A 128,607-nucleotide genomic window follows, 5' to 3' on the forward strand; every position below is an offset into this window, starting at 1 on the left:
TACAGCTGTATCATCGGGTGGATCACAAGTGTTCCCAGTAAGTTGTCTATTTCTGCTGTTTTGGTAGTGGAATGGGCTGGTCTCGCTATTTTAAAATAACTGTGGGTTGTGCGTTAAGCTACCAAGCAACATAATAGGATGTCAAGCAAAATTAAATGGCAGCTAAGGTAACTTGGTCCTGAGCAAGAGACCCTGACTGCTTCTCTCTAACAAGATCTGCTTTCACACAATTTCAAAACCCGCCTAAAAACTGCAAATGTGCCAGGAAGAAAGAGGGGGGTGCCTTTTTCTAACTGACAGTGAAGAAATCTGTATGTGTTTGTTAACAACAACTATCATACAGTTTATTGCATAACTTACTGAATTGCTTCAGCTGTTTTAAAATTAAGAATGTCTTCATATTAATACTTGCAGACTCTTTGCCACTTTTAACTATAAATGTTTCCTCAACTCTGCATGTCACCAAATTACTGGCAGGAACGCTGGTCACAATGCTGGAAACAATTACAGAAGTCATGCATCTGGATCAAATAGACTTTATGAAAGGAAACTTAGTAGCAGAAAATGTGTAAAGTTTACAAACTCCTAGTAGTAGCAAGTTTTAGCTACTGCCAGCGTGAAACTTGGAAGGCACACGCTTCATTCAAAGAGTTAACATTGCTTCAGTACCTACAGAATAGTGACTGGAAACTTAATTTCCATAAAGCAATTCCATTCTTACTTGTAAATCCTGCAAAATTGGGTTCCTGTATTTATTCTCCTTCTTTAGTGTGCTCCAAAGGTAGGGAGAACTCTGTGTATGACAGTTTTAACAGCTTGAAGAAAATACCTTTGATAGACTTCTAAGTGTCTATAAAACAATGGTAATTACTATTACTCAAAAATGAGAGATGTGGGAAACTCGAAATGCAGTCTGTTGGTAAATCCATTACAGAAACTGTGCAGTTTGATGGAAAAGCATTTGGTCTGGAGTCAGATTTTGTATTGGCTATACTAGATCACAGTAGAAAGAATGTCATTCTTTGGTAGTTTTTAATGTTAAATGTTGTCCCATCTTGAGCATTTTTATTTCTTTTAAGTACATAAGAATAAGCTGGCTATAAACTAATATACATTCTATTCTGACCATCAGTTATTTTGTAAATTATCGTTAAAAGCTCCCTTGGTTGGGCTGCTGCTGCTGTAACTTGTTCCTTAAGACTTTCAGGGTGGGAAGTAGTAGAAGGGTAATTTTTTTATTCAATATTATGCAGTGCCTGTACCCCAGAAACAAAATGACTTCCAGGTTGAGTGTCCGTGCCGTTTGGAGTCTCGTGCACTATGGATTAAGAGGAGGTCTTTCCTGCTGTTGCAGTGGACTACGCATAGGTCCCGTAGTAAAGTAGCAACGTGTTCTCATCCATCACCACAGAAATTGGAGTATTGAGACGGAGAATCTTCTTTCAACAAACATGAAATTGAAACATAGACCTTCATGAGCTTGGGGCAGGGGAGTGGGGGAACACTCCGATACCATGGACAGCTACAGACTTCGCTAGCCCAGGAACCATGGTTATCTTCTGTGCATGGAAAGAGGAGCCCATGCAACTCTGGTAGTTGGTTTGGCATTGAAATCAAGACCAAAGTCTGAGGGCTTCGTGAGCTGCAAGGGTTGTTTGTTTTTTTTTTTGCAGTGACTGTCTGTTACCAATCAAGTTCTGTGCATGGCTCTCATGGCACAAAGCTTTAAAACCCTTGCCCGAGCAATACTGTGACAGTAAACTTTTACTCCATCTGTTATGTGCGGTTACTCCTCTACTTACAAATGTCCTTTTTTTTTTTTTTTTTTCCGTAGCTACATGCCCAGTTTGCTTCTTTCTCATTTAAACTGTCACTCTGACAGCTTTGGACCCCTTCAGACCATGCAGCTGATACCTGGTGTTCTGCTGCCTTTGACAGTACTGACATGTAACGAACCAGAAGCATGGTAACCAGCAAAATTAGACATCTGTGGTGGAACCAAAGCCTCAGGGTGCAGCTTGGCTGTATCGTAGGCCTGCAGAAGCGTTTCCTTGCTGAGTGTTGCATTTTCTCCAACTATATCGCTTGTTCTTATCATTTTCATTTTTCAGCTGCTGTTTGTGTGCATTCTGCCCCATGGGCACCTTTTAGAATTGTGTAAATACAGAAATACAGACTTCAGTGGTTTGCCCCCTAAAAAAGTATGTTCCAGATGACTTGATTTGTGCTGAGACAAATGCTGCCCGTGTTGCTATGCCTGTTTTATTTATGTGGACTTGTGGGATACCTATTTTTTCCTAGCTACTCAGCTTCAAAACTTTGTTAAATTTTCATATTTCATCCAATTTAGGTCTCAGAAATGTTCTCCAGCAGGTTGTTACTGCAGCAGATGCTACTAACACAGTTAGAAGGGGGCTGTCTCAGGTTAATGTTTCCACAGTGGCTCTGGCACTAGCACGTTGCAGACTGCCAGCTGTGCAGATAGAGCAGTGGCCCATTGTCTTCATAGCAATTTGTCAGATGCAGCATTCTGCTCAAAGATACAACTTGTTCCCTAAATTTAATTTGCAAAGATTTGCACTGTGGTGTAGTTAATGCAGTGCTAGCAACAGAACATCCACGTGGTTGCAGCCTCCTCTGTACATCAGAGAGAAGGGCAGAAGAAACTTTTGTATGTAAAGATTTGTGTATTTGGCTTAATATTTTTCTTGTTCAAATAGTAAATAAAATAATTAAGATATTTCTGTAATAGGAAGTAGATTACTGACTTCTCAGTGACCAGTTAGTGAGTGCTCACATTCTGTGTGGAGGTTCATCTCTGACTTCCTGTGAAATGAGCTATCGTTATCTCAACAAACCCACATCAGGTGGTTCAGTAATGACCCATCTGGCATGACGATGTGGTGCGATCCTCCTGCCAGTACATCAGTCCTCTGAGAAAGTTTTCTGGTGTAGTTTTCAGCTGTGCCCTTAGCAAGCCCACAGAGCTGCGTGAGCATAATGGAATTGTAGGAGGTCACCTGAGTGATCCTGCAGACTGGCCTACCTTCTGAAACTGCTAGGGGCACCTGGTGATTTCAACAAAGACAGTTTTCTGCCTTAAAAGGATGAGACTGTAAGGTGGTAAAAAGTAAAGGGGACCTGTGGGCAGCAGTTCTGGCAGTTTACCCCCAAATCCTTACGAAACTAATGCTGTCAGATGTACTGGTTATTTACATGGCAAAGTAGGAAAGCAACAACTAGCACCAGCACTGGATTGATCATATTTTATCTCATACCAAGCACGATAGGAAAAAATGTGCACCTGCAGTCTTGTAGCATCCTCTTGGTCTGTTCCTGGGAATGGTCTGGGCATGTGAAGGAACCAAAGGAATGTTCTTAAAAACAATTCTACTTTAGGACATGCGGAATAGTCAAGTGGAATATGAAATGAAGCAACACAGTTTGAGGAAAAAATATACCATGTTTGAACAATAAGAAAAACATTTATTTGCAAAACAAACATATAAAATACAATCCTACTGTAACAAGACCAATATGCAAAATTGCCCCCATATGGAAATAAAGCCAGCATAACAAAATCCTGCTGGTTTAATCTTCACTATTTCAGTTCTACAAATCTAAGGCAAACAAACCTAAACTGAACTAATTATTTGAAGAACCATATCTCATATTTTGGAAATCTTATAATTAAATTATTTCTTATTTTAGAATTAAGCGTTTTGACTTTTTTTTTCTTCATCTCACTTTGCAGTACTGCATCTCTTCTGGGAAGGATGTCTTCTTTTGGAAGATTTCAAGACATTTTACTTCTGTTTTCAAGTAAGGAATGACCTAATGCTTCTCCAAACCATTTTTTTTTTTAAGGGACGGCTTTGTTTTACAGCATCTTAAGTCCCTCTCATGGCAAAGCAAGAATTTTACGGAAAAAATCTGATGAATAAGGATTGGATAAATATATTACTGCGTAGTGTCCTGATAGTTGAGTGGGTAGGTCTCAGAAGTCAATGTAGTCAGTACCTCCATGAAGAGAGGAGCTCTTGCCTGTGTCATTTAGCCTTTTCCTCTATTAAATGGAAATTTATTTCTCCCATGTTGTCTTTCCTGTTTGGGGGGAATTACCTCTTCCATTCTGGAGTCAGTTTTCTTTTGTAGGATGGGGATCCTCGGTGACATCTGGGCACGTATTGCCTTGTTCGGGGGTCAGACCTTCCTCTAGCTGGATGCTGCTTTCCTCGTGGGTGAGGTGGGCACCTTCCTCTGCTGGGGGTTCAGCACCTTCTAGCTCGTAGGGCAGACCTTGTTCTGCTTGGGACTCGGTTTCCTTCTGGAGGAAGGCAACGCATGCGGCCAGGGGTAGGCCGGTCTCAAAGCATTGTATGTTGGTAGCGCTGCTGTGCTCGTCCACAGGGACCAGGTGTGTCCGCTGCCGACCGGTGCTGGCGTGGCAGACGGTCACGGAAAGATCAGCGTGTGCCCAGGCGGTGTAGCTGCAGCCAGTCGCGATGACTGCTAGGGCACAAGCAAGGATACAGAAGTAGAAGCTGGAGCCGAAGACCGAGGAGTGGCCTAAGAGCTGTGGGTGCTGAGCGGTGCTGAGGTTGTCCCTCGTCAATATCCAGAGACCACAGGATGAGACCACTGCGATGGCAGTGAACAGGACGACGAGGCCGTGCAGGAAAGGGGCAGTCACCCTGCCCGGCTTCAGCCCCAGGATGTCGAGCAGCATGGCCCCGCAGCTGCTGAGGAGGGCCAGCAGGCAGCAGAGAGCTGTCAAGCTCATAAAGGCGAGTCCTGCACGGCCCACGAAGTGGCAGTTGGAAGAGGGTTCTATTTCATTAAGGACACAGATAATGCCCAGCACGAAATGGAGCGAGTCCATTCTGACCACAACCCAGCTGGGGTAGGCTGTAGTCGTGCATATAATCCCCAGGACTAAGCTCTGGATTACAGCTGCCTCCAAGCTGCCCCTTCGCCTTCTGCCTTTCTTGGCGTGCAGGTAGAGGGGACACATCGCCACTTCCGTGGAGCAGGGCAGCGGCTCGGAAGGGGGGAGCATGGCCATGTCTTGGGCCCCAGCACTGGGCCCGTGGGCGGCCCTGCCTCAGCCGGTCTGGGTGGTAGAGCAGGCAAGAACTCCAGGAAAAGCACGGTGCTGAAAAAGAGAGAAAAGCAGTTAGTCCTGCTGAGAGCAAGTGCTGTGCCTTGAGAGAAAACCCTCGTGATGTATGCCCAGGGATGGTGTAAGCCCAGGCCCTGTATCAGGCATACTCAGAAGCAACTGGAGCTGCCAGGTAACACGTCAAATCTCACATGATATTTGTATTAAGTCATCCAAATTAGCTGAGTGTCACTAAAATACCTGTATATTTTGTTCCCCTCTGTCACCAAGAGGAGAATAAAAGCGGTATATTTTTAATCCTTCCACATTTGCTGTTGGAATGCAAAAATAAGAGCAACCTACCTTCTGTGGGGACTGCGTGGAAAGCCAGAGTAGGCAAAGGCATTACCACAAGGAACATGTATTAGAAACTAATTAGATTCAGGTAGCAGAAATAATCACCAGCCAAGAGTTTTTGTAATAAACCCCATGAAGCAATATGAGAACTTGAAAATGTATACTTCCTTAGAGCCTTTTTCCTTTCGAGCTGGTTGCACGTGGATGACAGCCTTTATACTTCCACAAGTAGATAGTGATAGAAAGTGCTAGTGACAGAAAACACTACTCAAGGTGAAAATAGTGAATAATTCTACATGATAGGATACAAAGAAACTAACTGTTGGATATTGGATACCGAAGTGGTGTAACTGACATCAGAATGAATTTTAGGCTCCTATTATAATGAATTTCCCTCCACAAAGACTAATTACAGTTAAATGTAGGATTATAAACTGCATGCCTATCTGCTAAAGTGTGATGGTGATGGTTAATTCATTATAGTATGATATTTCTATTATTCCAAACACAATTCCAGATGTTTCCCAGATATTTATGTAAGGCCCTCTAAATGCCAGTTTTAAGACAGATGTTTGGGTAACTTTTGAATAACGACATGGTATGATTTACATTACAACGTTAAAGGGATTTCTTTTTCAGATGCTCTTTAGAAGTCACACCTGAGAACACCTTTACAGTTTTGGTTTAGTGTAGTCCAATGGATTGTGAATAAGCATGGAATATTCTGGAGTATGAGAAGTCTACACATTAGGTACTTTAACTGATTTACCAGTGTAACAGATGGCAGGCAGTAAAACACTGTCAGTACCAGTAATCCTAGTCCTTTCACTTTCTACTGCAATCTCTGGTTTTGCTCAAGGAGAAGACAAAGTACAGTCTTCATTATGACTGCCCATTTTTGAAGTATGGCAGTGGCAGTTTTGCTTCACTTAAACTACCTTCACTGCCTTTAAGAGCCAAGGTAGGTAAACAAACCTAACATTAAGCTGAACCGTAATACTTACCTCCTTTTTTATTATTATTTGTTTATTTTGTATTTCTCTGATTAGTACTTGCCAAAGGTCTGTTCCTGACCTCCCTGAAGCAGATGTCAGAGGACTTCTCTCTCTTTTTCCAGCTTAAGGGTGAATTTATCCCATACTGTGAAGAAAACGGGTGTGGTAAAGCACCGGATTGCAACACTGACACAAAGGTGTGGACAAGGAAAGCAGGGCTGTATGCCGAGCTGTTTCCCTTTTCAGTAATGCCTCGTGTTTTGTTTCATCACTGCTGATGACGACCTCAGGTGTGTTGTGCCTGATTAGCCCTCCTGCTTCTTGCCATACACTTGTGTTTCTTTCCCTCAACCTTGAAAATTCAGTCACGTATATAGTGTATGTATATATTTTAACTCCAGATGACTTCTTAATCACAAATTACCATTTTTAGATGACTTCTTAATCACAAATTACCTACGGTTTGCACCTTGCACCCAGCCCCAAACCCTCTGAGGCGCCGTCCCAGCTGGCAGAGGAGCTGAGTCCCCGTCAGCCGTCCCGGGTCCCGCTCCCGCTCTGCCCAGAGCCCCCCACACGGGGCGGGGGGACCGTTGGGGACCGTTACCGGCCGTTAGGGGCCGTTCCCGCCCGTTGCCGTTCGAACGGCGCAGCCCGGAGCCGTTGGGCGCCGCCGCCCGGGCGCATGCGCGGCTCGGGGCGCTGAGGGGAGCGGCGGGGCCGGGCAGGCGGCGGTGAGCGGAGGGCACCGGGGGGGCTCTGAGGGGACCCTGAGGGGACCCTGAGGGGACCGGGGGGCTCTGAGGGGACCGGGGGAGCTCAGAGGGGGGCGGAGGAGCCGGGCAGGGCTTCGTGTGGTAACCGAGGGGAGTCACGTAAAGGAGGGGGCTCGGCGGGTGCGACCCCTCCTCGCTTCACCCCCCAGCGAGGAGAAAGGCGGAGAAGGGCGGGCTGGAGCCCCTGTGTGGGGACGGGGCGCGGGGTGCTTGTGGCGTGGGGGGACGGGAGGGAGGTGCCGGGGGGCGCCGCCTGGCCTGCAGGTGTTGGAGCTGCGACCCGGCCTCTGTGTCCCGGGGTGAGTTCTGTCAGCCTTCACTGTGACAGCAGCCTGGAAGTGGGGGGACGCTGGCCGAGTGTCGCTTCACTTCTTACTTGGGTTCTTGTGCTGGTGGTACAGGACTTAACGGTGTCCTACAGCTCGGGGGTTTATGGGGCTGGTTTGGCTGAACTGTGAGGCTCCAGGTCCCTTCCTGGTCCCTTCTTCTCTCTGGCAGAGCGCAGGGAGCCCAGCAGCACCCAGCTCTGCCTCAGGTTCCCCTGTAATGCCTCCATGGCTTGGCTGGGCTGTAACCTGCTGCCAAACTCATCTTTTAAAACCCTCCGCAGCCAAATGGGGTCTGTCAGCTTGTTACAGCTGCCTTTTATTGTAAAGCGATTGCTTGTTTGTCCACCTAACTGCTGGAGAGGCTGGATTCCAGATAGAACTGTTCCTAAACAATGGCTTGCATAATTAACGAGATGAAGGGTGTCTGGCTCTCTAGGTCAGGAATGCGGTGCTGTCAGTGGACACACTCTGTTACTTTGGCCTGCTTAAATGAAAGCTGTGCTGGGAAAAAGAATACCCGTGAAGTCTGTTCAAAGAACATCAGACTAGTTAATTTTTGAAACGTAGTTGTAGCAGGTGTGCTGCTGCATTACATGCTTTCATCTCATCTATAGTATCATTCATTAGAAGAAGATAAAATGCCACGAAGCAGGCCTTCGGTTAGGAGATTTCTGAAACCTGGCGTGTTACTGGCACAATTACTCTTTGAGTTTTTGTAACGTCTTCCAGTTTGTGATTTGCTTACACTGAATGACTCTCCTCGTATAAATGCCTATGTACACGTGTGTATTTGCTACCAGAGTTGTTTGGAGTGTTTAAGGAAAATACCTGCTTGGTACAGGAAAGTGTTTATGAGCTTCCTGTCTTTTCTTTCTCTCACTGGGAAACTTTTTTTCCTCATTCCTTGCTTAACTATGGTGTTAGGTCATCCTTATTTCCCAGCAGCTCCATGTCCGATAACCATCTACTAACTCATTTCCCTGTTGTTCACGTGCAGGCTATTTTCTCCACCCTGCTGCCGGTGATTTAGGCACTTCTACCTTCTGCCTCCCCAGTACAGCTGCCGAGTAATCATCTGGAACAAACGGAAACAATACAGGGCACCCACAGCGAGGATCACTGCTGGTAATCAGGGTAATGGTTTTAAACTTCTGAATAACCGGGCAGGAGAAGCCGGGCCACAGGGGTTGGGGACAGCAGCACTGCACAGCGCGGCAGCTCCCGCCCAGGCGGCCTGGAAGGGGAGGAAGGGGGCCTGAAGGGCAGTGGAGCCGCGCAGGCCTCGGGGCTGGCCTGACTTGGACTTGTTCCTGCTCGGCTCCAGCAGCCGTGCTGCGATGCGTGACTCCGTTAGGGCCGTGCTGCCCCGCCAGCAGCTGCTTGCTTTGCAGAGCCTGGAGGTGGTTTGTGAGGGTGCTAAGGAAAGCCTGAAATTGGCTCCTTCGCTTCTCTGGTAGCAGGCAGGTACTTTGTAATTAAAACCATTTTTTGAAGATTAATTTTATCTTGCCCTTTATGTAGACCAAATAATGTAGACGTTACGTTTGTAAAGAAAATTTCCCTCCTGTAACAGTTTGTTTGAAGGGAACTTACAGCCCTAGATTTAAGTGGGGGGGGTGGGGGAAGAAGTGGCATTAGACATAGAGGGTTTTTTTAAGTTGTGTTAATTACACATCTATGGAAGAAACTAAGGAAAGAGGGTACTTGCTAAGGATTCTTTTTTTTTTTCTAACCGTGAGCAAAACCTAAAAAGTTAGTTAAGTTGAAGTAACTGTCCTAAGATTCACAATGACTCTATCAATATATACATTTAAATATATTTCCTACTGTAATTAATAATAATTAAAAAAAGCTTATGTAGCCAGTATATTAGATTAGTTGCTTTTTCTGGCTTTTTAAGGCAGAAGTTGGAAATATGTGAGTAGACAGTGTTCACCTATGTGAAGATCATTAGCTTAGCTCTTTAAACAATCAATCACTTAGGTTTTTTTGTCCTTTTTCCCCTTGGCAATGAAAAAACCAGTAGCCTAACCTACACTGGCAATTAAATTTCACATTGAGGCCTTTAGGTTAATAAGACAATTTTAAAGGATTGTAAAAAGAGTTTAAATGGTTTTCTCTTTTTCTTCTGTAGGACATGCATCACTTTGAGGAAGAGTTAACGTGCTCCATCTGCTACAGCCTGTTTTCAGATCCCCGTGTTCTGCCTTGTTCCCATACATTCTGTAGAAATTGTCTGGAGGGTGTTCTTGATCTGTCAGGCAACTTTTCCATTTGGAGACCCCTGAGGATTCTTCTGAAGTGCCCAAACTGTAGGAGCGTTGTTGAGATTCCTGACTCTGGCACTGAATCGCTGCCGATCAACTTTGCACTGAAAGCTATTATTGAGAAATACCGTCAGGAAGATCACTCTGATGTTGCAACTTGCAGTGAGCATTATAGGCAGCCGCTGAACGTTTACTGCCTTTTGGATAAAAAAATGGTGTGTGGGCATTGCCTTACAATAGGAAAACACAACGGGCATCCCATAGACGACCTTTACAGTGCCTACCTAAAAGAGAAGCAGTCTTCTGGAAAAATTCTCGAGCAGCTGACTGATAAACACTGGGCTGATGTATATTTGCTTATTGAAAAGCTGAAAGAACAGAAATCCCAGTGTGAAAGCGTCATTCAAGATGATAAAAAAGTAGTGGTTCTGTATTTTAAGAAACTTAGCGAGACATTGGAGCATAAAAAACAAGCTCTGCTCTCTGCACTGGATGAAATCAACAGGCAGGTTTTGGAAGAATATGATCCTCTCATTGAGAATTTAAAAAAAATGAGGGAAGAACAGCTTGAATTAATGTCACTGAACACATCTATTCAGAAAGAAGAGTCCCCACTTGTTTTTCTTGAGAAGGTGGATGGGGTGTACCAACGGCTAAAAGCTTTGAAAGAGAAGCAGCTACCGGATGTTAAACCTGTCGAGATCTACCCCAGGGTTGGGAACCTGTTGAAGGATGTGTGGTCCAACACCGAAATTGGTCAGATCAACAAGATCCTTACTCCAAAGATAAAACTGATTCCAAAAAGGAAATTACAGATCAAAAGCAGGGAAAAAGAAAGAGTAAAATCTGAAGAACTCCCCCTGGCTGTAAATTTTCTAGCAGTCATTCTTCTTTTTGTAATAGCAGCGATAGCTCTGTTTGCATTTTCCAAACTGGTGTCATCATTTGGAATTGAAACTGTTTCCACTTACGTTTCAGAATTCTTGCTCTCTATTTATCGAGGTTTTTGTGCTCATTTGCAGACTATAGTGGATGCACTGTGCCATAGATTTAATCTTACGGTGAGGTTTTTAGGGATGATTGTTCCTCTTTGGCTATTTCAATGATTGAATTAGAACTTACTGCAGGAATCCCCAAGATTTATTTTTAATTGAAGTTTCTACTTAATAGCCGGGTTGTTAAAACTCTACGCTTTTTCTTTCTTTTCCATGTTCTTCCTTTTTCTTTATAGGTTTTTCATTGAACATGTCTTTTTGGTTATAAATCTTCTCATTTAACTAAGAGTTAATCTGCTCACACAGCACGTAGGTAGGTGGTTGGTAAAACTGGAAGCTAGGCAGAAGCAATGTCTGCGTAAGAAAGCTATAGGCAGCCTCCTGATTGTAAAAACTCAAACCTCTACGTTTTTTAGTTGTAACATAATCTAATTATGTTCTTAATAAATACACTGCAACATTGAAAGTTTAAAAAAAGCACCTCAGGCTGCAAAGTGGCTGGTCCTAGACAGGTCAGTCGGTTGCTAGCTCTGGCGTACGTAAAGCTTGCATTTAGTGTTTTACTGACCTCTTTCTAACGGTAATTTAACTGACATACCTGACTCTCTAAATCATATAGTAATGGACCTCATTTTGGATGTTGCTGGTTACTAGTGACATGATTTCATCCTTTTTTATAATCTGTTGTTTTTTTAATCTCTTTTAAATTGTTATCTCCAGTTTACGGAGCAGTAGCTGCAGTACTCGTGGTAACGTATTGCATGCAGAGTTTAGTGCCAGCTACGCACAGATCAGGAATTTATTTAGTCTTAATGGGGAATTTGCACCGTTTCCTAGAATGAGCCCTGAGTTGTTGCTGAAAGAATATGCAGTGAAAATAGATACATATTGCAGTAAGTAGCAAAACTCCCTTTGAAATTGGTGGTACAAGGATTTCAAATGTCAAGAGCCCTTAAACAACTTGAAAATGAGTAAATTTTCAGGCTTTCAGCACAAATAATGGAGGTCTTTACCTTGACCTAGAAGAAAAAATGACAGCATTTCGTTCTGCAATCAAATAATCACTACCATGCTTTTCTTCGTTTGAAGAGGTACGAAGCTGTGCTCAGCAGACAAATTCACAATGGCAGCAGCCCTTGACCTTCGGTTATTACTGAGTCAGCTGTGATCAAGCAGCCTTTAAGCACTGCCGTTAGAACAGCAGAACACAGAAGTTTATAATGAACTAATGATTTTATAAAAACCAAAAATGGGCTCTTTATATGCCTAATTTTGACTTCATAAACATAACAGTATATTTTAGCATAGCAGCATTCCTTGGGTGCTGTATTGATTATTATTTAAAAACATACGAGTTGTTTAAATAGTGATTAGTTCTGGGGGTGGCCTCTTGCTACGTGACACGTTAAAACCCGTGCGCAAACCCAGACTTGCGCGTTGCATCCAGCAGACACTGGTGGGGGCTCCTGCGAAATAGCAGCTGCTGCCACTGCCTGCAGCGAGGTGGGAGCCAGCTCAGTCGCCTGACGTGGTGCTGGTGCGTTCCTTAAGCCTAAACGAAGTCTGAAGGATATTGATGTCCTCCTGTTGCTGCATTGCTAAAGCATGAAGCGTATCCGAAGGGCTATTGTGCAGCACCCTTCTCTGCAGCTTGGGGTTTCTGTTGCGTGGATCTGACTGAAAGGTGTGACCAAGCAGTGCTCCAGAGGAGTGGGCCTCTGCCCGGTTCTATAATTTCTGCTTCTGTAATCTGGATTTATAGCGTTACAAAGTCAAATCCCAGTGATACCACTGGTCAGAGTTTGAAATAGTGCGTAGGTGTATCTGGGACTGGATGAAGTGGCACGTTAATTTCCCAGTGACACTTTGGACTCGGGCTGTTTGTTTTTCTCTAAAGCCCTGCTAGAAGGCTGTCATCTGGCATGTAAGTCTGAAATCCTGGTGCTAACTGTATGCCTACCACGAGGCTGCTTTTTTGACTTACCTTCCTGTCCTTTATTTTCCTAACTTTTAAAAACCTCATGGAAAGTTTATAATGAAATTTTATTTTTCCAGACAACACGAATTTATAAGATGCTTTTATCACTGATTGAAACATTTAGTACTTGTACTTATGTACCATATATTTTAATAAATTTACATAAAATAAAATGTATTCTTATATTAGGGATGGTTAACACCTTGATTTCTTTGCTGTACAGAGTCTCCCTCTAATCCTAAACAGAGCTGGAGCATGGGGCTGAGCTGGAGCCATGCGACAGGAGCAGCAGCTGTTGTTGGAGCAAGAACGAGGGTACGCAGTTGTGCTGGGTCTGCTTCATTTTCTTCCACTTGCCCCAGTTTTTGTAGTTTGGACGTGGTGAAGGGTCCCTGAAGCAGCAGGCCCTTTAGTTGCTTGATGCAGATTTGTTGTTTTGCCTTGTCCAGCATGGGCCCCTTTCAGTTCTGCCCGATGGGGTGGTGGGGTCATTGTGGCTGGGTGCCAGCTGCCCACCCCTTCTCTAAAGGACGGGGCCAAAATTTGGCAGAGGAGCTCGCGGGCTGGGGTAAGGGCAGGGGCATCACACAGCAATTACTGCTGCGGCCAACGCCAATTCACCCTGGGGAAGGTTAAGTGACTGCTACTTAGTGCAGGAGTAGATAGTGAGAACTGAAAGCAAACTGAAACCATAAATTGAGCCTCGAGCTGTACTTCAAGGTGTTCTAGAGTCAGCTTGAGACGGGGAGAAAAACCTCAGAACTGCACAGCGTGCATGGCTGGTGTTAGGATGGGTAGGAAATGCCTTGTGTTTTTGTCTTCTGCTGTTGTGCACTTCACTGTTGCTGCTCGGTGATTTCACGCAGTATTTCACTGGGTGCGCCACTCCCCTGGTCAGGCCCAGGACAACAAAACCCAGGATAACCTAACTCAGGCTTGTTAAGCTTGCTTAGTGTGAAAACGGCAGAGAGATGGAAATGTAATCAAGGACTAAGCACAGAAATAACAAACCATCGTTCTAGAACTGTGCTTAGCGAGCTTTTCTACTGACAGCCATTTTATAAGCACATCAGTGGTTAATTATTAAGGCAATAGCAAATAGTTGGCTAAGCCCTGCTGACTAACTGAAGTGACTTCAAGTAGCATGTAATGTACAATTGTTTTCTGACCAAAGGAGTTGCTGACACACAGCAGTGAAGAATCTCATCCCAACGCATGAGCCACGTCTAGTTCAGGGATCAGTTATTAGCGAAAAGATGCCAGGTACTGGCCTGACTTGTGGAGTGAAACACAGAGCTCCAGCACTTGAAGTACAAAACAGCTCTGACTCAAAGCACAGCATAAACTGAAGCGCTGACGCTGAGTATGGAAAACTTCCTGTAACAGCTGGGCGAGCAACAGCAGGAGGGTGAGGATTTACACAACCTTGCCTCCACACTGGGAATCGTTCAGCCCTTTGTGAAGTGATGGTAAGAGCAACAGGTGAGTTACTGCGGGATTAGTAACTGACAGTGCCCAGCATGGCTGCAGCCGGTTTGCTGGGCCAAGGGAAAGCAGGAAGAGTTGTCCTGTGTAACTGCAGGGAGATGAAAATAACTAAAGAGCCTTTGAAGCTGAGTCAATTCACTGCTAAACAGTTACAAGTGGCTAATTCCCAGACCGCACAGCTTTACGACAGCAGCTAGAAATCCAAGTCCTTTCCCTCGTGCATTTTTATACTATAAATGTGATTTTATATATGGACTTCACTTACTGAAACTTTAAAAAAAGCTTTGATTTTAGATTATATTAATATAATATGATATTAAATATATATAAGTATAATATAATGTGTGATATTGCATAAGTATGCTCTTACTTTGATGGCATTTAAAAACAATTTACTTAGAGTAAAAACAAAAAAAAAAACAAAACCAGGCTTTTATTACTTCATGCAGGACCCAAGCATTGACATAAAGCTTGCCCATGGAATATCAGAATGCAGCTAGGTATGTAATTAGAGAAAGGTCTGTTTTTTCTAATCAGTTCATATAATTAAGACCCCCATAGACTGTATAATAACGATAAAGGAATTTATTTAGAGACTAGTTTTATTAACAAGCTCAAATAGAAGCCTTAAAACTAGAGGAAAAAAATCTCAATATACAAAAGTTTATTAGAAAAGACACAGTGAGCAGCAACAAGAATGTAAATAGACACTGGGAAGTTTTTCGTTCATGCTACATTTGAGCTATATTACGTACAACACTGCGGAGGTTCAGCCAGTCCTTTAGATGCAATGACTTTTGGGTTGGTTGCCACACTTTTTGTGGTATTGTTAGTCTTGTATATTCCAATCAGTCTGTCTGCAATCTCAAACATGTTGTTTCGCAGGGAGATGATGATAAATTGTGCATTTTTTGTTTGCTCCTGAAAAATAAGTTATTTGCATTAGCTCGTAGGATTTCAGAAAGCTACACGTTCTTGTATGGTGTCTGTGTTCAGGTTTTAGGAGCTGTGGAATTAACTACACTGATCAGTCAGGGTATCGTTAACAGATCTACAGCTGATGACTGCTCAGAACCTCACAACATGCTCTTAGCTTGCTTGGCTTTCTGACTTAAGCACGAGCTTCCCCTGTTTTCCCCTTTAACATGACCTGTTCAAGTGAGGTCAATTAAATATAAACGTTCATAAAGTTTTTCAGATGTTCACCACAGTTTTAACGTGAATCCCACCAAGCTTACTGAAGGTGGGCGTTACTAACTTACCTGAACAGCTCGAACAAGGGCTGTTTTAGGGACGCAAAGGAAAACAAACCTATCTCCACCTACCCTTTGATAGAGGACAAGCCTTGAAGGCCTGTAGTTCTGGGACACGAAGGCACAAACAGGTAAAATACCTAGATTTGGTAGGTAGCGCTTTAAAAATAAAACCACCAGTTTTCTTTAGGAGCCCAGGAGTAGCAGTGTGAAATCACAAGTGTGACAATTAGGCAGTGTTGAAGCAAAGTTTAACAGTTGCAGATAGCTACTTAAAATCAGGGAAGCACTTCAGCGATACTTACATCATAATCTTTGACACTTCTAGGCTGTCCCCAAAACCAGTCTGCTTTGTAATTGTGATACCACTTTGTATTTATGAGCAGAGAAGAAAAAATCTTAGGAAAAAATAGACTCCAATAGTTAAATACTTACATAGATGTAAAATGCTACAATAGACACGTTTTTGAAGTCAAGTGCTGCATCAATCTCATCCATAAAATAAAGCGGTGTTGGCTTGTAATGATGAAGTGCAAAAACCAGCGCCAGTGAACTTAGAGTCTTCTCTCCTCCTGATAAGTTAAATATTTTCTTCCAACTTTTCTTTGGAGGCCGAACACTAAAGAAATTATAGTTTGGACATTATTTCTGTTCACAATCAAAATAAACGCGCTGTATGAAAAGCAAGTCAAGAGAGGAGGGAGTTCGTGGAAGACACTGACAGCTGAAGAAGCCAGACAAACCGTGGATGAGCTGCTTGATGGTCAGTCCTCCACAACCGGGAGGCAGTGAGCTGTTCACCGCAGGTAGCTCACGGGGTGCTCACACAGCTGGGTGGTCAGCTGGTGTCTGAACTAGAGATGTTGTAGCACTCAGCTATTCTCTGGGGGAGGCCTAACACTTAAGAATTGCTTTTTAATTATCTTTAAAAAGTGCTATTCTATTATGTAATGAACGTACTCTTAGGACCATTTATGACAGAACAATCCCCACTTACCCATATGACTGACATGATTCCCCAGGCAGAGTTAAATGACTTGGGAATTAACAAATCTGGGAAATTACTTCAAAGTCAAAGCTTTCTAACTGCTGCTAGTTACTTATTTCTCCAAGCAAAACACATCTCTTCATTTTTCAATGCTAAAAAGTTTTGGCTTCTGTCAGCATCTTCCAGTACTTGCTAAGAAGTAAGGCTACCTTGGTTTGCTGATGACCACAGAAAATTTACTTTAAAGAAAGTCAAAAAAGCAATACAGCAAAAGAATTACTGCACTATCAAGTATTTTGACAAACCTAAACATGATTCCCTCGGAGAAGGGATCCAGACTGTCTACAAGTTCCAATTCAGCATCTCCTCCCAACGTAAGCATCTGGTAGTTTTCCTTCAGTTTATTTGTTATTACGTTAAATCCTGCCATAAATTCATTTAGCCTTTGTTTCCGAAGATCTTCATAAGCTTGTCTAAATTTGTCTCTCTTGTTGGTTATTTCATCCAATTCAGCCACACGGTTCAAGTATAACTCTTCCTGTAAAAAAAAAAAAAAAAAAAAAAAAAAGTGCAGTTAAAGAAACTGTCTCTATTTTAGATTTTAAGTTTTTTTTTCTTTTTAATATAATTTGAAAACTCATTTTCCCCTGAAGGACTAACAGCTTTGAAACAAAAAAATAGACAAGTATCAAAAAGGTGAATCCTACCACTACACGACAGTAATTCAGCTTACCTTCTTCTTGTATTCTGCAATAGCACTGAGGTTTGGTTTCATTTCATGACACTGGGCTTCCAGCAGAGCTATCTGGTTAGTGATAATATCTGGATCCTTGATAGCCTCAAGCTCTTCTTGACTGAGCACTGGAAGTTCTTCAGGTGGCTTATCTTCTATGGCGTGCAGTGATAATTTTGATATCTAAAATTCAAAAACAGTTTCAAGAAAACTTTAAAGATCACATCAGTTATCACATGAACACGTTTCAATAACATTTGCTATATTAGTATATAGTGAACCTTTGAGACATTCCACGTTTCTTCACTTAATTCTCTTTAAGATGCAAGAAAGACAACAAATATCCTTTCACCCTGTTGTTGTGTTCCTGAAAATCATATACATCATTCTTAGAAATGTGATGTTTCTCTGTAATTGCACCAGTAGCAGATAATAAGATCATCTCTCCTAACTCCACAGAACTTTAACAACTGTGTATTTAATACCTGGTGTGTGCAAGATTGAAGTTTCCTCAATTGCCTTTGCTTGCTGTGATAGCTGCCCTAGCTACCCTCAAATGTACAAGGCTACAAAGGGCACTGAAAGATCATCTGCTGGTCTAGATCCTTCTCTTTCAGATTTAAATTTGGAGTAGGAAGCAGACACAATACAATAACAATGTATCTTTATGATCTCCAAAATTCCAACTAACACCGATAAATCATGAGTTAATTTTTTTTTTTTTGCCTAAATTATCTGTTTTCTACTACATGATAACATTAGTCTTTTGGGATCTCATAGATCAAGTTCTCTGAACTAACAATTTCCTTACCTCTTTTTGCCAGTATTTAATCTTTGATTGGTGTGTAGAAATATGACCATGAATTTGTTCGATTTTAAGTTTTATACTGAGAGCTTCCTTCTGAAGTGCATATTCATCCTCTTGAATAGCACCTATCTCCTGGAGTAAACCGCGATGCTCCTCCTGAACTGCTGGCAGTGCTTCCTACAGAAATGACAAAAGAAAGGCATTAATCAGTTGCCTGTGAAGTGTTACCAGTTTCTCAGGTTTGGTTTCACTGTGTTACTCACAGAGCCTGCTCTCCACAGTCTTAAGTACTGATGTAACTGAATACACTCTTGTAATTAGGTTGACCTGATCACTGAATTCTGGAACACCACTTGTAAAAATATGCCACAGATTACGCTCTTAATCTAGATCTGGATTAAACAAATCCTTACCTGAAGATCAGACCATTTACTCAGACTGTTTTATTTTTTATTTAAAGATCACCTTTCATTAATGATTATTTTTCAGTAATGATTCATTTTGTAAGAATGCACACAATATATTGTTGGACAGAGAAAATATTCTCTGCTGTTTAAATCCCATATGAATTTTTGGAGAATGAGTAGTAGAGTAACTTAGAAAAAAGGCATTAGGACAGCGTCATCAAGTCTGAAGCTCAAATTGCTTTTTAAATGAAGCTATTAGCTAATGCAACCAACCCATTTCCATATTGCTAGGCTGCCTGGGATGTCTCAGGATGAAGTGTAACAGACATCAGCAATTAGGACACCTTTGGCACAACAAATACTATCCACAATTTATTTCAGAGTGCATTCTCTATGAAGAAACACACTAAATAAACAGTATGCTTACTTCAGCTTGCTTGCGCTCATTCATAACCTCAGTGGCTTTGTCTTCTAGCACAGTCAGCTCCTCTGTTAAATCTTTAATTTCTTTCTCGTTATCTCCAATTTCCTTCTCAGTGCGAAGAACAGCCTCTTCAGATTTTTTCATGTTTCTGAATGGATACCAAGATGTTTGTATACTTTACAGGAGTGCAAATATGGCATAACGTAATCCAGAAACACAATCACAGAAAGCTTGTTCGCTAGCTGTTCATAACCCAACGCGTTACAAATAGTCTGTCTGAGGTCAGTCAGTTTAGAGAAAGAGTTTATGACCTCCTCCCCTCAGTTTTCCTCTAGCCATAAAGAAGTGAACACACCTCTCCCGAGGCCTGACAAATCTCCCCCATGAAGATAAAGATTTAACGGTAACCAGACATGACTTGTGGCTATACAAAATTGCTAGGCTTTAAAACTGAACACATTGATGTCTACCATACCTTTGTGCGCTCTTGATTGCCACTTGGGCTTTAGTAATGGCTGAAGTATGTTCATCTATTTCTTTGTTGATCTTATCAAGTTTGTCTTGGTGTACTTTAAGTTTCTGATTACTGGTATCAATTATGAGCTTATGTAATCTTTTAACTTCACTTTCCATTTTACCAGCTTTTTCAGCAACATGCTCATAATCTGTCACAAACAAAACGGGGTTAATGTCTTTATGCTGTCTCACCAGGCTATTGCAATACATCAACGTTCATGCGACACAAAGCTCTGCTGTGTTAATACTTTCGGAATTGTACATGTTTCTTTGTACTGCAAAAAAATATATATATATTTTTAATGGGGCAACAAAGAATACTACACCCATCCTTCTGGCAACTGTTACATGACCAAAGCATTTTGGTGTAAAGCATCACTATAACGTTCATACACTACTTAAATACACGTATAATACAGATAATAAAGCAGCAATATGTTCCAAGCTCATTCTTTGCATTCTTTGTTTTAAAATGCTCAAAGGGGCAAAACTGTAAGAACTAGTCACTACTGTTCAGTAACTGGTAAGACCACTTCATGCTGAATAGTACGATAGCCTACTCCACCTTCAAGCTTTTGCTTACAACTCAACAAAACTATCCTGGTGAGTTGAACAGCTTTCAAAAGTTAAGATACCTGGCACCGTGGTATTTTAAGGGGAAAACTAAATAAAATAAAAGTCTCCCTGTAAGTTTGGTACAGATTTATAATTTTCTTCAGGGACAGAAGAAAAGCAGAGAGCCTTCAAAGGCAGAGGGCCGTGACCTCTCTAGAGGACTGCACAGGTTTGTGACTTTCCATCATATGGCAGAAATATTCAAGAAGATATTTATAACCTCAAACAAAGCCGTAGCATTTGCTCCTCTATTAGCTATTTATTATTTGCTCCTTTAAATGGATCATAACTACATTTTTTATTTATAATCCCTCTCTCCACAACAAGTACCTTTTTTGTAACCATCAAGGATTTTTTCCAATTCCTTCTGTTTGTTTTTGTCCGGAGCAGTAGCAATTACGTTTGCTTCAAGTTCCTTAACTTGGCCTTTTAGAAGAACCTCTTGTTCAGAATAATTCTACAGAAAACACAGCTGTGTTAGAACTCCATGCTTTAAAAAAGATCTTTGATACTGACAAGGCCTGTATTAACTTGAGGCTGAGAAACTGTTCTCCTGCACATGCATGGAGAAGCCAGATCGTGCCTCAATAAGAAGCTTGTTCACCTGGATACTCGCTGTATACTTTTCTAAAGTATTTTTCATTTCCCGAACATTCCAGCGTAGTTTTGGTACATCTTCTTCGAGCTGCAATTTCTCTTTTTCACACTGTTCTGCTCTTTTGGAATCCTTCTGCAGTTGAGCTTCCATTCTGCTGATCTACACAAAAATGAGATGTGATCACTTGCCTTGTGTCACCACCACAAAACACAGCATGTTCTCATTCGTGTGCTAGACAGTCTATAATATCTCAAACAGGTTTAAAAGGACAAAGAGCATACGCGTAAAAACTGCCAAAACATAAGGAACTTTGAAGATATTCCACTTTTAATTAAGATTAGCACTAACCTCTTCTTCTGAAACATCAATTATAACCGCGGAGCCCATTCTGCCCTTTATTACTTTATTTCCACCACCAGTCATTGTTCCTAAAGTAATAGAGGAAAAGAAGTTAGTGTACTAATTTTGCATAGATATCACCTATGAAGCACTGAATATCTTAGTGTAAGTTTGCACTTAAATACCTGATTGCTCAATGACTTCTCCTTTCAACGTTACAACCCTCCACCTTTTATCTTTCTGGAAGGCTATTCTGGAAGCTTCTCCCAAGGTATTAACTACTAGGGTATCACGTAACGCGAAGTAAAAAGCCACGCGAAAGATCTCGTCTTCTATTTTCACCAGATCAAACAACCGAGGAGCATTTTCAGGGGTTGGGATTTTTTTAAGATTTTTTTCCCACACAGCCATCTACATCAAAAAAAGTAAGCGAATGAGTGAGAGGAAATATCACAAAGTCATTTCATTATTGTAAGGTACGTTAAGGCTTTAAAGCAAATGTAATCATTCTCTAGTTAAGTGTAACAATACTGCTCAGAATGGTAATTAACTGTAAAGCTTCCTTCCTTAGGGATCTCTACTTACTTGCAGCATAATTAAAAACTCACTGATAATTTGTCCCTTTGCTAGCCATACTTGTTGCTTAAGTTTCATAGTTTACAGTTACCATATTACTAGGATCATTAAGTTTGCTAATTTAAGAAAAAATGAATATAAAAATTACATATATATATAAAATACATAAATAAATAGACTAGAAGGACACACCAAGTATTTGTTGTACGCGTGCAGGTATCAAAAAAGCTTGGTAATTCTCTGCAATTAAACTTTATTGTTTGCTAGTACAATATTCTAAGGTACCAACATCCTTTTTTATATTCTACCTTCATGTGTATTAATACATATGCAGTGTAATATATCAACATAAGTCATATTTATACATATACATATTAATACATAATATATCTACAATATACAGTATTAACACTGTGCACCTTAGGGTAAATCAGCAACATAATTTCTTTTGCCAGAGTGCCAATACTTACTTTGTCCAAGGCTATAAATGTGGCAACTCCAATTCCTGTTCTCTTTAAGAATTTCACACATTCCTCTGCAACATCGATTGTATCGACAACGATGTAGTCTAAGGCACTACAAGATGACGAAATAGCAACATCATACTTCTCATCGATAGCTCCCAAGTCTCCCTAATAATTGAGAGGTGGTAGGGGAGAAGCAGAAGTACTCTGATTAGCTTGGCATCAAAGTTTTGTCTTGGTATTGAGAGATAAGACCAAAACTTTACATAAAATGAAATGAGATGAAAACAAATTATAAAACTTTTTTTTTCTTTGTCAAAGAACTTAAACCTTAGTTAAAATTTGCAAATTAATATCACACCTGACCTCTCCTCCACACTGCTACTTTTATATTTCTCCTGTACTTGTTTCCATGCCAGAAGATAAATTCATATATTTAGAGCTTCAGAAGCGGTAGGTCTGGCAAAGCAATGTGGTAGCACATATTTTCGGTCTGTAGAAAAAGGTAAATTTTATATGCCAGTATTTTAGCGAGGCAGTCTGGCCTAACAAAATCATTTCATATATTCTGTGCATGGTTCTACCATTGGTCAGCTAGGTCGGACGTGACATTTACCAAATGGATGGTTACCAACTAATTCTACCTTCTGTGGTACCAGAAGATAAAAACACCACTCCACTTCTCTGGTACAGGTGATCCTAATTAGCAAAGGAATCAGATTCACCCCAGCTGTCGATCACAGCCCAACACAGAAGCACAAGCGGGACCAAAATTTTAATTTATACCAAGCCCACAGGATTTGCAACTCTGTCCAAATTAATAAGAGAATTAAGGAATTCAACCTTTTCCTTATTTACACAAAAAATACTCTGTCACCACAAATTTTACGACTAAATTTATAATGGCCTTTTAAAAATTACCAGTCTTCCGTGTATTCCACGAATGTTTCCAGACTTCTTCTGCTGAAGCAGAGCCTCGAGCACTTTTCCTCGATTGCGACTTTGTGCTAAAGAACTTTTGGCTTCTTCTACTTTTTGACGCAGATTTAGAACAACATCCTTCACTTCTGTTTCATCTTTTCCCAGCTTCTCAAGCCTGTTCTGTTTCTATCAGTTAAAAGAAAGACATTATCTTAGCATCAGAAAACCTACTGTATTCAAGGACACTTAGATTCATGATTGTGTAAGCAATGAAAGCAGCTATTGACAAGGAGAGGTAGCAAAACCAGAAGAATGGCTAATGGCTGGGATTTGATATATTTTGATATGGTACAACAGCTTATAAATTAATTGGGCTTAGAACAAGGTATCAGGATTTTTTTCTGTGGGGAATGAGAGTGGAGTAAGAAGTAAAATTCAAATGGCTCCAGAACATAGCCATTTATTTACCTCACCATGTCTAATTATTATATTTAAACCGATTTCCTTGCTGAGATGCACAGAATATAATTTCCCGTACTTAATGTTAACATTTTCTTAATGCAAAATAGATTTGGAAGCAGAGATTTAACTTCAGTTGTTAACTGAGTGTCCAAATGTATTTTTTAATGCTATTTTATTGGAGGAAGTTTTAAATGTATTTTCACCATGATAACTGCTAAAATAAACAGTAGGACTTTGCTATCACAGCACTGAATTATAACTCAAAGAAATGACCTATGAGAAAGTTAGGTCTCACCTCCTTTAACTCCTGTTCAGCTTTGGGTAATTTTGCAGATATGTCTTTGATAGCAGCTTTCCTTTCTTTAAGAGTTTCACAGACAGATGTCAGAGTCTCCTTTGCCTTATTTAATTGAGACACAGCAGTGTTGTGACGGCTGAGATAGATATCAAGCTCTGACTGTGCTACGTCCATCTTTGATCGTGCTTCGTTCACCGTTTTATTAAACTCCATAAGCTCCTTCTCTTTGACCTGCAAAAATGAACGGTACAAGTCAAAAGAGACAACTGTGGAATTTATTATGCCAATTACACTATTATGAAAAAAAAAAAAGATGAGAAAACAGGCATGTTCTTTTTAGTAGCAGAAAATAGATATGAAAACTGTTAGTTAAATAGAAGAACAAGTCTACCTGAATTTAATTACAAACTTGTGTAATACAGTAAGTATATGATGTCAAAACAGTTCAAACCTCTTTTTCTTCCTGAATTCCTTTTGTTTCTTTCTTAAGGCTATTCATAACCTGCTTGAGTTTTTCTTCTTCTTCGATTTTTGCCTTTTCAAGAAGCTCTTTCTTGGATGTTGCATCGCTGATACTTTTTTCACTACTAGAGGATGTATTTTTCAGTTCTTCTACCTAAAGAAGGAAAAGATTTTTAACTTTCTCTTCCACTGAAACAAAACACTTTTGCCTTATCTTTAAACCTCGCCTTTCAGTTTCTATGTGGAAGGCGAAGGAAGCGTGAGGCCCAATAGGCTGACACTACCTGGTATTTCTAACTGCTGAATGAAAAGGGAAAATGGCATCAGGACATGATGAAGAACCCCATATATATATGAAATGCATATCCTGTGGATTGCTCCAGTAATCAGCATGCATCTTGCAGTTATTACTTCATCTTCAGCATGCTTGAGGCTTCTATATTCTCCGTCTAGTTACAAGGCTTCTTATCTTCTTTTGGACAGCTGAGTAGGTTCAAAAGAAGATTCCTTAAAGGTACTGACAAGCTTCTCTCAACATTTCAGAGGCACGCTGGGCAAGAATATGGTTAACAGAACCCAAAGACTTTTGAATTTAATCAGCCTGCATGGTGTGGCAGTACCACATTAATGAAGATCACATTATTTTTTTTAAGATTAGATGCATCTTGGTTCTAGCGAGAGGCCTGGATTTTACTTGCAAGGTTTGTTCACTTCTAGAGCCAAGCTGTAGCCTCATGCATAAGAACAAAAGTATTTGAACATCAGTACAGCTTAATTCTTGTATACTTATTTTCAAAAGGCTTTTTTTTGATTCAGTTAGTGATTCAAGATCTAAATCAGATAGTAGCAGCCAACGTGATAAAATGTATCCATTCAGTTCATGTAATTAACTATGGAAAGAGAAGAAAAAAATGTTTTGTTTTGCAAACAAAAACCCCAGCTGCCAAATGACAGAAAATATCTGGCTGAAAAATTTTAAACATTTTTAGGTTTTCTTTGCTGCATGAAGTAGAATTGGTGTCCTTTGTTTACCTTTACCCAGCTTCACAAAGATGTGCTTATCTACAGCAACCAATTACATTTCTTTAAATAAAACAAGTTGTAGCTCACACTACCTTTTCTTTGTCCTTTTGAAGTTGCTTTTCCAATTTTTTAGTCTTGCTTTTAGCATGTTTTAATTTTTCCCTTACTTTAACATCCTGCAAGTCCAATTCAGTAAATTTTGTTTTATTTTCCTCCAGAAACGTTGTAATTTTTTTCAGTTTCCTAGAAGGGAAAGAAGAATTACCTACTCTGTATTTTAAAAAAATATAATTTCAGTAGAGCTTGGCTTGATGAACATGCAGGATTTAAAACAATACTAGTCAGGTTTTGCAAAAAACAGTATCTAATGTTTACTGTGTTCAGTGTTTTCCCCAGGTAAATTTTGATTAATCAGCAAAGATCAACTAGTAAAAGCCATACTAAACACATTTTCAGAAACTTTATCTTTTTCTACTATAATGTTTGTGATTCACATCTCTCTCAAATTACAATGGTCTCAGAGGACGGGAAGGTTCATACTGTAGTCAGATTGAAGAAAAGTACCAAGATAAATCAATTGTACAGAAATTCAATTCAAATATAAGAGTTTCATATGGAAATCAGAGAAAAATACCTACCATTCTTGTACCTAAGCATTATAGGTATGTATATAAAAACCTGAAACAAAATTCCAATTATTTTTCTGTACAGTTAGCATGAAAAAAGAAGTATGTACTTCTATGCCCATAAAAATCAGACATTTTCCTATTGTTAGCTGTGGATATTACACAGATTTCTCTAAGAGAGGCAACCTGTAGGACCAAATCAATCCAATTAAAACATTAAAGTTTATTTCTGTGTAAAATACCACTTGATACATGCCAGAAGATCTTTATGTATACTATAAGTGACTCGATGGACCCACAAGGATCATTGAGTCCAACACCTGGGAAAATCTGATTTTTTTTCTGAAAATCCTGGTAATTCTAACTCCATATATATGCAGAACATATAAAACACAGTACTCCTAGCTTATGAATCCATTCCTAAAATACTTACTTTTCAAGTTCTTTTAAAGCTTTATCCTTGGCTTTCATTACATCTGCAAGTTTGCTGCTCTTCTCATTAATATCTTTTGTTTCTTCCTGTGTTTTTTCTTTCTGCATTTCCAAATCATTTATTCGTTTCTGTAGGTCATAGCTAGAAAAAAAAAAAAGTATTACAAAACCATCATTTTTCAGTAAAATCAACATTCTTAATGAATATATATTTCCAACAATCTGACTGATAATAAAATGATTGTCAAATATTATATCCTAATATCCATTAACTTTGCCAATTTAATTCCAAACAATTTTGACATTTCAGATAAAAATAATCTTTAAATAATCTTTCTCATTTTAAGTATAAAGCTGTAAAAGGTTAATCTGCCAAACTGGTGTTGTTAGTAAGAAACTGGCAAGCAGGTTTTCTTTTGTTTTTAAGTTTTTAATGAGAGTGATCTATCATTATTTGAGAATTAACTTTGTCACTTGAAGCTAAAATCACTAGCCACATACCACTCAACTAACTTTGAATAGCTAATATGTCTGTCAAGAAAAATGAAACATTTCTAATTATAGATATCGACGCAGAGTTTAACACCACCACTACCACATTAAAGCCAGATCTAAACTTCAGCAAAGTACTTACATGTAGTATTGACAGATATGATTCTTTTCTTTAAACATTTTATTTTCCAAAGAAAGAAATTCAATGGCTTTATTCTTGTCTCCTTCTAAAGCATCCTTTTCTTTTTCCACCATTTTAATTCTATTTAACTAGAGAAAACAGACAGTTAAAGCTGATTTTAATGCTAGGAGACAGAAGAAGAAACCGTGAGAAAAATAAGCTCTAGACCCTTTATAACACACAGATAACACCTCTGGAGTGATGCCGTCCCACAAGTAACTCTGCAAGTCTATTTATTACTGCAAACCTTCTGAAATAAGAAATCACTACATCCTGAGCAGAGACCGTATTTTTAGGGTACTTCAAACAGTAATTTTAAACTACAAAGGAATCCTGCAGATGCTAGGAACAGTTCAGGCAAACCAAGGAAGAGTAGGTAAGGAATATAAAGGAGTTACACAGGAGTTACAGACAGTCTGTACCTATTTTCAGTACCCCCTTTCAAGTTAAATCCTGTGACTATGTCTTCTGTTTTATTTTACAGCTTAAAAGAAAAGTCTACAACATATTAGGATTTACCAAGGATAAATCAAGTGAAATAAAAACGAACTTTGATATTTTACTACTTTTAGAACTAAATGCATAAGTAGGACACTATGAAAGCAATTTCTGCAACAGATCTGTGCAGCTCAAGTCCCAACTAATTTTCTGTAAGTCATAATTTTCTGTAAGTTTCCTCATGCAGCTGGGTGTGCATCACGGCGGCAGTGCTATGTTTCCCTCCTACTTCTCCTATTTGCTATTTCATAACAGGACTAAGGCAGGGCTATGTCTGTATGTACTCAGCTAATGCCAATCTGTTTGGCTATTCAGTCGCTGAGCAGAAGCATTTAACACATGCAGATGTGATCAGAGACGTTCAGCGGGTAAAATCTTGTGTTCCAACTCATGCAAACCTTTGGGAATCAGAAGCCAACAGCTTTGTAAGTGTTTAAAGAAGGGCAACCGACATTGACTGCCCACTTTTATTAGCAAAAGAGATATCAAGTGCAATAAAGAGTTAAGTTTCACAGTACTTCTACTGCTGTAAAGGGTGCCAGATCTTTAACCAATAATTCTTTATGTTAACTTCTTCTCTAAAAGATCTAATAATGAAACACTGCAGATTTATATCTTCAATTTATAATTCAAACCAAACTTTATGAGACTCACCTTTTCTCCTCTCTGTTCATTTAAAATCTCTACTCTGCGACACAGAGTTTGGATAGGTTCTATCAGTCGTGCAGACCCTATCAAGTCTTCCAAGTATTCGAGCATGCCTTCATCATGTTCGGTCTGGCCTTTCGGTTTCATCATTGCAATCTGTTCAACTTCCCCCTTGGAAAAGAAAAGTTTAATATTTTCTTAACTCTTTTTCCTGAGAGAAAGAGTTGGCATTCTGAAAACACACAAATGCCTTTGGAACGCGTTTGTACGGCCGCATCCTGACATTATGAAAGAACAAAACAGTGCAGTAGTCAGAGCCGACTGATCACAGTCACAACACATGTGGGAAAGATCAAAATGAACAGATTTCCTCCAAGCAGTACATGATGATGTGCATGAAAAACAGCATCCCTTTTGAAGCCCACAGTCAGGTCTAAATTTTGCTTCATTGCTCTAAATATTCAAAATGTGTTCCCCCAACCTAATAAAAGAAGAAGAGAATAAAGCATGCCCGCTAGGTCATGTGGCACCCAATAGTCGTTAATCAGGATTGAAGTCCCCAAAAGTTTCCTTTAGAAAACAGAAGCTCCACAAAATCGTGTCTCATGGATGAACTGGACCTGTTAATCACATAACTGAGACCTGATGGTTAGAAAAAAAAAAACACTTTAGGTATTAGACTTCATTTATTTCATTTTCCTGTACGTACAGCATTAGCTTTACATTATTAAGCTGAACTATAACAGTAATTTGATTTTTACAAAATAAGATTTAACAAAGATTAAACCAAGACAATGATGATTTATTTTACTGATGTTAGCATTAGCTAATTAAAAAAAAATCTGCTAGAAGCATTTTATGCTTAGGACAGAGCAGCATGAAATCTTCAAAGTACAGATTGTATTTTGTAAATTGCCTGTCATATATCAGAAGGTAGAGACATGAAATTGAATATACGTATATTAAAGTTATGTCTAAAGCAAGAATAAATGTGACAGAAGCTGCAAAAGTGAAATAAAGAAAAGACCAAGTACAAACTACTCACTCCTCAGAGACTTGGAGAGCTAAGCATACAAGAGACAACTTCTTTGTTAAACAGATACACAATATTGCAGGAGTTTCGGCCTTTGTGACACGTAATTAAACCCGTGAAATAACAAGTTCTAATATGATTTTAGTTTGGTTTTAGAACCATTTAGATTTAAAAACAAGATATCCTAGCATCCAATCTAGGTACATAAAAAAAAGCCTGTAAGTCAACATCCACAGACTGAAAACGCACTCGAGAATTTAGTTGTCACTGTTTGCTGCTTGAGCTGAAGCCAAGTCTCTGCAAAGTATGGATAAGGACGAAATTCTCAAGAACACACAGAAGACGGAGCGATTAACAAGGCTGCTGGCAAACCAGAAGGGACTGCTTTGACAGAAGTTGACAGTCACTAGGATTTCTAGGCCAGCATCGTGAACCAGCCCTGTAAGCAGCTAAGAGCTGAGGACAGGCTACTCCTGGACATTGACTAACGAATGCACTCGATTTTTTTCCCAGAGTAACTTTGTTCCACTTACTCAGTACACAATGACACCTAGTGGCCCTGTTTTTCTTCCAACCAGTAAATACCATTTGGCTGAGCACAGGGGAAAAAGTGAAGTTTTGCAAATTTAGCAAAATGGCAACTAGCAATTCCTTACACATAAGAAATTCCCATGTTAAGCTAAAACACAGAAGCCAAGGTGTTTTTTATTACTATTTTAAAATTTAAAATTAATAAATTAAAATTATTGCTATTTAAAAATTCTAGAATTTAAATGCACCTAAGCTATGATTTTTTGATACTTACTATTCATAAGAAGCGTGAATAGGTTTGTCAAGACATAAAAATCTCAATTTTTACTTCTTATTAAAAGAAGTATTAAAAAGAAGTATTAAAAAGGCAAACAATTAGTTTCTTGATAATTGCAGCTGCATTATGTACAACTCCAACTTCGTTTGTTTCCTTGCAACATAAGTAAGTATGATTTCTCTACCAAAACCACCTGTCAGTGCCATGCTACTCGTGGGTAGGGCACTCACTGTAACCTAAATTCCTGCAGAATTGCTACATAAATCTCCATTTTATTTCTTCTTGCATTGTAAATGATTCCTCTGTTTACATCCAAGAAAAAACTGTCACTGAACATCCATCTTCTATGTTGTACACCCTCAAGGTAGGTGCTGCAGTTTGACTTCGCACTTGCTTTCTTCTTCTATTCCCCCTTCCTCTTTTTTTTTTAAACTGGGCACAAACCACAAAACTATTCTGGATTTAACACAAGCAGAGCAATTGTAATTTACTCTAAGTGGACAAGCAAGGAATGTAAAGCAACATTTTTTCATAACATGGCCTTCATTAAGTATAATTAACCCTCTTTAAATCATGACTATCTAAGAAAGATAACATAGTTGTGACGGTTGAATATATAATTGAATACAGTACAATATATTTAATGATACAGCACATTAGTAATGAAGCTTAACCCTACCGTATCTGATTCTATAATCTCATAAATTAAGAAATCAGAGGTTTGGTGGTCTACATGGTGAATAAATACATCACCACATAACGAGGAATACAGCCTTACCTGTGAGTAAAGTTTAGGCAATCCATACAACAAAATTTTGAGAAGTTGAAGTGAATTGGGTACTGGTGAGGAGATGATAAACACAAACTGAACTTGTTGGGCCGAGTAGTGCCAATTCTATATGCAACTCCTTTGCCTTAAAAAAGGCAACAAGTTTAGAATTACATATTTTTCAGATCTTATGTAAAGAGATGCAGATAGTACTAGGTACTTACAGCTTTTAATTCTTTTCTTATGAAAGGTAAAAGTGAAAACATTTAGACTACTTATATGATAACTGAGCCCTAAGACTATGAAGTATTATTTAATAATTAAATTACTCACCAAGTTTTACGTTCAGAAATCAGTTTAGGCTACCCCTGTAGTTAGCACGCTAAGAAATCAAAAGGTATTCAGTTATTAGCATTGATAAAGGAGACTGAAAAAGTTGTACCTGCTCTACTTGCAAGTGGTCATGACAATGAGGAACAGAAGAAACTGTTGTAGCTTTGCATCCTGTTAAAACTTGATACAGTCAATTTAACTGTTCTCTAAATTTTTAAACACTTGATCCACTATTATCTGCACTGTATCAAAAATATATCCTCGTTCATTTATCTAGTAGAAGATCTTTCAAAACACGGACAGCATTTCTGAAAGTGAAACTAAGAAGACAGCAGGCAGACATTTGTTGAAAAGAAGCACGCCCAAGCGTGTTTTCATAATGTAGCTGTCACACCTACGCTTGAGAAGTCTCAAAACTGACCACCAGGAAATCCCATTACCTATTTGCCTCAGCTACCTTCCTCTCACTTGCAGGCATGAATTCATGAGGGGAGAGGGAGCAAAGTGCAAAAAAGGAGATTCCTCTATTTGAGAAGACAATCAAAATGGATGTTAACATTGAGAAATTGGTGACGCTGACAAACAGCTAACAGAGGACAAAACATCCCTTTTGTATGTGTATATACATGGAATATATAACAAAACATATATACACATGAAATACATATGTAGAAATATATATGAGAAGTATGAAAAGCCACCAAATATCCAATTAACATTTTGAGAAGGCTGCACACTCAGTGCAAAATTTCTAAATGGAAATACAAACTAAATTTCTCAGTTTTTGCACTGTGACAGACTGAAATTATTGGGATGCTGGCACATCACCAGTAACAGAAGTGGTGAACTCAGACACCGCCTAATAAACATAAAGAACAGTTTCCACAGAATGTCTCAGATTAGTTACCAGAAAACAATAGTGGTGCATTTTGATGGAGAAAACAAGTCAATCAGTGTAGAAATTTCTGACAGCTGTGGCAAATAATCAGAAAGCTCATGTGACAGATGGCTACCAAATTTTTACATACATATACACGTATGTATATACATATATATATATATACACGTATGTATATACATATATATATATATATACACGTATATATATATATATGTAAAAACCAAGAACCTTTCTCACTTGAAAGCCATTTCTTCTAGTCCAAATCACAAGGAATAACTTCAAGGAATTTTAAAACAGAAGATTCTGCCTTCCTTTGCACAGCTGGACACTCAATGAGATGAATTATTACCTTGCTACGATATTTAAGGTACTTTCTAAACGTAGATTTCTACTGTAACATTACAGAGAAAAAACTTCAAGGCAAGTAAATTGTTAAAGCCTTCAAAAACCAACGTAAGAGTTTCAAATTAACCATTTGAAACCAATGCCTCCAGTAAGGACACTGAGGGGGTCAGCACAGGGTGGAAAAACACCAGTAATACCCTAGACAGGAGAGCCTGGACCTGCTCTGCCTGTCGAGTTCAAGCCCATGAGGACACGGTGGGTGGGTACCCATAGGGATGTCTGATGAACCAGAATAGGTGCCAAAATCACCGTGAGCTATCACTAGAGTTATCAGGCTGCCAAGTCAGGGGCCTGTCTGTTTTGTGTTCTGTGCCTTTCAGTAGGAGTTAAGCTTGCATCCTTTGAGTATTTGGGGAATGCTATACATTCAGTGTGACATATCTAATATAGGCTGAATCCATTAATTTGCAGTTTTCACGTTGCATGCACTCTCTATGCATGTTAGACTAAAATTCTCATTAGAGTAAGCACATCTCAGATAGCACAGGAAGCCTACTGAAGACGCCACTCCACTGCTGTATGCACCTTTCTAAAACCAATTTGTGCAGGGCAAGAATTTCACCTGCCACATAGCCCTCAAAAGGTGGGACAATAACATGCCTAAACTCTCCATTGCCTTATTTCTTAGAACTACTACCTCTGTTTTCTCTAAAATCGTACATTCAGTTCTTAAAACAAGAGCAGAAAATTTTAAATCAGTTTACCCAGTGTTTATCCACGTAAAGATTTGAATTTTAAGCAAAGTCGAACCGCTCCAACCCACTCATTAAGCTGCCTTTCTGCAACCCTTACCACTAGCCTTGAAATCTGAGGTTACTTTTCACTTTTGCAGATAACCCCCAGCTTGTTGGTTTTGGCAGCCAGTAGCATCATGTTCCTGCAACCTCCCTTTAGACTGAGAGTAGGGTCTGTGAATTGAAACACCAATTCTAAAGCTAGTAAGTCTGACCAGTGGGTGTAACATACTCATCCTAATGCTGACATTATCCAGCTCCACCTGGTGATAAATTGAAGAGGTTGTTAATTTGTACTGTGTACGGACAGCAGCAGTTCCATCTGTCATAATGCTGGGATTAAGGAGGTTCAGAATACAGCTCTCAGATTCCCCTTTGAAACTGTGGTATGAAATGAGTAAGTCTTTTAATTTGAAAGATTTCTGAAAGCAGTCTTAAAACTTCTCAAGAAGGATGAAACAATACCTTTCTTTGTTGTGAAAATTTATCTGCGTTATGACTAGTGGTTTCTGGAGAGCCTACAGAGAAAGATGCCTGCTTACCAATTACTGCCTCCTCATCCATGAAAAGTTGTGAAAAATAACTTTTAAAGGCAGTGTCTTGCAACACAAGGTTTTGTCAACTAAACCGTTACTACAGCACGCATGACATCTACTTTGCTAAGATGTCCACTGAAGAATTATAGCAGGAAATAGGTAAAAATATTTTTTCCACAACCTGGGGTTGTCATTTTCTCATGCCCTAATCTGAAGTTGTGAAACAAAGTGCTGAATAACTTAAGATAAATTAGCATGGTCCTATACAATCTAACAAATTAGACTAACGTTTGGGTGTTAAAACCCACACATCAGGAACACTTCAGAAGCACAGTAAGGCATGGACAAAGTAAAACCTATTTTGGAATATTTTGTAGTTTGCAATGTAGTAGACATGCATGAACAATTCTGGGTTGAGTACTGGGTAGTTCTGTGCTTGTTTTCTTTTGAGAATTTTCTGGGGCAGGGTCATCTTGTTTGTTTGTTTGCTTTACATTAGTCAAATTCAGAAGTGGATTAGTGTAACACTTAACTGAATTGAAATGTATGTTGTCATGCTCATTATAAACAGTAATAGAGAAAGTTCTACCTACAGGACGCAATAGTCTATGTTGGAAAAACCTCTCATGTTTTGATACATCACTGAGACGAAGTGAGGCACTATGTTAGAGAGCAGGACATCCTATTTGCCTCATTTTCACACTTGAACTGTTCAAGTAGAACACCGAAGGAGGCTCTTGAACCCTTTTTGGAACTTCAACATGCTGTGACAATTGAATCCAGGCTTAACAAAGAAAAAAATCACACATTTCAATGATACAAGTAAGTTAAATAAATTCTTTACACAACTTTTTGTTTATATTTTCCCCAACTTTGAGGCATTGGCCAGCAGCAAAGCCACCTTCTTCAAACTGTACAAAGGATGACCACTGCAAATAGGGAGCACCTCCTGTACTTTTTTGACTTTAGAACTACATTGTATTGGTTTCACTGCAATAGTGACACATCCTTGATAACATATTGGCTTTTCAGGCTTCTTAAAGACCCACAAAAATTAGGTCTTGTTAGCGAGCCCAAAATCTTGGAGTGATCTGTATCTGCAGACTACACCGTAATCCAGAGTCTAACACCTGTTAGATCACAATTATATCAATCTTGCAACTTTTTCAATACTATCAGTAGGTATATTTAATTTGGTTACTAAATTAACTAAGTGAATTACAGTTCCCAACTTTATGGTAATAACCAATTCTGCTTCATTTGTCCCACTGACATAAGTGATGCAGAAGTCTAGACAGTAGTCAAGACCATTATTGCATTTAACTTGGTCAACCAACAAAAGATCAATGGTCCTGTGATGCTTGTGACAGTGTATTATATATGCATGCATAAGATTTAAGATAAGCACTTTGAATTTTAGAGGAAAAGGGTTTAAACAAGAACATTTGTTCCCCCCACAAAAAGGGCTATTCAAGCTAGTAGGACAATTCATACCACATTAAGCTTCGAAACAATAGGATTGTCTTTATTATGCAACAGGTAATCAACAGAACTTGTCCCTTAAGCACCCAACTGAAGCAAATAGTGGACTTGTAGCCTGCATATCCAGAATGCCGTGAAAATAGTACTTGCAGTTACAACCAACTCTCATTCAAAGTTTTGTCGTGGATTATAGCAGCAGTACTCTGAATCTGTCATTGTTTCTCCTACTGAAGAAAAACACGTGATCAAAGTCATAGCTTGATTTCCATTCTTAACTTTTTAACATGAAACACCAGACAGAAGCAATCCGGCAAAAGACAAAGTTCCCTTAAAATAATATTAAAGTTTAGAATTGTGAATCTTACTTCACAGAACACAGATTATTTTGGTTTCTCCCTTTTAAAGCATTTCTCCCAGCCAAGGGAAATGTGGACAAGAGATTTTCCAAGTATTTCATCAGTCAGCTACTACAAGATTTGAAAATACAACATGTGCAACTTCTTAGCATCACCAGCATAAGGAACAGCAATGGCTTATGCAGCCAGTGGAATGAAACCAGTAACATCACGGATTTGCTTGAAGGAGAAACCACATTAGAACATCTAGAATGTTTACTATAAAAGCGATATTCCTACAAAGACTACTTACAGTATATTCCAGTTAGTGTTTTCCCATCCTTTGTCTCCTATTCTAACACACTTAACAGTGACATCAGAAGTAGGACTAACACGAACTGCTGCTACTAGGGTGCAGGCTCTTCTGTTCTGCAGCTCCAGTTCTACGTGTTTGACAGCTCAGAACTGCTGCAGTCAGGAATAAAATTAGATGAAAAGCGGTAATGAATATCACCTTGTAGCACTTGGTAAGTGCTAGTTTGGAAGTTGATTAATTCTTAGTTTCTCTGATGCTGGCAGTCTCACAAAGTGCTTTCCAGTGTATTTTACAGCTTCTTGATAACATAAATGTACCCTGACTGCACTTCTATCTTATGTATTATAACCCATTAAATAGCAATGTGAGATGTCTTCCCATTTCCATGTAGGCTACTTGCACCGTTTTCAACCTCTCTCCCGTTTTTTTTTTTAAATTTTTTCTTATGTTTTTCTTATGTTTTACTCACATGACAGTGCTCACACAACTTTATTTTTTACTTTATCTAAATGAAGTATCTCACTTTTTAAGCAAGAATACGGTACAAAGTGGCAAAAACCAAGCGCTAAATTTGTCTACCTCAAGTCTTCCACAGGAGTCATTTCAATTTGACTCAACTTTGACAGTGTGCCCGTGCTCCACTCTTCATGTAAAGTTTTGACTATGAATTTGAGTCTTACACAACACTGGGCCTTTGAAATTACGTACACAGATAACTAATTTATGCAAGCTTATTCTTCTCCTGGAAATTTGACTGTAGTACAGTTCCTCTTGTAAGCCACAGCACTTTCTTCCAATTCCGTGTTATTGCTGCTGTTAGTTAATGCTTGCAGTCATCTCATTACTGTCCTTCAATTTTACCAGATGACAAATAAGCAGAAGACTAAGTATCAAATATTCAATTTCGCTTTCTGCTGTCCAAGGAAAGCGTTATGAACTAGGTGGGAAATCAAGGAAGGGAAAGAAGTAATGAAGTACACAGATCTACAATGCCACTACTGTCCAAAGATGGAGGAAAAACTTAGAATTAGCCCGTTGTACAGCATTCAGTTGTCTGCACGAAAGTACTATTCTGCATTCTGGAAATAATTTAAAAGTAGCCTTTGTCAAGCTGTTTGCACGTCTGTCTAATTTTAGAAGCTTTCTTAAGGACATTCTTGTATTCAATACAAGAATACAAATTGAGTGCAAGTCTACAGTCACTTTGGAATCTAAGTCAGCTATTGCAAATTCAGCATACAATGTTTGACTGTTTTAAGATTATTGGTACGTTCTAACTAAACTACTTAATTGACCACTCAATAATACCAGGAAAGCACGTTTTTGTATCCTCTTTCCATATCTCCCTATTTTTCCAATAAAATGGTTTAATAAACATTGGTTACAATGTTCATTTGGAATTTGCAAAATAAAAGTCATAAATTAGCAACAGATTCTCTGATAACAAGAGAATTAATTTTTAAATTACTTCTGTACATGTATCAGCGTGTCGTATACTGCTCTGTATTCACTTCAGGACAAAGCTTAATATTTAAGCAGTGAAATTACTTCTGTACTCAATGAATCAAGTGTGAAGCTTTTATTTTTACATAACGTTTTATTAAAAAATATCTGTTTTCATTTGATTATCACACTTGTTTTAATTCTCCCTTCCACTTCAACTCAACTATCCTTGACCTTTCCAAAACAAACCTCTCTTCACCACCAACTTCAGCAGCACAGATGTCCATTTATAATCCCAGTAGAGCTTTTCAGCTTGTGCTCGCCTTAGATGCTTTAGCTCAATGTTGGTGCGCCTCATTAGGAAAGCAGACCTCAACAATTGGGAACTTCTGGCTTATCTCAAAGCAAAAAGAAAATCTGCTCCCCCCCCATTTCCTCTCACATACACTGGAAGAGCGACTCCTACGTTATTTCCACAAAGCAGCAGGTGAAAAACTTGACTGAACTTCCTTTCTGGCAACACACACTTGCCATAGGATAAGACTTATTAGTACATTACAAAACGCTGTTCCAACCAGTTAAAAAAAAAAAAAGCATTTAAAAATCACTGTAGCTGTTTATACTTGCTTAAGATTATATGTGAGTATTTTAATTGTATATCAAAAATATTTAAGTGACACTAATTAGTAAAGAATTACTTAAAACATTTCAGTTTGAAAGAGATAAAGGTCTAAAGTAAATTTATTTCAACTCTTAGAAGTCTTCTTTTATTTAGCACAAAAGCAATTCAAACTCTTGCAATATTTGCTACCATTCCCACAATAGCAACCTGCAAAGCCGCTCCGCAGGCACTGGTTATGAAAATCCACTTTCTTTTTAAAAAGTTTATATCAACTATACTTCTCTTACCTTGAAATACATCAAAAGCCCATTTCAGCAGGTGTTAACAGTTACTGTCCACAGCTTGTTTTACTCCCCAGACATGCCTACCCCACGGATGTCCTTAACTGACATTCCTTCAAGTTCTCCCTATTTATTTCATAATTCTGAAGTGACAAGCCAGCCTCAAAGAGGCTGAGACTTCTGTCTGGCCTCAAGGTTAACCTGCTGGAGGAGTCACTATTGAGCAACAGCAAACACACTTACCTGCTGAGCTTTGCCCAACCTGGTTAGCGCACAGAACCCACAGTTTTCTGCACACTGATGTTCCAAGTATTCAAGAAAAGCTAAAAGACTTATAATTTTATTTGTTGTTCTTTAGAGATAGACAAATTACTGAAGCTGGGGTATTAAGTGTGGAAGACAGAAAAAATAGCAGCAAGATTATAGATATTACTGCAGTGCTCAGCATACTTTCAAAAAAAGTGACAAGTAGCATTTTTTTTCTGTTGCAGTTTCAGACTGTGGCAAGCTCATTAATGGTGCAATGAATTGTTTTCTGTTCCCAAAGTGCTAAACAGCATACAGCAGTTTATTAATATAAAATATGCGAACATTGGAACTTAAAGATCACAAGCGACAAACTTCTGTTAAACACTGGCAATATCTCATTGTAACCAAAAATATATTTTTAAAATAAGATTTTTCCAATTAGCTGGTTGAGGCACTTATAATACTTATAGAACTGCTCAATTAATGTTATATATTCTGGTTTTTCACAGGTGTTTTTTGTAATGTTACTCGGAAGTCATCAGTTTGATTTTAATATTTTCAGTACAGCATTAAAAGTACCCATATCCTGCCTTACCCAACATTTAAAAGAATAAAAAAAATGACCTGGCATACGCTTTCAAACTTTATCCTAAAAAGCATCAAAATCTGCTCTGTCAGAGAAAGACTGTAAAATGGGGGAGGGGAAAGAAATGAGGAAAAAAAAGTCTTCTAAAACACATATATGTTATTGAGTAATGCTAAAATGCTAGCAGGATACTACTAAAGTAACTAGAAGTGTTTGTTACCATTTGTATAACATGTTCTCTAACAATTTTTCCTTTAGTATTACTGAATACTCTGTAACAGACTGAAAATAGCATTTAACAAAACCAGTATTTTCTCCCAAAACCTCTATTAAGAAGTGAAATATTTTAATAACACCCTATTGACACAGTCAGAAATCAAAGAGATGTGATTTATTTTAAATGGGAAATTATTCTGACTTGATATTGAACTAAAACAGGCCACTCTAACTGAACTATAACATGAGAGGAGCAAAAGCATAATAGAACTGTCACTTATTCTTCAAACTTAATTTGAAAAACATTAGGGAAAAATGGGCAATGCTTGTGACAGTAGTATGTAGCCTTAGCTTTCTGACACGGGCTCATTTACTTCTAATTATAATTTTCAGTATTTGGGTTTTGAAGTCCTGCTGTCATTATGTGGCAAACACTGCCACATTTCCCAGATGGGAAGTCCTCAACTCTGCATCTCCCAGTACAGACTTCATTTAAAAACAAAAATGGCACAAAGTTACATGAAAAGAAAAAAGGCCCTTGCCTCAGTGATACTAAGAAACAACAAAAAAATATCTATGGGGATTCCTGTGCACTTCATTGTAACACATTATCCACAAAGTTCAGTGGCATGAAAAAAATGGTTGGAACCATCTCTTGATGGCTTAATATTGATTATACTTCCCCTGATTTTCCATTATACACATGAAAAACTTGAAACTCAGGCTGTTAGGACCAGGTATGTTCCTCCCATTGATAAATTCCTGGGAAACAATTGTGGGAGAAGAAAAATCAAATTTTGGGAAAAAAACGTTAAAAAAAAAAAAAAGCAGCTTAGCAAAACTCCCTCTAAAATGCTTCCTTCCCCTCCCAATAGAGGAAGAGTATGCTCTCCAACAAGCTTTAGATACTTCTGCACCATAATTTCTACTAAAGCTTAGTCTTTCACTGCAGTCTCCCCTTTTTAGAAGTTTTCCTACAATGATACTTCTGAAGAACAACTTCAGAAAGAAAAAAGCGTGTAGCACCAGTTGTTTGGTTGGAGGTACTTCTCACTCCAACTTAAAACAGAAAATAGGAGTAAGGTGTTGGATGGAATAATTGGCATGGAGACTTCACAAAGACATATCCTCTTTTTGTGGGTGTAACTGTAAAAAAGGACAGCACAAGAAGACTTGAGGAAGTGAAGCAAAGAGAAGAACTTTTTTTTTTTTTTGATAGAGGGGAACTGGAAGCTCCTTTGACAAAAACAGGCCTAAAATAATCTCTATTGAAAACTTCAGATCTTGGGAGGCTTTCACTGTTCATTAATTTTCTAGGCCCATGACCATTCAGAGTAGATTTGGGACTTAGTAGGGAAATAATTACATGTAATTGCACATATATTTATTCAGTTGACCATTTGAAAATTTCCATGAAGTACTATAACCCAAGTTTAAGTAGTTCTTTGGCACTAGCAAAATTCTAGATTATTTAAGCACAAGAAAAATTAGCGTGTTTCTCTTCAGCCTTTTAAAAAGCAAATATATGCCAGCGAGCCCTATAACGTTAAACCCAAATGCAAATATAAATTATGTTGATAAATTCCATTATTTTTACAGTATATGTTTTTAAAACTACATTTTACAACACATCTTGAATTGGCTATAAAGCTGCTCTTCTTTGAGTCCCCTGGAGTTGGTAAACAAATGTAAACAGAAAGTACACTTCATGTGCTTTTTCTTGCCATCGATTTTTACGCAATTAATTTTTATATACATGCTTCCGCAGTAAAACCATGCCTATATATGAGAACTGTACGTAACTTAACAGTAGAATCATTAAGATTTAAGTTAATATTGATGCACTTTTATCTAAAGTATAGACAAGTTGCTGAATCTCTGCCACGCTTAAGCAGCACAATAATATTGGGGTTTAAGGTTTATTTTACTACACCAATATTTACGTGCTGCTAGGGCGGAACAAGTATGACAACTCTTCTATTCATCCACATGTCAGGAACACAAATTCATTAACAGAAAAATTTATGTTAGCATCTTCAACTGTTTCTCTTCCTTAAATTTCTAAAGCAGCAAATAATGATTCGCATCTTTATTAGAGCATGCAAACCATGATGTGCTGCTAGAGTACTTTAAGGCCTCCAATATAAGACTCAAAACCTAAACAGTATTTTGGTAACTGTAACTGGAAATATAGTTTTGCTTAAATCTGTTTTTATTCATACACCAACCTGTAAAATCAAGAATCTGTTATGGTCCAGATCAATTCCATGACTTCGAAGAAGAATACCAACATCTTTGAATGTTGACTTCTTTCCATTAATGTGATAGACAGAAGAATTATCTCTATAGGCAGTTCTAGATACACAAAAATTGCTTTTAGGAATGACTTCATAATCATCTCCTTCCTGTTTTGAGGAAAAACAATGCCAGAAGAACAATTAGTATATCACAGGTTTACCTCATATTTCACAATTAAGCACAGAAATTTTATCATGTTAAGGCTTAGGCTTACTGCACTCTGGAGTCCAATAGAAGTGGGAACTATCTTAAAGAATATATACCTCAAAAAAAATATCTTGAGAACTGGATAAAAATACCCCAAATTGTTTAAACAGCATGGCCCTCATATTATGCATTTCCCATCTCCAACAGAAACTATTGCTTTGAAAATATGTAATTTATTCTCTTTACCACTGCTTCACATCACAAAAGAAACAGCCTACTTCAATACTAAAGTGCCTTTGATATTCTACCCTTTTAATTTTACTTTAGGAAGTCTTGAATGACTTGCCACCGTCTACATTTAAGCTCTTTTATAGTGCTAGGAAAAGAAGTTTCTCTTAGCTGAGGAGTTCTAAAGAGAAAGTGTAGAAGACAAAAAAGCAAAACATTAGAGATGTGATAAATATGATATCATCAGCTTCAAAAGAACTTACCTAAAAAGCAGCAACTACAGTAAAGCTGGTACTATACTTTAAAAAAGTTAAAATTGTTGCATGCTTCTTGTAAAGACTAAAATTGCCCTACCACTTTCCCACATCAACCCCCAAGAGCATAATGAAATTTGTATATAATGTATTCAGAAGTTTTTAACATCATAAATTTAGATTCTAGATGTTAACGAAGTCAAGTCAAAAATAAGAATAAATAATTATTGAATCTGGCTCTTACAGCCAGAAGCAAAAGATGTGTGAATGTAGATTAAGTCAAAGAAAAATTCTGTTTTAAAACAGTTCCTTTAAAGATTGTATATATTTTCATCTTATTGCCACAAGTTTTGAAACTTCAGTGTACATTTCCCACTATATTGACTAACCTCATGTTCAAGATGATACTTCAGCCAGACTAAGTGTCCACAAAAATTAAATTAAAATCAAGTAAAATAAATTGTCTGTTGCAATTACAGTGCAAACAATTGTCAACAAAATTGTACAGAAGTTTTTAACCAATTTGTGCAGTGGCAAGCAAAATAAATATTTTTTAAATTGTCAACACTTTCTATTTCATTCAAACAAAATATCAGGTTCAGAAGTGTTTAGTCACAGAGTGTGAAGTGTAGAATTTTTCACAAAAAATCTACTTTAAAATTGCAGGCACGTTTACATCACATGAAGTGTAAATAAGAGTTTCAGATTAATTTTACATTTTCTAAATTTTCTAAAATAGTTTCAATTGGTTTGAAAAGTTTTGCTTAAAAGGGTTTTATCTCTTAATCTATATGCTTGTAATATAAGCTTAAGAATATGCAACATATCCAAATGTAGATTTAAAAATTTTTAGAGGTGTTATTAATTTCAGAAAAAGGCTTTATTTACTTGAGGTAAAAGAAAAGACAACTCTAAAACGATTCCTTAAAATGACTGTTATATATTTTTTAAGTAGCTTTAAAACGAACATGTTCCAGATATTAGTGTTGCAGAAAAAAAAAAAGAGAGGAGCTCTTATTAATATTTTAAGTACTGCACTACTCGATAGAGGATTTTTTAAGCTAATTCTAAACTTTGAATTGATGTTTTACATCCCAGTGGTAAACTAATTATGCTATGAAGTTTTCCCCAGCTCAGACTAATTAATTATTGAAGCCATCAAATCCTGAAAGAAAATAAGTCTCCCCTGTTCTGAATAGAAGAATACATACCTTGTCAATGATCTTTTGGAAGTGGATTTCCACAGAACAACTCTGGATGTCCGTATGTTCATCAGAATTATGGATCAGCACAGAGAGTTTTTTGGATCTGATTTTTTGTGCTCGATACCCAAACACAAAAAGCATTGCATCAATGATATTGGATTTTCCACTGCCATTTGGCCCAATAATACATGAAAAACGCTACATAGTAGAAGGAAGAAAAAAAAGTGACAGTCAAAGGGAAATAGATCCTGGCCAGTGTAACATCATCTACTTCATTTGTGAATAGTTTAAAACACGATTATTTCTACTGAAGAAAACTGCAGATTATTTGATAGCTTAATCTTCACTGCCAAAGGTAGTGCAGTACAACTTATTTAAGAAAAAAACACCTCAACTCAGCTCAGCTTTCTAAATTTTAACTTGTCAACTCAAAACGATACTGCACTTAGCAAGCATGTTCGCAAGGAAAGTTTCATGATTAGCCACGTAAGTCTCTTGTGGGCACTAAAAAATATTCTCATTCTTCAAACTTACCCCTAAAAATTCCCCAGTAAACGAAATAAAGAGAAAAGTGTGCTTTTTTAAGGTTTACTGACAAATTAAATTTGTACAGTATCAGAAAGTTGCACTTAACTGTTTTCTCTTCTGCCCAACAGCTAAAATACAGAATATCACCCTAGAAGCAATTCTAAAACCTAAATATTCTTCAGTTTTTCTGAGGTAAGGTTATGTGAAAATACAGGAAGGAATACCAGCACAGTGAAGTCTTACCTTCATTTAGAAAATGATTAAGGTAAAAGAAAGATACCTTATGAAAAGGTCCCAAAATTTGCTCCCCTGCATAGGATTTGAAGTTCTGGTTTACAATATGAGTTATCATGAGACGAGGAGCACCAGGTTCATTGGTCATTGCTGGAGGTGGGGGAGGAGGGATGCTACCCAAAATCTCTTCTAAACTTCGATTGTCAGGCACCTCATCTGAGACTGCTAAAAACCATCCAAAATAAGCAGAAAGAAAATTAAGACTATAAGCTCTCCATGACTAGACACCTTGTAAAGTGTTCAATTCGATAAGCAAACATCGTTTCTATATTAACCAGACCTATACATTTGCGTGCAAGTGTTAAAATCAGCTAAGTGGTATTAAAATCCTCCTTCCAATGAACTGAATCTTTAAAAAGAGACACTTAAGATGTCCCATCGATTCACTAGTGGGCTTGTTCTTTCATTATGTAATTCTTATTCTAACACACTTTAATAGGCACTCTGCAATTACAGTTGCTACAACCGTCACAATAAGCCTACAAATCTGAAACAGGCAAAGTCTTTCTAATTAATAAGTGCAAAGCCACATTTCAAGTGTGCTCGCAAGTCACTCTGCAAGATTTGGGGATCGCTGCACAATGCTCTGAAAGCTGTAATGACAGCACAACTACTCTGCAAAGACAGGAAGTTTGTTACGAAAACAAACTGGCCCCCTGGATATCTGCTAGTTGTAAGCAAAGCAGCTTTTCAACAGTTACTAGCAACTCTTTCTTCAAATAGACAGCCGTTTTTGCCACCAATTTCAACATATCAATCCATTTGTCAAACACCTTTGCTTTAATAATTGCCTATCTGGCTACCGAAACAGGCACACGCTGCTGTTTTTCCAGACGTTTTCAACAAAAACCTCAAGGAACACAAGAAAACACACTGGTTCATGAAAAAGAAAGTCAAATCATTTTAAGAGTTAAGTAAATAAACTTGACATTTATTCCATTCCAAGAAAACCCATACCATTGGCTGCATATAAATTTGAAAAATCCTGCTGTTGTATCATAATCTTAAGCACAATGTTATAGAACAGGAATATGAAATAGGCTTTATTAGGAGAAAATCTACAAAATTGCTTTTGCACTTGTACTGTGTCACTGGTCCAAACACTTTAACTCTTTTCAAACCCTCTTCACCACTTTAAAAGCAGTTTAAACTTGCCAGGAGTCAAGGCTTTCAGTATTCCTTTCTAGACGAGAAAAGAGTGAATCCCCATCTGGCACAATCAGTAAATTCAACTGAGCATTGTTGCTAAATATGCACTATCGTCTAGTTTACATGCCATCGGAACCACAAAATTCAGACCTACCTTGTGGTTGTACTTCACCAAGCTGTCCGTCTCCTTGTTTTTCCACTTCCATGTCACTGGTGGAATCCTCTAAAGGCTCCCTGCCCTTCTGATGGGCTGCTGTGGATGTTTTGGTGCTCTTGCTTGCCATGGTTATCTGTTGGCTGTTCCCCTTCAATTCCAAGCAATCAAACTACTGAAGGGATCTACCTCCTTTTCTGACATAAACAAGAAAACCCCGTGATCTATGATTTGAACTACAATCCCCTAAGGAATATACCTATGTGCTAATCCACATGTTTGACTATCGTGGAAACTAAAGACTAGATGTATTTTGAAGGCAAAAATCCAAATCCGAAACGAAAACAAAAGCTGAGCCTCGCAAACATACCACCCATCACCCCAAAAAACAACGGACCCACCCTAATCTGCAGAAACAGCACAAATCTACCTACTGAAAACTCACACGGCCATGTTCAGTGGAGTTAGCATGCTCAGAGAAAGCAACCGTGATGCTGGGGGCCAAAGAGTTAAAGACGCATTCGCAAAACAAACTGAAAAGCCATATGTCTCCCCTCTCCTGGAAGCGCCCTTTACATACACCTTTCAGACCTGACACCCGTTTTACTTTCAACACTCCATGCTGGCTACGTGCGTGTACACAAACAAAAAGAGCTGTGTAATTATAGCAAAGGCTTGGCTCTTAAGCAGTTTAAATCAATACGCTCGTTTCACGAGATATAACAGCCTCTATACTGCTAGCATTCAACGTTTAACAGAGGAAAGCAAGACGAAATACCTTCATCTAGTTCTGATGTTAAAGTTATCTGATCAAGAAGGAAGCGGTACAGGAGTCCATCAGCTGGCACTTAAGCCCAGCTCCCCGAAAAAAAAGTAGAAACAGAAAACAACCGATGCGAAGAAAAGACGGCCGCGGGAGCGAAACTCTCCCCAAAGAGTTTAAATTGCAGCAAGTGGCGGAGTTAGTTTGCAGAAAAACAGACATGAGAAAGTTTACTTCTCACAAGATAAAAAACTGACGTGGTTAGAAAGTCATCTTACAATTGGTGCCAATCATTTGACGTTTTCAGACCTACCCCCAGCCCACACTCTCATGAGAGCCCTTCATTTGGGACAATGGGGGAGGGGGGGAAACGAGCGAGAGATCTCATTTTAAGGCAATTTGAGTCAGTGCCCCGGTTCAGAAGTGTTCCGCAATGGCTGTCTCAGACAATTACAGCTCTCGGAGCCTCAGATTTATTTAATTTTTTCCCCCAAAACCGTTCAGCTCCAAGGGAAGGGCGCAACGCGGACCCATCCACCTCAGCGGCCCCCTCCCAGCCGGCCCCTCACCTCAGCCTTCAAACGGCGGGGAAGCGGCGACCGCCGGCTCCCTCAGCAGCTCCCCAGCCCCCCCCCCTCCAAAGCCAGCCCCGAGGTGCGGGCTCAAAGCATCTCTCGGCCACCTCCTGCCCCGGGCAGAGCGAGAAGGAGCCGAGCACAGCGGCTCCCTGACGGCTCCGGGGCCGAGAGCCGGTGTCAGCGAGGGGCTGGGAGCCTCCCGAGCCGCCCCCTCGCCCTGAGGGACGCGGCTGCAGCCCCGCCGCCGCCTTTCCAAGCGGCTCAGCCCTCGGGCTCGGAGGAGCCGTGGAGGGATCCCCGCTTTTTCAGGGGATCCAAACGGGGCTTCAGCACCCCGGGGCTCAGCTCCCCGCTCTCCCCGCCGATCCCTAAGGGCGCAGGGGCAGCCCCCTGCCGCCTCTCCCCCCAAAACCCCTCACACGACGGAACCGGGCGCCGAGCCCCTCACAGCCGGGGGGGCTCCGCCGCACCCCCCCCCCCTCAGCGCTCTGAGGGGCAGCGCCCGCCGCCCCCGCTCCCGGCCGCTCTCCTCACCGCCTCAGCGACCCCCGCCGCCTCCTCCTCCTCGTCGGGGGAGCTCCCCTCGGCCCCCTGCCCCGGGGAGCGGCCGCCGGTTCCCCGGCCGGGGCGGCTCGGAGCGGCAGCGGGGCTGGGGACCGGGCTGGCCGCGGCGGCTCGGCGGCTGCCACACTCGAAAATGGCGCCCAAACGGCGAACTCGAACCGAAATTCGTTAGAAAGGCGCGGGGCACGCTGGGAGGGGCGGGGGCCGGCCCGCCGCGCGTTTGAAAGGAGGGAAAAAAAAAAAAAAAAAAACTAAAAAAAAAAAAAAAAAAAAAAAGCAAAAAAAAAAAAGCCCCGCCGGGCGCCATCTTGGCGCCTCACCGCGCTGCGGGCCGTTTGGGGGTGGATTTTTTTTAATTTAATTTTATTTTTTTATATATATTTTATTTTTTTTTTTTTAACGGGGGTGGCTGAGGCGCAGTCAGCGCTGTTTGAGGCGCCTCAGCCGCTCCCCGCGCGGTGGAGGGGGGGGATTGGGGGGGTGTGGGGGTCGTTTGGGTTTGGGAAGTAGGTCAGGGGGCGGCGCCTGGGCGTGCGGACGGGGCTTTTAAGACTAAAATATAACGATAACGGTAATAAAAATAAAAGTGAGGATCGTAAAACTGCGGTGCGGTTTTCGGGCGGCGCTAACTAACGGGCGGCGCGGGGGCCGCGTCACCTGGGCTGTCACCGCCCGCCCGGGACCGTGAGGTGGCGGGGGGGGGGGGGGAGGAGGAGGAGGAGGAGGGAGGAAGAAGAAGGAAAGAGGAGGAGGAGGAGGAAAAAGGAGGAGGAGGAGGAGGAGGAAGGCGAAGTCTCGCGGGAAGTCGCTATAGAGACGGGGGGGCCGCGGAGACGCCGCCTGTGCCGGGAGGAAGGCGGGAGCCGCCGGGGGCCGCCTCAGGCTGGCGGCTGAGGGAGCGGCGGTGGTGGCTGGCTCCGATCCGCTCCGCTCCCCCCCGTCCTGGCGCAGGTAAAGGCAGGGGGCGGCGGGTGAGGGGGCTGCGAGCCGGGATCTGCGAGCCGGGACCCGCGGGGGTGCGGGGAGAGCCGCGGGCAGGCTGGGAACCCGCTGGGGACCGGCTCCATGGGGGTGCGTGGCGGGAGGGAGCGGCCGCCCGGGGAGCTGGGCACCGGCTCGGTGCTGTCCCTGAGGGAAAAGGGGGAGCCGCGTCCCTCTGCCTCCTCCTCTCCGCCTCGCACAGCTTTGCTCAAGCTCTTGGGCCCTCTCCTTCCCCTCCTGGGCCGTCTCTGAGCCCTCACTTCTCGGCCAGCAGCTCCGGAGGTGGAGCAGCTGAAGGGGGAGAGCGCAGGGTGGGAATTGCGGTGAGGAGGCACGGGGCTGAGGTGTTTTTTAGTTTGAGGCCGGGAGAAGCTGAGCCGAGCTCATGTAGAGCAGCTTGCTGCCTGCCCTTGGTGCCCAGCCGCCTCCTTCTTGCCGTATCGTTTTGAAAAGCTTCAGGGAAATGCTTTCAGCTGATGCGCCAGCAGTTAGGCTGCTGAGATCTGACAAGAATAAATGCATGAAGGGTGCAGGATGAGAGGAGTCGCCACTGTCTGAGCTGTCCTGTGCCCCAAACACCTCACCTGGCCCTAACAGGTGCAGCTGTGGGGTGCCCAGCTACAATCTCGAGCAAGTTCGTCCTATTTAGTTGCACATAAGGAGTGTTTTGAAGTGGCCTTTTCAAAAATTACAGTATTTACTTCATGCCTTGAAAGTAAATTTACAGAATTAATGTGATTTTTTTAAAAAATTTACATGACAATTTGGTTGGGGTGTCCCTGCAGTGGAAGCTGGCCATACCAGCATGTCTCCTGAAACTCTTAAGTGAGGAATAAGAAGTTAAAAACTATCAAGAAGCAGCTGAAAGGGTGGGTTTAAGTGTGGAAAACATTGCAGCAGAGGCTGAACAGGTATGTGGCCCTGCGGAGCAAAGGTATTGCCACTATGTAGAAGTCAGGGACTTGATTAAAAGTTGGAAGTTGAGCACAAACTTAGGCCCCTTCTAAACACAAGGGTGGTGAGGTTTGCCATGCAGCTTTTGGTTAAGGTATGAGAATGAGATTAGACATCCAAATATGAGAGAGAGAATTATTTAAAAATTACATTGGTTAACACACGCAATAGTTAGGTAGGGTGGAAAATTAATTTATTTTATCCTTTGGGCATCCTTTTAATGTTTCTTAAGTTCTGCATAGTACCTGTTTGACACATCATCATTTTTATGATGGAAAAAATCCAGAAGTTCAGAAGGTCACATTGTGTATTATTGTGCTCTCCTGGGAGCATACTGTTTGTCCCAAACAGTACGGTGGGTGACAGAGTGAGATATTGTATAATTTGGTCACAGCAGGATTATTTTCATATCATAGTTTTTCTTACAGTGCTGTCACTAAGCATGAAGCTTCTTGAAAAATTTGTGATTCCAGGTTTTCCCTTGCTGCTGTCACAGCTATATGTCTGCACAAGGCAATGTCAGTATTTCAGCTTACAACATTCCAGCAAAATGCTCCTGCCATGAGCTGTTCTTTAAATTGCCCACTGTGTTTATACTCAGCAATCGTGTTCAGTATGCAGTTGGGTACTGGACAAACAGAATTCCCTTCAAACTCAGGTTCATTTGGTGCTTATTTTGGCACAGTGCTAATGCAATATTGGTCATTCAAAACTTTGTCTTGCTGTTGGTATCTTCCTTTTTAGTTTTGGCTACTTACATGTTTGCTTTGTTTTATTACAGTTATACCTCCATACCTTTTTTAATGATACATCTGAGCAACTGCAATGAGACTGAAGACTTCACTTTTAAAGGAACCAAAGCATATCCTTTGTCTCAGAATAAACCACAGAAAAACATGTTGTTATTTAGTTTCTTTCCTAGAAATGATTTTATTTACCTCAAACCTTGTAGTAAAATATTTGTAAATTGCAGGTGGCTTTTTTTAACTTTACCATCTAGTACGCTTTTAAGGGCAGTGTTTTAAGAGATGTGGAGCTGTCAGTGTTTTGCTACTAAGTTTTAAGTTTTTCTTTCCTTTCCTTTCCTTTTTGTAGTGATGTTAAATCTTTCCAAGACAGTAAATAGGAGTAGTGATATTGTATACTTTCTTGCAAGAGGATGCACACATAGCAGATATAAACAAAAGTGTGATTTTCCATTTCTTAATGAATATGTCAATAGTTTATATACGTTGTGGTGTTAATAAACCAACACCACGTGTGTTGAAGTGAACAGTAATAGGGTGATTTGCACTTGCATTGTTCACTAAGATGCTTTACAGGTGTAACCCAACAGTTCTACAAAGTTTCAATAAATAAATCTATATCACAGTAATTCTATTTTTACATGATATGGCTTGTCTGCTTTGTTTCCTGGTGAATTTCTACCATCTCTTTCCTTGACACAAAAGAGCAAAGAAAAAAATGAAGAATCATATTTCCTGTGTACAAAACATTTTATGCAACCTTATGAAAATAATGTTACTGTACTGAGATATTTTATGTCCATTTTTGATGATTAAAATTTTCAGATTTCCTTAATTTAATTAAACATAAGGGATTAGTTAGCTGTGTGGGATGGACTACAGCTGATGAGCTATACTCCTGCAGTGATGACCACCAAATTATGAAATGGAACCTTTTAACTAGTGAGACTACACGAGTAGTGAAACTCCCAGATGATACTTATCCCATAGATCTTCACTGGCTTCCCAGAAGTGTAGGTGGGAAGAAGCAGTCCCATGCTGAGAGCTTTGTTCTTACAAGTTCTGATGGTAAGTCGATTAAAAATGCTTACAATGTTATACCACTTTGTGCTTACATCACAAATACTTAAAGAATTATCTGCATTTAAATAGTCTGCTATAAACCAACTTCAAATACCTATATAGGAGTTGCACTGATAGATGTTTCCCAGTTGCACAAAATACACAGTTGCACAAAACAGATGTTGCAAAATTAATACATTGTATTAGTATAGTTTCCACTGATACGTCATCATTAGACATACTTCCGTCAGCAGATACATAATTTTATATGTAAAGTCAAATTCTGTTATATTTCACAGCTCATTTCCCGTTTGTCTATTTCATTATCCAGTAGTTTTAAATATGTCTGGACTACCTACCAACATAGATACCAGATTGCTTATAGCTATCAAAACGGAAGATACTGAAGTTGCTTAATTGTTATGTTTAATATCAATGTAGTCTGTATCTTGGACATACTACAAGAACATGTCTTGTGTCTGCTTTCTCTGGAGTCTTGAATATCCCTCTGAAGCATCTAGTTCTGGCTGTCAGCAGATCTGTAAGACTAGTCTGTGTGTTTGCTGTGGTGGCAGACATATATACACATATATCTGCTGTGTGCTGCTGTGTCTCCAGTGTAGTCGTGCACTGGACTGGACTTTATGACAGTAGTGATGGTAGTGACGGTATTCCAGTGCGCAGATTGTGTTTTGTGGAAGGGAAGCAGGAGCCAGGAGGTTTGATCTTTGCTTGTTTTTTTACTTCCTCCCCAAAGAGACATTAATTTGTGTCCAGCTTAAGCACAGTCAATTTTTTTTTCCTGTATGATGGCAAATTTTTCATATCCCCATTTCAGTGAAGAAATCTCAGGTAATTAGTTTCATTATAATTTTACATTTATTGTGCAGCAGCCCATACAAGTCAGGTCAGACTTGTCTCCTTTCTTCCTGGTGTTGCAGTTGGGATTATGATCCATGCCATCGACAGTTTTCTGTGTATATTTTCCCTGTCTTTTATTCTCTTATCCCTTTTCTTCATTAAGTAAAACGCTTGGACTTTTTTGTCCATTTTTTAAAAGAAAATATGAAAAATAACAGTAAAGAGAAATTTTCATCCACCCTCTTTTCATTTTTGCTATAAAGAACCTACAGTGTGGATACCCTGTTTCTTCCTGAACCTGTCAATTTTAAAACCAAGACTGCAAGGTGTTTGATCCTTTATGAAATTTGCTTTTATTTTATCTTACATTGACGTTGTTATTGACCATGAGCCTGCTGATGGGATGTTGGTTTGGGAAGGGTTTCTAATACTTCCATGTGGCGCATCCAAGAACGTGGCAAATGGGAGACCTGGAAAAGCTCTATGACTCGCTTGCAGAAGTTGGGCAGTCCTTATGTGGATCCTAACATCTCATACCTTTGTTTTATTCCACTGAAAACACAGTGAAAGGTTTCAGAATAAGTCAATTAAACTGTTCTGCTGATAGCGGTAATTATGTGCGCAAAGAAGCAGATCACACGAATCTACTAAACTGAGTTTATATTCTTCTGTCAGCGGTCAGAGGTCTTGGTGGTAAAGCAGTGTTTCGACACAAATGGCAGTGATGGGAGTTTCTCAGCAGTGAGCTCAAAGCACTTCTCTGCTCTAAATCCCCGCCAGCTCTTTCATGCAGAACAGATCGTGCTCAATTGTAGGGAGTTCCCATCAGAATCATAATGGCCATCAGTCCGTGACCTTATTGACCGCTTTCACGGGGACCTGTTGATGGTTTCAATGGGACTGATGGATGATTTCCAGTTAACTTCTGCCCACGCTGTGGCCAGAACCTCGGATTTGTGGGTGTAGTGTGTTTCCTTTGTGAGGGCTGCTTGTGTGGATAGCTTCGCAGCGAGCCTGGTAGGGAGCAGAGGGTTTGTTACTGGGCATTAGCAGGCTGGAGCTGGTGTGTCCAGCATGGCTTTCTGTACGGACAGGGAGAGATAATATGTGCTTGAAGAAGGCAGGGAAAATTCATTCAGTGCATGAAATTTTGGCAATTTCTCTGTCTTCTAGCAATGGTTGCACTTAACAATTAGGAAGGCTGAGAGTTCAGTTCACAGACTGGAGGCCAAGATCTCTTTGAGGTATTCGGTGTATATATAAGGGCTCCAAATACCTCCATGAAACAGACGACTTCAGTCTGGTATGCATTTTTTTTCTCTCATTTTCCTCTGGGTTTTATATCACTGAGATACATGAGGAAAATTAAATTATATTCATAGATTAATTGAAAGGTTGAAAATCAGGTTTTATTTTTTCAGAAGTGTTAAAAAAAAGAAGCATGTTCTGGTAGCATGCTTTCTGATATGCTTTAGTCTATACCCCTTAGGTAAGGTAGCAGTTCTTAAACGCAGTGTCTAGTAGGTATGGGTGACCTTCTCCAGCAAGTGGATTAATTGAACTGCAGCAGAGCTACCCTTTAGGAATAAAGAGTCGTGAATAACATCATGTATAGGTAGGGCCTGGAATCTTATCTGGGATTTGTTAGGACTTTTTAAGGCTGTCATTTAATTCTTAGAGGTTGGGATTACTCTAAGTGACTTAAATCAATCGCAGGGGTTTATAGTGAGGGGTTCTTACAGCCTAGCAGATGATTCTTGTTGCTGCACGAGATTTTATTTGTCTGACCAACAAATTCTAAACCAGTCCCTTAATCTTGATCTGCATTTTCCTTGATAAGACTTTTTTTGTTCATTTGTAACTTTTACCAAGCATATTCTGTCTAGCCTAAAGTTGTCATTTTAGGATTCTAGCTAATGTTGGAGTATTTTATAAAGATTTCAGCTACAAGGAATAGAGACAAAAGGGCCAGGAAGAATGCTGTCTCTTTCATATTAAAAAAAAAAAAAAAGAGAGATTTTTTTTTATAAAACGTAAACAATCATGTAACTCTGTCTCAGAATCCATATGCACTTGAGAGTCTGTAAACTGTCATTGTCCAACTTCTGGAGATCAGCTTGATTAACTTTCACTTTCTTTTAATGCAGCTGTTTCTTGCTTGCATGCAGTATAAACTGATTTAGCTGCCTCTGCCAACTTGCAGAGGGATTTTTTTTATCGTGCAGTGGGATTTTTTTATTTTTATTTTATTTATTTTTCTTTTTACAAACACGTAGGCCCTTTGGATTGCACGTTTTCGGCACATTCCTAAGGCTTATCACCTTAACAGTGTTACAGCTGGAATAGGTACTGGCCACTCAAAGTCTGCAGTCTCCTGGCCTGGCCTGTTTCTTGGGCAACAGAAGGTTGTACAGAGCAGCAGATACCCTGAGGTAGGAGGGTAACGTAGGGTATTGCATGAGGAAGATAGGATGTAATTTTTATTTAACTGATTAGAGTAAATCCCAATTTGTATATAAGCTTTGAGTCTAAATACAAACAAAACTGAATGAAAACACTGACCTAGAAACTTTTTTCCTGCTCCCTAAGAAAAGAAAGAAAGTGGGACTCCATGGTCAGACTTGTAAGGGGCTTTCTGCCAGGTAATCAATAACTTTGGAACTAGCTCCAGAGAGACAGAGTGCCCTCCATCCCTACAATTTTTATGGAAAGGGGCAGCAATGTGATGAAAAAAACACTGAATTAGTGAACACTGTAACAAGGGGGCAGCTGTGGCACGGGCTGATGACAGTCCATGTGGAAGAGTTGTCATCATGACCCCACTGATGGGAAGATTCAGCTGAATTCCCTTCTTAGGCAGTAACATTTGATTAGCTTTGCTCTTACTCATGGAATTAATTATTTTTACTATAATTCACTTTTTTTTTTTTGGTCTTATATAAGTTAGCACTTTATCTGCTTTCTCACAGACTTTTTAACCTAGTAGCTGTTGTTCAGACTAAGGGGTAAGCTCGTAGCAAATAGTGGTAAATTCAGCCTGCAAAGTTGGTTTTTGGAGAACTGTTCCTGAAATGTATTAGTCAAAAAAAAATCATAGTTTTGTTCAATTTTACCCAATGAAATAGAAATAAAAAACCAGCGCTAACCTAATTTGGAAACAAATAAATGGAGATAAATCTTGATGCAGAAAATTCAGTTTTCCTCCTAGTGTAACCTAGCACTTTTAATGGATATAACTTACCTTGCAAAGGTTTTTGGTTTTTTTTTGTGTGTATGTGTGAGTGAATTACTGCATTGTAAGTGTATAATCAAGTTTTGTTTCTGAATTATTTTTTTTAATAGTAAAATTTAAAATTTTGTTTAGCTACTACATATATATCATGCCTTACGTGTCAAGCCTGCAGTTTTCCTGCAGCAGCTAATTCGTCTCTGTGATAAGGATTCCTGGAAATTTGCTGAATCTGATGGAAATTGAGTATAATGTCTTTACAGGGTTGCATTTAATTCCTGGTTCAACTCCAGATGTTTGTGAAATTAGAGCAAATGTAAATTTAATCCTCTTGGGTGTTCTTCTGAGTTTCATCTCTTGTGGGATATTGTTCTTTTACTTCCTACTTACATTGATTATGCTACTACTTTATTTACAAAAATAAAGAAAATGTTCAGCTTTAAATTGCACATTAAGCACAAATCATGAGGGAATAGACCTATTTTTTTTTTCAACTCTTATTTTATTGATAATTTTGCATTAGGTCAGCATTTAAGAGTCCGTGAAAAGTAATGAACAAAACATACATCTTTTTTATTCTGTATTTAAATAGGCTGCTAATCCCCCACTTGAAATTCCTCCAGAACTGGAGAGTCACTTTAAGCTTGAGGACAGCTTCTGGCTTCAGTACTTCATAAAAAGCAGGGAACAGTATTTTACAAATCTCAGATTTAAAGTAAGGTTAAGTTGAATCACTTCTATCTATTCCAAGCATATAGCTAAAATTTTCCCTTTCTTAATTGTGTATAAGAAGGCAATAAATTCTATTTGAAATCCTCTATTACTCGAATGTTAAATTGAAGAACAGAAGAAAGAAGAAGGCAGAGAAAACCATTGAAATTTGGCTTTCAGAGCAACTTCTATGTGAGAACGCAATGAAGAAAATGTGTTTAATGAGTCGCATTGATATGACTATCATAAGTTGTAAATTCATGTTGGAAAAGTAAAGAAATTACAGAAATAAAGATGATATCCATGAAAATTTTGATTTGTGCTGAACTGTTACTGTACAGTTCTTAAATACACGATCCTCTTTCCAGATGAATTCTTAGTGCCAAAGATGGACCTGTTTTTATTTGAAAATGTATTCTTTCCTAGTAGGCCACAGATTGCTACGGTTTATTATTTGGAAGATGCCTTGTGAAAAAGTAGGAGCTGGCAGACCGGGAAGGGATGCAGAAGATGGATCAGCGAGTTGAATACTTCCCAATGTCACAGGGTTTTATCCTGTACACTGACACGGCCCATTGTTTTCCCGATAATGTGACTTAAACCAAAATACTCAGTTGCTTGCCAACTGTCATTTTTTTGTTGTTGTTCTTTTTTTTTTTTTGGTTGTTTGTTTCCTGGTATGTGTCAGGTTGCAGGGGCTTCTTAGAGGAGTACCGGGGCCTTTACTGAGTGGTAGTGAAAAGCAAAAATGTATCGTTCAGTGTGTGATATTTAAATGGTCTGCTCGAATAAACTGATTTATACAAACCATTCTTTTTCTTCAGTATTAAGTCTTTAGCTTGGAAATCCTGCATCGTCAGAGAGTTGGCTGGATGCTTGTGCCTTTTTGTTTATATGCTCCAAATGAAGACAAAGCGTAATTGTACTCATTTGAATAATACTAGGAAGAGCACTGATGTCCGCCTGATGTTTATTTACTGACAGATCTACCAGAATGCTTTGTGTTTGCTTTTAGTCTGCTTTTGTTTTCAAGTTTTGTTTTTGTTTTGTTTCTTAAATTGAAGTGCAAAATAAAACACAATAAAAGTCACTTCAGGCTTCTGGAAGCGCAGGCCGCTTGCACAGTAGCCAAGATGGGTGAAGTTTTTTTGTTTTTAATGTGTGTTTAGTGCGGTGGTGTCTTAGGTTTTACTTTCTGTCTGGTTCATAGCTAACTCCACTCTCACCTGCACGCACACACTTGCCTTGATAACGTGTTTCTTTACTAAGATGGACAGGTTTTTAGTCTCTTTTTCTGCCCCCAGCTCTTTGTGCCAGGCCAGGCCCGTGCTGGTGGAGCGGCCGCCTCTGCCTGTACTCAGACCCTGTCACTGCTGCTGGGTTTTCTCGAGATGCTCCCGGCACCTCTGCTGATGGCTTCCATCATCCAGTTACTTCAGGGTCACAGCTTATGGTACCAGCCTCCATGAGGTCAGAGAGCCTTCCTCCACCCCTGCAAGAGGCAGCCAACTTCTGTGCTTTTCCTTAAGCAGCGCCGAGCCCCGCGGTGCTCTGGAAGCTTTCCCATCAGCCGGTGACTGCTGAAGGGTCTTTGTGCTGATGACACTATTGTAGTTCCAACTAGGTTTCAAGTTCTTCTGCACAGGAGATACCTCATTTTGAGAGGTTAAACTGCCTTCTTTTTCCCCGTTCCTCTCCCTCAAGCCTGTCATAAGGGCAATGACCAACGAAAACACCTTCAGGCACTTATTTCCACACCGTTCTTAACTCCAGATATACCTCCCTTTCTCTGGGTTTTCTCAATACATTCTGGGATCCTGCTGTGTAACCAGACCAGGTGTGGCCTGTCCTATAATTCATGCTCCCAAGCAGGAGGGTTGTATGTGTGTGTTATTAATGGAAAACTGAGCCCATCTGAAGTGACGGAGCATTCGCGTGCACTTGGTGTGAGGTAGCCGTGTAGTGTTCATTTCAAAAAATTCTGCTCACGTTGGAAATAGCTTCTGGTGGCTTACTGGCAGATATTAGATAAAATAATTTTAAAAGAGTTTTGGTTTTAAAGTAGTTAATTTGAGTTGCTGAACTATTCTGAGCCACACATTTGTTCTGCCACATGTTTCCAAGCCCTCCTTTGTCTGCTCTTTGGTCCAGTTTAAATTTGATCTTCCTGGATTTAAGCAACATCCCTCATTTGGAAAGAAAGACTTCCTCATGCTTCTGTTGAAATCATTAATAGCTTTGTTTTTTGGCTTCTGTGAATTTCCATAACAGCCCCATAATGCAAGCAGTAAGACTTCCTCAGAGAAACGCGCTCGCTGATGGTCAGATTGTACGAGCTTTTCCATTATCCTTTTGGTGTTGAGTGATTTTTCAGATCTTAAAAAAAAAAAAAAAAAGAAAACCCAAGGACTCTGCTGGGCTGCAGCGTGCGTACCTCTGTTTGTCAGCTTTCGGACAATGAAATAGCAGCAGGCGGCTGTGTCCCCAGAGAAACGCACGCACTTTGGAGGGGCACAAGCAAAATGAATAGGCAAAGCAAAGGTTGCATATACCAAAAGGAGAAAAAAAAAACAAACAGATTTTAGCTAGTTTACAAATGTTTCTTCTGCAAGAGTTCATTTGTTTGGGCTAATCATGGTTGTGAACAATGTAATTGCGCTTTGTGTTCTTGTTTCTGTTGGTTTCTTCATCTCGTTTTGCACGTGCATTGTTAAGAGAACAAAGTAAATACCGATTCACAATAATAGCTACTCAATTTCTGTATTGAACTTTTGTTTAGGGAAGTTCCACTTAATTTCCAAATCGGGAAGAGTAGAGAAGAGCGTGGAAGCCCACTGCGGAGCCGTGCTTGCAGGAAGGTGGAATTCCGAGGGAACAGCGCTGGCCACAGGTAAGCGCTCTTAAGGAAATGAAGTGGTTTGAAAACTGAAATAACAGAAGAGAGCTCTCAAAATAAAGCCTTTTGTGTTTTTTGTTTTTTGTTTTTTGTTTTTTTCATATACATAGATGATATGCCATGAAGAAGTGGAAGTGAACAAAAGTGTAATATTAAAATTTATGAAACATTAGTGCGTAAAGAAATGCGTAGAGCATGAGAGCTTTATGCTATAGGATAAACCCAACAAAATGTTTTGGAAACATAACTTAATCCCTGACATATATTTAAAAGGTGTAGTCCCAGATTTCCTAGCAGATATTCTTGTTATATTGAATTTGAATGAGTAAAATGGAGTCTATTAAAGTGTTCCCATACTGTTCTAGCTTGAAATTCTCTCCCTTGTGAGAAATGGGGGGAATAGAAACAGAAAATTAGTAACAAATAAAGTGTGCCAAAATAAGTTGCAATTTTTTTAAGTCTTTGTTATCACTCGAGGTATCATAACTTATATAAATTAATTTTGTGCTGTTTGATCAATGATGTTTTAGAAGATGATTTGCTACTTTAATACAAAAGTGAGTAAAAAACATTCCTGTTTTATTGTGATGCTGTTTATTACAAGTTATCCTATTTATTTCAAAGTAAATGTTTTTAATATCAATGCTTACATGCTTTTGGATAGGAGGATACTTGTGTGTTTTTTTCTTGTCTGTTACATAAAAAAAAAAAAAAAAAAGTTGCTAAGACCTGCACATGTCATTGGAGTTTTTTGGTCAGCAAAGTTTACTGAGGCCTTATGAGCATCTTCAATGTTCTTGTGCAGCTCTTCTTTGACTGTTTGGAGTGGCACAGTCTAGCTGCTGTCTAATCATTTTCTCTATCAGGGCTGGAAGAGTGATCTCCTGGTGTCTGTATCTCTACATGTCTTTTTTTCCCCTAAATCTTTTGGTAATTAATTGCTTTTGTCACTTTCCTCAAGAAAACTTATCTTGATGTTAAGGGGAAGCTAATTATGTTTCCTGTGATAGACTTTTTGATTTCTGCTGGTGTCAGAATTTTCTGCAGCCTCCTGTTGATCTAGCACAGCTGATTTCTTTGGACAAGATCCAACTCAGTCCAGAAGTACTGAAGATAATTTTGGATCTGCTTGTTTCCAGACTCAGTCTGTCTCTAAAATGGTGCTTTAAGGGACTCCGTCTGGCATGTTCCTCTTAAATCCCAAAGGGATAGAAATATTGTTCTTTTTAAAGGCAAATTTGCCTCAGGAAGTTCTCCAAAGAAAAAGTCAAACTTGCCTTTCAATTTATTTATTTATTTATTTATTTTTGAAAGATTGCGTGACATTTATGAGGCATAAGTGATTTCACCTCCATATTCAAATAGCATACTCTGAGGTCAACAACTCTTCTCCTGCAACAAGAGAGTTGGGTAGAGAATCATTGGTGATACTGTATCAGTTAAAATATTCTGTATGGCTCTATTTATACAGCATCTAATGGGCACAGGATTTTTTTTTTTAATTGTTTTTGCTACCCTTTTAAAACTATTTAAGAGGTAAAACTGCCATATATAAAAACCTGAAGTCTGGAAGTAAATTACCTTCAAAAGGAAGAATGGCATCAAGGGCCCAGGTGCACTTTTTTCCCGACCAGTTGAATCTGGGGGATTTAAATAAAAGCAAAGAGGTGTACATTTCAAATGTGATAACACCTTAGGAAATCTCTGCTTTTTTATACATACATAACTGAATTTGCTGTATAGCACATAAGAGCTTTAATAAGTAAATTAAGTTTCTTGGTAGCATGTAGTTATGTTATAAAATTTAAGCCTTCCAAATTGAGCCCCCAGTTATCTTCGGTTTCACCATTTATCAAGTGTGAAGCCTCCAGTTTAATACTTAAAATCTGCGCCTTCTCTCTTTGGACTCTTAAGAGACTCACTTAATCAGCCTCTGGGACATTGAACTGTAACTAGATGTAGACTACTAGTGATGCTAAATAGAAAATACATGACTTAGAGTACTTGAATAGGGATGGACTTTCTCTAGCCAGGAGCAGCTTCAGATAGGAAGACCATAAGGAGTTTCAGGAGAGGAAAAGGCTTGTTGATAACAGTAGAAAAGGACTGAAATATTTTTTCTTTAAAATACTATCTACGTGCATGTTAGGAAAACTATGTAAAAACATATATTGTGTAAAGATCCAGGCTTATTTTAACTTCAGTACTTCCCAATAAATGCCATAAGTTTGTAACTGCCATGATTGTTAACTTATTACTGCTTTGAAGTTGATTTCTCTGATAACTTTTCAGTTGGTGAAGATGGCCAAGTGAAAATCTGGTCTAAAAGTGGAATGCTGAGATCCACGTTAGCTCAGCAAGGTAAGTTAAATTTCTTAAAGTTCAGTTAGAACTTTGAATTTGAGGCATCTAAAAAATATTTAAGTAACAGACCCAAAGCCTGGTTTGGTTAATGATCTTTAGGCCCAGATAATCTTCACTAAAATTAAAGGTAAATCGTGGCATTTTTCAGCAAATATTTTCAAAGCAGGAGTTTCTCTGTAATGGAGAATAGCTTATATTATTTTTTTTGTCTTTTTTTGGAATATCATGTCTACTATGAATTTTTTTCAAGTGATTTTTTTTTTTTTCAGGATAGAGCACAATCACCTTTTCCTACTGGCATGCTAACTACAACCTGTAGAAGTTTCTCAGTGGGCATTTGCCTTTTGTTTTGTCTTGGGCTGGATAAATTGCTAAGATATAATGAAAATGGCAAAAATATGTATTTCATTTTTATTACTGAACTGTGATTAGCAGTCATGTTATGAGTATGAAATAGTTTGTTATAGATTCCAGTTTTCCTGTTTTTTTAACATTTGCTTTTCAGCTGAAATGGTTTATATTCGATCCCTCCCTCCAAACAGTTGTTTTTATATGATAAATTTTAAGGAAAAACTGTGTAGCTTGAACTTTCAAAAAGATGATCATTTTCAAGAAAAAAAAGGTCAAATTAAATGTATTATTGCAATATTTTCAGACAACGGTTTCAGTTCCATGCTAAGGATTCTGGAGAGACTAAAGAATTAAAAAAACTCATTTTTAAATATTAAGCCACAGACTCTTACAGCAAAACTGAGGAAGAAAAAGTTACTAAGAGCATTGCAAAGATGCTTGAAAGATGCAAAATGTATATAGGTTAGTTCATCTGCCCTTTAAACCTGTTAACAGCCCTATTTAAGCCAGTAACTAATTTAATATATGCAAACAGTCCTACAGAAGTGAAACCATTCCTGTACTTCATTTCTTTGTTGAAATGGGGCTGTGGAGACCTAACCTTGATCTTGGCTTTGCAACTACAGTTCTATGCATAGTAGCACATTTCAGTTATTTTTAGTAAATCAATTTAAAATTACATTATTGTATAAATACAACAGTGCAAGCTGACAATACGTATTTATACAAATGAAGTTTGGTATTTTTGAAATACTATTTTTTTATAATTACAATTTCTAACATTTCTGTACTATTTCAGTACAGATACTGAGCTAGATTTTTGTTTTTCAGACTTCATACATTGAGATCATGTGACCTTTTGACATTTTTTAAGAAACCACATGCACCTGGGTTTGGGTTAAATGTCAGACCCTTATCTCTTTCTGAAACAAATTATCTAAATTCTTTCAACCTGTCGAAGGCATCTTAACCACAGGAGTGAATGTAAAATGTATTTCAATTTTGTTGAGGAAGTTCATATTCAGATGTAATATTTCTTTTCATGCTTACAATGTAAAAAGGAAAGCTAACTGAACTGTGACTTTTGGAAAAAAAAAACTTGAAGCACAAACTCACAAACTCATCTTTATTTTTTTCAAGTTTTTTATGTATTTATATGCTTATTTGAGGTTTCATGTAGTTTCTAAACTAGGAGATATTCTCGTTTGAAATATGCAAGTTGAATTTCCATTGATTTGTTAGGATTTTTGGTACACTGTAAGAATTGGGTCTGCTTGAAATAATTATCTATGTATTCGTGTTTTAACATAAGGACCTATGAAGCTCCAAAGCCCTTTAAACATGATAGGATCAGATTCCCACAGACCATTCTGTAAACTGCTGACATACCTAAGGTCAGAATAGGATTCTGCAGAAATGTGTATGTTGTTTAAGAGCGTTACATTGAGTTTGAGCTAATTTTTCACTTCATTATTGATAATCTTGAGAAATGCAAGGATTACCATTGCTAACATTCTGGTCATTCCACTCTTTGTATTAGAAATAAATTTTCAGGCTCTTATCTTTGGTTGATGGTCTACGTGCCTGTTCTATCTTTGGATTTCCATTCACTAGAAAAACATGAACATATATTTTCCCCTTTTTTTAGCTTTTTTGGAACTTATACAGAGTGCTGTGGCCACGTGGCCTTCCGTTGTGCCAATGCACGGAGTCAAGTTCGTGTGAGCCCATGGCCTCTGCTGCATCCAGCCTTTGGCCATCGTGTGCTGCTCTCGTGGCTGTATTGCTCTTTGAGCACGAGCTCACTTTTTCATCTGTAGAGTATGTTCTTCTTCCTTTACCTTTCTGGTTACTGGAAGCAAATCCACAACATCTGGAATGGAAACAGTCTAAATACAAGGTGGTGTGAAGTGGAGCTTACTTTGTAGGGGACACACTCAAAATGTATTCAGAGTGACACAAAAAATGACTCAAAATGACATACAGTGCTCCAATAGAGAGACATACATTGTATGAATTAATATTTCTACTCCTGTGAAAGGGAGAAGTCTCACACAGACTTGCTGTTGTAAATACCAAAGTATCTGCGGTGGCTGAAAGTGTCTGAGCAGCTGCTCCATCACTCTGGCACTCAACCTTAGCTCCTTCTCTGCTACACACATTGGCCACTGGGATGATTCACTGGGGATTAACTTCTGCAAGAAGAGCACTGAGATGTGAAGAAGCCCACCCTGTGTGCTTCATGCTGATATTCCTTCTTCGGATCATCTCTCTGTCCACCTTTTCTGCTTTTATCACATCTTATGTCACAGTACTTTGTCCTCAAGCTATTTATCACCAGTACAATTCACTGCAGTTTCTGTCCTGCTGAACTTTTCTTTGCACAGCAGTGCAATGTGTTGGCAGTCTTTTCCCAACCAAGTTCTTGTTAAGTGCAGAAGGAAATGAGTTAACTTAGCTCCTGCTGTTAAGCCCTGGAAATTGTGGTTAAGTAGTCAGCCATCATAAAAAAGTTAAACATTTGGTTTAAATCTAAAAGTCTTCTGATTGTTAAATCAGCATCAGAGCAGGACAAAAATTAGTTTATTTAGAATTTCTGTGCAGCTGGTGACAGAATTTGTCATTTTAAGCATAGATTGCTGCCAGTAGGAAAATAGCTAGTGCCAGATTTGCTTAATGCATGCTGTATGTTTCTGAGTTGACGCCTATCATGGTTGACAACAGAAATTACATCATCCTATATTTCTAAGTAACATAGAATAAATGACTTCATAAAAGCAAATGCACAAGGTACAGAAATATTCAGGAACAATGACATCACTTTCAGTTTAGGGTTTTGAGCATGTGGAAGCTCGAATCAAGTTTAGTGTGTTGAATTGACGTTGCCATAATAAAACCTTTTTCTCTTCATAGAAAACATCTGAAGGCTGAAGTGGTAAGGTATTAGATGATTTGAGGGAAGTCAATATGTCAGTTCAATTACTTAGCTATCTAAATCTCAAAATATTCACATTAAGAGGTAATACCCGTCTTTTTTTTTTTCCTTTTTTTTTTTTTTTTTTTTGGAGATGGAGCATAATTGACAGAAGTATATTTGAAAAGTTTACTGCCTAAGAGCATTTCTCAGGCATTTGTTTTTTTTTATTACCATAAATAACAGCTATACTAAAATGGTTTATTTACTCAATATTAATTCATTTGATCAATTTGATAATTAGTTATTAGCTAAAGTATGCATAAATCCCCACGAAGTGCAGATTTCTGAGAATTTAGGAGAATTGCTTTCTGTTTTCCTCTTCTAAAATTATGAAGTCATCAAATACAAATATTTAGCTTGTAACAACTGCTCTTTCTGAGGTTTCTTATTTCTCAGGTAGAAATTTAGGCAATCGAACCTGTCATCAACAGCCTCATTTCTGCCAGTGAGGATGTTCAGTTGGTAGGTGAAAAACAGGCATGAAATAAGGCTTCTCTTTCCCATTTCAGAAGATACTGAAGCAAGTCTTACAAAAAGGAACAATGATCTGACAGGGACTTACTACCCAGTCCCTCTCCTTGCACTTTTATATGCAGTTTCCATGTCTTGTACTGTTGAGGCTGTGCTGAAACTTGCTGCTCATTGCTACAGGGCTTTTTCTGTGATAGAAACAAATGTTTGGACATGCTCTACTCAATATTTTACTTCTATTTGCAAGGAATCAAGTAGGGTAATACTTTGATTCTTCTTGAGGGGAGACTAATCCTGTCAAGTACTACGGAAAATATTTGCATAGTTGGCAAGTCTTTTTTTTTTTTTTTTTTTTTTTTTTTTTTTTTTTCCTGGATGCTTTTTCAGTGCAATTTTTCACTTTCTTCTATTTTCAAAACAGGTCATTTAAAAACTGTAACATAACATGTCTGTAAAACAGAACAGTCAGTTCGATTCCAGGTATGCCATTGTGGAGTTTTCCATCTGAAAAAATAATAATAATAATAAAAATTATTTGGGAAAAATCTGTGAAGTCTGCAGGCCACTCTTTCTAGTTTTGTCTTTTTTCATTTGATTTTGTAAACTGCTTGTATGTGCAATGCTTGTTTGTTTTATAAGTGCAGCAAACCAAAAAAAAACAAAAGTGTTACGTTAGAGGATTCTTTATGGATCCTGGGCATCTTAAAAAATATTTTTGGTGCAATACAGAACTACCTATAGCAGTAATAATTCTGTATACATTTTTCTGTAACCCAGATGTAGCGTTGGAAAAGTCATCAATTATTTATATATTTTTGTAAGTGTAGGTGATTTGTTCAGAGGTCAGTTTAGAGTGGTCCCACTGAACGTGGTAGGAGTTCATTCTCTCGATTGGATTTTCCAGGACTTCACTCCATGTATTTTTGTTTCCTTGAGGAGTGTGGGAAGGTTGTGCAGTGTGAGCTGAAGGTCTTCAGAGCTGGTTTTCTGGGTTGTGTCTATGTTACTGCTGCTCTGAAACACGAAGTGAACCAGTAAATGTGGCTGCGAGTGCAGACAGACACATGTGGAGGACAAATGGTTGCCTGTAGGCTGGCTCTCCTACTCCTGAATCTTTGATGTGTGATTTGAAGTAACCAGTTTGAAGTGGCTGTTGCAGTTTCTGCATAATTTGATCAGTTAAGTCATAAGAAATGTTTTCTTTGTGTCTACAGGAACACCGGTGTACTCAGTAGCCTGGGGACCTGATTCTGAAAAGGTTCTCTATACTTCAGGAAAGCAGCTGATTATTAAACCTCTCCAACCAAATGTTAAAGTTTTACAGGTATCATTAATACATTAAGGTCTCACTTCCCATGTGAAAACTCTTTTCAGTTATCTATAGCTTTGCCAAACATTAAAAGTTTGTGCTAAAATTTTCCAGGCAGCATGCACATGGCTCTTTTTTTCTCTCCACCTCCTATTTCAACTAAAACTTCCTTTTTTGAGAGAAAGGAGATTATTTACAAAAAGGGAAATGCTTAATCACGTGCCTGAAGAATATCCACAATAGATATTGTCAAATAATTTTTAGTTTACAGAAATGAACAAAGAGGAAGCAGAGAGATGCAGAAGCCTTTCCATTTGTTAGAAAAAAACGCTGAAAGATAGAGCAGCAGTCCTCTGGAACGTTCTCTTCGTGCAGATTGTTGGGCTTTCATTCGGCCTTGTTCCAGGCTGTCTTTAATTTATTCTTCTGCAGAAGAGAATAAGCCCGTGCATTTGTATTGTTGAAAACCTTGATCTACACTGGAGTGTGTGAATGCTACTAAATGATGATTAATGATAAGTATTAAACATAGAAAATGTCAGACTTGCAGCAATTATGTTTTTGTTTTGTTTTTCTGTTTCAGTGGAAAGCTCACGATGGCCTTATTTTAAAAACTGACTGGAACTCAGTCAATGAACTTATTCTTTCTGCAGGTGAAGATTGTAAATACAAGGTGTGTACTGGTTAACTTTTTAAGGGAAACTAAATTATCAAAATCATATTTTTAGACATTCTGAAATTTTCTAATTTTAATAACACCGAGAACCTTAAAATTAAATGAGAAGCCTTTCAGTTTTCAAGGAAAACTTGAAACTTATTTTAAGTCTCACTCTGTCTAGTAGCATAAAATTAGAAGTGTGTCTGAAAAGGTAAACTAGAATAAAAATTAGTAAAACGCAATTGAAACAAACTCCTACAGGAAAATACGTAGAACTGTAAAAATGAGTACTTGGAATAATGTAACTTATAACGTGTTTGACATATCTGAAAGGGGTAATGACAAAATTAGAGGAGATAAAGGCACTGCAAATGACTTGATGCTATTAATTGTCTTCCTGGTCTCCTAGTGGTTACATTCAGTGAGAAAATCTGTTTGGTCTAGAAATTTGAAGAGTACCTTGCATTTTTGGGAAGCAAGTGCAAATAAAATAAACCTTGTCGTTACGTTACAGACTTTCAGTAAAGTACAGGAAACAAAACTCATTATTTCAAAATATTTTATATAGAGCACAATGTAGTATTTGCCATAGCAGCAAAGTCAAGTGCATTGCATTAAACTAACCGATATTGATTAAGAACAGCCTTTAGTGAAAGATGTAATAATATAATATGATGTGTGATTTTTTTTCCAGTTACACAAAAATACGCTTAGGTAACTTGGAGACTGTATTTCTGTAACTTTTGTAATTGTGAGGGGAAATGAGAGCTCTAGAATAAGTAGAGGTGCACTCAAAGTGTGCTCATATACATTTTTTTAATATTTTTTTTAAGGTATGGGACAGTTATGGACATCTACTGTACAGCTCACAGCCCCATGAATATCCTATAACATCCATTGCCTGGTCTGGGGATGGAGAATTATTTGCTGTGGGGTCTTTTCATACTTTACGTCTATGTGATAAAACTGGGGTAAGTAATAATGCTGAGAAACGGTAAATGTAGAACTGTGCAAATTTATTGATAATACTGTAAATATTCTTTGGGATATACTTCTCGATCTGCCTAGCTGCACATCTAAATATGTTCTGGTAGGTAAAAATTCTTTAAATAATTTAAAGATTTAAAGAAAGATTTAAATAAATCTTTCAGGGAATTACACTTTTTTCGTTTTTGTTTGCTTGTTTCTTTGTTTGCTTGCTTTTTTAAAAAAAAAATCCTTTAAAACTGTAAAAATTTATAAGCATATCCTGTAAGGCTATAATGAAATGCTCTTAACTGAAAAAAGCAAGTAGTGTATGACAATAAGCTATCTTAAAAAAGGAGATAAAAGAACAATGTCCATGGGGAAAAAATGCAAGAGTAAAATTTCCTATGCATATATTATTTAGCTTATTTTTCCTTAAAATATTCCAAGAGTTGACGGGCACATTTTGTAAGATCACAAAATGCAATTGTCAGACATTAGAAATAATAAGGCTAAGGCCATAGTAAAAGAAGAGCTAAGAGAACATTCATGCTTTTGTTTCTGATGTAGGAATGGGGCATAATTATTCTAGCTAAGACATGGTTTAATCCTCTCATCTGAGCTTCTCTATTACTCCCTAAGTGTAGAATAATTCTAGCAGAAGAAAGACGCACCTAAAGGAGATTCCTCTCATTTTGTTGTCGTCGTTTGCTTTTATTTTTTGACTTGCAGCTTTACTCCAAGTTTGCTGTTGCTGACCTAGTATTTTTTTTTCTTCCAACTTGGTCTCCAATTAAAATTAATGTGGTTTCATCTGCCTTCGCTGGTATTCTAAAAAAGTTAGCCCAAAGCACAGATTGACCTGATTGTCTCTGTGGATTTCCTGTGGTTCTGCATCTTTTTGTTCAGGCTCGAATTGCACCAAACCTTGCCGGTTTGGGACTTTCATTGACCCATTCTCTACCTCTTTTCTTGTTGCATTCATTGCCGTTTTGCTCAGGTTGGGAAAGCAGCGTTTGCTGTGGTGTCTGGGGGCATCCTCAGTACCTTGGGTTTTTCCCTACTGTGAACTGGGACGGCACGTTTCAGGTAGCTTTACATTCAGAAGAATAGCCTATAAAAATTGTGTGAGAAGAGGCATGCAGGGTACGATCTCTGAGTCTTCATATTTCGCTTTCTGTACTGATTCTGATTTTGGTAATCTTCCCTGAAAAAAATAAATGTAATTGAGGCCTTTAAATTTGAAGTGGGGATTGCTTCAATTTTCTGTGCCTTTCCCTCTTGCTGTGAGAAATTCCTCATGCTACTTAATCTGTATAAGTAAAATTTGTGTGTAGTTGTCTTGAAGGAAAAGAAAACACCTCACATGCAATTTTCTTTTGGAAAGCATTACTCTGCAGATTTTTTTTATAGTCTGCTTTATTTAGATATGTGAATTTTTCAGATATGTGTGTTAAGGAGATTTTTTTTATTACCCATGTGTTACAAACACAGTAGAAAGTTCAGAAGAGTAAAGTTGAGTTGGAGCTTTATTAACTTGTGCAAACGAGAACAGGTACCTTTCATATAGGTTTTAAAAAAAATACTGAAGTAAAAGATACAGAAGTAAAAAATATATTTCCTGTCTCTTTTTGTTATGTGTTTTGAGAACAAATATACTGTGAGAAGTTTCCTTTTATCACCTCGCATTTCATGTGGATTATACAAAGAGAAAATGCACATTAACCAATGCAAACATTATTTGTTACAACAGATTACAATTTCCATCTTGTAATTTTTTTCATCATTGAAACTATTATTTTAAAAGCAGATATATCTTACTGTTAGATTTCTCTGCCTTTGTTTTGTTCAGAATTAAATACTGCATCTCTCTGAATAAAATGGATAAATAGTCTGTACGTGCAATCACAATGATTGTGTGGTCACCACTCAGTTCTCAGATGGTGGGACATTCAGATAGCTGCTCGCAGTCTATATCGCCAGTGGGGACATCATTTCTTCTCCCTGGCATCCTTCTGGCTGGGTTAATGTTAGGCATGGAGGGTGTGTCATTGTCTTTTTGATTGCCCCCAAACTTTTTTTCCTAGGCAAAGTGGATAAGAGGATTTTCCTCCTTTTAGTTACATTTCCTCCATGTAACTCCATTTAAAATGTAATTAAAGCAGTAACCTGCTCTGTTGCCTTTCCATCTCCCTATATAAATATGTCATTGTAGAAGTGTTTATACACATTTAGCATATTTTACAGCCAAATAAGTTGTATTAATACCGGTATAATTACATCTGTGTTGGACTACGTTATGTAATACAGTGCTTTCAACAACCAGACTAGCCATTACCAGTAGTATTCTTCCTCAAAGAGCAATCCAAACCATGCTCGCTTCTTCCACAACTGCTTTCTGCCTCCCTTCAGAGTACTGTGATCATGGAGCTATATTAGCAAACGCTAAACTGAAATAAATATGCTCTTGTGTGGGTGATGCCAACAATTTAAATAACATTTTGCACTCAGTATAGATTTCAGTTTAATGTGGCAAAGACTGATGTTCTGGAAAAGGAAGACAAATACTAGATATTTTTTTCTGCCATCTTGTAGGCTGTTTTGTATAGCTTTTGTTTCTGATCCCCAGGGCATTACTGTTTTTCTTGCTAGCCGTTATATAATCTAATTTATTGTAAGTACAGTTGAAACTCCTGCTAACTGAAAACGAGCAATTTTTTAATCAGTATATAGTAATAAGTCTGCTTGTGGACTTCTTTTTTTAAAAAAAAAATGTAGGTAAGTTTATTTTTTCATAAAATTAAGGGCTCTTTACCTGGTTTATTACTCAACTCTCAAAGAAATAAAGGCATGTACAGTAGCTAGTGCCAGATGTTTTTCTCTATTTAGCAGCTAGCAATGATAAATTATTATCTTCAAAAGTCGTGATTTTTAATGAAAGTTTCTTTCCTGACATTAAATGTAAATAGTTACTGAAGAACTAGCTTTGCTAGTATTGAGGGAAAAGGAAGAATGATTCACATACCACCAGAGTGATGGAGTTTGAAGAGAACCAGACCTGGCTTTTACTGGTCAACATAGACATTTTTATTATGTCTGATGTAATGGAGCTATATTGGCAAATTGCTCCTTAGGGAGCCATCAGGCGATATATATATCATTAACTCTTCTGTAGCATATGTGTTCAGTTTTGGGACATAATTAAATTAAATTCTGTTAGCGTATGTTCTTTTCTCCTTCTTCTCTTTTTCTTCCTGGATACTTTGTTCTGGCAGCTGTATGTTAAGAAAGAAAAGTAAAAATGTAACAGTAACTCTTAGAAAAGTTTTATTTCTTCATTTAAAAATCACCTTTGCTCTTGATAGCTTTATTTATCTAAAATAAATTATTATGGCTACCGTACAGAATAACAAACAAAGTATATTTACTGTTGGAATGTGTTTTCTGCCCTGGTGTCTGTGATCATTAATCCTGTAGAGGCTACTAAGATTAATTTTGCCTCTACTAAGATTAATTTTAAGGCATAAATATTGAAATGTAATGCTGGATGTGTTGATAGATAGACTTGAACCCTCCTGGTGTTCACAGCTTTTCCAAATCTAATCACTTGGATGAAGGGTAATGCTTAAAAAGTTCATTTATGTAAGCTATTTCCTGTGGCTCTGCGTGCTTCCCTTGACATTACTGATCAGGTCAAAATATTTACACAGCAAGAGATGGTAAGAATGACTGAAATTCACTGATTTCCTCCTTCTCCACTCCACTCCCACATAAGTGCCTTAGAAAATGGACCCTACCCATCTGCTCCTAAGACAGGTTGTGTCGTGAGTGCTTTGGAGAGTAGAAGAACAATATAAAAACCACAGTAATAAAATTTAGGGAACATTGCCTAATATCTGTAGAAAATAAAGGAAAAAGATCTGCAAGTGTAACAGCTATTCCCCACCCCATTTAAAGCAAGTGGAAGTACGGTGCTAGGGCTCAAAGTATTAGGCTCTGTTGTTACATGGTTCTTTTCAGTTTTCTCTGAAGAAGACAAATATAATGAGAGTTGATTGCGTTATTTGATATCCAGGGTTGGTTATATGTTAGTTAGCGGTGTTCTTTTTTCCTTATTTGTTAAACTATTGATAAATGAGGGGGAAAAAAAATCTAAGGATTTGAACACTACAGTGTAGCAGATATCTACAGAGAAGCCTTAAAAATAATATAAGTTTTTCTCTTTAAAACCATGATTTCCATTCAGGCCAGTGAGATGTGTGACTAGTGTAAAATTAACATTATAATATGTCCTTTATATTATCATTACATATTGGACTAATATAAAAAAGATGGCAAGGTTTTGAAAGTGGCTGTATACGATGCATGTTTTCATGCTATTCAGAATTGTCCTAAACTACAGCACTATGGAAATCACAGCAAATCTGTTTCCTATAGAGTTACAATGAGCTTTGATCCCATTACATCTAGTCTTGCTTCACACAGATATGCATTTGGCATTGTAGCAAAATAAGGTTTTTGTGTATTTTTTCTTTCTGTGCTGTCTCTATTTCATCTACCTTTATTAACAATCAAGATTCTGAATTCTTTGTAGCTCAATAAAATAAAATAAAAAATTGCAGATGGGTTTCCCATGGAGTTATGTTGCTGACCAATTCTTTCCAAGCTGACATATTTTAATTTATTAGAATTGGCTAATGTGACTTCTGGAAGAAAATGAAAACATGTGGATCATCTATGGAAGTAATAATCTATATAAAGAATTACATCAATGTTTCATTTTCTAAGGTTAAGAATTTATATGGGACAGTTTGTCATCCTATTTTTAGTTCTTCTGGGGTCCAATAATTACGAGAGCGTGCTTGGATTTCAGGAGAATTTTTGGAAAGCAGCATAATACCTCCCCCGGAGGTACTGGCTTAGTTGTTTTTTTGATAATTAACTTTAATTACCGGAGCTAAGTTCAACAAATGTTTGAGAAGGCAACAGGAACCCTTCGTAGTCCACGCATTGAGGAAAGTTTCTCCTTCCCAGGTAGTAAGTTGCTCTATATTCACCCGTAGCTCTGGATTCCTTACCACCAGCAATGCATAATGTCTGTGGCCTGTAGCATCTTCTGTGGGTGCTGGTGTGGTGAGAGTTGAAAGGCTGATAAGGGTGTTTTTTTATGCAATAAGCCTTGTTTTATACTCAGTAAAATAAGGGTGGAGTCGTATAGAGACTTACGCATCCTACAAGCTAGGTCTGTATGTGTATGAATATTCAGGTGCTTCTAAAGCATCCAAGTATGGATTTGCTTTGGATAATTGATTTTATAATCTTGTGATATTTTACGTGTCTTCTGTTAAATGAGAAAATTAATAAGCATTTTCTGAAGTGAAGCTTCCAAAACATCAATTGCCAGCCTTAACAGGCATGCAGACTACAATTAGTTTTGAGATATCAGCTACCAATGCACTAATGTGAATTCCCCAGCAAGGCGCAAGCCAGACTGGTCCTTCACTTTAAAACAAGCAAGTAAAAGTTCTCATTTAGCAGGAGCTGAGCCCTTGCGCAAGTGTCAGCCTGGTCGGGCTGTGCGGGGCCAAGAGCGTGCGGTTCCTCTTGGTCTCTTCTGCTCTATGAATCCCAGAATGGTCTGCAAGGGAGCTCGCGTGTTTTCTTTTTGTAAACAAAGGCGAAATTAGCAAAGATGAAGCCAGCTGATGAGGTATGTTGTGCAGGTTCTGACTTCATGGAGAGGCTCGGCAGTATCAGCTTTAGCTCAGCCTGTGTCAGCGCTCCCTGCACCAAGCTCTGCACACTTGTAAAGAGACCCTGAACAGAGACCAGCCAGGAACAACGAACCATCCACGGTTGACATTAGTATTGTTTTTATCATTTAAAGTATAACAAAATGCTCTTTCTTCATTACGTTTCTTTTCAATGTGTTTAAGCTGCGATATTATGTGGATAACCATTCTTAACTTACTGCACTCAGTCCAGAAATAATAATGAACTCGATCCTTTATATTGAGTCTTGATCTATCAATATTATGCGTTTGAAAGGCTGTCCTTGTTCCTCTGAATTTGCTCATTAAAATTGACCCCCATCTCAAGAGGCTACTCCGTTTCCATTTCTGGAAGTCAGACAATGTTCAATGGCTGCAGTGCTTCGTCTACTTTTACTACATTGTGTAATCAGAAGAGGGAAGCATAAGTTACTGCTTTTAGGTATTCATTTAATATAATGAAACTTCTATAACTACTGGTTTTGTTCTTGAGGTAGTTCATTGAATTCAATAAAGAATTAATTATGACACAGGAGAAGTATAAGCCAAAGAGTAATACCACAGGATAATATTGCAGCATTTTGGACAATGTTGGAAGAACATTTGTACAGTCATTCATACAGTCATAGCCATACCCTGATTTTTTTTTAACCCAGTGTTTGGAGGAGATGCATAACAGTTTATAGAAATTGTGTCTATATTGCAAAAGCAGAGATAAATTATCTTTATTTATTGTAGCTTTTTGTGTGCATGATGTATCAGACATCTTCAGGGAGGATGAATCACAGCAGTGCTCTGAATTATATCAGGTGCTTTCTGAAAGGAATAGGAAATAAAATTTTCTAACTGTTTTATGTATTTTTTAAATGCATGTATTTTAGGTTGTAATCTGAAAACATGTTACTAAGTGTTTGAAATACCTGAAAGAAAAGCAGACTTTTGTTTTAAAAAAAAAAGTAATTTGAGGACTGTATTCTCTTTCAGAGGTGCAGTCTATCTGCTCTGCATAAAAAAGTAGCCCTAAAGCCAGATGCTTCAAGCTCCATGATGCGGTTCTTAGCTGATGGCTTGAAGCCTTCACCTGACGAAAAAGGCCTTAGAAAAAAATCCTGTCTGCTTGAGAAGATCCTAATACCCAGCTTTGAAATAGCGCGGCTTCACACTCCTTTCAGACCACATCTGGCCAGCTGTGAAAAATGTCTCAGATGTAGGAGGACATGTAGAGCAGTCTGAGCATGCTTGTTGCAATCATTGGCCCTGCAACTCAAGAGCTTGCTCATTTCCCATGTGAGGATGTCAGACAAAAATTAAAGATATGCTTTTAATTACTATGGAGTGTCTCATACAGCACTCATCCTGTTGAGACAGGAGAGTAAGTTACGGGCTTTTCTCAAAAAAAAAAAAAAAAAAAAGGAGAAAGGAGAAAAAAGAAGAAAGTAATTACCTTCCCCAACTGTAGATTATACAGGCAGTGAATGGTGTGTCTGAGCCAAGAGGCATGGAAGCTGAAACCTTAAAATTGAGTGCTTGAAATTGGAAAGTCAGTCAGTGCTGACATTGTCTTTCACTCACCCTCGTGTGCCTCGGCGCTAAAAGAGCTGTAACTCAGTAAGTCATCTCAGAGGGTACACTGCACATCGTTAGCACAACTGGGAGCTTGAATTCCATCCCGTTGTGTTTCCTTGCTATTGAAAGTTGCTCTGACACCTTTATTTTAGTGCGATCTTTGTGATTTCATTTTGTATAAATCATACAAAGACTTTGTGTGAAGGACTTCATATTTCTTTGGTCTTATGGGTACTGCAAAAGAAATCAGAGCATGAAATGTGTTAGAGACATTAGGTGAGTATTTTCTTCCAGCTGTCTCCCCTTTGGTGTAATATCATGTATCTGAAAGTCACGAGAATCCAGTGTCTACATTTAACTTCGATCACATGTTTGTTCTTAATGATTTGATTCTTAAGTTTTCAAATGTGTTTGAATATTCAGGTAGTTCTTCAAGAGCTAAATGCTATTAAAAATATTCTATTGTACAGTTCTGAAAGGGCTATAGTTTAGATTTGCTTCTCCTTTTAAGCTCTGGTTTAAATTCTTCCTTGAAGCCCATAAAAAGGCTGTTTCATTTTTGTCACCCACTTTCAGGGAAATGCTTGTTCTCAGGTTTGGGCTGACTTGTTCGGACTGCGTTTCTGAGAAGCAAGAAGGAGAAGATGGGTGTCTTGGTCTGATAATTCTTCTAGTTTTTGACAAGAATGTATTGCTAAGGATCCAACTAAATTTAGAGGAGTCTTGCACATTAAGCTGAGGGAATTTAAGAGGAAAGCTTTTCACTGGAGAAAATGTAAATATGGGAAAGGAATAAAATTAAGCTTAGCAGGAGTGGCCGCCACTGCAGCATAAACTGAATGCACACACTTAGGACTGTAGCCTACTGTACCAGCATAACCAGTATTATTGTTCCTAAGTGTGCTTCCTTAATTTTTATGTAGCCATCATCTAGGTTTATGGATGGCTGGGTACGCTTTAAATATACTGTGTCTGGTTAACTTTTACCTAATGTACATCAGGCGCTGTGATATTCTTCATTCCTGCCATACCTGATGGTTTTCTTTTTTGTGTCCCCGCTTTTCCAGTAATCCAATTTAAGAATCTAATCTCTGGTTTGCTTGTTAAAGTTGTGATAAAAAGTTCTGACATTGATACATTTCTTTAAAAAATGCGAGTGACTCTATTTATTACAATCAATTATTTCCCCAAAAAAGTGCAAAAAAGGTTAAGAATTGTTTTCTCTTTTTCTGCAAGTGGTCCTATGCTTTAGAGAAGCCCAACACTGGCAGCATATTTAATATTGCTTGGTCTGTTGACGGCACTCAGCTAGCTGGAGCATGTGGCAATGGACATGTCATCTTTGCCCACGTTGTGGAGCAGCGCTGGGAGTGGAAGAACTTTGAAATAACATTGATTAAGAGGAGAACCATGCAGGTAATCCTAACAATGCAGAACTGTACATCCCGAGTCCTAGCTTTCTAAGGCTTTTCTCAATACAAGATTTGAATTTTTAATTGTTGAACAACAAATATTATTGATTATCCATTTTTTCCACGAACACATCACTGAAAATGTTAAGATCATCGAATGGCCAGAGTTAGCAAATAACATAAATAATTATCGCTTGTACAGCAGATCAGATCTCTGTAAGCTAAACCATACTGCCAGATGAGCCAGAAGTACTTTATCCTCCAGAATAAAATAAAGCCCATTTGAAGAACGTGTGAAATTAGCTGTGGGAGGCAGCTTATGAGAGATAATTTCAAGTGTAATGAAAATGTTTATGCAGAAAACAATACAAATACATGGGCCAAAACCAAAGCATGGTATTATTTCAATAGTGTTACAGTAACTGTCAGCAAAGATGAAGCTGCATGACCAAGTGTAGACAATACAGAGGAACTTTCTTTGCCTTACCTGCATTCGTGGGTTGCTGGAGGGACTGATGCACCTCGTAACAGCTGATCCTTTAGGTAGGTGTGCTGTGCCCGTGTCGTTAGTGAAGCTATGATGAATGTTGCTGTCTCAGCGGGTTTCCAGATCCATTTGCTTGCTGGCTGTAGCTGCTTATCTGCTCCAGATGCTGTGTTACAGCCTAGATCCAGATCTTCCAAAGGTACAGAACTCTGTCATGTATCATATAACACACATCAGGTACCCGCTGGGTGCTTCCAGCCCCTGAGTGCTGAGCCATAGGCACCGAGCTCCGGGGGAGCTGCCAAGTCTCAGCGCTGCTGGAAGCCAGCAGGCCCTACATGTGGTTTCTGGAGCTTAAGCTCAGGATCCTTCCTTTGAAAAATCTTGGCCTGGATCCACATTTAGGTTACCAAATATCTGGGAATTAATACAAAAATATGAATTTTACCTTCTAACTTGTCTTCTGTGTTCCCAGACACTGACTCACAACATTTGCTCTGTGGACAGCGGGGTAATATAAGATTTCCATCTTACAAATTTTCCAAATTACACATTTGATATTAGACACCAGGCCAATATTTTCAATATCAAATTCAAGTTCCTAAATTCCTAATTAGGCCCTTAAATGTTTTTTGGTCTCGATTCTTTCATGTTGACTATGTAATTGGGAAAAGTTGTAACAACAGGAATGCTGTATAACAATTGTGTCTAGTGGGTGGGATAATATGAGTCAGTGTCTGGGAACACAGAAGACAAATTAGCAGGTAAAAATTCATATTTCTTCTTTCATTCCCAGACATCGACTCGTAACAGATGGGCTCTGTTAATAACTCCAGGGAGTTTGAATATGCAAACAACCGAGGAAGGATAGCTAACCCTGATCCAAGATTTTATTTTATTTTATTTTATTTTATTTTATTTTATTTTATTTTATTTTATTTTATTTTATTTTATTTTATTTTATTTTATTTTATTTTATTTTATTTTATTTTATTTTATTTTATTTTATTTTATTTTATTTCTATATATTTATGTACATTGTATTTATTTACAATGTACATTTATTTACAAAAACTCTCTAGATGCATTCTTTTGTCCTTATTATTGCAATGGCAAAGTTAATTAGGGACACATCACTGCAGTAAACACAAAAATTAATATGCCTTTGGAAATTGTTCTAGACTTCCATAATAATTGAGTTCAATCCTCATTTTGCAATTGGTTGAAGAATGGAAGAAATCAAGGAGAAATTACCACCCTAGTAGATTTCATGCAGCTACAGTCTAAAGACGTCTTTGAGCTCAAAAGTCTGTGTTGATTACAGGCAAACTGTGATTTTCTTGTAACATTGTCATCTGAGCAAATTTTCACAGAAACAACACAGCCTACTTAGCAAGGTCATATCCTAAATGTCTCTTTAGTATGTTAAATAGCCAGAACTGTTTAGTAACTAGGCAGTATATCTTTATCAAAACCTTGGTTATTGCTAAGTGTTCAGATGGGATCATGATGGGATCACTGAAGTATTTATTACATTTCAAATTGTTTAACCAGCTGAACAGTGAGTGTTAAAATGGGAACTTTCAGACATCCTTGATCACTGATGCTTTTATCAGCTCCATGTATTATATTTTGCTTATACCTTCTGTGTTCCAATTAAGCATTAATTGTTTGTTTCTTTCTTTTAAGGAAGTCCATCCTGAGTAACTTTTATTCCTTAAGCATTCCTGCTGTTGTGCTTTTTCTGTTTTTAACAATTGACTCTTGGAGTACCCAGCAGTGATTATGCTTTTGATTTTTGAATAGAACATCAATTCACAGAGACAGCAAATTAACAGATAAAAATTACATTTAAAGCAAATTTTATTTTTTTTCCCAAAATTTGTTTCAAAAGCGTATTCATTGTTTATTCAGAATTTATAGAACCGTTGTGTTTTAAGTTTCCTACCAGTACTGTGAAAGTGCCTATTCCAATATAATTCTGTTCTTCTACTGATGGCATAACAGTATCAGCATGTGTTTATAATAAGAAAGTATATAATATTCAATATTTTTCATTTATTTTATTGACATTTTATTCAACCAAAGATTTTTCTCAATTAGGTGCACAACGTTATTGATGATGCCGTTGATTTGCTGGAATTCCGTGACAGGGTTATCAAGGCCTCTCTGAACTATGGGCATTTGGTTGTCTCAACTTCTCTTCAGTGTTACGTATTTTCGTAAGTAATACGTATTCATGAAGCTTTTTTGAATTTATTTAACTGTTGTAAGAAAGCAGCAGAAACTTTATTTGAAGTACAGTAGTTCATGACCAATTTGTTTTTGAAACAAATTGAAATATTCTGTCTAGCATCATATACAACAAAATATATTTCAGTACAGTTGCCCTCCTTCTGTCCTCCTTTCTTCCAGCCTCTTCTGGCTTTTTGTACAGCCAGTCAATGCACCAACACGTGGCTACAAATATTTCTGCTCTTTTCAGCTAGAGGCAGCAGTAATGATGGCTGGATGCAAATGTATTTGTCCCCATTAGGTGACTCCATCCAGTGACTTTATTTGAATACTGCTTCTGGCATGCCAGTTGTTTTGGAATAAAATCAGAATGATTCAATCCTACATCATTTTTTAAGAACATGATACTCTGTTTCATATGCTGAGATCTAAAGTTTACTGCTGAAGCAACTAATCAGCTCAGCGAGACGACTTACGTTGAACAATAATCCAGCCTGTAACAGGGCGTGCATCCTGACTCCAGACCACTGTAAGAGCTGAGCTGCGATTTAGAAGTACTTTAAAAATGTACTTGCTTCATACAAACATGATTTTGCTGTTCACTCAGACTCCTAGGTCAGCTACAGGTAGTGTGAAGGGATGCAAAAAAGAAAGCAGAAATATTACTGGATCATACTGCACAGTTATCAGTGTTACTTGGCTTCTTATATGCCATTTTCCTTGTTGGAAAACTCCCTTTATAACAATGATTAAAATGTATGTGCTTTACTTAGTGAATTCAACTTTGTATTTACAATGGTATGTTATGATAATGGTTTTAACAAATGATGAATTTCTTTTTCTTGTAGTACAAAGAACTGGAATACACCACTTATCTTTGACCTGAAGGAAGGAACAGTTACTTTGATTCTACAAGCAGAAAGGTAGCTTACTGTAATGTTCATTAGATACTTCTTAACATGTGTTTCTGAAAAACTTTGCCACCAAGTTCTTAGGAAACAAAACAAAATAACACACAGGAAATTTTAGAAATAGACAAAAATATACAGTATTGGTAGGTAGCTTCTGAAGGCTTAGCCAGTGTATTTGACATATATCTGTGATGGTGGTAATGAATTTTATCATATATTACATGTGTGTATGGTTATACTCGTTTATGGAAGAAAGTAAATCTTCCTATATTACAGTAACATCTCTTTTTTATGTTCTATATTGCTTTTTTGAAGTGGAATATATTTTATAGAATTTATTTTTGGCCTCCAAGTTTTATTAGAAACATTGCCAGGTATGCAAAATAAAAAATAAATGATGAATTTTTTAAAATGACGATTTTTTAAAAAATGATAGTTTTTCCTACATATATGTACTATAGTTACAATAAATTGCAATATTTTTTTCTGAGTTTACAAATGTTTTAATCTGTATTTCCTGAAATTCATTTGTCAGAGATCCTTTCATGTGCTTTTGTAGGAGAGTCTTCTAAAGGACTATGAATAGGAGCAGAATTCAAAAATCTTCAGTTTCAATTTTAGTCTTAATTCTCATGGGCAAGTATTCTTGGACAACTTTTCCAGCATAATGCAGTGTAATACTCCCTGCGTTTTTGAGTGCCCCAGATTAAACACGTATGTCTTGGACTGCAGAGAGACTGCAGCACAGGAAGGGGAAACAAGTAGCCAGGATTCTGAAGATCGAATTCTAGATATGAAGTTTTGTGCTGCTAATTAAAAGTATAGTTTGCAAACATGATACAGGTTCTATGGCAGTGAAGGTGATCCCTACTCCACAGAACTGAACCCAAGATTTTAGTAAAATATGTCTACATTGGCAGATCTGTGTGCAAACAGATGGTGGTTCATTTGGTGCCAATGGCAATGATATTTACAATAGTTGGGAGTCTACCAACAGTTTTGTTGCTTGTTTTTTTAAAAGGATGTGTTTTGTGTCTATGAACTATAGATACTGTACTTAACAAACAATTATTGTTATGCAGAATTATTTATATTCTATATAAAAGATTGCAACGTGTTCTAGCAAATAAGTTATTTCACTGAAGCTCTACATCTAAATAGATGGCAAGAAGTTTGTTAACAGTGTCTTCTATTTTCTTTATGTTATAATCCAGTCATAGTGAAGGAAATGATACAGATAATACTATTTCAAAGCTAGCTGTAAATATTAGGGCTTTTACTCAAATATATGCACAAAGTACACAAACCAGTGGTCAGGGTTCTCATATGTGGTGAAGTGCAGGGAATACTGTGTGTAGTTATATGCTGTGTCATCAGGCATCATAAGATCAGATCTTAAACTATCTATAACTGATAAAATCATAGTAATTCCAGATAATAAATATTTCTTATGGAAAAAGATAACATTCACATTAGAACTGAAGTCATCTGCTCAGAGCTTTCAGAGTGTCAGCTATGTAAGGCCTAGAAATTGTCATTTAACTGAAAACATTAGCAGGATATTAGACAATTGTCTTCAAATGGTTGAAATGGTCATCCTTCTTTTCTATATTATTAAACAATTAGCTTTTTTTTTTTTTTTTAGGCATTTTCTTCTGGTAGATGGTGGAGGACTTTATTTATATTCCTATGAAGGAAGATTAATTTCCTCTCCAAAATTTCCAGGAATGAGAACAGACATTTTAAATGCCCAGACAGTATCGCTGAGTAATGATACCCTGGCAGTAAAAGACAAGGCTGATGAAAAGGGTAAGTTCTCAGTTCTGATAGTTCCATGCTTGCTAATAATTTATTATGAAGTTTTCAGCATCTGTGCATTAAACTTAGTTTTCCATACTTAGCATAATTATTATAAAACATAAGCATACAGCATAAAGAATTTATTGATGGTATAAATTAAAGATAATAATATAATAAAAATGACTTAAAAATGATGGGTCTTGTCTACCTTTGATTAAAAAAAATGAACGAGAATATATGTATGTTTCTGAACTTCCAGCTGCATGTAATGCATTGGAAAACCATGGAATATTTGCAGTAAATATTGCACGGTGGCTCTTCCATAATAATAAAATGGACTTTTATAAGTAACAATATATCTTAGTGCAAATTATTCAGAAGAAATAAGTGGTTTTCAGAACAATTATAAACAGATAAGTGAGAAGTTGGATTTTTTTCTAGCCTTGTTTACTCTGTGTATTTATATTGCACAAGTGTATGTATGGTTTTTTATATGTTAGTATGTATAACACAGCCTTTATTGCCATATTGACACCTTTGATACAGTTAGGATAAAAACAGTAGAAGTATTATGGATAAATGAAGAAAACATAGAAAATTCATACAAGAATACTGAGTGCTGTCTGTATCTTTATCTACACAAACTTCAGATTTTGATGGTAAATCCACTCTCTGACCCTGTTCCTTTGGCCATCATCCTGAGTAAAACCCAAGAGCATCTCCAGCTCCAAATCATTGCTATTAGTGTCCTAAAAATATAATCAACCAGTTCTGCAAACAGGCTAATCTTCATCAAAATTTTAATATACAGAGCTTGGGTTTCTGGCTATGTTTTCAAAATAAGCTCACCAAATGAAACTATTGATAGCAACTTCTGTTCTGCTAATAAGCAGGGATTTGTATTTTTATTTTTCCCTATTCTTGCTACGAATCCCACCAGTAGTGGTAAAAAGCCTTATAATATGCCAGCACATGGGAAAACAGATTCTTGGCACAGGAAGCTGTGGCTTATCTAGGCCTGTTTATTCTTCTCAACTCACCCTAGCAGAAGCATTTTTTTCTTTGCCCTATTTTGAGGGCAGGTCTGTTTTTCATAATGCAGTGCATTATAGAAATATCTAAGAGCTGAGCGTGCTGCAGGAAGCAGTTTGCACATCAGAGCCAGGAGCTCTTTACAAGCCCATTTACTCCCAAACACAGACAGGCATAACTTCAGTGTCGTTATGTGGATACTCTCCCTCTTCCAGTAATCCAGAAAAAAAAAAAAAAAAAGACGTGTATCTGTGCACTTAGTGTCTTTCCTCATTCTCTAGGGAAGCCGGAAGAGGGAGGAGAGTTTGTTCTCAAAAAGGAGCTCCTGGCCCTAGCTGTGACCAGCTATTCCATGAAAATACGTGTGTGTTGAAGGCACACAAGACCTGTTCTTTCTCTGAATGGTCAAAGAGAGAGAACACCTTTTGTTCATATTTTAAAATTATAGGTATAAAAAAAGAGATCATTTAGCTTCTAAGTGATGTTGAGGTTTTCCAGATTAAAAACAAACAAACAAACAAAAAACCCCACCCACACACATACAAAAAATCACACATCTGAAATACTGTAATAAGCATTGTTGATTACAAAAAGTTAATCCATTTCACTTGCCAGCTAGGTACAGTAGATTTCTCTTACCCCCCTTAATCTCACTTCCTATAGCTACTATAGAAGCAACAGAATTGGTTTGTACAGCGAGATCAAAATAAACATCATGCAGGGAGCCATGCATAAAAGTGAGAAAAATACCACTTCTCAGGAACAACTCGTTTTCTTTTGTATATTTAACCAGCTGCCAAGAGCAATGTGTGTGCAAAACCCTTTCTTTTCCTCCTCTGCAAACTCGACCGATGCTTTCTGAACACCTGCTCTTACAGTTTCTTTTTTTTTTCCTGCCTAAATAACCACTGACCTCAAAGCAACATCCTGTGTCCTAGTGAGAGAAAGACGCAGCAGGATTAACATGTTAACATCGCCATCCTTTGGAGTGAGCATGCATGTTCATTTTGTAGTGTGTGCTAACAGGTAGCATGTCAAATCCTCAGGTGGGACGTGTTATCTGAAAGCATCTGAAATGCTGTTACATCTGTGTTTTCCATGAACTGATGCTGAATCAAATGTTTAAATTAGAGTTTAAATAGGGAGTAAAGTGCTAATTTTCTCATTATATATTACAGTGGCTATCAGTGCCCTGAAAATAACATCTGGGAATTTTCATAGAACACTCTGACTGCAAAATGAGAATATTCCTCCCTGTGCTCAGCAGACTACAATGACTGCATTTTCCAAACTAAGATTCTTGTTTGACCAGAGCGTGAAAGTTTTTGGTAAACTAAGCACCCAGTAATATGTATCCACTTACATTTTTATTATACTCTGAAGACAAATGGAACTGATTGAAAAGCCTGTAAAGAGCTGTTGATTTTAACTAATAAACCATGTTTTTGTCCTTCAGTTATCTACATATTTGATGCTTTGTCTGGAAAACCACTGGGTGATGGAAAGCCTCTAACACATAAGGTAAGACGAAACCTAGAAAGTCTCTTTTCTGTTATATTTTGAAATTAATAATCAATAATGCTTTGCCTGATATTAATACATTTAATAGCCTATTAAAGTTTATGATCTTAATACAGAGCAGCTTGATAACTCTAGCTGACTCTTATAAAATAAAAAGTCAGATTCTCTATGCAGTGTTCATGTACCAAGAGATTTACTCTAGGATTTATTCAGGTATAGGAGAGTTTTTCACTTGCACATGACAGACTGAAACTACAGGGGGGATCAACAGTTATGTTGCTTTTACTTTTGGACTGCCCTTTCTATTTCTGCAGTCTTCTGTAGTAAATTATTAAACTCTGAACTCTTCTCTGCTGCAGTTCTGTCCTACTCTGCATGAAATTCAATTTATATAATGCTTCATTCAACAGAGACGACACATAACAAAGAGTCTGCACAATCCAGTTTTTCAGGAGTTTTGCCTTGTTTTTAGTAAATCATTTGTTTGAATATCACGTTTTCCATGATATGATATTCCAAAATAAAAATTAGATATTTTTATATTTCTTTTTAGACAGAAATTGTGGAGATTGCTTTGGACCAGAAAGGACTTACAAGTGAAAGAAAAATAGCTTTTATTGATAAGAACAGAGACCTTTATATCACTTCTGTTAAAAGGTTTGGGAAAGAACAGAAGATTGTCAAAATAGGTGAGAAAAAAATCTAAATAACATTAATCAGCATGCTACCAGGGAAACAGATTTTTATCTAGTATAAGAGACAAACTTTTGCTTTGTAATTATTAGTGAGATTGGACTTGAAAAAAAGATTGGCTTTCATATGATACAGTGATAGAAACAATTTTAATACATTCTATCTAAATTCTGATAACTCTTTCATATGTTACATATAAAGGAGTTGTTAACATTTAATTGCTCGTTACTGCATAATAGGGTAAGCAACTAAGAGGATATAGCAGACGGAGGTGTTCTTCAGAATAATTCAAGCTGTTTGAATACAGAATATTTCAGACGTTTTCTTGTAAAAGCAAACAGTTTATATATATTCATATTTTTAATTAAAAGTCTAAGTTCTGTAGACAGATGATCCAGTAAGTACAAAGTACGTACTCCTCCAGTAGAGTTTAAAGAAGTATACATTTATTTTGAAGGTTCTTGTGCAACTGAATCTTATTCTGTTATCTTTAAATTAAGGAACAATGGTTCAAACGTTGGCTTGGAACGACACATCTAACATACTTTGTGGGATTCAGGATACCCGTTTTACAGTCTGGTACTACCCCAACACAGTCTATGTAGATAAAGATCTTTTGACAAAAACTCTATACGAAAAAGATGCAAGGTAATATGTCCTTATATATAAAGTATAGTATATTTTTTAACTAGATTACTCATTCTTTAAAGAATTATATTAGTTTTGGCAGTTGAAGGATGAGAAGCCAGGTTGCATCTTTCAAAATTACTTCAACATTAACATTATTTGATTAGGAAGTGAAGAAACAGTGTTTTATGAAGTATACCATAAAGTTTGGAGTTGAAATATTGATGCGCAGTTTAAAAGTAGAATAACATTTTGATGCAGAAGCAAAATTTTAATCAGATATCTCAAAATATTGTCGTAGTTATTTAAAAAAAAAAAAAAGATAATTGATCTGTTTAAAGTATCTTCTAAATCAATAGTTTCAAGACATCTGGTTGTACATAATGTTATTTCTAGCTCATGGTGTTTACTTCCCATGTTATATTCAGCATGTATATGTGATAGGAAATATTTCATAAAGAATGCCTGAATGCATGATTTCATTCTAAGAGTTATTGGAACCTAAATATATTTCTACTGAAAAATATATATAAGCTAATTTTTGCACAAATACACGGTTTGCATTTGCCTAACAGCCAGTGGATGTGCATAGCTATCATTTTATTTTTAGAGAACAATAGCACTACAATAGGTATAACTGTTGAATAACTAGTTACTTATATTTGTATATGCTTTGAAAATAAAGTATAATCATACTGTAGTTTTGAAAACAAAGATTCCTTTAAGTAGCTAATGTTCTTTTCAGCACAAAAGAAGTGAATATTAACTGACTTTTCTTTCTCTGCACAGTGAGTTTAGCAAAAATCCCCAGATTGTACATTTTGTAGGAAATCAAATAACAATTAGAAGAGCAGATGGTTCACTTATTCACCTTAATATTTCGCCTTACCCTGTGATTCTTCATGAGTATGTTAGTAGTTCTAAGTGGGAGGATGCTGTCAGATTATGTCGCTTCGTCAAGGTAAATTTTAATAATCCGCAACATTCAGATACAATTTCACTGATGTGTTTTGTTTGTTTTCGAATATTACTTTAATAATGCTGATTACATGTCAGATGTTAGATCTTATTTCCGTGTTGCTTTGTTATTGATGATTAGGGGCTGGTGGTGAAAAATTATACAGATCTTATGTTTATTCTCACCTCCAATCGATTAAGTACTGGTACTCACAGAAGCTAGTAATAAGCTTAAGTTATAGGCCTTAATATAACTGATTAAAAATATTCTGTATCTCCACATACAGTTGTCTAGTATTTTTTCATATTCTATTTCACTTTTTTTTTCCTTCGCTTTCTTTTGTATGTATTTAGGCAACAGCAACAGATGAGGTGAGTCTGGCAGTCTTTAAACAGAAAAATCCCACTAAACCATGCCTCCTACCCCCTGTTTTATAGAAATCATAGAATCACAAACTGGTTTGGGTTGGAAGGAACCTCAAAGCCCCTGCTGTGGACATGGACCCTTCCCACCAGCCCAGGCTGCCCAAATCCCATCCAGTGTGGCCTTGGGCACTGCCAGGGGTGGGGCAGCCCCAGCTTCTCAGAGCAGCCTGCTCCCATGCCTCACTCCCTCATAGTGAAGATTTTCTTCTAAATATCTAATTTTAACCTACCCTCATTTAGTTTGAACCCATTACCCCTTGCCCTGTCACTGCACTCCCTGGCAGTCCCTCCCCAGCTTTCCTGCAGCCCCCTTTAGGTACTGGAAGGCCACCATAAGGTCTCCCCAGGGTCTCCTCTTCTCTAGGCTGAACAACCCCAGCTCCCTCAGCCTCTCTTCGCAGCAGAGAGGCTCTGGTCATCTTCATGGCCTCCTCTGGACACACTCTAACAGGTCCTTGTCTTTCTTGCCTGTGAGCCCCAGAGCTGGCCGCAGTAGTGCAGGTGGGGGCTCACGAGAGCAGAGTAGCCCTAGCTATTCTAACTCCTCTGCTTGCTACTCCTAGAAAAGAACTGAGCACTTCTGTATGATTATCATGACCTTAAATGTGTATTTGCTTTATAAATCAATACGTATCCAAATAATTGAGAAGTATAATTATTTTTTTTGTCTTGCCTTTCTAATAGTAGGCTTCTATTCCAGTATTCACTAGTGGGAACTGGGATTTCCAACATACTATAGTGTTAACTTTTTGAATAATCTAATTGCAGCATCTGTAAAAATAGAAAACAAAACATCTGTATAAGTCGTAATTAATATTCATAGTATTTTTCTTTCTGTTGATAGTGAAGCTGTAGCTGTAGGTAAACTTTCTGTATTTCATTGACTTTACAGGTCTTACCATTATTTTTTTCATACAAAACTGATTACAAGTCAGGATATGGGAATATGTTTAGAACATACTCAATGTGGCTGTTTATTCTTATATCAGCAGTTCTCTCTGCAGCATTTAAAAACCTATTTACATTACAAAAAAAGTTTATTTTCAAATTTACTATCAAACATACTTAACAAAAACATTTAAAAACAATTCTGAGAGTGCATATGGGCTGACAAGTGCATTCAAAATTATATTTTTGAATACATAACCGCCTGCTGGTTTCAGATATTGTATCTTAAGATACTCTAAGATGCTTAAGTAGTAGGTCTTTTGTTGTAGTGTATTTAAATGTGAAAAAGGAGGATATGAAAATGTTAGGATTTTCCTAGATGTTTTTCTGAGTTTATGGGGTTTCTTTAAGAATGCACAAAAAAAAAAAAAAAGCAAAAAGCATGCAAATAGAGAACAGGGTGTAATATTATTACCATTACCACCAAGCTTTTCTAATTCTTAATTCTAAACATAAAATTAACTGAAAATATCACAAAGGAGATAGAAAGATGGAAATTTTGAAGCTCTTATTTACTTTTCAGCAGAGTCATAATCTGTTCCACTATCAAGAATTTGTTCCTATACTACAAATGAACAATTATTGCTATTGTCAGCATTATGGTTCCGGTAGTTATTTGTGAAGCCAGGTTGGTATGAACCAGGTTAGAATAATTATTTTAACCTTCCTCAGTGCTCTGGTGTCCAGTGTAGTTCCACAAGTAGTGATGGGAACACCAGTGATGAGGTTGTAAAATAATACTATGGCAAGAATTCATTACTGGCTGAGAGGGCAAAAACTAATGATTCATTCAGCCACACTGCCAGTCTCAGCCAATCACAACATCAAAGATTTCAGTGAGGAATATCTGAGAAATGATTAAATAGTGGATTTCTAATAAGAGGCTTAGACCACAGTGCAGTGAATGGCATACTGAGGAATGTTGTATTTTTCTACATTATTTTCAGGACTTACATACTTCCTCTGAGAAGTCATTCATGGTATAATGCTAAATATTTAAAGTTTGAGGGATTGCTTTTTTTTTTTTTAAATTTTAGGATCAAACTATGTGGGCATGTTTAGCAGCTATGGCAGTTGCCAATAAAGATATGGCTACAGCAGAAATTGCCTATGCATCAATTGGTGAGGTAAGAAAATGGAGTTAACCATTTCTGAGTATTTCTGAGTTTAATAGTTGCAAAATGTATTTAATTATTTGATTTCCCTTATTAAACTATCGTACATCTTGTTGACAGATTGACAAAGTTCAGTATATCAATTCCATCAAAGATCTTCCATCGAAAGAGTCAAGGATGGCTCATATCCTCCTCTTCAGTGGAAACACACAAGAAGCTGAAACCCTGCTTCTTCAAACAGGCCTTATTTATCAAGCTATTCAAGTCAACATTAATCTTTACAACTGGGATAGGTAATATTTCTTTAAACACAATATATTTATAATCAGTCGTACTAAGGTAACCTGTAAACTTTTTTAGTTCAACTGTGTTATTGCAGGTGCTTTCCTCATTAATTTTCTGTCTGTAATTATTCCAAGCTGTAAAAAGATAATCACAATAACTAAAGAAGTAAAATTAATTGTTTTCTATCAGATTTAGAAGATAAAATTATTCTGTGATAAAAAGTCTGAAACATGCTTAGAAGCATGTTTAAGTAGCATTTTACTTTTTTATGTTGTTAACACAGAAAAGTCCCTAGCAATACCTCAAATTGTATGTGACCCCCAAAGAACTGAAGCTGTTTTGAAATGTCTTGTTGCTAAAAATAGGTATGTGGCTGTTCGGACTCCCAGCACTGTGTAGGTGGATGAAATATGAATTAGGAATGAGAAAACAAAGTAGGAATTTCTCCTTTAAACAAGAACCCACGTTTTCTAAAGGAATCTTCTGAGGCTATTTATTACTAATTGCCCTGCTATTATGTGCATTTCACTGTGGGCAAAACATTTTTTCCCCCTCATATCTGTATTTTTGATCATGTTGCTTAATATGCATCATGTAAAAAATAAACTTTTCAAGTGTTAAGTGTTCCTTATACAATTCAGATAAAAGCAGACATGAGGGCAATCAATTATCCTAGTCCAATGGCTAATCTTTCCCACCTATATAATATTCTTAGATTCTGTGTAGCCTGTGCTGTAAATGCATATGTTCGTTCCTATTATAAAGTTATTAAAAATGATTAATTTTTCTCCTTTTATTGAGAGTGCTGAACTCTAGGCATTCTTTTTCTATTTCTTTGAAATAAAGACTCTTATTGTCAAGCTCCAATGATGTGATGAGCTTGTCAACAGAAATAAATTGTTGCCTATTTTTCATAGCGTGCATCATAAAGCAGACAGTCACATTCACTGGCTACTTTTAACCTATCAACCTGTGATGGATACTAATGTGAAACTGCTTGGCACTACAGATTAAGAATCTTTGCCTGCAGCCCAAATGCTGTTCAGTGTATTGTTTTGCAAAACTGTGGTGATTGTAGTTGTGCCAGAACATTTATATAGCCTGACAAGTCCATTTCTGTTTTATTCCAGGGCGCTAGAGCTAGCAGTAAAGCACAAGACCCATGTTGACACAGTCCTGGCTTATCGACAAAAGTTCCTAGAGGACTTCGGTAAAAAAGAAACAAACAAAAGATTTTTGCAGTATGCAGAAGGTGTAAGTATTCCTTGGGATTATCCCTACAGCTTTAGGTCAGCCTGTTCTTTGTAGCCATTTTGAGGGCAGAGTTATTTTTGCATTTTTCCTTCTTTGGTTCAGATGCGGACACAAATCTCAAGCTTTTACATCTGATTGAGTGCAAATTCATAGCTTGATGTGTGGCTACTTGCCTAGTCATCATTGTGTGTGTGTTTTATTTGAAGGCACAGATATGGAATGTACATATTTAGTATCTGGCAAAGATTGTACAAATGAAGGCACAGTTGTTTTCTATAAACAGGGAGCTAGAACTTAATATGGTTGAATGCAGACTTCTTAAACGTCTTCAGCATTTTTACATACTTTTATGGATAGCAACAATAATAAACTTTGAAGGAAACCATATATATATTAAGAGTGGACTATGAATTGTTCTGCCAAATATGATAAATAGCCATATATAATACTTCTTCAAACCTCTGGAAAGCCTCTCCATAATCATTAAGTTATTTCAATGTACTAGCATTTCACAGATCTTAAAGATTGAGGAGAGATCTTACTGTTCATAAGCTAAAAGTATCTCAGGTTCCACTGGAGTACCTTCAGTGTGTTACCTTTATGAGAGGTACCACGTGTACCTTAGACAGCAATTTCACTGAGCCCTTTTGTCCCTCCTGCCCTTCCCCTTGCTGTTCCTAAGCATTTTGAGGGTGCAGCTGTGAAAACAGACGTACTTCAGCAGATCCTTTCAGCCACAGTAGCTGATGGATCAGGAGCTGTGTCTGAGCTGTTAGCTCAGATCCTTTAATTGGACAGTGCCCATTACTTCCAACAAGGCTTGATTTCTAACGTAAGTCATTAACTTTTAGCACTTCTGAGGATGTTTCACTTCATAAGCAAGAATAAAAATCTGCACAATATCTAGCTGCCTGATGAACTGCTCTACAGTATTTTACCTAGAAAATGCAGAAAAATAACAGAACAAATTCCAGCCACTCTTATTGTGCAGCATTTTCAGCTGCTGAGCTAAAAGTATGTCTTCTATGTACTTTAGATCCATTACTGAGCAAAAATCATATTAATCCCCTGATGCTTCTGACGGACACTTTTTAGATAATACTGTCTTGTCTTTAAATCATCAAGAGAGCTGGAAGGGTTCCTAAGCAATAACATCTTGTCAGTGACAGGGTGTGAGCAGAGTGATGTGAGTAGAGCCTGTGTAGGGGTTTCACCTTACACTCAGTCTTGAAGATTGGGTGTTAGAGTGTGGGAAGTTCCTGGAGTCAACAAGTCCTTGAGCTGTGTTCCATATCCATGTCCTGGAGGTCTTGTCTGCTGGATCTGAAGCTAGGAGGGGACCTACTTAATGAAGTCAGTTTGATGCTGTTGGCTACTGTGCTAACTAAATTGCTAATGCAGCCTGCCAAACTCAAGCAGCAAATTTAGAAGAAAATGACGAGGACGTCAAAGAGAAAATCAAGTTCTTGTGTTGCTGTTCCATCCCTGGGAAAAGAAAGATCTCACTTTTTTTTTCTCACCACCAAAAACTCCTCCAGGCCTAAGAACCAAGGTCTTTTCTATACTGCAGCTGAGACCACTGATCTGCGATCAGATAGGGAATCTAAACAATGTGCTTAGTTGTTATATCTCACGTCTTTATATATAAGGTATTATGTACCTAATATGTATACTGAGAATCCATATCTTGGCAGTTACTAGGTGTCACTGGCAAGGCTTGTTGGCTTCACTGGCAAGTAGCTCTCTGGGCTGGATGGTAGAATTAGCCCTTTCCGTGGTATGTTTAGCATCTGCGTGACATCTGTTAAAGCAAACACATTCTTTCTTAGAGCTCCATAAAGATTTCAGTCATCAGATCCAAAGCACCTGGACCCAGCAAATGCATCCTGAATTGAGGGATTAACCTTTTCACATGAGAATGTGGGTATTGCAGTTACATCTTCCCTGGCAGAGAATCTTCCTTATTTCATGACTTAGTTAACAGGATAACAGCTACTCTGGAAATTCCCTGTGCAGCAGTTGAGATTTTTTCCCCATCCTATCTTTGACAGTCTTCATTCTCCAGCAGGGAAGCTGAACTTTGCAATTACTTTTTTGTCCAGTTTTTGGACATATTTTTGTAGTCATCAAATGCACCATGATCCATGCTTTCTTGTTAGGCATTTTTGGATACAAAGACAACTATTGTACCCAACTGTACCACGGATATTGTACTGTATCTATTGTCTGAAGTTTCGCTGAAGTAGAATACAACCAGAAGACAACAATTCTCTGCAGCTGGAGAAAGGCCTAAATAAAGCTGAAACACTTCTTGATATAGAAGGCAAATTTCAGGCAGAAGTCTGATTTCTGTTATATCAAATAACTAGTGTGATATGCCAACAGTTTACTTGGTGGACTTCAGGTACAGTCAAAAGATGCTACTGTATGTATTATTGATAAAGGTATAATCTGAGTAATAGGACACAGATTTCATTACAATTAGATGTAAGCTGATCCAAGTTATTCTCCAGTTTTAATGTTGTTGGGTTTTTTTACACAGTAAGATGTAATATTTTTTAAAATATGTCAAGTTTTCTTTTAATTTTAAAGGTGGAAAGCTCAGTTTGCTAGAACTCATCTGTGCCTTGGTACATTCCATTAGTGTAAGTTGACATCCATGAAGAGCTATATAAAGATCAGTAAGGTCACTTTATAACTTCAGATTCTCCTGCCAGTGAACCTATCTGTCTGACCTATCTACACAATATTATTTGACCTTGTTGTACTCACTTTTCTTTTCTTGCAGCTGGAAGTTGACTGGAATAAAATCAAAGCCAAAATAGAGATGGAAATTGCTAAAGAAAGAGAACAAGCAGCAGCCAGTGCCACAGTGAGAGCTAGTGTAACTGTGCAGCAATAACTGTCCTTTTGGCAATATTAGTAAGTGCTTTGTGAGTATTTTGTACTGTCATATTTTGGCAAACTAGTAAAAATCAATGAACATTTTGCAGGGAACAGGAGTTCGAGTTGATGTAGTTCTTGTTAATTGTTGGATGACAGGCAGAATTATTTACTACAGTCTCACTTCAGGCTGGATTTACATTCTGATGCCCTAACTCCAGTGAATAGTTACACTGTAATCCATAATAAGTACATACAAGAAGAAAGGGGAAGTTAATTTTTGTCTTTCCATTATTAGCTTTTAAATTTTCATTGCCATAAGAATTGTTTAACATTGGTTGCCCCTAGCTGAGTACCGATTTCCCTGTTTAAGCAACCAGTTCAGTAATCTGGTTATTGTAATCTGGTTATTTCTGCAACCTCAGGGGTCTCTGAGAAGACATGTTTAAATTGCCTTGAAATGAATTTCGGAACCTGTAAGCATTGAAAACTTAAAAAAAATAAATAAAAAGAGGGTGGGCCTGTCAGTTACAGAAGAATATTTCAATTGCAGTTGTCTGGTTGTACACAGTTCTGCTAATATCTATCTATTAGCAAGTTCTTCAATCGATGATTTCAGATTTTTCAGATTGCTTCAGCAACTCAGGTTTGTCTCTTAGCAAAGCAATTTCATAATAAAAAGTATTTTCTAAGGTTGTGTAAATTGTTCAATATACTATGGAAGTTGCTTTGACTGTTGTTTGAAATAACAAACAGCATTATGGGTTGGTTTTGTAGCATCTAGCACATTTAATTGACAATGATATTCAGCGCTTCCTAAAGGTTAAAATGTCATATTCACTTAAAATATGCAAGAGCTTTACACATATTTTCTCAGCCCAAAGCATTTGATTTTAAAATACTGTTTTTACATGTGTGTTATTTCATCAATACATACTTTTTTGTGTTCTACATCAGAAAGTGACTGCATATGTTAGATGTTCTTTATAGAAGCCCTTATAAGGATGTGAGCCAATATAAGGATGTGAGCAGGTTATTCATATTTTAGAATAATCCTTCAAATGTTACCATAAAAATGTTAAATATCTATGTATCAGGTGAATTTCTTGTGTGTTGTAAATGACTATATGACACTTTTCTGCACAGTTTATCAATTTCATAATAAAAATAATCAAATGAAGCATTTTATTTTTTTTTAATGTAGCCAACAGATGAATTATTAGATGAATCTCCCAATTGATTTGCCTTGTTGCTAAATAAAACAACAATTTTGGTGTAGCTCCTTTGAAGCTCCCAAGTACATCAAGTACACGTGACAGTGAACACCTTCTTCATCTTCCATTGACTTGCAGAAAGCACTTATTAGTTCCAGAATTGAGCCCCAAATGTCACTAATGACAAATGTTTAATGTTAGATTTATAAAACCTGGCTTATATTTGTAATGCAACGTAAGCAATTTGTGAAAACCAAGCTAGCAGTGATAAAAAAAAATATTCAGTATCTCAACTCAATCTTCTATTCCTGGGCCAGCTGGAAGTGCAGTAGAAGCAGCAAATTCACTCAGCTTCTTAAAATGCAACAAAGAGAAGTGACAAGAGGTTTTAGCACATCCTCGTGGATTACCAAAATAAATAAAAATATAAAAGGGACTACTGCTTTAACATTGCTTTGCATCACGTTTAGCTTTCATTACCATCTTGGCTGCGCTTATTCCAGGTGCTGCAAATGGCAAGCATGGGTTGGGGGATTCCCAGAAGTTAATGTGTGTGATATGCTTGGACAGAAGAAAGGTTGGCAAATTATAACTGTAAAGGATTTCAAACCCCAAACCAAGAAATCTTAATGAATGGCACGGCACTTTGAAGGGCTGTTATTCCCTTATGGACAGATGAAGTCACTCACCTGTGCTCATCCAGCCAGATGCTCATCCTGGACCAGGCTCCCCATGCCCGCTGAGCGTGGCCCTACCCAAGAGAGCTGGAAGGAGAGCATCGTCCCTGCTGGAAACTGGCGGAGTTGGTGAGGACCATTGACAAGGAATTGGTTGGCAAAGCAGAGTAGAGATGCATCTGTGAAGCTCTCACCGAATTTAACAGAAACTGCCCAGAAAGGAGCTGACCCGGGATTCAGAGGCGAGGGGTTTCGGTGAGATGCATGCACAGCACAGCTGTGCCGGGAGCCTCCCCGGCTCTGCCTTAAGCTGCGCTGGGATGTCATCCAAACCTATCAGCCTGCACTCTGGTAAAAGATAAAATTCGCTCTTGTAGATAGCAAAAAATGTCCTGAAATCCTGTGGGACTTGGTCTAGCTATTTCTTCAGAAAGCACGTAGCTTCTATTTAACAGTGAATGGAAATGCTGATGGTAAAGGGGGATAGAAAAGAGCCTTCCATAGAATTATGACGTGTCGGTACTTCGAGTTCCAAAAGAAGCAAAATAGGAAATGAAAAGCTGCTGTTACACTGACAAAGTGGGTCCTAGGAATGGCAAATGCCTCAAAGCTGTGAACTCCGCTCCTTCAAGCAGTGAAGTAATTTGAGAGCCACATCCTACCGGCCTGGTGCCAGCCGTTACGTGATTTTGGGGGGATATCTGGCGAATCTGCCTGAAAAGTAATGTAAACCCCTACGGTGTTTGTTTTGGGCCACTCAACTGAAATGACCACCTCCTTTACCATTTATCTCTACGGAAAAGAAAAAAAAGTTGGGAATTTTCACCACGTAAGAGCAGAAGGCAGCGCTCTGGCAAGACGCGGGTGTCTCAGCGCAGCTGGGTGAGGCCAGAACTGAGCCCACAAATTGGGACCAGAATTGGTCCCACAACTGGGGCTGAGCCAGGGGCACGAGGCGAACCGCTGCAGAAGCAGAGGTGAAGTTGTGCGAGGTGAGCACGGCAGCCCCAGCAGCACCCGACCGTGTTCTGCTGCTTGAAAAGGGGACAAATTTCAATTCCATTACAGCGCGATGCGCTGGGAGGCCAATTTGGCTCGTTAAAGCCGCATTGTTTTCAGTTGCCTTATTTCACTTCAGAATAGTCAAAGCTATAAATAGCAAATCATGGGAGAGCTGGCAGCTGTTTGAAACAGATCTCTTGGTAAATGTTGGTGTTATTTAGAAATAGAAGGAAAAATGATTTTAAAAAATCACTTATTTATTTATGTATTAATATTCCAGGATTGACTCGAGGCATTAAATACAGGGCTGGGGCAGGGATGGGAGCTGCCGAGGTACCCAAGGGCATGGAAATAAACAGTTCCCAAGGTGCTGGGATGAGCAGTACTTGGGGATGTGGGGACAAGTGGTACCCGAGGGCATGGGGACGAGCAGTGCCTGAGCCCTGAGTGCCCGTGCTGCTGGGGGCCCACTCCACCCCTGTATCCGTCCACGTGTTCTGCACTAACCCCAGACCTCGGCTGTGTTTTTTGCTGATTCCCATCAGCTCAACTGCAGAACTCCTCAGGCAACCGGGAGAGGAGCGAGAGCTCTGTTCCAGCCATGGAAAAACTTACTAACGTGAAACATGGCAAAAAATGACCAGCACTTCTCTGCTTGGCTTCCTTTTAGGCGATCAGGCCAGATCTGATAGGCAGCAGCTACGCCACCTACGTGCTGTCACGTGTGCCGGGTCAGCTTCCTTTGTCCTGTTTACTCGACCTGCAGTGATTTCAGTGCTGATACCCGTAAGCAATACTCCTGCTGTCATCCTCGCGTTTGGGTAGTCTCACACCGACCGTACCTGCTGCAGATTTTGCAGGGCTCAGGCTCAAGGACGGCGAGAAAAGGTTCCCTACAGAACAGCCCTGGGCAGAGGCTGCAAGGAACAACGAGCTGAGCTTGAGTAACTCATCACCAGCTGCCACATCACCGGGCCTCTCCCCCACAGCTGCAGGTGCACGGGGCTCCAGCAAACACCTGGGCTGCTGAGCGGTTTCTAGGAAGGAGATGCTGAAGTCAATTTCCTCCATTTTTTGGGGGATGCACAGTTATCATCCTGCAAATGACCCCGGCAGAAATGCATGGACCCCTTTGGAGCAGCAGATTATTAAATACTTGACTCCCAGATCTTTCAAATGGTGCCAAAGAGCTGACTGGGCATAATAATTATTTTATAGTGGGCTTAATTTTCCCAGCGACCATTGGCACTTGTGTAACTCCAAACCCATCTTCATGGGAGCCCGCTACATAAATTGCTCTTTGTAGAGCGATGCTTCACATCTGCCTTTCCCTTTCTTTTATGTTTCCTCCAAATATGGGAAAACTAATTGGGAAAAAGCACGCCGAAGCAGGGGCTTCTCATTTTGGCAAGACCCTGGAAGCCTCAGCGCAGGGAGCAGCACTGTGAGCAGAAGTAATCCTGCGGCTCGTGGATGACAACCCAGGTTTGCGACAGAAACGAGCTCAACCCTAGATGGCCTTCACAACGTTCAAAGCATTTTGCCGAAGTAAAGAATGAGTAGTTTTAAAAATTTCTGTAAAAACAGAAGCTCATAAAAATGCCCAGGCACAGCTTGCTTTCAAGCGCTGCTCAGTTCGGGCGAGCTCTGAATTGCTTGAATTAAAAACACATAGCTGGGCTCTATTACTTCATATTTTCTGAGCACATCTGTAACTGCAATAAGGCTTAGGAAACAAGAAGATGACTCTGCATATGTATGAAAGAAAAAAAAAAGCCATTACCTCACAGCCCAGAAATCTCTACTGCCAGCAAATATTTTCTTTTAGACTATTAAAAAAAGGGAAAGTGAGAGAGAGAGGCTCAAACACTCATGCATGACTGCGATTCCTTCCCAGACTAGGTCATTTATTCTGCTTAACAATTCTGGATGTTCTCCAGAAGCAAAATGTGTTTTCTTCAAATAAATAAAATGTGGAAATATCGCAGCAAGCTTGTATCGATATCAAGTGTGCTGTCAGGCATCCCAGTTTCCATGTTGCAGTTAACTTACTCTTTTATTCCCTCTATTCAAAATAAGCATCAGCAAAGTTGGCTCGTGCCCGTTCTCCCCCTGCAATACCTCACTGCAATTTGGGACTCGAACCCTTCGATCTGTGGGACGGCTCCCGTTCATTCACTGCCTTTGGCCGAGGCTTCCAGCGCTACAACTAGCGAGCGGCTCCTCGTACAACACACACAACGAAGTCGCTCGTGTAATAGGCACGATTTGCTCCCATGGCTCTTTTCCTTCTGAGCCAAAGGTATTAATTTCTGCAGATGCTCCAGGATTATGGCCGGGGCTCAGCACTGTCCAGGAGCAGAGGTTTCGTTTCGAGGCCCCTGCTGGCAGCCCATGGGGGCGGGCGCGCTGCCGGCCACCGTGTTCCACTTCAACACACCAACGCTGAAAGATATTAAACCACGGTAACAACCAAAAGGCAATAAAGAGCAATTTGTCACAGTTGGAAGGATCGCTGCCGTGGCCTGGAATAATGAAATATCTTTTTTTTTTTTTTTTTAAACAGGGGGCAACATTTTTCCAAGCCACGGTCCTCATTAGTCACGCCGGTTCTCAAGGGGCGGCAGCGATACAGTCATGAATTTCTGAGATGATTTCATCTCACTGTTATTTACAACTTAGCCCAAAAGCTCAGCCTCTTCCTATTATTTGTGGTTAAATATAGCAGCGGATTCTTTCCCATTCCTTTTTCTCTCAGAGCGGTTTCTCTGCCACCCACACGAATCGCATGAGTCAGAAGGCACACGAAGGAGCCGTTCCCATCTGGCCGGGCCCTCGCTGGCTGCGTTCGCACATCCCGAGGTCACCCCGAGCATCGGGAGGTGAAATAATGTCTGTCTGCTCGCAACCAGGGGTTAGCTGGGGTGCCACGAGCCCAGGGGCACGGGGAGGGTCCTGCCCTCCTCCAGCTCCACATCCCCTGCTGCATCCCAGCTGCTCTCCTGCATCCCCATGGAGGGGTTTCAGGTGCCCTAGTTTTTATCCCTTACAAGGAGAGGGTCACCAGGAGCTAGGCAATGCCCCAGGCAAGCTGGAAAACCTCTCCTTTTCCCTTCTTGCCCTTCCCTTCTGCATCAAGATGCTTTCATTGAGCAGAGCATTTCCCACCCCAGTGCTGCCAGCAGCGCCCCATCCCCGGAGCCCCTTTGGGATGCGGCAGCCAGAGGGGATTTTTGCTGGGGATAAATCCAACGTCTACCCGAAACGAGGCAGCTCAGGGCATCACCTGAGTAGCAGCAGGATATGAAAAAATCAGAAAAAAGAGAAAAATTGCCGGTGATTTCAGCGGGAGGTGAGGAATGTGCTCAGCCCCGGCACGGGCTGGCGGGCATCCCACCTCGCTCCCACGGAGAGCATCCTCGTGCGATGCCGCTGGATAAAAACCACGGAAAGCTCAGCAGCGAGGCCGGGCAGCCTGCGGTGACGGTGACGGGGGCAGTGCGGAGGCTTGGCCTCCGTGGGGGAGGACGGCGGGGCGGGGGCATTTTGACCCTGCTATTTTTACCGCGGCGTTTATTCGCCGTAACTAACCGTGCCGGCACGGAGGCGGTGCAGCGGGGATGCGATCGGCTCGCAAAAAAACAGGAAAGGCCCCGGCGTGGCCCCCGGCCCCTCCATCCTCGTGGGCTCCTGCCGGTGACCACCCAGCAGGGCTCCAGCAGGGTTGTTTTCGGCAGCCCACGGGGTGCTGGGCCCTGATGTGAAAGGGCAAACGTTCAGGGTTGGGAAATGAGGCGCGTGGGTCCCGTGCAGGCGGAATTGCTGATTTGCCATCTTCCCTCCACCTCTGAACCGGCCCTGGGCTTCTGCACACACCGGATTTATTAATTCAGTCACATCTGGGGCAGCTGACATTTATGTGCTGGAAGTCAGGACAAAAATATGTAAAGTGCATCACAGTTTTGGTGCTGAGAGAGGGAAACTGCAGGATGCTGTGTAAAGGGTTCTGCCGTGAAGCTCAGTCCTGTCCTCACTCGGCACCGTGCGTGGGCACAGGGGCTATAGGGGCAGGAGCAGGGCTTGGGGTGTAGAAATGGGATGTTTGCAGCTGCAGTGATAAACCACGTGCATGGAGGAGCTGCAAACAAGGGCCTGGAGCCCTGGAAAGCTGCTGGGTCTGCACAGGGACACGGTGGGTGTCCCCTCCTGGGGCTGAGTGTGTGGATCCTGGGAGGATGGATGCGTCCCTTCCGTGGCCTGTCTGAATTACTTACATTGCTTGTCACACTGCCTTTTAAAAGCCATTATTAAACGTTTCTCCTATTGATTTGCCACCTGACCAGTGCGTTGCTAACTTCGTAATCCCGTTCTGCGTACCGGGAAGTGGAGTAACCTAATTCTGGCCTTTTCACCCCAAAGAAGCAGACAGCCAGTGGTGATTTCTTCTCCAAGCGGGCACACATCACCACGGCCAGTGGTGTGGGTGTGATGTGTGTGCAATGCTCTTGGCTGCAGCCTGCCAGACAAACGCCTGTCTTCGGAGGAGAAGGTGGAAACTCAAACCTAGTGCCTGTAGCTTGTCCAAATGGCTGTACGCAACCAGGGGATCCAAAATAAAGCAGCGGGCAGATGAACTCGTTGTGATCAGTGGTATTTTTTGAGCTAAAATCTTGGGGTATTTGCTGTGGCCTTGCTCATCCCGCTGCCACCTCTCCTGGGGGTCTCTGGATGACATTTGGAGGGGGAACGCTGGCTCCCTGACCACGGCCGCCCCAAACCCAGCGCCGCCCCTCTCTATACGTTTTATCAAACCGATGTGCCTGAGGCTGGAGCTCCGCTTCTCCTCTTTTCATTTTCATTTCCCCCTCGTGTGCAGGCGCCCTGGCTTGTGGCCCGGCTTCCTGTTTGCCACGGGCCGCGGCCGGGCCCTGTCCGTCCTTCCTGCCGCTCCCCGCTCCCTTCCCGGCCCCCTTTCCCCTCGCCGTGCCCCCTGAACCCTCCGGGCTCTCCCACTCCCTGCCAGTCCCTGCCTTTTATTTAAGGAAAATAAATTAAAAAAGCACCAAAAGCAGCAGAAAGGTCTCAGCTCACTGCTGTTACTTCCACCTGGAGAGCCACGCCTGCAGCACCTTGGTGCTTCATTGAAATAAAAATTATTGTTATTATTAAATTAATAAATAAACAGCACTCTTCCCAAAGGTCCAGCTGTCCCAAAAAGAGAGGGTGGGACTGATTATCAAACGGGCAGTGCCTGCGGGGCACACGGGGTGCCACCTGCCCACCAGGGAGGTTTGGGCTCGGCGCTGCCTGGGGTCAGGCCTGAAACCACAGATAAAGCACGGACCCAGAAGGGCCGTGTCTGCTGGTGGCTGGCCATAACCTGCGGATCCCCGCTGCCACGTCTGCCGTGCCATGCTGTGCCAAGCCGTACCGTGCCGAGCCAAGCTGTGCCAAACTGTGCCATGCTGAGCCATGCCAAACTGTGCTGTCCTGATGCTTGTAAACGGTGCCATGTGGAGCCGTGCAGAGCCGAGCTGTGCCGTGCTGAACCATGCCAAACTGTGCCAAGCCGATCCATGCTGAACTGAGCTGTGCCGTGCTGTGCAGTCATGCCGTGCCATACTGTGCCAAGCCGTGCCAAACCGTGCCGAGCCGTGCCTTGCCGAGCCGTGGAGCCATGCCATGCTGAGCCAAGCCGTGCTGTGCCGATCCGATCCGTGCCAAACCGTGCCGAGCCGAGCCGTGCAGTTCCGAGCCGTGCCAAACCGTGCCGAGCCGTGCTGCAGGCGAGGAGCCGTCGCCCCCTGCCGGCTGCAGCCCGTGCCCGCGGGCGGTTCGGGGACGAGGGCCGGGGGGGGCCGGGGCTGTGCCCCCTGCCGCGGTCCCGGGCGGCCGGGGGGGCTCGTGGGGGTCTTCGAGACCTTGCACGGGCTGCAAAGCTGAGGGGCGAGTTGGTAACGCCAGCTGTCAGGCTTCTTATCCCTATCCCTATATCCCTATATCCCTACATCCCTACATCCCTATATCCCTATATCCCTATATCCCTATATCCCTATATCCCTATACCTATATACCTGTACCTATTCCTACACCTATACCCATCCCTATACCTATATCCAGAAGCACCAGGCCCCAGCAGGCCTCCTGGCCGCTGCCTCCTGAGCTGAAGGCAGCCCGTTCCGAGACGAAGCCAGCAGTGAAGGGCTCCCGTGGAAGTTGCCTGTCCCTCTTGTCGTTTGGGTGAAAAGATGGTGATTTTCTGACAGAAGGCGCTGAGCAGCACAGTACAACGTACTGTCCTGGGCGAACAATAAAGCCCACATCTCGAGTTGGCACGGGACGCTTTCACAGCCGTCTGTACGAATGAATATGTGAGCCACTATTCTTTGAGTACATTCAGGCAAATTCTCCCACTTTGCATACATTTTAATGATCCCCATACATCTCTGGAACACACGCACCCTTGTGCTGGTGCACAGCGTGCCCAAAGCAGCAGCAGAATCAAATGCTGACTTAGCTTTTCTTAAAAAAATATGAGCCGGCTGAGGGGGTAGGCAGTGAACTGGAGCACTGAAAATCCTGCAGTGCTGTGACTTGGTGTTCTGGGGCTGGCTCGGGCAGGAACATCTCTGGGACCACCAAGTTCCCTAGTCGGGAGCGTTTGCAGCAGTTTCTTTGTGTTTCCCTCTCCCCCTCTCCCTCTTTTTTTTTTTTTTTTTTAAATAATATTTTGGCAAATATATTAGTTGCTCAAATAGTGCTCAGAAAGAAAATGTGTAGACTGATTATAATAATTATATATCAGTATATACGATAGTATGTATTGATTTATTTTATATTTATTCCCAGCGAGGAGATCCCTGCCGCAAGGTGCCATGGTGCAGGTAGCAGCTCGGGGCGCTGGCCCAGCGGGGAGGGAATGGCAGCTCCCAGGTTCGGGTACCCCAAGCCTCTCCCAGGATGAAAATCATCCTGCAAGCAGTACCGGCCGGCTGGGCACGTGTTCCCAGCCCCAGCTGCTTGGAAAGAGCAAGTGCCATTACAGCTGCCCATAAATCACCGCTAATTGTCTGCTGGCCTGGAAAAAAAAAGATGATTGCCTCCAGAAATGACTGCAGGCCTTGCTCCACCGCTGCGTGGCTCCAGTTTAAACTGGTGAAGGGTTGCTGATGCAACACTGGAATCGTGTCCACTGCTGGGGAATCGGGCCCGCTGTGGAAAAGGCTTAATGTGAGTGTTTTGGACCGGGCGCTGGCACTTTGAAAGGTGATCTAGCTGCTCTGTGACTCTACAAACAATGTGTGCGGGGCTGGGCCTGCCCCGGGATAATTTCAGAATGCTTTGTGTTGGCGTAGTTACCAGGGTGCTTGGTGCGTGGCTGTATTTCTTCACCTCTATGTGAGGATGCCTGGAAAAAGTCAGGAAAATGACAGTTCCACACAGCTACCCTCAGCAAGCTGCTCAGCAGCCAGGGACGATGCCAGGAACAGGGCTTCTGCCCCTGTTTGTGCAACTTTGCAGCACTTTGCAGCCCCCCAGCAGCACTGGTTGGGTTCCCTGATGGTGCCAAGGAGCACGCCAGCCCCGCACCACCGATGCCCCGTGCACCACCTCCAGCTCTCCCACCCCTGAGTGTCTGACTGCAGGACGTGCCAGCAGGATACTGCAATTTCGCTGTAAAATAAACACTCTGCTCTTCTTCCACGGCTGATTGTAGCCTACAGCCCTTCTGGGAAAGGCAAAGCCACAAGCCCAAACACTGTGCATTATATGGCTGCCTTTGGTTCCTTATTTCTCTTGTCCTGTCTTGCTTTTCTTTCTTATTAACTCCTCGTTGTATTTGATTTTGTGAGCACTTTTTGTCACTTACACACCCGTGTCATTGTTCCTCCTCCTGCGCTCAGGAACTGAACTTTTTCTGCCTCTTTTACTCTGTTACAGGCTCGACTTCCCGGTGCTGATTGCCAGGGGATTTCCTATGGCAGCAGAGCCATCCTTTTCCTTCTTCCCAAACTGACCCCCGTGTGTTGCTTTTCTGGTGTTTCATGTGAAGTGGCTTTTCATTTCATCAGGTTTCCATCCCACTTTTATGAACGCTCTTTGCAGCCCAGGCCTCGCACCTTGTTCCTGCAATGTCTGCATGAGCATTTTGGATTTTCCAGAGCTATTTAGACCCTTGGGGTAACAATACTGGCGGCGTGCACGGCCGCACCCAGCAGCCAGGCTGGCAGGGTGTGGGGGCACAGGGGCAGTGCTGGGGGGGCTTCCGAAGCCAGCTCCAACCCATTTGACCCCTGGATGGGAGGGCATGGGAGCTGAGCACTTCAAAGGCGCCAGAGCAACCTCTGAGACTGTGTTTACTGAAGTACTTGTGCTTATTTATACAGCTAATCGACTTTTTCTGTCCTTTGCTTGGGGCAGACGCGCGAGCAGCGGGGTGTGCATGGCGGTACCCACCTGTGCCCAGGGGCCGCCTGTGAGGGGGGATGGTGACACCAGACGGTGCCACCCGCTCGCACACACCAGCTCAGAGCCCTGTGGAGGACTTTGTGCCCTGTGGAGGACTTTGTGCCCCGTGGAGGACTTTGTGCCCTGCTGCTGTCAGGAGAGGAGAGGGCCAGCGGCTGTCGTGCTTGGGGCAATGCAAGGGAAGGAGGACGGCTGTGTGATCAGGGCCAGAGGGGCTTCTGGCAAACGGGACGGCTCAAAATGGACACTGAAAACACTGCTCCTGAAACGTCCCCTTCCCAAAGGGCTCAGCCACGGCCCCAGGGGCCTGCTGGACACCCGTGTGTCCCTCGGGCAAAGGAGGTGCCTGGTGCCACGAGGCCTCCTATGGCCGGCAGGCCGCAGGGAGCCCCTGCCCTTCTGCTCAGCACCAGCAAGGCTGCACCTGCAGCACTGCCGCCTGTCCTGGGCTCCCAGGTGCTGCTGGAGCCCAGCACAGGGCCACCAAGCAGGGCCTGGAGCTATATGGGCTATATGGGAAGAGGCTGCGGGAACCGGGGCTGCTCGGCCTGGAGAGGAGGTGGCACCTGGGGAGCTCCCCCGAGTACAGAGCAGAGCTCAGGGGTGCCCAGCACCAGGGGCAGAGGCCCTGGGCACAAACTGGACCCCAGGAGGCTTTTTTCTGGGGGGGGGGGGGGGGGGGGGGGGGGGGGGGGGGGGAAACCTCCCCCAGGGCAGGAGGCTGGGGGTGTTCGCTGGGCTCCAGGAGCACCCTGCCACCAAAGCTTCCACCCATCGCCCTCTGCTTTAATTAATACGTCCCCGGTGTGCTGCTGCAAGTTTGGGCCGGCTTTATTCTTTATTCCTTTTATTTTTTTGGTGCAGTAGCAGCTGTGCCAGCACCTCCTGCACGGGCACGTCCACCTGCAGGGCAGCCCCGGTTCCGGGTTTGGGGGGGGGGGGAGCCCAAAACCCCCCCAAACCCCCTCAAACTCCCCCCCCCCTACACTGCAGGGAGGGGCAGGGGGGGCCGGGGCGGTCCCTTCTCTCTCCCTCCTCCCTCTCTCCCCTCTTCCTCCTCCCTCTCTCCCCCTCTCCCCTCCCTCTTCCCCCCCCCCCGCTCGCTTCCCGCCCGCTCTCCCCGCCGCGATGTCCCGCCGCCTGCAGGAGCCCGACAGGTGAGCGGGGACGGGACCCCCCCGGAGCCCCCACCCCCCGGCATCACCCTCCACCCTCCCCCGAGCCCCCCGCACCTCGAGACCCTTCCTAACCCTCCCCTATTCCCCCAGCATCCCCCCCCCCTCCTCTTAGCCTCGTCCCCATCTGCATCTCCCAGCCCCCCCCAGCATCCTCCTTCACCCCCCCTACAGCCCCCCACCACCATCCCCTCCCCATTGCCCCCCCCTCCCCACTACCCCCTCCATTGCCTCCACCTCCCCATCGCCCCTTCTCCATTGTCCCCCCCCATCCCATTATCCCCCCTTGTCCCCAAAACGCCCCCTCCCCATTGCCTGGATCCCAGCAAAGGGACCCCATCCCATGCACGGCCCAGCCCCTGGTCACCCATCCTACACCCCCAGGACATCTGTGGGGCCGTGGGCTGCAGGATCCTGGCCTGGCACCTGCAGCGGGGGCTCCCCGTGCCCCCCACTCGAGGCCAGGGCCTGGCCGTGCAGCCGCCCGCCATCCCCAGCCCCGCTCGCCATCGTCCCCTAAAGCGAACAAAAGCGCTCGGCGAGCCCACCAAGCTCCGTGTCCCTGCACCCAATTGCACCCATCCCAAAACGGGTGGCAGCTGGGGCGGTCTGGAGGCGAGCGTGTTTATCTCCCGCCTGCAAGGCTGCGGGCAGCAGCGTGGTTCAACTGTTTTGGTTTTGGTTCAGCAGGGGCCGAACAACAGAGGCGCGCAGCTCCGGCGCGGCAGGAGATAAGGCTGGGCACGCATTGCTTCCCGCGAGCAATTAGCTGGTTGTGGGCAATAATTTGTCAGCCCGAGTAGGCCTGGTTCTCTTCCTCACCGCGTGTTTTTTAGCTGAGGAGGAGCAAAGCGCGGGGCTGGAAGCCATCTGTAGGCAAACCGCGTTTACACACAGCCACTGGCTGGGGCGCGCGCTGAGCTCCGTCCAGGCTTTTTCCCAGCTGTATTTTTTTCAAGGCAGTTCGGGTACGATTCCCACTCCTGCCCGCACTGAGACTCTCACCCAGATCCCTCTCCGTGTCTAACTCCATTTTCCCTGGCCTTGATGGAGAAATCTTCCCGCTTCAGGCTGCGTGGGAGTGTCCCTGTCCCGCTGCCCGGACCTCTCCTCGTTGCTTCCTTGCTGCTCAGACCCGGATTTAAGGGTTGTTTTCCTGCTGCTGCCATTGCCTGCACAGTGCCGCGCTTTGGGCGGGCTGCTGGGGAAGCAGGGATGCTGGATGGGGTTGGCTTCTGATTCCAAAGCGAAGCAGAGCTGGCTGTCACCTGCTGCTTTGTGGTAACTGCACCCGGAGCGGTTCCCTTCCTAATCGGATGCTTTTGTGGTGGTGCTTCAGCGGGGACGGTGCTTGAGAGCTTTGTGGAGCTCCCTGGAAAGGTTTCCAGATCTGATGAAGATCCATGAAAGATAAAACCAGCAAATCTCCCCTTTCCAAGAGAGAAAGGATGACAAAGTTGGGTCTGGATTTGCTGTGGGTCACCAACAGGTGATCAGATTGGAGTAATTTGCCACTTAGGGGTCATCAAGCCTGTCTGAGCTCCATGTGTTGCTGAAGAAGATAAATAATGTCAGCGTCCTGCTGCTCCACCCAGCCTGAAGACTGAACAAAGGTCTCGGAAACATCGGGGGCTGTGGACAGGCTCCTGCTCTCTTCTCTTATTTCCCTTTGTTGTCTCAGCAGCCTTTGCTGTGCTGTACTCACCCTGATGCTTCCCTGCACTAGGAGCGCTGATAACCTTCCTGCCTGCTTGTCAGAGCAGATGTTCGTGTCCTGGAGAGCCTGGCTTTGCAAAAGGGGCTGGGAACCAAGGGCTTGCCCTCGTGGGAGCCCCTGGGGCAGAGCCAGGCGTCTCCAGCATCCCTGCAGCAAGGGCAAGAGCCAGGGTCTGGGGTTGCATTGAGAAAATTAATTTTTTAAACACCATCCTCCCATCGTTACTGCTTAATTTGCCTTAAAACCTGCTCGGTTTCCTCAAATTCCCTGGCTTGTGTGGAAGGGTGGCAGAAGATTGTCAGGTCTTCTCATGCATTTCCTGTTTTGTCTTCCAGCGGAATCGAATCCCTCTCTGCAGACGAGCAAGGTACAGTAACTTTGTCAAGTGCGTGGCTTCAGTGGGTTTCTCGTTAGAAATTCCCATCCTTCTGAAAGAAAATCACAATTTGATAACTACTGGCTATAGAAAAATAAATGTGTAATGCTTTAGTTTCATGGGTTTCACTTTTGAGATTTTATGCTTGTTTATAAAATTCACGTTATTTTGTTATTTATTCTTTTCCTCTTATCTGCGTAGTGCAAAAATGCCAGGAGAAGAGCTAGTCTTGCACTGAAAATTCAGTAGATGGCTGCCGAATCTCCGTGCATCCAAGCCGGAGCACTCGGTGAGCACCATGGGCAGAGCTGGACCTGCCAGAGACCCCGTGCAAAATAAAAATCAGTGCATGATCATGCGGAGAGAGCTTTTATTCTGCTAAACGGTTCTGTGAGATCTCAAACACCCCTGCTCGGAGCACGGAGGCGTGCGTGTCGCGGCGGTCTGGCTGGGACATCTGCTGTGGGGTGGAGGCCGTGGGACACCGGTCCTCGCCGCGTCTCTGCGGGTTCCTCTTTGGCTGCTGATGACAGCCTGGTGTTGGGCACATTTTTTCGTGTCTGCTGGGAGTCGGCAGCCATCGGCTGGCACTTTGCTCTGCCTGCTGCGGTGGGAGGGGGGGTCCGTGGCCGTCCTTGCAGCCCCTCTGCCCTGCAGCGCACCGTGTGCTGCTCCCTCCGTGCCCTGGTGCACCTCTAGGTGCCCCTGCAGGGCGATGCAGACGCGGATTAAACTCAAAGCAAGAAAACCTGCTCGGGGTTTTATCAGCACAGGAAGCGGTGGCCCCGTCGCTTTCCTGTGCTGAGGATGTGTGAAGCGCGTGACGCTGACAGCCCCAGAGACTTTGATTCTAGGTGTTCAGCAGTTCCTTTTTTCATGCAAAACATGCACGTAAAACCCAAAAATCCTCTTCCAGACTTGGAGGCCTCCTGCGAGGAAGGAGCGGGCTGTGCTGCCGGCTGTGCCGAGGGCAGTGCCGAGGAGCTCCCGGCAGGTGAGCAGAGCTGGGACCAGGAGCCAGTCCAGCTTCGTGGGGCTGGAAACCGGGTCGTTTCTTTTCCAATATTGGTTTCTCTTCAACTCACGTTTGTACGAGGGGTTTATGAGAGCCGTGTGTGGCACAGCCCCAGCCCGAGGCACTCCCTGGTGGCACGCGCCCGTCCCCGCCGATGCTTCACTCACCTCTCGTGTGTGCCGTGGGAAACCATGATTCAGCTGGGGAAGTGGGATGTGCCGGGGCAAAGGGAGGGCCCAGAACAGCCCCGGTTTGTTTAGGACATCATAGATCAAAATTAAGCAATGAACATCACGTGTACCCTTCAGGAGGACCTCTATGACCCCTGAAGTCTCCTCTCCACAACTCTCCTCTGACTTGAGTCTATGCCTAAGCATGGCTCAGTATTTTCTTACCCTGTGGCATTACCCAACTTGCCCACCAAACAAATGTTTTTAAACTTCTCAATGTATCCCTTACCTGCCTGTGGCATAGCTTTATTTACTCCTTCCTGTCACTAACGGGGTGTAATTTTGTTCAGGTGAGAGCAGCTCCGAAAGCAGCTCCAGCAGCAGCTCAGAAGATGACTCAGGTGAGTGTTGTGTTCCAGTTTATTTAATTTCCCTCTTTGGAAAATGTAACTTCAGTTAAACTGTGCTGCTTTTTTTGTGGGAAGAGTCTCAAAGTTGTTGTGCAGCGCTGGTAATTCAATGATTGAATGCTGAAAAGCAGAATGATATTTCTGCGAGCACATTATTTCCTAGTCACTCATTTCTGAGCCCTGCAATAACAGAGGAGCGGCAGCTCGTGGGGCACTGGCCTCGCTCACACAATGCCTGCAGATGTTTGTACGCCGCAGTAGCCGTCCAAAGACCGAGAGGCTATAAATCTGCATAAAAATTGGCAGCAGAAGTGGCAAAACAGGATGGACAGGAAAAGAATTAAAGGAAGTGTTTGCTGTTGATGAAAAGCGTGTGGGTTTCCACTTGCACGGGTTACACCACGAACAGTTTATTCTGTTTTCATGCAAGACTGAGAGTCTTTACTAAAGAATTAGAAAACTTTTTGTTGTTGTTGTTTTTTTTTTTTCCATCAGATACTGAGGAGTCTGATACAAGGCGGTCGGGTGAGTGTGCTGCTTTGTTCCTTTCCTGTGTCTGCCTTTGGAGGCATTAGGAAGCCGACGTGGCTTTTTTCTGGGATGCACGAGGGCAGGCAGACAGCAACCGAGCGCTGGCACAACCGCTGCCAGCCAGGGCCTTTCTTTTGGCACAGACACTTGCTGGAGGGCTGAGTGCTTGCGTGGTGTGTGTGAACATGGCAGCGCTGCTAACTATTGAGCGGCGCTGCCGGAGCTCAGCCAGCCTTCCTCTCCTGCCCGGGGCTCGGAGCGATGCCAGCGGCCGCTCCGTGCCCAAAATAGCGCTCCAGGACGGGGTCCAGCTCGCTGTCATGGCCTGGGTGTTTCTGTGATGGCTTCCAGGCAGCTCAGCACGGCGTCGGATAATAATAGATTTTCCTCCTCTCCCACATATGCCTACCTGGGAGGTGTTGACACGACGGGATGACGGGGAGGGCCTGCCCGCAGGCCGGCGTTGCTGGGCTGGCAGCACGGCGGTTGCATTTCGTCACACCTTGTGGCGTGAGCTCTGCCAGTCACGTTTGCACAATTTGACCCTCCAGGCCAAAAAGTTTTGCCTCATGTGTCAGCTCTGCTTGCTTGCTTTTGTGTTGGAGTTTGGTGAGGCGGATTCAGGCATTTCAAAACCCGTTTAGGGCCAAGTGTGCTGCTCTAGCGTGGCTCCCTTCTCGCTGGGGAACGTGGTGCCTGGCTTCCCTGCAGGTGGTTGGCGTTTGTACTTGGCAGGATGAGTGGTCCTGGGGAGAAGTTTCCCCCTCACCATGAACATTTCCAGGCCTTTGGGCAGGCTTTGAGCTTTTGACAAATCTTCTATCCTGGTGCCCAGCCTCATTCCCAAGCTGTGTGCAGGCACAGTAGGCCTAAGAATATTTTCCTTTGTGTTTTTCCTTAAAGTAAGCAGATGAAATTGGTGGGTTGTCCTTGCTGAATATGTGAGCAGAGACCTGCCTGGAGGCTGATGGATGTATTTTCTAGGCCAGGCATCACTGCAGCTCCCATTGAAGGGGTGCAAATACTAGAAATCCCAGGAAGTTGGGGTAGGCAGAAGCAGGAACAGAGAGGTCTGTCCCCACTGTCCTTTTGTTATGTAAAAGCCACAGATGGTCCTTCCCAGGAAGCTCCTTCACTACGTGTATTAATATGTGCCTTTAAAACTTCTTTATGTAGATGAAGAACAAGAAAAGAAAGAATCACAGCCAGACCGCAATGAATCTGGTGGTAAGAGAGCTCTGGAGTTCTTCCCCCCTCCCTCCTTTTTTTATTTCTGAGCATTTAATTACTTTGATTTTAATGAGCTGATTTGCCTGTTTTCTCCCTAGGAGTGAACTGTCTGCCCCACTGTGAGCACTGCAGAAATGAAAATGTATGTTTAGAAAAAGAAAAATGTCTATTTTTCATGAGATAGAATTACAATTTGCAGGTTTTCTCTCGAGCTTTTAAAATATATATTTTTATTTTATCTATTCATATAGGCCCAGAGGGAGCAGGTGACCCCTAGGAGACTTGCCGGAGGACAATATTTGTATGTTTTGTTTTTAATATAATGGGTATACATTTATGTTGTTCCCATCAAGATACTTTTTCAGATTAAGCAGGGAAAAAAATTCCTACACAAATGCATTTGTAGCTATAATGAAAGATGCCCCCAAGTCCCTAAAAACAAACACCTTGCACCAGCTGCCGGTGCTGCCGGTAGATCCTTGTCCAAGACAGCCCTCAGGGTGGCTTCTTGTGTGTTTTGTTTTGTTGCAATAGTTAATGTTAATTAATAATTGTGAATTATTACAATACAAAGAATTCATTGCTTATTTAATAATAATAATTAGCACCTGCTCTGCAGCAGGCACCAGGCTAACTCGGCGGGTCTGTCCCGGCAGGCTGAAGCTGGACGCAGACGGCACGTACCAGTGCAGCGTCACGGGCCTGATTTTTGAGGTGACCGAGGCCGTCACCATCAGCTACTCCCTGCTGTCCTGGAGCAAGTACGCCGGGCTGGTGAAGCCGCCGTGGGTGGTGGGCGGCCCCCTCTTCGACGTGCATTGCAAGGCGGCCTCCGCCCTCACCTCCATCGCCTTCCCCCACTCCCTCTGCCTCGGCGGTGAGTACCGGCCTCGAGTGCGGGCAACGGGGCCAGGCCGGGCCGTGGGTGCCGACACCGACGCCGTGTGTCCCCACAGATGGTGACTCCCATCCAGCCTTCAAGGTGCTGCACGTCAAGGACGCGGGTGCAGCCATCGAGCCGTCCATGGACTACTCGGCCTCGCACGTGCGGTGGCTGGTCAGCTCGCTGTCGCCCGTCGGGCCTCTCATCCGCAGCGAGGAGCCCCTGCTCTACCACGGCGCCGTCGTCCTGTACAAGGCCGTCGACAGTGACCCCTCCTTGCTGTTCCGGGTCTACGTGGCCACGAACAACGAATCCTTTATCAAGGTGGGGTTCGCCACCTCGGTGCTTCGGCAAAGAGGTGGCCTTCTCTCCCTGCAGTCTGTGCACGCGAAGCTCTGGTGGCATTTCCACATGGAAAAAGGCCCTGGCATGTTAGGGTTTGATACGTGAGCAGTTGTATTGGCCCACCTGCTCGTTCACATGCTGCCGTGAAAAATACAAGAAATGACAACACATCAGAAACGTGTTTGCCACCAAATGAGCAGGGCTCAGATCTGCACCACTTGTCCCCTCTCACCAATCCCCCCTTGGCCAGCAGGAGAGGGGGGTAGCAGCTAACAATGCTTGCTTTCATTTGGCTTGCAAAGCCCTTTGAATTTTGCTGATGTAGCACAATTCATTTTTTATTTTTATTTATTTATTTTGAGGAATGGAGCCATCTGCCCTCACAAGCATTGCATTTGGTACACAGCATCTAGTAAAGTTTGCTGTGTGGCACAGGCTGTTGGCTGTTTTGCTAGAGTTGTGGTGCTAAAAAAACACAGAGCCCCAAGTAGTGTGGATTGTAAATGTGACTCCTTTCACTGAGGGGTGTAACGCGCTGTCTTTTTAAAATTTCAGGATATAGCAAAAGCAGTAAAACATTCAAAAAAGAAGTTCATTAAAATCGACAAGCCCCCTGTGTGCCAAAAATTACTACAGAAAGGAAAGAGATATAGATTACTCTGCGAGCCAGAAGCTGAAGTAACTCCAGAGGTAAGTTCCTCATGTAACTGTCATGTTGTGCATCACAGCTTGATTTGAAACATGATAGAAAATAACTTTTCCTTCCCACTCCTGCTGAGTGTGGGGCTTGCTCTGGCTTTAAGGGCAGTTTCCATTTTCCATTTGCAATTGCTACAGAAAGCATTTGCCTCTTAAAGACCTGAAGCTTTGGGATGAAATCCTTACATTGCTGAAGTTGATGGCAAAACTCTGGGGAGTCTGGAGTTTGGATCAGATATGTGCCACCGGCCAAATGTCTTCTGTTTAATTTAATGTTTGGATAAATGTTTATTTTAAACATAACATTTTACAGGAAATTGAATTTGTTGATGGATCTCTTTTGAAACTAAAAAGTTACATTGAAGTCTATTTGGAGAAACATGAAGACTTCACCTTGTCTTTGATTGAACTGGAGTCTGAAGCAGTTGTATGGAAAGCAAAGCTAAGAGAAAGTAGGTATTTTGTGTTCTGAGTAGCAGTTTGTTCCCGCTGAAAGAAAGCATGGTTTGGGATACAATTCAGCCTGTAGATTAAATTCTTTAAATAACTTCAATTACTGCTGTTAAAATTGCAAGGTTTGGAACTGGAAGTGATAAGAAGAGAAGAGATCCAAGAGGTTGCATACCGAATTTTGGAGTAACCTGCACAAGCCCCTGCGCAGCACAGACGTCAAGACGACGGACAAAGTAGTGTCTTTGAAGCCTGTGCTGGAGCAGGTGCCTTCAGCTTGCAGGCAAAGGTGTCAGTGTTGTGGGGTGGGACAGGAGGGTGCTCTGCTGTATGTACCAGGAGCAATATACATTATATAAGTGGCGTGGGAAAATGGGAGAAATAATCTCATTCTTTTAAATCTTAGCTCAGCAACACGAATCCACTTAATAGTTTGTTTTCATGTGTGACAATGGTTGGACTCAGGGCACAGCAATAGAAATTCCCACCTGACCTATTGTTTTCTTTGAAAACTGTTTTCCAGGTGACTGGATACATTATGATCAGAACAAAAATGAGCTAAAAAGAAATGCAGGCAGTAAGTCCATTTGAAGATATTTCCGAGTTGCTTGTTTTCTATGTGCCTCAGTTGCTGTTATTGCTCAAGTGATGTGTGTGTGAAAAGAATGATATAACATCGATTCTTCCTTGCTTCTTAGGCATCAAAAGACGGAAATCAACCAACAGCTTTTCCGAAGAAGAGACACACTGTGGCAAAAAGCAAAGGTCTAACAGGACTACAGGCAAGCATTTCTATATCATTTAAAATACTGTTTGGGTTGCGTGTTGTTTTTTTTATTTTTATTTTTTATTTTTAATCCTATGATTTGAAGTGAAGCCGAGTTTTTTGTACACTTCCACAAACTTGACCGTGAAATACAGGAGGAGAAATTGCTGCTTTTGTAGCTACAGAATTTGTGTGCCTCACTTATATACCTCTGTACACTGCCATTCATTCAACAGGTAAATGTGGAGAAACAGCTAGGAAACTTGACTTTTAGGGGTCAGCTAAAATGGTGTTGTCTTCTTAGACTGGGAAATAAGGGATGCTTTTAAAAGGGGTTTCCACTACATGTCTCAGATTTTGTACTCAGAATATGTCCTTAGCCATAAAAGGCTGAAAAAAATCAGCTCCCATTTCCTGTTGGCATATAATGCCTTGATGTTCGGAAATGTTTGGTGTCTGGGAGCTGCCAGATAGAAACTACTAATTTACTAATAGTTATTTTGAAAAAAGAAAACACGGGTCATTTTCTGAATCAAATAATATAGCTGGCATCAGGCTTCACGTGTCAGCAAAAATAATCATGCATGTAGGTATTTATTTATGGGTGCATGTAGCCACCAGAGGGAGAGCTTTCATCATTCAAAACTTCATTTTTAAATGGTGATAAAGAAAAGGAAAATGGCTTAGTCCATATAACCATGTAGGCTGAGACCTCTTAGCTACTGTAATTAAAAGAAAAACAAACCTCAACCTCCTGGAACACTGTTTGGTTTTGAGGAAAAGCAGTCATCTGAATTAGTCAGGTGATGGCGAACGCTTAACATGTTAATGCTAAGCCTTGTTGTTAGACATCACAAAATCTCTGGGTGCTTGGTAACATAACGTGACATACCGAAGGAAGTTTGTGTTCGTACAGCTCTATGAGAGGAATAGCTGCTTATAAGTGGAGGGGAAATAAAAAGCCTTTAGGGCATACAGCACAAAATCAGAACTTAGCATCTTTATGAGCCAGGCTTCTTAATTATTCAGGTGATTTTCTACAGTGCTTGACTTGATGATCTTAGAGGGCTGGATTTTTTTCCTAACCTAAGTGGTTCTAGGTGATTCTATAATCCAGTTTTGTCTGCGTGACTAATAAGGTCCCCTTCATTATATGTCCCCTGGCCCTGCACAAAGCCAACAGTGTCATTTAGTTAGAAAGCTGATCAGAAGAGTAATAATAGATCTGATTTTTGTTCTGTGTGTTTCCAGATGGAATTAAAACAATGAACTTACTAACCGATCAACAGCTGATGGCGATCGCAAAGCTGTTTGGTGCAGAGTGGAAAGAAGTCGCTATTGAATGCCTCCAGATGGAAATGAAAGACATTCAGCAGATTCAGGCGAAGGAACAGGAAGTCAATATACAAAAATTTCTACTGTTAAGCAAGTGGAGAGAAAGGGAGCAAAGCAATGGAACCGCACAAAATTTGTACAGCAGACTCAGCGAAAAAGTATCATATGATATAGTACAACTACTAGAAGGTATCCACTTCTCATATTTGTGTAATTATATCACCGTGTCTCAGATGTATTTGAAGAGTTCACATCAGAATTTACTAAATACCTAGTACACGTTTTATTGTGTGGGTCAAAATTGTGTCCCTTCTAACATTATTAATGATTTACTTTCTTGTGGAATTTGTACATTTCCCTTCAGAAACTGATATAAAACGAGTAACCTTTTTGTATTGACTGTTCAGAATACTTGACCGTGACCAGACTAATTGGCATTATATACCTAGGCAAGTTGTTGGTTTGTATCAGGAAGCCCAAAGAAGTCCAAAACATAATGGTTTTGGAACAGGCAAAACTTTATTCTTGCTTTGCTATCCATAAAAGCAACCTGGCTCCAACAGGAAGACAACTGCTGCTGTTTCCTCACTCATCTGACCCTTGCAAACATGTATATTGCCGTACCTTGCACTGTTGTACCTTTTTATACACATATTCTTCAACGTATGTACTATTTGATCTCTAGAAGTTATTAAGATGCTAACGTGCTTGTGTGTGTTCATTTCCCCAGGCTTTATGGCTCAGTGATGAGTTCAAGAAGAAGCTGACAAAAAACTCGGGAACTTTCCCCATCCAAATGGTTAAACTTTTCAAGCTGTTTCCCTGGCATTTCACTGTGATTCAGTAATGAAGATGGAAGTCATAATCAGTCAGTGGAAAGTTTAGACAGAGTCTATGAAAGAAATGTGAATGAAATTTTGCACTGATGTAAGTGCAAGAAGTGTTTTCAGGAGTAATTACTCATGTGGGTTTTTCAGGAGTAATTACTCATGCGCTTGGATGCCGGTCATCGCCGCCGTCGAATCAGGATGGAAGTGCCAGGCTTCATGTGCCCCAGATTTGCTACAGAATTTTGTCTTGTTTGAGCCAGTCCTAAAAGACAATGAACACTAGGAGAAATCGGTTTACCTTTATTGGGTATATGACTATTATCTTGAAACATTTTATTTACATCAGGGAAAGGCAGGGAGAAAAGTTGCGCAGCAACTTTCATCCCCCTAAAAAATGATGGAACTGTCAAAATCATGAGGTAAGTCACATTTCGTACAGATGCCTACGATCAGGGAAGAATACTCTTAAATTTGCAGATAAGGTTGTTTGCATAATTGCTGTGTATATGTAGCCACTGTATATATTCGTGCGTGCTCAGCCTTTGTTGGGCTGTGGTTCTGTTTTCTAAAAAAGAAAAACTGAAGACCAACTTCAGAGTAGCACCACTACTAACTGCAGGCAGCTTTGAATTTTCTGTGGGATTTTCTTGTTCACTCTTGTCTTGTATAGTCTGTCTCAATTTTTATATTTTTATGTTGAATGTTTTTTTGTATTATGAACTTTTTATACTTTTTTTTTACATGAGCGATTTTAACTTGAACAGAATGAGGTGCTTAAGCTGAAATAGAGAAAAAAAAAAGAATAATAAAAAAAAAACCACCTCATATTTTGAGTTTTAGAAAACTCAGCTTGGAAAACTCAAATTTTCCAAGAAGAGTGTTACTCTGTGGCAATCCTGTAGTACTGTAAGTAGTACAGTAGTAAGAGATCTGAAAATAATGTCATTTGCAGAAGAGAGCAGCTACTTGATTGTCTTATTTTTAAAGACACGCAATTCTATGGATCATCTTCCCCTGTGTATGTTTATGAAAGAAAAAGCATACTTTTAAAAATCAGGATTAAAAAGGAAACATTCACACTGCATGCGTTTCATGTTTTTATTTGAACTGTTTGATGAAATACGACTCTTTTAGAGGTTACCTGCTGGTGGCCTACCATGGGCCATCTCCTCCACCCTTAGTGCTGCTTTGCCAGACGCTGTCAGGTCAGGGCGTGTTCCTGTTTTGGGTGAGCAGTAGGGTTTGAGGCAGCGGTGTTGGAGGAAGGGTTGCACGTCCCTCACATCTGCCAGTCCTCGTGAGCCATCACACAGCAATAGCATTCTCTCTCCATCCCTCTCCAGGAGGGGTTTCTCCACGGAGAGTCCCGAGGGGTTTCCACTGGCCAAGGGAGAGGCTGTGGCAGTGCCCCAAGCCTCAGGGGCTCTTCTGATGTTTAGGGAAAACCAGGCCAGGTGTGTTGTACACCTCCCCGTGTGGATGCAGAGTTGCCCTTGGCTCTTCCTCTGCCAGGCAAACAGGAATTGCTGCTGGGGACACGTGGTGCCTTGGTGGACACTTCTCACCTTCCACCATCAGGCAGCTGGGTGTCTTCAAGGACAGTCTCCTGCTGGCTGCAGTTCCACACATCGTAGCTGCCAGTTTTCACTTCTTTAGCAGAAAAAACTGCTTATTTCTTTATGGTTTTGTGATGGGAGACCCCTTGTCAGTAAGTGGAGCAGTGATGAGCTTGGAAGAGGGAACGGAAGCGTGTTTGTACCGGTGTCCATCTCTGGGTTTTCAATTTAAGCCTCAGGTTTTGTTTCAAAATGACAAGAGCGTTTTATTTTTTTGCTATGTGGTGATTAAACACATGCTGTTCCACATGTGCAATGTTTAGCCACTAATAATAAAAATACAGATGTCATTATCTGTTTTTTTCCCACTAATGAATAAAGCAATTTATCCCAGAAAAGGGAGCATTAAGGGGATAATTTCCCCAAATGTCAATACTAGTTTCACTGCCAGCTAATGGTTCTATTGAGTGCAGATGCTAAATTACAGCACAAAATGCTTTTGTTGGGAAATATTAGTGAGTTTAGAAAGGTAAGGCATACCCACGCTGTATATTTTGTGTGAACATACAGGCCCCTCATAGCGGTGAACTCTCAGGCAGGCTGCACTGGGATCATAGCCATTTGCACGTGCTTGGTGCTGATTTGTTGCAAGTTTAGCTAAATTCTCGAAAATGAATCTTTCTGAACATGCAAAATCAAGGGGTTTGCAAAAACTGAGCAAGACTTTGCCTGTAATGGGGAAGGAGAAAGGGGAAGGCTGCTTCTGTGTGCCCCAGCTGCTGCAAGAGCTGCCAGGGCATGCAGAGGGGACGAGATGTGGGCTTTAGAAAGAAAAGGTAAGTTGTTGTGACTCTTTGGCAAGAAGCTTTGTTGTCTACAAAGCCAACTTCAGCTTGTAATTTTGATGTGGCTCAAGGGGAAAAGAGGAAAAGTTCCAAACGGGCTCTTCTTTTAACACTAGCTGATTTTGCTTCCTAACTAAAAGATTTTGTGTGTTACACAGCACCTGGGAACTTTATGGTACCCGATACAAACAATGCTCTGTTAGGACTCCCTAGCCAAAAGTAGAAACGGGTAAAACACAGCTGGAAGTAGGATGCTTGCTTGTAGGAACAGGGGCAGTGCAGCAGATGGTCCAAAAATACATTCACATCTTCAACACCGTGGTTCTTTGAATCAAAATCAAGAAACTTTTGGAAAAAAAAAAACAAACACACGTATTTCTGTGCTCTTCAGCTGTGGCTTTGTCTGTGTGCCTGCTGTTCCTGCAGGAAGGAGGGATGGAAGCACCACAACCAACACGGCCCTCAGAGGTGTGAGGTCGCTCTTGCCTTACGTCTGCATGATGGGCACGCTGTAGGGGTAAAGACCAGGGCCCTAGTTCAGTTACCAAACTAGGGGAGGTTATAGGATGGCATTGCGAGGGCTGGCGTGGTACACAGGTGACACTAACGCTGGTGGGACAAAAAGCAGCAGAGACATCCCTGGGATCAGCTCGGACAAGCTGAGAAGAGCAGGCCTCCTCCCACTCCCCTCTTTTTAGGCCAGCTTTAGCACTGGAGGGAAGAATTTGGACAATAATCACCCGGTCATCCTTTCTGCCCTTAAGAGCTCTGCCCCAAATTCTCGCTCCATTGAATTGAACAGTGCAGCTATTGTTTTCCCTGGGGCCGGGCTTTCACCGAGGAAACTGCAAGGGGCTGGAAATGGCTGTGAACAAGAATGGCTCAGTCCCAGAGACAATCCACAGGAAACGCAGCTGGTGGAAGGAACAAGAGGAAATTGGACTCTCGAATTTGCCCCCAGGGCTCAGTGGTATGGTGGTACACCGCTTAGATGGGGGCAGTAGCCAAGCACCTTAGGAGGCTGATCAATATGATTGATTTGTGTCATAGCTCAAGGAAGTAAAGGTCACCATGTTTTTTTATGCAAACTGTAATTTTATTAGGCAATAAATAGAATAAATAAGGAACTTCATAATAAATAAATCAGCAATATTATAAATACGTTTAGAAATATCATAAATACGTTTAGGAATATTATAAATACATTTCAATTTCTGAAACTTGAATAAATAAAACATTTAAGACAGGTTACAGCTGAGTGTTCGGTGATCTGAGAACATTACTGTACGATATAGCTTATTGTCTAGAAGTGTAGAAATTTAACAAGATAGCTTAAAAAGGCACTTGGCAATAGCTCCTTATAAGAAACTCTGTAAAATGGGACGTGCTCGCTTCCTACGAAGCCAGCCACGTCGCAGGACGCCCACCCCGCCGTGTTTTCTTGCTGCAACATTTCGAGGCGCTGCCCGGGGGCTCACAGGGCGCTCAGGTAGTTCATCATCCTGTCGATGGTGACGGCGCGGATGCGGAAGGCGTGCAGGACACCGCAGAGCCTCATGCGGTCCTTGAAGGAGGTCAGCGCTGCGCTGGGCGGCGGCTGCAGCGCGCCCGGGCTGCCCGGCTGCATGGCCTGCATTAAGGATTAAGGATTAATTCTATTTCCTCCAGACCAAGGTGTCCATCGGGGCACCAAGGCTCTTCCCACCAGCCACAATGAGCGCTCTGCAGTCAGCCCTGCAGTGGTGACATCTCCAAGCTCTTTGGAGAGGCACAGGCAATGATTTTTTTCCTTTTTATCAGCTTCTGTTGAGCCAGCAAACCCAACAAGCCCTTAATATCTGCCTCCTTTACCTTCCAGAAAAAAAACACTAGCAATTTTCTAAATTGTCAGAAATGTTCATTCACTCTATGACTAACTGCAGGGCAGAACACTCTGGGTTAAAGCGCTGGTTTAAGGCAGAAATAATAGAAAGGAACGAGGCAGAAACGCTTACTTTCATCATCTCGTCAATGGACGTCAGCACTTTCTGATCACTGAGCTCTGCCCTGTAGGTTTTCAGATCTTCATAGATCCCCTGCAGGCATTTATGCTGCAAAAGTCAGAATTGTTAAGAAACACTGGAATTTGTTGCTAAAAGCTTTAAATGCAAACCAAACAAAATAAGTGGTTCTTTGGAGAAACCTCCAATTTACCTTATCAAAAGTAGGACTTTCCAACACTGGACAGTTTCCAGTCTGCAAATGAAGGAAGAAATGATAACGTGCATTAAAATGTGGAAACGTGAGTTATATGGCTGTTCCGTGACACTGGGATGCTGAATCCTGAGCGTTTGTTTTTACCCTTGGGTCCTCGGACGTGCAAGCTTTTAGCGTGTTGATTCGATCCTTAGTGATGTCTTCGAGATCAACCTCTTCCAGGGTACATTCAAATCCCAGCGTCCCACGTTCCTGTGTTAAAAATAGAAATCAGAGGGTCACTGATTCAGCCCCAAAAGGTGGCAAATGGAGCAAGTGTCTGAAATCGGGGAAAACGTGGCAGCTGTGCTAAACAGGAACACGCTCAGGTTCTGTTCTGTGTGTTGTTGCTGGATGAGTATCTCCATATCTTTAGCAACACAAATTGTTCTCTCAGCCATTGAATCTACAGAGAACTTTGTGTCACTGTAATTTCAGATGTAAAATTATCTCCTGGGAAGTCAAAATTAGCAAATGCCATCTGCAGGGACACTTAGTGCTCACCGACACACCACAAGCATTGGAACCGTGCACCTATTTGGTGGCTTTCTTTTGTGCTTCTCTGAGGTGAAGCTTGCAAAAGTAGCAGGGAATTTTAGCCAAACATAAAAGAAAAAAAAATCCCCTTGGTGCTTCTGCCAGGGGGCTTTGGTGCAGGAGGGTGCTGGGGCAGCAAAGTGACAGCATGCAGATGCAACGCCAATGGGAGCAGGATCCCCAGAGCCAGCTGTGTAGCAGCATGAGAGAAAAAGCTTGTTCCAAAGTGGGAGCGGTGCAATTGGCTGCCACTGAGCTGAGAAAAGTGGAGCTGAGAAAGGCACCTGCACAAACCCAGGTGCTAAAGTTGGAGCAGTTAGAGGGAGCTGAGAAAGAGCATCCTCCCAGCTGGGAACCACCACTGAGCATCCCAGTACCACCACTGAGCATCCCTCCATCCCAGTACCACCACTGAGCATCCCTCCATCCCAGTACCACCACCGAGCATCCCCTGAGTGCCCGTGTCCCACCACCGAGCATCCCTCCACCCCTGGTCCCACCACCTAGCACCCGTCCATCTCAAGTACCACCCAACCGCCCCATCCCGGGCACCACCCTGTTCCCTGCCCGTCTCCCACCTTGAGGCTGAGCAGCGAGGCTCTGGCAGCCTCCAGCAGCGCCCGGGAGCGGCGGAGCTCCGGGACCAGGCTGCGAACGGGAGGCGGCAGCGCCGGGACGGGCAGGGGCAGCGCCAGGCAGAGCGCGGCCAGCAGCGCCCAGCGCCCCGAGCCCCTGCCGGTGCCGGTGCCGGTACCGATCCCGGTGCCCCCGGCGATGCTGGTGGCGCTGCCCCTGCCCCTGGAGGTGCTTCGCTTCTCCATGGCTGTGCCCCGGGCTCTCCGGCTGCTCTGCGGGGCCGCGCCGCTTTTATAGGGGCGGCGGAGCAGGACTTCCCCGGGGCGCTGTTCCTTTCCAGGAGGGGAGCCGAAAGCCGCGGGGCCGCCCGGGAATCCCGCAGGGCACCCAGAGAGCCCCCGTGGGCGGCCGGGGGTGTGCGGGGAGCCGGGGATGTGCGGGGGACCCGGGGGTATGAGGGGACCCGGGGGTGCCCGGGGGTAGCAGCGCGCCCGCTGCATCTCTGCGCCGGGAGCAGGTGGGGTGAGGTGTGCAGGAGCCCCCAAAAGCCACGCTCAGAGGGGCAGCAGCTCCGGTGTCACCGCTTTAAAGTGAATTTCTGAGGCTGGTGTGTGGATTGGTAATGATTTCTGCACAGTCCTTCGCTGCCCAGAGGGGTTGCGGGGTCACTTTCTTGGAGATATGCAGACCCTGCATGGGTGTCCTGTGTAAGGTGCCCCAGGTGACCCTGCTGGGCAGTGGGTTGGAGCAGATCATCTCCGGAGGTCCCTTCCAGCCTCAGCCATTCTGGGATTTGGGGATTTGTTCCTGGCAGCATGCTCCTGCTGTGCACATTCCTGCAGAGCACCCAAAGTGCAGGCGCTGAGCTCCCCGCTGTCCCATGCTGGTCTTTTTCTCCCTTCCCACAACACAAAAAGTGAGGTGTGTGAAGGGGGCAGCGAGAAGGGAGCCCTCACTGCCTCTGCTAGGGCATCACAGCTGCCGAGCCGCTGCTGTTCTGCTTCTTTCCACCAGCCCACCCCGGGTTGCTAACTGAAATTTACATTAAAAAAAATGTTTTTCAGGAAAACCAGATTTAATTCAAGTATTCATTCATATGACACGTAGATAAGCATTTCAATTTTTTATTATTAACATTTATTATTTTATTATTAACATTTATTATTAGCAGCTCTAACGATGACATGGCTTTGATGAAGATTTATGCAAACCTGCCTGGAACTTGCTTTTCACTGACCTGCTTGGCACAACCACCAGATGTTTTAAGGTAAGTGCGTGCTGTGCATGGCCACACGGCTGCAGAAAACTTCTCTTTCCACCAGGACCGCCATGAAGTCCACGGGAGTTTTGCTGTTAGCTTAGAAAGGAGCAGGATGAATCAAGAATTTTTTAATGAATTCTCAGATTCTCTTTATTTTAATTGACATCTTATTTCCCCTAAGAAGGCTGTGGTGTGTCTAGAGCCCCAGCCTGCTAGCATAGCAGTGCCGTATGATTTTCCAGTTTTACTGTGTGTTTTCCATTTCTGGGCTAGTCATTAAGCTGTGGGCTGTGGTTTTAATCTTGTGTAGGAGACTTGTTTTTCTCACCACGAAGTGAAACAGACTTTGGGAATAGGCAGGCACGTTCTTGAAAAGGCACCAGTTTGGCTTTCCATGTTTCCTTGCCCAGCACTCCGCCGCAGCCTTGCCTTCAGCAGACGGGGAAGTTTCTCCTGAGCTGTTGGCACAGGGCTTGGCCAACACCTTCTTGTTGGTGGCTGCATTTAACCTTGCAGTGCTCCACAGCACGGGGAAATTGGTGAGAGGAGTGATGCTGAGCTCAAAGACAGGCAGGGGGCTCTGCATGCAACCACTGAATGGTATCGAGCGTGCCTCGACTGCCTCAAGGTGTCTCATCCCACTGTGGGGTGAGCAGCGCCTGGTTTTGTTGCACCAGCACAGGAAGCCTTCACACCCCTTCGGTGTGCTTCAACAGTTGCTGATAAAATGGGAAATATCTTAATCACAGGGATGCCGTAGCATTGCTCAGAGATTTATTTTTCCCTTGGTAGAATAAGGACTAACTGCAGGTGTTGCTGCATGTGATGTTTTACAGATGTTTCTCCAGTATGGGTAAGGAACCTTTCCCAAACGATGTGATTGTCAGCACTCGTTTATTTTCCTATGAGAACAATAAATTCAAGTGAAGTTTTTCACCTGAAGCTGAAGCTCTCCCCACGTGGGTGTGACACCTGTACACCTACTGCAGGTCAGAAGCGTTAAATCCAGAGCAGCTCCAGCATGGGGGATGATGCTGTGCCAACCCAAACCTCTCTGGAGCAGCAATCCCACAGGGATTGCTGTGGGACCCAGGGACAACGATGCAGCAGCGCTCCTTCTGCTGGTTGGGGTCAGCTGTGGGTTGTGTCTGGCCAGTTTCTGCTCCTTTTGCCTGATTTGTGCCATTTTTGTGCTCCCTGCCCAGCATCAGCTGACTGTATGCAGAGTGCTCTTGTGCAAGGAACCAGTATCCAAAAAAGAAAAGTAAGTTTGTAGCCTCATAGCTTCACAGAATATCCCGAGTTGGAAGGGAGCCATGAGGACCATTGAGTCCAACCTCTACGTTATTTTAAAACAGAAAAATCAATGAATCCATGTATTGCATATTTTGTCTTGCTCCCAGATATCCATTTTGTCAGGTGAAAGAAGGGTTATAAAGGTGGAGCAACTCTTTTGTTATTAAAGCAACAAATGCAAGGATACATCATGTATGCACTTAGCAATACAGTGCAATGATTGTGTGCCAAAAAAACTATTAAAATATCTATGATTTTACATGAGAAACTGTAATTTCCCTGCCTTCATTTCAATCATAAATTGCTCATGCTGAAATTAACTTCCAGAGAAAAACAGGAGCCTTTCAGGATGCTCCTGTAGTCAGAAGTGGGCCACATGGTGTTCTTCACCACGCTGCATGCAATCAAAACAATACTTTACAATCCTATTTGAAAAAGAAAGGAAAAATAATAATGATAAAGAAACCCAATTAGAAAAAACCAAAACCCCGAGAATCTTTGTTCAGTTTAGTTTTGAGGGCTGCCTATGCGAGTGATGAGAAATAGGATCTTCTCCAGCCGCACTGTTCTAAAAAACTAGGAAGTTCCTGTAAATGTGCGATGACATAAGTGGTTGTGATACTAACCTTCTGTGTCAGTCCTGGCTTGCTCTCTCTCCCCTTACAACCAGGACTCTCCTCTTTGCCTCCCCGTTGCTCTCCAAGTGCTACCTAAACAAAAATCACCTTTTTTCCACAGCTCTAGGCAGAAGTCCCAGCTGTTGGCCGATCTTCCATTTTGCTGCCTAATTCCCACCTGTTCCCATAGACCTCACAGGCTTGGGAAGTGTTTTGGCACCTGGGGCAAGAGTTCGAGCTGCCCCAGCAGGGCCTTCCAGATGTCATCTCCTGTCTTATGTGAATTTTCTTCATTAGAAGACCAAATCCCGAGCCCTTCGTGAAGGTCGTGTCGCACGTGGACTTGTACCTTGTCTTCAGCTGGAAGAGATGGGTTGTTTATAGGAAAGTCCTAGTTCCCGTAATTATAATTAAATATAATTATGTAATAATTACGTGCCTGTATATAATTATGCAATAATTATATATATATAAAGTAAAGCTGCAATAAAAATAAATCACAGGCAGGCTGGCTGTTAATTGTAGATCGCTGCTGCATAAAAAGAACTGCAAAACGCCAAGGCAGAGACTACTCATGTGAGACCAGCCTTCTGGATGCTTTAATAAATAAAGCTAATTTTTGTACTTTTTGCAGCTCTCGGAACATGCGGGGCATTGGTCCTGGGCAATGTTTTTCTGCTTCTGTGGGTTTCTGGGGGTAAGATTAATATTCAAGTGGCTTCACTGATAGAGACTGTCCCCAGGGCAGCCGGCTGGGGTGGTGCACAGAGCTGATGGTGAGCACCGTGCAGACACACGGGCACACCACCAGTCACATTTGGGATGAGTAACTTCTCATATGCAGATGGCAGGATTGTTCTAGGAGTGCTCTAGAAAATGGAAAAAACAAAAAATAAGAATTTTCTAAGTTGCTGCTATGAATGGTCTTGGATTTTTTTAGTCTCTGTTGAGAAGAAAAATCTGTATTAAGCTGAATGGGAGTGGTCTCTGCTGGAAAACAAACACAGGCCAAGCACGGAGGTGCTGAGATACACAGTGACATCCCAGTTTGGGTTTGCTATCCCAAAATCTTTTTGGTTTCCCCTGCCCCTCCCCGTGGCCGTGAGCCTGGTGCCATCCGCAGCACCTGCCCTACCTGCATGATGCTCTGCAGGCTCCATGTGGCACGGGCAGCACCAGGAGCCCTCCCCACAGAAACGGGGCTGGTGGTGTGGGAGAAACCACTCCAGCCCTGGGGCTTTTGGTTTAAAGTCTGGCTACACGAACAGAAATAAAAGGGGCTGCGTCCGGTGAGCTGGTGCAAGAAGAAAGCGCGCGGCGCTGGGTGCTTGCCTTTGCATGGCTTTCACTTCCTCCGCGCATCTCGCTTTCTGTTTCCACTCTCTGCCGTGTTTCTGCCCTCCGGGTGCTTTTTTCTTTCCATTCATCTGTCCCTTTTATCTTTCGGCCCCGGGTGCAAAAGCTCACGCAGTTTCAGCTCTGTGGCTCTGAGCTGTCAGCCACACAGGATGGCTGTAACCGCGGAGAGGGCAAGCGCAGCCCGGCTTCCTTCTTGCGGGGCCCGTGTTTGTCAGCTCAGCTTTTTTTTTCACAAAAAAAGGGCTTTTCACAAAAAGCCCTGCACGTGTCCAGCACGGACACACCTGCTCTTGAGAGCAATTCTCATGCTCACCATGGTTTTGTCCTTCAAGAGGAATTCTGCCCTTTGGAGGTAAATTTAGAAATGAATAAAGGGATTTTGGTAAATCAGGCATTCAGCTTTGTGGTTTGCTAAGCAAACCGTAAGAAGGGGCACTGAGGTTTGTTGGCCAGGTGATGCACAGGTGCAGCACTTCTTGCATTTCCTGAAAGCAACAGGATTGCTTGAATCATGTCAGTGACAAATTCAGGCCTTTACCCTGAAAGAAAGCAATGTCTGCCCAGAGGAGAAACCCAACACTTCTGGCAGCACATGGCAGCAGAGTGCTTTGCATTTTACCCTTATTTATATTCCAGCTTAAAAATAAGTTCAGATAAACAATTTAGACACTTGCAAACTACAGAACACGATTTGTCTGCCAGGATTGTGCTGGGGGAATGGACAGCGATGGCTGCAAAAATGGGCAAAAGCATTCGCAGACCAGAGATGTAACAGACATGATTTTGAAATTATTTTTAATGTAGGCACACCAAGTTTTGTTTCACTTCTTTAAGGTAATCAAAGCAACAGAAATGTCCGGATTTGCTTTGTTTAAGCTCTCTGCAGCTGCACTTCAAACAGAGCTCACTCCGTGTCGTCACCACGGCTCTGCCACGGAGCATCTGGGTGCAGCTGGAGCCCGGCCGCGCTGTGGAGCTCCCGACAGCTCTGGCTGCGGCCGGCGGCTGTTTCGGGGGAAGCGGCGGTGGGAGGCGGTGGCGGGGAGGTGACGGCGGGCACCGGGACACTGGTGGCCAGGAGCTCTTTGCCACTTGCTGCGTGGCCGTGGTCCTGAAACCAGGAGCTCTTGGAGAGCTGTGTGTGTGGTGGGAAGGTTTTTTTCCTTCCTTGCTGCTTTTTGAGCCTTCCTGAGCAGAGTGGGTTGGAAAAGGAAGCTGCTGCCGGTAAGGAGGCTCGGTGAGCGCGGTCGGTGTAGGGCAGGTCTGTGTCCCTTAGGGGTTCTGCGTGTCACCCCTGGGGTGGTGCCAGGG

The 128,607-nt window shown here is 41.2% G+C and overlaps 3 protein-coding genes across 7 annotated transcripts; 2 read left to right on the top strand and 1 right to left on the bottom strand.

Annotated features, from left to right (window-relative positions):
• Positions 1–7,148: 7,148 nt before the first annotated feature.
• Positions 7,149–11,134, top strand: TRIM59 (tripartite motif containing 59). Of its 2 annotated transcripts, none has more exons than XM_084291869.1 (3): positions 7,149–7,187; positions 8,556–8,692; positions 9,693–11,134. In XM_084291869.1, the coding sequence occupies exon 3, from the start codon at positions 9,696–9,698 to the stop codon at positions 10,929–10,931; it is 1,236 nt and encodes a 411-aa protein (XP_084147995.1). In that variant the 5' UTR covers positions 7,149–7,187; positions 8,556–8,692; positions 9,693–9,695; the 3' UTR covers positions 10,932–11,134. The 2 variants fall into 2 exon arrangements, with proteins under 2 accessions (XP_084147995.1, XP_084147996.1); XM_084291870.1 differs by lacking the exon at positions 7,149–7,187 and adding an exon at positions 7,461–7,528.
• A 3,839-nt stretch (positions 11,135–14,973) lies between these two features.
• On the bottom strand, positions 14,974–47,372 carry SMC4 (structural maintenance of chromosomes 4). 3 transcript variants are annotated; one of them, XM_084292329.1, is made up of 24 exons: positions 47,232–47,372; positions 45,357–45,548; positions 44,040–44,218; positions 43,238–43,429; positions 41,328–41,504; positions 28,057–28,221; positions 26,866–26,993; positions 26,233–26,373; positions 25,266–25,416; positions 24,140–24,304; positions 23,686–23,919; positions 22,929–23,114; positions 22,014–22,175; positions 21,153–21,378; positions 20,977–21,056; positions 20,635–20,787; positions 20,361–20,487; positions 19,375–19,564; positions 18,903–19,047; positions 18,072–18,245; positions 17,261–17,443; positions 16,833–17,065; positions 15,975–16,158; positions 14,974–15,207 (listed from the first exon to the last, which is right to left on the bottom strand). In XM_084292329.1, exons 2-24 carry the CDS (start codon positions 45,484–45,486, stop codon positions 15,034–15,036), a joined length of 3,879 nt encoding a protein of 1,292 aa, XP_084148455.1. In that variant the 5' UTR covers positions 45,487–45,548; positions 47,232–47,372; the 3' UTR covers positions 14,974–15,033. The 3 variants fall into 3 exon arrangements, with proteins under 3 accessions (XP_084148455.1, XP_084148453.1, XP_084148454.1); XM_084292327.1 differs by having other exon boundaries at positions 45,357–45,553; XM_084292328.1 differs by lacking the exon at positions 47,232–47,372 and adding an exon at positions 46,135–46,228 and having other exon boundaries at positions 45,357–45,553.
• A 3,418-nt stretch (positions 47,373–50,790) lies between these two features.
• IFT80 (intraflagellar transport 80) lies at positions 50,791–94,873 on the top strand. 2 transcript variants are annotated; one of them, XM_084291706.1, is made up of 18 exons: positions 50,791–51,010; positions 58,585–58,695; positions 60,994–61,062; positions 66,079–66,188; positions 66,757–66,846; positions 67,665–67,802; positions 76,371–76,550; positions 79,137–79,255; positions 80,117–80,191; positions 81,825–81,988; positions 84,468–84,532; positions 85,086–85,221; positions 85,726–85,873; positions 86,642–86,813; positions 89,221–89,310; positions 89,419–89,591; positions 90,714–90,837; positions 93,626–94,873. In XM_084291706.1, the coding sequence occupies exons 1-18, from the start codon at positions 50,863–50,865 to the stop codon at positions 93,737–93,739; spliced, it is 2,226 nt and encodes a 741-aa protein (XP_084147832.1). In that variant the 5' UTR covers positions 50,791–50,862; the 3' UTR covers positions 93,740–94,873. The 2 variants fall into 2 exon arrangements, with proteins under 2 accessions (XP_084147832.1, XP_084147833.1); XM_084291707.1 differs by lacking the exon at positions 89,221–89,310.
• The last annotated feature ends 33,734 nt before the right edge of the window (positions 94,874–128,607 follow it).

The sequence above is a fragment of the Netta rufina genome (genome assembly GCF_964035555.1).
Source record: "Netta rufina genome assembly, chromosome: 9".
Taxonomy (NCBI): Eukaryota; Metazoa; Chordata; class Aves; order Anseriformes; family Anatidae; genus Netta; species Netta rufina.

Bases quoted from the DNA above. Each gene is read 5' to 3' on its own strand.
- TRIM59 (XM_084291869.1), top strand. From the start codon at position 9,696: ATGCATCACTTTGAGGAAGAGTTAACGTGCTCCATCTGCTACAGCCTG.
- IFT80 (XM_084291706.1), top strand. From the start codon at position 50,863: ATGAAATGGAACCTTTTAACTAGTGAGACTACACGAGTAGTGAAACTC. The intron at 51,011-58,584 runs GTAAGTCGATTA...ACTTTTGTTTAG, and splicing joins TGTTCTTACAAGTTCTGATG to GGAAGTTCCACTTAATTTCC. The intron at 89,311-89,418 runs GTAAGAAAATGG...TCTTGTTGACAG, and splicing joins CCTATGCATCAATTGGTGAG to ATTGACAAAGTTCAGTATAT.
- SMC4 (XM_084292329.1), bottom strand. From the start codon at position 45,486: ATGGCAAGCAAGAGCACCAAAACATCCACAGCAGCCCATCAGAAGGGC. The intron at 19,048-19,374 runs GTATGGTAGACA...GTATCCATTCAG, and splicing joins GCAATCAAGAGCGCACAAAG to AAACATGAAAAAATCTGAAG. The intron at 15,208-15,974 runs GTAAGTATTTAA...CTTATTTTTCAG, and splicing joins TTGTAGCATTTTACATCTAT to GAGCAAACAAAAAATGCACA.